Consider the following 144,179-nt stretch of genomic DNA (forward strand, 5'->3'; position numbering starts at 1 on the left):
GTACTAAAATAGTCATGGAGTGAGAAACTCATCGCTGCCTTGTACTCAGCCCCTGTAGTGAGGCCTGCCAGATCATTAACCATTTCCCCCATCCCCCAAGTAGATTTCTAGGGATCAGAGAGACTACATTACTGGAATTTCTCCCCCACATGCTTTTTTTTTTCTCCCCTTCTACAAATTTACTCAGCAGCACTGAGGTTGGTTATTTTGATCTGGTTACACACCTAATCTAAATTTCTGTAAGGACTTTGACTTCACCCAACCATAATACTCACTGTAATTTGCTGGAGAGAGAAAATGGCAAATATTAGAATAAACCAGAACGAAGAGTAACACTGCCTGATAGGAGGAACTGTTCAAATATTGTTAATAGCTGGAACTACCACTTGTGAAACCAGAAAGTTGAGATGTGGACGGTGGAAAGGTGATCCTGGAGGATCATGTACACGTGATGCAGGACAGATGAGAAGTGAGGGAGGAGGGGGAGCATTGAAGTGAGAAGATATCTTTGCCTCCTTCCGCTGACTGAGCTGAAGGTAACCTGGGCCAGTGTCCAGCAGGACATTCCTTGGTGCAAAATTTTCTTGCCATGATACTCTGGTGGAGGCATCAGAAAAAGTTTTTCTTCTTGGGGTAAGGAAGGTAGGAGGGAAGAAAAAAATATGTGTGGGGTTGCAGTAGCTTCCTGTGGCCTTTTTCTCATTTTGCTTTCATTAATTTAGTTATGTCTAAGGATATGTTGAGTTGGTGGGAATTTGTGGTAACCCACAGTAATATGAATACTCTGACATCCGTTTTTCTCTCAGTATTCTGGTGGATAACCAGTTGTCTTGATCATCTTTTTCATCTTTTTTTTTTTTTTTTCAGGTGAAGGAAATAAAGATGCAGGGGAATTAAAATGAATTTTTTTAAATAGTTTGAGGCAGTGTAGTATTTTGCTTTTAAAAATTTTTTTAATTATTATTTTATTTTGGAACTAGGTGCAGGTGAGTGTAATAGTGGCAAGGAAATCTTAAGTTAGCCAAACAATACTGTGACCAGATGCCATTGGTTTTGTGTGGTCTGGAATAGGAAGAAGCCAGAAGCTGGGTGCTTGAGGTGCCTCTCCTCAGCTGCAGGTGAATTTGCTTGCCAGGAACAGATAGGTGAATGATGTAGTGAAACAAGGAATCATGCCAGAAGCAGGAGATGCAGTCTTCTCCATTTTGGGGTGGCTGTGCGATTTCAATTGCTTGTGTTGGCCCTGTACAGGAATGTGCCTCTTTGAACTGGACCCAAAACGCAACAAGAAAAATGCAAGGATTTTACATTAGTGGAATGTTGTTTCCTGAAACTCTTAAATTTGACAATGGAATTAAACAATTTGGCCTTGGAAATGAATGATTATAAACTTGTCAAGTTTCTAATTTTTTTCTGCAAAACAGTCTATATTTTCATCCAAGGCATGTAGTGTTTTTGTCTGCCAGATGAACTATTTCTCCACGATGGATAAGAAGAATATGTATACATGTCTCTTCAGTACTCAAAAGGACTTGAAATTTTGGGGTGTGTGCAACACTGTGACATTTTCTGTGAAGGCTTTAGTTGAAACAGATAGCATGTTGGGGTTCACATTTCCAAAAGAGATGGGGGGAAGGTTGGGCTAAAGAAAGTTCAGCATCGGTGAGAAAGACACAGCAGTTTCTTAGGCTGTGTTAGTTTCCCCATAGCAAGGATCCCATCCAGCATTATGGTCACACTATCCCCCAGTAGAGAAGCCCTGTTACCCAGGATTTGGGGCAAAGAAACATTTAAAGCTTAACTAGGAATGCTGAACCTCTGTGTGGATACAGCTGATCTCTTTTGGAAATACTTAGGTTGAAAGTAATTACTTGTTGGCTCCTCCTTCACAGCCACAAGAGAGCATTCATCTTGATTAAAGAATATTTGCAGGTATTTCCTCTTTGCCAGGACACTAGAGAGTGTTATCCATGACTGTTGCTTTTTAATACTAAAGGAGCAAATTTGTAAGTGTTGTGTGACCATTTTTCAAGTTCTACTGAAGACTCACAGACACAGACGTTTTTAATGCCACTATCATTTTTTCGTATATGGCTTACAGATCACTATGTTAAATAAATTAAACTACTTATTCAAGCTGAAAACCTTTAAAAAAATCTCATAAAGTAGCAGTATAGATTCAGATTTTGGATGAGTTTGATGTATTTAGAGTTTAACCTGTGCTAAAATAGGTAGCCTTAATTAAAACTAACGTAACTATTGTTTAAAACTAATCTTAAAACTTAGCCAACACATAAACAAAGAATATTGTTTTATATAAATTAAATTTAAATAAATGAAACTAGTTGCAAGCAGCATGAAAACTCTTGATACCAATGTAATTCTAGTGACTGTAATAGTGGATTAAATTTGCCTTAGGATGTGTTTGACAGTTTAATAAAAATGCACCTTGAACTGCTCTTTCTTTTTAGGAACTACTATCCACTCAAATCTGAAACTACTCTAGTAGAAAAACATGTTTTCCTACTCACAGGTTAAATTGCTTGGAAGTGCTCAGGATTTTACTGTGCATCTGAAAAGTGATGATGCAGGGCTTGTAGATGGTTTTGCCTGCAACCACGATGGCGCTTTGGCAAGGTCAGCTGTATCTCTTTTGCCATCATGCATCAGAGATGCATGTGATGGTCAGCATTGCTGAAGGAAAAACCATCAGCACTATTCCTTGGGTAAATCCTTTGGGGGCTATAGTATGAATAAACCAGTGTTTCCTGACTTCCTTTGGCATTAAGGTCCTCATTCTTTCTTTCTGGAGCAGTTTTTAGCTGGATGAGCTTTCTGAGTGTTACTGTGCAGGTATGTAAGCCCTCATGATGGTAGCAAGAGCTGGGCAGGCAGGGATGATGAGAACAAGTGGCTGCAGAGAACAGCAGTGTCAGCCTACACATGTCAGAAATCTTCATGGTACTTTGAGATACTTTGCTTTCAACATCATCCACATGGCCTAAGAAAGCTTTTCTTGCCCACTCAAGTACATTGGTTTTCAAAAAGGGGGGCTGAGGGTGTGAGTTTTGTGTATTCAGATGGAAACAAGTGACAAAACCACACAAGTGGGCTTAATTGGCAGTGTGTCACCGTTCATTTTGTGTGTCTGCATTGCTCACCTTTTATTAAAAGGGAGAAAGTTACAAATCCCAAACAACTTTTCCAAAATAAACTGATTCCTGCTTTCTGGTACCTGCAGTTTAATTAATTTCTTTCAAAGATACTCATTCAGACTGTCATGTCTTATTTATTTGGCTTTTTTTTTTTTTTTTCTCCGAATCCAGATGCTGTTGATGTCCTGTTACATGAACAACGCAGCTTTTGTCTGGGGGAAAACAGAAGAGGTTTGTATTTGTTGCTCCTTTGATTAATGGTTCTTGAGGAATTGCTTACACTGGGAAGCTTCTGTCTCATCAGCAGAGTGATTTCTGAAGACATGCAACCAGTGTATTTGCTGCAGCATTGAAGTTAGGTGCAAAGAGTGAGAGCAAAGACCTAAGTAAACATTTCAGGGTAGATTAGGAAGACTGCAAGTCTGCAAATGCTGAGGGCGCTGTAGGGAAAAGTACAAGTGATAACAGCTACTGAAGAGCTGGCTGGAAGGAGGCTCCACTACCCACACCCTTGGAAAAGGCATTTCACAGAGAACTCCCCAAGTGTTTTCATTGCTTTTGCCCAATCTTCGCCACTTCCTTCTGAACCTGTGCATCATCACAATAGCTTCAAACAGGTGCATGTGTACATGTAAGAAATTCCATTTTTGCAGAATCAAGACAGAAAGAACTAGATGGAATTAAGCACCTACTTGCCTTTCTTCCATGTTCCAGATTCAAAGCAAATACTTATGACTCATGCAACAAAGACTTCAGACAGAACTTTTACATTCTGTTAATGTCTAGCTATCTGTCTTCTGCAGGACAATTACATATAAAATGATTAATATTTAAACTCTGGTTTACATTTTCTGCAGGCACGTTTGTGCTTCACAGAGAACTGTATAATTTTAATGTCACAGAATTGGAAAAAAAAAATCCTTAAAGTTCCTGAACACAGTTTTGTTGTTCTTGAAGTTTTTTGTCTCTTAGAAAATGTAGTTACTTTTTTTATTCAACAGCTATTTTAAATGGGAGTTCCCGCTAAGCCTTATGTGTGTGTGTATTTTTAGAAACTCAGCAGTTATAGATGTAACAGTGCTGAGTTATTTAAAAATACAAATGTGGAACAGGCAGTACATGTACATTTCAGAATAGCTGTTAAATACCTGAATTTTATTTTTCTGTTTATATGGATGCACATGTAATTTTAGCTATGTTCTTTTAATTGATTTCTCTTTCAATATTTTTTCAGTAAGCTGTATTCCTTTAAAAGCTTGAGTTTTTCTTTGCATTCTTTGCAGTAGTTTACCAGGCACTTCTATCAGATGCTCACTTACAAGGGTGTCCATTGTGTTGAATTTCAACCCTTCTTCTTTTGCTTTGTGGGCCAGTTTCAACAGCTGCTCTTCAGCTGCTAGTAATGCTCTTTCAAAGAGAATATATGTTCTGATTCAGGTTAAGGAGTTGGCTTTTCTATGATCCACAGTGCCTTCTATGTTCTGTTGTTATAAACTGAATTTTATGGCCCCTTTGTGGCAGGTGCAGAGTATCGGGTAAATCACTTCCTTTTTCTGAGCCCTCTGCTGTGCAAGAAAGTAATATTTTTGGTAAGGCTTTACATTTGATCTCATTTACATTGGAATTAATAGCAAGAACTGAGCTCTTAACAAGTCCTTCCCGTGTTGCAAAATAGCTGGGTGAAAATGATCCCTTAAGTCTCTTTCTGCTGCATTACTGGTATCCTCTTATGTTGGCGTTCCCTAACCCTGCAAAACTTGGACTCATGTTTGAGGGTAAACATCAGAATATGACTCCCCAAAGTGTAGGCTGAACCAATGCAGAGGCACTGACAGCAGAATCATGTTGTGGGGGTGACTGAGGGCGTCCTTCCTTGGGCACAAAGGGCTGTGCGATACAGAAGCAGAGATACTGGTTTGCCCATCACAGGGGGCTGGTACCATTGAGGTGCAACCTGGCCACCTGAGGGGTTCTCCAGCTGTTGCTGTAGCTTCTCGGCTGTGAGGATTGGTGGGCAGTGATGTACTGTTGTGACGCTTAGGTGTCTCATCGGTGTATCACCTCCCTCTGTTACGGCACTGAGTGATGTTTGGTGGTGTGGAGGTGAAATGGTTTCTGCAGCTACTTTGAGAAACCTTTCAGCCTGGAACTCATCCAGGGATAGAAAGATCATTGAGATCGTGAACAGAAACCTAAGTGCTGAAAGTAATAACTTGTAAGAGTGCCAGCTTGTGTATGGTATGCTGTTTACACAGTCTCCTGTGAAGAATAAAAACGTAACATGAGAACTGGCTCCACCTCTTGTTCTTCCAGGTTGGTGTTTCAGGGGAAGATACAGAAGATGCAGGCATGCTGAAAACTTCGGAAAAGTGAGACATGCATCTGTCTGAAAGCTGAAAAGTAGCCCTCTGACAGGGTCATGAACCTAAGACAAGTCTTTGTGTCTGTACTGGTGTTTGGAGTAGCTGGTCTACTCCTCTTCATGTATCTGCAAGCTTGGATTGAAGAACAACATACAGGTACAGTAGATTTTCTCTGTTTTTTAATGTAATTTCATCTATTACTTAAAAAATAATTGTAAAATCAGTTGAATACACATTGACACTTAGGGGGAGTCCCCCAGTTTGGTGGTAGAATGGCACTGAAAATGGCCTCATTTTAGTTGCTACACTTCAAAAGCATTAAGAAATTTCTTGAGTTGCATGAAAGGATGCTCCCAGCTACTTAATTGTATCGTATGAGCTTCATTTCCAAAAGCAAGTGTTGCAAAAGCACTTTGTGCATGCCTGAAGCCAAGCAAGTCCAGTTTAAGAGTAGTTCTGTATGCTGATTTTCTGTGGGTTTTGTACATTTTATTTTGTCCAGCAAAGCGATTTTTGGAGAATTATTGCTATGTCTTGTTTGTTGTTTGTTTGAGACGTAGTTATATAGTGGACTTACAAGACTTTTCTTAATATTTAACATCAGAGTCATATTGCAACTTTGTTTAAATCCATGTTAGCATTGGCTCAGGTTGGATTTCTGTTGTTCTCCATTTACCGTATTTTGATTTGCACGACAGGTTGATCTAGATTCCTTTATGGATGAAACTAAACCAGGCTATTTACCTCAACCTGTAGTGGGTGCTCAGTTCACAGAACCAGTCTAGGGTTGATCTGAAGTGAACCCCCTTCCCACTCCCCCAAAATGTGTATCGGGTAGATGTCAGTAAGACTCTTAACACCCACTATTTTGCTCTGCAGAGTCACTCCTGTTGCACAGTGTTACTTGGTGACATAGCCTTGATTTTTAGTTGCATACTTGATATGTTTGGGGGTCAGGAGGGGTGTGTTTGTTAGGTTTTTCTCCCCATTAACAACAGCGAATGTTCCCAACTTAAGAAAACCTGACTTCTATGTCCTTGCCTCTATTGCTCACCTTCCATTTCCTCTGTAAAACTCTTGTGTTATAATATGCTGATACCATTCTGAAGAAATACGTGTGTAAAACCACATTAGTCTTCTGGCTTCAGTGATCTGTGCTTTGATTCCATATGAGCTGCCTAACCCTGTTTCGTTTTGGAGAGCAGTGATGAGGTGGGACCTAGTGCATTATTCCTGAAGTAGTTTGACAATGACCTTGAGGGTTTGTTTTTTTCTTTTGTTTTTTCAGCTAAGTGCAATGGTCACAACATTATTTTCAGCTTGTTAATGTTTCTAGGCTGCTCCACGTCATTTACAGACTTGCATTAGCAAAACTGTTGAAAGAAGTAGCACAGGCTCCCTTTGGAAATGTTGCCCTGTGATCAACTGTTGACATGAGGGTGCTAGTGGAAACAGAGAGCTGGGGGGGGGCAAATTTCCTTGAAAATCTTTGCTGTTTTCAGGAAAGTTAAGGGCAGATATCCTTGCTTTCAAGGTAGTTCAGGAATGTAGATGATGACTGTAGATTATTGATTTATTTACTTGCAGACATTCTTCACATGCCTTACATCTTTTCTTGTGCTGTAATTAACATTTCTTTCCTTACACTGCTCCTTGTTGTTATTTCTTGCTGTCCTTTTTCCATTCCTTTCTGTTGTCTATATGTATCTACCATTAAAAAGAAACAGGAAAAAAAAAAAAATAAAGGGGGAATTGGAACATTTTGTGTTCTTTAGGGCAACCAGATGCTTTCTTTGGGGTTTTCTCTTTTATGTATTGCCATAATCTTCTTCAGGAGAAAGACTTCTCCTTGTATGCATAAGTCATTTCCGTGTGAGAACATTTCTATAGTAAAATGGAAACTACTAGAGAATAACAGAATGGTTAGTGAGCTTAAAGTGTTACTGAAGTTTTGAGTGTCCCTTTATCTCACTGGACTACTGTTGTGACAGCACTTGAGCAAGATCCAAGAAAATGATTTTTGGCATTCTCTACAGCTGTGAGGTCATGCACGTCAGAAAGAACATTCTTTGGTTTCTGTTCCTACCTCTTCTTCTTCCAATTTAACATGTAGAGAGTAATTTTTTTTTTTATTCCAAACACCTGTATCTCCTCTAAACCTTCTGCAGTTCGATTTTCTAATGTTCCCCCCATACACTGCTTAAGAGTTGATACAAAATAAAACTTCTTTGCATATATTTTTCATTACAAAATAAAACATATTTGCATATTCATAATATACATTAGTTTAGTTATGGGCATTTTGTACTCTTTGCCTGTTTACTTATTTCCCTTTTCTGCTGTGTCTTTCATATTGCCCTGTGCTGTGCACTGTGGCTTTTTGGGGATGAGCTGTGTCTGGAGAATCGCAAACTGATAAGTATCTTTACAAGGATTTTGTGTGCTCCTTTAATCATATCACTAGTCACACAGCTGTAAGACAGCTAGTTTCAATCTGCAAGTGGCTGAGCATGTGATTTTATGTTCTATTAGGAAATGGAAAGTGTGCCTCGTGCTTTTCAACTGCTGTGCTATGAGCCTATAGAGACAAGTGTTTGTTCTAGGCAGAACTATTTTTATCTGCCACGGTGCCCTGCTCGAGACCTACAACATTCTTGTTTCCATTTGGTTGGTAAAAGATGGAAAGTTGGCTGTGTTTGAGTTCAGGAAAGTATCTGTTCCTCACCAGTGAGGTACTGCTGCCTACCACCCCGTTCCTCTAAATATCTGACTTAAAGCCTTTATAAATCACAGTCATTGGAAGAGATATTATGTTTTACTTGTTTCTGGTGTTCATACTTATTTCTCAGGCTCTCCTAGCTGTGTTGGGAATGATTGCCAGTCAGCTGTAGATTTCGTGGTGAATTGGAAAATTGTATGGTAATACACAATTTCCTTACTAGTGTTTGTTGTATTATATTAAATTCAGACTGTTTGCTTTCACACTTGCCATTCTTTAGCCACCTTTTCTCTTTCTAGATGTTCATAATTTTTCACACTAGACCGAATGTCACTTTTCTTTCATAGTTTGACTCCTTTCTCTTTTTTTAGCTCTCTTCTTTCTACTTGAGGTCTCAAGTGTGATTTGATTGCCCTGTTTCTTATTTTCCTCTAGACCTGATCTTTTCTAAGCATGTTTTCTTCTGATTTACTTTTGCGAACTTCCCTCATCATTCAAATTTATCCAGCCCAGAAACACCTTCCCTGATCTTTCATCCTGTCAATCTACTTCATATGCACCTGCAGGCTTGGCAGCTGGATGCATCTCTCAGCACAGCCATATCTTCTGCTTCTGCCCACTGTGCTTGGACTCTTCAGATTATTTCTCATCACATTCATCATCCCTATACCTTAAACTGAAAATTTTTCATTTAGAGATGTCTAAGAAACAGCTGCTAGCTACATGGTGGTCCTCTCTGGTGGATTGTCAGAGACATTAGCAGAGTAACAGAACAGGCTTGTTTCTTGGTTTAATTCTATGCATGCAGTGTATCAAGACAAGATGATATATCCTTCCTTAGATGTAGCAGAGCTCTTCTGTCAGGTGTCTTCAGTTCACCTCAGTGCAGTAGTGGCGAACAGACTTGTCAAGAATAGTCTGACATGAGTGTAAACACTTACAGACCATCTGGCTGTAAACTTTGTTGACATCAACAGCGATATTGTAATATATATGGAGTACTTCAAGTTCTCCATATATAAATAAATTCATATACATAAATGAAGCTGGATATGAATTCAACTAAATCCTGTCATTTTTCTTGACAGTTCTTTGTACCATCTTGCATTCTTCATTGAAATAATCAAATATTGTGGCACTGATTACATGCTTAGTAATTTCTAGCACTGTTAATCTTATACAGGAGAAGTAAACTTCTGAGACTTTCAGAGCTGATGTTGAGTTTTATAATATCAATCACCTGAATTAGAGAGATGTGGGGTGCAAAGGACACTTGCATTTTAATCCTACTCTGTTATAGATGTAAATTGTAACTTTAAGTTAGTGATTCTAATTTTGTACTTTAAAATTCTTCTTTTGGGGGGGCGGTGCTGATATGATTTAGTGTGGCTGATTACTACAAAATAATATGAGAATATCTTTGTGCATAGATCTGTATGCAGGGCTTATGTAGGGCTTTGGGGTGTTGTTGGGTTTTGTTGTTGTTGTGTTGTTTGTTTGTTTTTCTGCTCCTAAAGTATTTTTTTGTGTGTGAAATATGCCTAGTAAATTCATTATTATGAAGGGACTGATTCAGTGTTTCATGGGATGCAATATGACTGCTAATTAATATGAAGAAGGCTGCACTGCCTCTGTCCTCCAATAGATCTCTGGCTCCTGAGAGTGGGAAAGTCTGCCTCTTCTCTTTCGCAGCAGCTTTGTATCTCACTGTATGGAAATTCCTGCCATGCTGCTTTCTTGAGGGCATTGTGGAGGAGTCTTTCTCAGATGATGATATGTTTGAATCCTTTGATATTTAGCTGCCATGTACCAGCAGCATGAAAGAAACTAAATAATGTGAGTTTTTTGAGGCTTCTCTCAACTATAAAATCAGTAATATGTTTGAGCAGAAGCTGATAACATCTCCTTATTGTGTATAAGCTTTTGACAATACACTCAACCTTGTTCTTGCATAGATGACAGAGGTCTACTTAGTAGAAAGTAGAGTAGAAAGGTGTACCATGTATCTTAACTGTACTGAGCATACTCTTTTTTGCCTATTTTCGAACAGGACTTTCAAAAGAGGCTACTGTAACTTTCTTATGTCTGTAGGTATATAAATAAACTCACTTCAGAATTTGTATTGTAACTACTACTGAAAGGTTTTTTAGCCTGGTATTGGAACAATTGTGAAGTGGGGTGTCCTCTTTCTTGGAAGGATGAATGTCAGTCATGCTGTCTTCAAAATGCGCTTTTGAATTTGATATGAAACATGTATAGGTAATCTTCACGCTGTTTTACAGTTATTCATATCCTCGGAACAGAGCATCTAAATGATGTTTGTAAATGTGATTTTACACGTAGCCATTAGCAATCATGTTTTCTGTTAAGTAGCTATGCTGTTTTTATACAATATGAGCTATTCAGCTTTTGTATAATGTAATTTTCTAACGGATGTGCTATCATTGAGTGGTCAGTTTACAGTTATTGTCTACCATTGTTGTTACTTTTAATAACTCAGTTCATAGCACCTCTTCAGTTCTGGGAAGCACTTTGCTTAAAAGTTCATCATTCAGGCAATGAAGCTCTGTAGTTTTGTCTCTACAGTGCACAATTATATCATGCAGTACCATTTAAGCCATACATATGGCCTTATAAAACAAGAAGGCTGGAGAGGTAATTTTTACTGGTAGGGTCCTCGCTTAGAAGTAATAGTAGAAAAACAGTGAGATAAAAGTTTCTTTGTTCCTGACTTGTTCTGGCTTCCTTAAGAGTGCTGCACATTTTCAGAATAGCAAGTGGCTATTCTCTCTGGCAGCCAATGACAGAATCCAGGGGAATGGCAGGAAGGTGTGTTCAGGGAGGTTTAGGTTGGACATTAGGAAAATGTTCTTCACTTGGAGGGGGGTGGAGCACTGGAACAGGCTCCCCAGGGGCGTGTCATGGCCCCAAGCCTGACAGTGTTCAAGAAGCCATTGGACAACACCCTCAGACACATGGTGTGAATACTGCAGTTGTCCTGTGCAGGAACAGGAGTTGAAACTCAATGATCTTTGTGGGTCCTTTCCAGCCCGGGACGTTCTATGATTCTGTGGTTGTTGCTGGAGTACCTTTAAGGCTGCTTACCTTTGTGTCTGGTGTTGAACTGCTTTGATATGTTGCTTGATTACAAACAGTGCTGTTAAAACATGTGATGTGGTCTCTGCAAAATTCTAAGGGAAACCTTTGGTTTCTTATTAGAATTAAATTAAAAATTCTGGTGTTTTTAGTGTATATGCATATACATAGATGTATACATGTATATATACTTTTAGTATCCTCTTTATTTCCCCTCTTTGTGTGGGAGTAGGGGCTGCCGGTAGGACAAATGTTTTAGACAGAAACCTATCTTCTCACTTCAGTCAGATATTTGGATACATGGGGGTCAGTTTATATGGAAGAGCTGTTGTGGTGTTCAGTCACAAGATTCTCTGTTTCTGTCTTTTTGCTTGTATTTTACTCATTTGATGTTACTGTAAACAGGTGATTGCTATGAATTAAGGATAATTCTTGATAATGCAATGTCTGTGGAAAAAAAAAATTAAAGATTAGGAGACTGACAGGTTACAAATAATGGAAGCCATTTCATTGTATGAGGAATAAATGTCCTATGGATGACATGCATGTTTTACCTGGGAAAAACGTTATGTATATCTGGGAGCAAAAAGTTCAAGAAAGAAGAAAACTTCCTTTTTTTTTTTTAATATGGAAAGACTGGATTTATTTTTGGTTCCTTTATATTTTTAAAGGAAATCATTGTGTGGCAGCATGGAGATTGGCTGGGCTTTCAAGTTTGGGTCCCTGCTGCCACAGGCAACTGCCCTGTTTCTCCGAAATAAGATGATGTACCTCGAAAATAAGCCCTAGTTGTCGTTCATTACAAAAAAAAAAAAAGGCAATTTAAATAGTGTCCAGGCAGCTATACATGTAAACAACTAATAGGTTTCGGAACAAAAATTAATATAAGACCCTGTCTTATTTTCAGGGAAACAGGGTGTCTGACTTTCTGTCTTTTTTTTTTGTTGTTGTTGTTGTATTGATGTTAATGGTGTACTCAAAGAAAAAGAATGTTCCTACATTTTTACAGTATCTCTCTGTGGAAGGCATTTCTTAACTGTCAGTACGAAACTGGGAAGATTCATGTCACATCATCATGTAGCGTTTTCCTTCCCAGCTGCTCCAACCTTGATCCCTGTGGCTGTAGCTGTGGGTGTGGACATTGTCTTCAGCCACAAAAGAAAGTTAATTGGGTGCTATCAAATGTTATGTTGAAACAGACAAAACCAACCAAACAACAACAGCAACAAACAAAACCCAAACCAACCAAACAAAAAAACACACCAGAAAACCTCCAAAGTTTGTTCATTTCTATCCAAAGTCAGGATCAATGACCAAATCAGCTTAAAGGTTCTTTAGTAGTATTTACAATTTTACATAAAGAAAACTGAAAAACATACTGTATTTTAAGCATTACCTTGCATATAGCTGAAACTGTTCCCAGGAGTGTATGAACCTCACTTGATGGAAAGTGATGGGGAATAAAATACCAGGTGCATCTATTTGCTTTGGATTTTGATTGGTTTGATCTTGATTTAGTTGACAGCAAGTGGCAGCAGTATTTTGCAACTTGGAAAATATTATCCCCTACGGTAGTTCTTTAGGAACTCCTACTCTTTGCAGTCCTGCTCATATCCACCAAAACCAATTGTTTCCTTACCACACTAAGAACCTCCCCATGGTAACAATATCATTGACCTCTATTAAACCTATGTGATACTTGCTAGCAAATACAATTTGTCCCTCACAGCTTTGTTGTTTCGAATCATTTTGTTTGTTGACCATACAGCTTTCTATCGCACAATCCTGGCAGAAATACACAGTGCATAGCTTTAGAAATATCAGACTGAGTAGGTAGAGTTTTTTCTCTTAAACCTCTGGCTTCCTATGAGCTACATTTAGCACCATCTGCAAGGTACAATGGCTCGAGTTATTGGTATAATTGGAATATCTGAGGAATTATAGAAATCGTCCTTTTTTTTTTTTTTCTTTTTTTTTGGATGTGACAAAGAATGCTAAGCAAAAAAAGATTCAAGACTTCATATCACCTATTTAGTAATCATTTTCCTGTTTACAGTTGTGTAACATTCTAAGAAAAAAAATAAAAAAAGGACATGGTCAAAGCAAGCCCTTTCCAAATAAGAGATGAAAAGGATGTAGAGTTGATTTTTTTTTTTTTTTTTTTTTTTTTTTTTTTTTTTCCCCCTCATGGATGCTGCAGCACAAAGCTCCTGGAAAGGCAGGGTTGAGGTACATGTTAACAGGGGTTGTAAGCAGTTTGGTCCACAAGCACAAAACCAGCCAAGCAGACAATGGAGAGGGAGAGAAATTCAAAGTTGTGGGCTTTGGAAAATTGAGTTTCTTGAGACACAGAGGTAGCAAGGCAATACTTGTCTCCTGGCAAAGAATTTCATTGGCCTAGAACATAATGGATGATGGCCTAAAAGCCACAAAATTTGACAGACACCTCAGGGGACAGATTCTACATGTCATGGACACTGGTTAACATCCAGAAAAGTAACTGAAGATCAGCAGCCTACAGTTAAGAATAATCAGAATCAATATTAAATTTCACTGTGAGCAAACACCAGGTGGAAGAATAGGAGATGTTAATTGATTTTAATGTGATTGGAATTGAGCAGGTCATTTCAGTACCGATTATAGTCTAGCACAACTTGCCCAGCTGTATGTATGTGTGTAAGAGCATAGATGGAGGAAGAAGCTGTGAAATGTTTGTAACACTTTCTGCTACAGATATATTCTAGGCTTACTAAAAGCATGGACTGAGAAACAGCTCAAGTGAATTTGAGGTTCTTTGGCGTCATGCAGTTGTGCCCTAGGCATGTGCATATTGCCTGTCAGTAAATATTTGCAAGAGAAAAGAGGGTCTGGAGAACTTGGGGTTTGATTATGATCAACTAGGGAGATGTGGTGCATGAGTTTTGTTAGCTGCAGCTGGAACCACTCAGTTGTATTAAATAGAAATAGAAAAATATCAGTCTGATGCTTCACCATTCATCCACAAAATAGCTCTGTTAAGGAAAAAAAAATCTAAAAGGAAATAATAAATATAGTAAGCATTGTGTACAAAGACAGTTTTCTCTCTGACTTTTGATCATACTAGATATTCTTGCTTAAACTTTTAAAAAGAGCAGAGAGACCCCAAGGAAGAGAAAGAAACACAATTGCTCCTGAATTCTTTTATTTGTTACCAGAACCTCATAGCTTTTTCCTGTTGTTCAGAGCTGTGTGCTATGAGAGGTTGCTTGGACTCTGCATAATCATACCGTGTTTTCAGAGAATGATATAGAGGGGAGATAACGTTCTCTTTAAAAGAAAAGTGTGCTCCTGCTCTCATGCAGCAGCTGCTGACTCCCAAACAAGTGTCTGAGCAAGCCTTAATGGGGACGAGGGTCTGGCTTTCTTGGGTTAGGATGAGGCCATGGATCTCCAGTGAGGAAACCCATTTGCTGTGAAGTGCAAACAGTGTTTTCTCTGCAGAGCTGTGGGTAGCAGTGTGATTCCCACCATTCTCATTTGATGGGGAAGCTGCTCTGGCTGCTCGTGACAGCATTTCAGTAGGAATGAAAATAGAGTAGTGTGTGCGCTGTACCAACTTTGTGGGAGGGTCAGCTACTCCACTGGAGGGGGCACAACGTCAAGTACATGCTCTTGAGTGATGCGAACAGTCAGTAGAGTGCCAAAAACCTGTTATTGATGGAGACTGGCAGGGGAAAGGCCACCAGCTTTATCCTTTGTAGAGGCCTTGGAGATAACAGTGGAGTAAGAAAAGCTGTAGCTCTTTTGTTAAAGGCTGGCTCTTAGTCATGGAAGCTTTTGGTTTCTTTCACCAAATATTCTTCAGCCCTGTTACTATTCAAATTTATTCTTCCTGACTTTGGCCTTACAAAAGTGGCAGTTGAAGCAAAGGCTTTAGTTAGCAAAAGCTTAATAAAGCTGGTTCAATAGAATTTCACTTTTTGCTCCACTAATCTGTGTTAAATTATTTTTTTATTCCTCAAAAAACATTTAGTGGCCAGATAATGTGGTGGTATCTGTGTTGCAATACTGTTATTGTACTAAAAAAAACCCCATACTACAGTACGTTAGAGTATTATGGAACACTTTTCAACTGAAGCATAACAAGATAAATGAAGAAAACACATGTAGATGCATTAATTCAATTTTTGTACAATGATCTGTGATAAAAGGGAAAGAAACAGGGCAGACAGGTTGGTAGATGGACTGGAATTTACTTGGATGTGTTTTTCTCCTTTTTGTTTTGCTGCGGGAGTTGGTGAATTATTAACGCAATAATAAAGTCCATTTGATATGAATAAACTCCTAATCACTAAAGAAATTACATCTAGGAGTGAGTGAAATCGTTAGAGTGAGAGTTGGCTGACTGGCTCCTGATTAAATGATATCCAATAAAGGAAAAAAAAAAAAGTAAAACAAATGTATTTTTACAATAAATATTTTATGACTTGTCTTCCTCTGATCTTTTGTCAGTTTTGCTGTCACAGTCTCAGGACTGTTGGTAAAAAGTTGATGATAAACGTGTCTCAGAAAAAATGGTTTTGATCATGACTTCCAAATTAGTTTCATTGGATTAGGGGGGGAGCAACACAAAGTAAATATTAAAAATAAGAAATAATATGGACATGATTATTGTACTTTTTGTATATTTTTAAAAATTTGTTTTATCCTCTTACAGATGGCAAAATTAATTTCACCCTACTTCTGTTTCAATTTTTCACTTCAGAGTACCTATTTTGATGATGAACAGGTAGATGAAACTGAGCTTATATAGGCTGAGGTGGTTGTAGCTGATGTATAAATACTTCATGACTTATTTAACTTTCAAGCAGAAATTCCTTTCTAGTAGAATTAATCTGCAAATATCTGAGATGTGCTACCTCTTAAGTTATGATTGATCATGCAATATAACGAAGCTCTATTGGCATCAGTTTTAGGACTGATATACGTGTTTATATAACCCAGATATAACTACCAGATGCTGTGAGTGGCAGGTGGGTTCAAGTAAAAATATCTTCCTCCTGTTAAGATCACCATGTGCCGAAAAGGTTTGCACTTCAGAGAATGATGATTCTTCTACGGATCATATGAGTTATTAGTAGAACTAACGAGGAGGTTTTTTTGTGCTAGAACACTGAAGTTTGACCAATTGAAAATACTTAAGTATCTGTTACTGCAAAGTCATTAGCCTTCTTTCTAGATGTCCTTTATCTTTGACTTTTGTTGTTTTCTTCTGTTATGATAATAACCTTGTGCAACAAGTATTCGTGGCATAGCAATAATGTTTCAGGTAGTTATATCGATACAGACAGTCACATTTTGTTCTTAAATAAATAGCAATAAAGCTGAGCAAATAAATATGTTTGCATTTCATGTATTGTCAAGTACCCTACCATCAAAAATGTTTGCTTGAAACTATACCTATCAAGGAATGCTTTCCAGCTACTAATAAAACAAAATATTTGTTGTGGGGGAAGGAGGCCTAATCTGATGTCTAAACATCTAATGGAAAGTAACAATAAGCATTTGTATGTGGAAGCACTGCCTTGTAATGGTGATGTGAGCTGGGAAGAGGAACGGTGAGAGGGAAGGCAGAGCCTGAAAGGGAGTTAAAATAGGCTTGATAGCATGACCTTCAGCCTATGAAGGAAAAATATCCCTGAGTCTGAGAAACAAGGTGGGCCCAGGAAAAGCAAAAAGCCCAAATCAGACTCCTATGTGTTTTCTTTCTTTCCGCAGTTTAATCAAGTGGATTATAAAAAGCCTTTAAATGAGGAATGTTTATAGGACATAATGACTTAGCCTTAAAATATTGGACTGCCATGAATGCCAGTGAGGGGAGGCATTCAGACTCCTACAAACCTGAAAGCATGAGTTTCAAAGAGAAACGCTACTTGAGCCAAGTAGAGGGAAGTACAGTAGAGGGGTGATCGCCCTCTGCCATGTAAGACATATCAGATCAACTCTAACTTCAAGCATCTCAAGCAGAGACTTATGAAGCCAATTTTCTTTGGCAGAGAAGAAGAAAAATTAAACCAGGTCAGGTCCAAAAGTCTCTTAAGCTTAGCATATTGTCTCTGCAACAGTACCTAGAGTAGACTGTAAAAATAAGGCAAATTTCTAACAATAATGATGATCCAGAAAGTTTTCTTTATCCTTTGTGATTTATAATTTAGAGGTTTCTTTGAATTTCCTTCTTTCATGCAATTTGTACAATGTCATCTTGAATTATGCCTTTTCTCTGGGTTTCCTCTGTTGAGGAGTGCCCAGTTGGAGCATACTGAATAGTTCTAGTAACATTTTTCCTATAATGCTGTTTAATTCTAAGGAAATGTTCAGCAGAGCATGATAAAGTTGGATCACTAAAACAGATTTTTCTGTCCCAGTAAGAATGTCATTTTCTCATCATAAAATAAAAAAGTGGCTAATGGGTGATTAACTCAGCAGAACATCCTGGCTACTTTTTTACATTATTGATACTTTTGTATGCGTTTTGTCTAGCAAAAACTAAGTAAGGAGTGACTAATTGTATCATTTCAGGTTTGTACCTATCAAAGAATTGATAGTATCCTGGAGAATGTTGTTTTCCAATTATTTTTTAAAAGAGGGGAAAGATCTATTTAACTATACTCATGTCTGCTCTGGGATTTGCTTCCCACACGTGTAAATAAACTGTCTTTAAAGGAGAAGGATTTTGATGGGAGCAGGTCAGAGATCTGGTAGATGTTTGAGGGACGAGGAGGTTTGGTATGGAGCACTTTCTTCATAAGAGGAAGATCAGCATTTTTGAAAATGAGTGACAGGTAGAACTCTTCTCTGGCAACGAGGTCAGTAACATGACTGAAATAATGATTAGGTTTTTATTAGATAGATATTTTTTACATGCTTTTGACAAAACATGCACCTCTAAGTGCCTAAGGTTGAGAGGGAGCTAAATAAGTGAGGATTTCTGTGGGATTTTTTATACAAAACTTCAATTGTTCTGAATGCCACATTTGCTTAATGTTGCTTGTACAGTGATTAGAAATAGAGCTGACAGTCTGAGTTGGGCAAAACATTTGCTGGGTATAGATAGCAAACAGAATAGTAGCATAGCTTGGTTTTTTTGTCCCCATCTAGAAATAAATTTTAGTGTATCAGTCAGCTGCAACACCTTTGGGAACAGAATAATGATTAAACATTGTTTGTGAGGCTATTGCCATCACCCTTTCGGCTACTTAGAGGAAATGACCTGCTGCCATTTCATCTCAGAAGAGCTGTCAGTCACTAGTGGGTGTAGGTACATCAATTCACTTCTTCAGCTTAGGGAAACTGAGCATCTGACAGCAACTGAGGGGTGCTCTAGCTATGAAACTGCTGCCTAAACTTTAGCAGGCAACAATTAAATTTTCTTGTCTTAGCTGATAATTCATGAGGGTGATGACAATAGTGTCAAATGGTCGCTGTTGAATGAAATTTTCAGGTGTGAGGGATGTTATGAAAGGAAAGCAGTAACTTGACTAATTTGAGGCAATTTAGTTGAACACCAATAAGCCCAAAATATTTGAGGGGAAAAAGCCAATAAGTCTAGGTGGGTCAAAGAAAGGCTCTTAAGAGGAATTATGTTTACCACTAAATAGATGTAAATAACTACATTAGCTTTCATTAAAAAAATTAACTTTTTTTCCTGAGAAGAGCTTAAACTATCGAGAGGGGAAAAAAAAATAGTATAATGAAAATGTAAAGACTTTTTTAGAATTTTGTAAGGATGTGTTATTCTTTGCATTCCAGAAGAATGATTAAGTAAATTAAAGTTAAGGTTATCTGAAAATCTTTCAGAATGACTTTTATTGGAAAATACTATACAATATACTAGAAAATACTATGCAACAAAAACAGAGCCTCTTTCTTGTTTATTTAAAAGAAATATGTGACAAAAATAAAAATTATGTTATTTAATCTCTGAGTTTACTTTTTAAGGAACTGTTTGATTCAAAGAAATATATGATGTGTAGCTTAAATCCACTGTCCTGATAAAAATGGAAAAGAATTAGAATGTCAGACTTCTGTTCAGAAGAGTAATTGAGGTTTTTACTTAACTGTAGCAAAGGCCCCTTAAACTCATGCTGATATATTGGAGATGCATAATAGATGACTGGATTTGAATTTAAGAGTGAGAACACAAATGATAATGTATCACTTAATTTATTTGACAAATGTACTTTGTGTAATTAGCCACAGTACTTCATAGACTATTAGCAAATGTTTTGCGGTCTGTCCTCTAAAGAATGATTTCTCATCAAGAGACCTTGCAACAGCAATCGATTAAGTTTTGATTTGAGATGAAGAGACCTCATAATTTTGTCAGCAAAGTCTGCCTGTTCGGTTTATTGAAGCATGAGTTGGAGAGTGTGATAGAGAAATCAGTTTTGTCTGTATTCATTGAACTTGTGGGGTTTTTTTAATTCTACTATTACATTTTCTGATAGGAACTGTGCTGCCTTTTGTTAGAACTGTTAGATAAATGTTGCATTTGTTTTCAATTCAGTTCCTGAAAGTAAGAAAAAAGGCAACGTTCAGTCACAAATGAAATAATCTCCAATGCAAAGCTTATCAAACATTTTAAAGCTTTCAGAAAGTAATCTAAGTACTCACTCAATTTTTCCTTTCTTTTATGCATTTGTTGTTTAGAGAAGCCTTGTGTTTGCAACAAAATACATCCTCCTGAAAGAGTAAATTTTATTGGGGAAGAAATCCTCAATAAGTCTATTTTTAGTAACTGTCCAGTTAAAGAGATGCAGGAATATATATTTCAGATTGCTGAATCTCTGCTGAAGTAATTCAAACAATTTATTCAGTTAAAAAGAAGTTTAGCTGCTACCTAAGCACATGGCAACACTTTTGAGGACGATTTCTAACCTGATAGTTTCTGTTAAACATTCGTCCCAGTGAGTACTGTACTGCAACAGTAAAGGCTCACTGTTGAATATAAAAAAGCATTGGAGAAGATACAGAGCATTGTGCCTTTTTCTATGTGTAATGCAAATGGAGAGGAGAAAGTGACATATGCATTTGCTTTTCATTGATACAGTGACAAGCAGTAGATGGGAGTGCAGGTTTATTCATGCTTCATACATTTTGCCTGACAGTAGAGATGCCAGTATAAATTTGAGTCCTCTCTTGCTTAAATTGCAAAATGTCAGTCAGTAGTTGCAGTGATTTATGGAAATGGGGGTAACGTCAGTTTACTTCAGTGTTATGCTTTTCATGCTTTAAGCAAATAAGACCACGTTCATAGCTCAATTTTAGTCTGAAAAGTTTAAGGAATTTTGGATTTGAGTAATAATGTGTTGTAACATGTTTCCCACATGCTGTTGAACATGACATGGCTGTTGCCACTGAGGCACCTGAATGCTTTCAACCCTTGAATGTAGAATCCCAAAATAAGTGTCTCTGGATGCCCTTGGGTATAAATAGTACTGTAGTGGATAGCACTGCTCTCCTGTCCCTACTCAGGTATGTGCTGTTCCTCTTGCAGGCCTTAAGTTAAAAAAAAAAAAAAATGGAGATTTTCTGTAGCATTTTAGTCTGGGACACTAGTAGATTATGGTTGCAGAATCATTTGACCCCCAATTTAGTTGCAGATCAAGATAAGATTTTCCATGCTCTGTTAAACCATGGTGGTGACACATGAATATGAGAGAAGTTTGGTATTGGTTTAAGGAGGCTTAAGGAAGGAGTTGTAAATTGTGTATGGAGATTCATCAAGGAAGACGGTATTTCAAATTATTATTTGCATCTTAAGCCTAGGCACGTGTGTCATGAAATACAGAAGAAAGAAGGAGACAAGATGTGTAGGAGAGAGTTTGGAAAAGAAACATTAAGGTGAGTAGGCCAATCTTTCTGACCACTGCGGTTAGTGGAGATGGGGACACTGCCTTTTGCCCTCCAAGGTAAATTCAGGTCTCAGTCTTTGCTACAGTGTAGTGTCAGTGAGGTTGGTGTCACACAGTGGTTTGGACTAAGATCGGGCCACAGAGCTGGTCGTATTTGTTGTTTGGAGTGTGGGCAGACTGGGGCAATAGGAACGTTTGTCTGGGTGAAGCTGAAAGTGGGTTGAGAGCCAGCACGGGTTGAGAGCCAGCAGTACAGATGCAGGTGAGTTACTGGTTTAAAGTTTTAAAATAACTGGGATTTTTATTTTTTTTTTTTAATTTTTTTTGGCTAGTTGCACTTATAAATCCAGTTGAATTATGCTTTTCTGAACATCTCTTATGGAGCTGCTGTCTTTCCAGGGGTTTAAGAGGGAGTCTAGAAAGAGGCTGATTTACTCTGCCTAAAATTAGCATTGTGAATACCCCCTGGAGGTACTACAGTTTGTTTGCTCTATATAAACATTTTAAAGAGGGTGTGCAAAGGAAATCTAGCCAGGAATAGAAAGGGGTTTCATGTTGCTATGTTATATAAAACTGCAGAGGTTTGCCAGGTTCTTCCATGGTTACTCAGCTTAGTTAACCCTTTGTATGTTGTATAGTTCAAGTGAACATTTTTAAGATCCTTTCAAAATACTGGTTCAGGTGCTAATCCATGTGAAAACAGGAGGGGAAAAATAATGCCAAATAGATCTGCAACATGAAATGCTGTGAGGATAAGGGTTATATAGTTTGCTGTATCCTCTTTCAGCCATTATCCATTCAGGAAGCTTCTTTCTGTTTGATGAAGGTAGGTGGATTTCACTTGACCTGTGATGTGCTCATTTGGTAAATAGCAAATTCAGAGATTTATGGCATCAAACTCTTTTGTCTCCCCTTCCTGTGGAAGAGTGATTTCTTAATCAAGGTCCTACATAAGATAGAACACAGTGCATCCTGTCTGATTTTTGCTATAGATTTCTTAAGAAACCTTCAACAATGCAGAAAACTTATGCCCACATTCCTCATCTAGGAGCAGGGCTAGTGCCAGCTCCTACTTTGCAAGTTTCCTCTGGTATTCAGATCCCTTACTAACAGGGACATTCCATCATAGGTTCAATTGAGGGTTGTTTTGTTTTGTGGGGTTTTTTTTCATGTTTAGTGTACTTTGAGCCCCTTCCTTACAAAGCCATTCCTCACAGAAAGATGAAATTCCATTTATTCAATTTCTTTCTTAGTTACTCTGAAAACCTGGGTCATTATGAATTAAATCCTGAGATAGGATTTTGCCGTTCCTCAAGATTTATGCCACGGTTTCATTTCTTGCAAAGTTCTTATAACCAATTCATTTATCTTAACCAAATGTATTATCTGGTCAGATAAAATTATTTCTTGTAAATGGTAATGGCCACTATATACAGGTTCAGTATGTGGGGTTGCAAAGTGGACAGGTAGTGCATAAAATGTGAATTGTGTAAATAGTTCCTTATTTATCCTAATTTAAGAACTGTCAGCTATATATAAGGTATGTTAAAGTAGGAGAAGAAAAATATTCAGAACCAATATGTGCCAGTAAATAAAGAAGAGTAAGTTAGCTGAAGAGTCTTAACTTCCTTTGCTTTTCTTATCTGCACCCAAGAGCCTCAAACTACCTCCTCCTTTTATTCATACTGACATACTGTAACACTTATATATTTAGTTTACTGCATTTAGGAGCCTTCTGTTTAAAGAAAAACAAAACCCCAAACCTCAAAAAACTAATTGTGCATTGCTTCATTCAAAATGCTAAATAACATTAAATATTTAATTAAAACAATAAACAATAAAACTTGCTAAATTTAAACAAAATCTAATAATTTTCTAGTTAGACTTTCAATAAATATTATGTCAGCATCTGTATGACAGTGGTGTATAACTTGAGTATTCACACATTTAATAACCAAACAAAAGGGAAAAATACAAGTTTGAATACAAGTTGAATACAAGTTCACTAACCATTTAAACTAGAAATGTGTACAAAGCTTACTGCCTTGAATTTCAGCACCCACTCCCTCCAAAGGAGTGGCAGTGGAAGGTGTTTCAGTGCTGTTTCTATTGAAGATATTAATGTTGATCACAGTGGTCTTACCAAGAGTTCTTTCAGGAGCCTGATACGTTCTTCTTAACATGTCATAGATCTGTATTGCATGTTTATATTTTTATGGGGTAATGTCAATATTTAAACATTTTGAATCAGGTAGATTAACTCCTAACAGAGTCAGAATGTTACTGAATATTAAAAATTTTTACCATGTTCTATTCCTCTTTGTGTTGCCTCTCATTACCAAAAGCAAAATAGATGTATTTTTGATGTTTGTGTCTAATATATAAAATATATATGGATTTGTTCATGTTTTCCACACACTTGACCTGTAAACCTTGAATGAAGGATTGTTCTAAAAGGGCAAAGAGTGGAGCAAAGATGGTGGACAATGCACCTTGCAGTAGTAGAGATAATTTGTGGTGTTTAACACACCTCAACTGGAGCTGGCTACAAGGCTCAAAGATACACCTTCTCAAGACAAAGTTGTTAAATTTTCTGTACAATATCCAAACCATTACCCATAGTTCTGTGAGTATTCTTTTACCTGAACTTGGCAGATGCACTGCTTCTTTTTGTTCTCCCCTTTCTTTTTAATTTCTTCAGGCAGAATGCTCTTTTCTCATAATTTTATTTCCAGCAGCTATATATAAGGTATGTTAAAGTAGGAGAAGAAAAATATTCAGAACCAATAGGTGCCAATAAATAAAGAAGAGTAAGTTAGCTTAAGAGTCTTAACTTCCTTTGCTTTTCTTATCTGCACCCAAGAACCTCAAACTACATCCTCCTTTTACATAAGTGTTACAGTGTTTTATTGCTAGGATGTTCTTTTGTACCAGAAATACTTCAAAAGAAAATGTTTACAATATACACTGAAGTGAAAAAGGAGTTCAGTTATAACAATAAATCAGAGTGGGGAAATCTGTTCTTACTATGGTCAAAATTACAAAGCATGGCTATTGTGCTGTGTAAAGAACTGTTGTCATAAAAACCTTATTTGTTGCAACAAAAAAATGTTTTGAACAGGACAACTGATTCTGTCCTTAAATTAAAAATATATGATATTTGAACTCTGAAGCAGATTTCCTATTATTTATTGCTGTGGATGCTATTTCTGTATCTGGTTAAATTGGTGATGTAAGGTGGAAAGTCTTCAATGTTTTTGGGTTCTTGCTAGCTGAAACAGTGGATTTTAATGCTTCAGTGCTCATGGGGGAACTGAACTTCCAAAGAAATTTGTACCTGGAAATCATTGCAATGGCATCCTGGGGTGTATTAGAAGGGGTGTGGTTAGTAGGTAAGACCCCATCTGGAATATTGTGTCCACTTCTGGGCCCCTCAGTTCAAGAAGGACAGGGAACTGCTGGAGAGAGTCCAGTGCAGGGCAACAAAGATGATTAAGGGAGTGGAGCATCTCCCTTATGAGGAAAGGCTGAGGGAGCTGGGGCTCTTTAGCTTGGAGGAGACTGAGGGGTGACCTCATTAATATTTATAGATATATAAAGGGTGAGTGTCACGAGGATGGAGCCAGGCTCTTCTCGGTGACAACCAATGATAGGACAAGGGGCAATGGATAAAAACTGGAACCCAGGAGGTTCCACTTAAATATGAGAAGAAACTTCTTCTTAGTGAGGGTGCCAGAGCACTGGAACAGGCTGCCCAGGGAGGTTGTGGAGTCTCCTTCTCTGGAGACATTCAAAACACGCCTGGACGCCTTCCTGTGTAACATCATCTAGGTGATCACGCTCTGGCGGGGGGTATTGGACTAGGTGATCTTTTGAGGTCTCTTCCAATCCCTAACATTCCATGATTCTGTGATTACCAGGATAAATTTACACGTTAAGTTACAGAGCATTAGATGATACTGAGGAGTTACATGCACAGACCTTCATTAGAAGTAGAGTGAGGTTTTGCTTTGAGTATTGTTCTACCTTTTTCTAATACTAGCCATTTGATGCCTGGCTTGAGGTATCTGAGCGATGTACAGCTATTTTATAGTTTTGAAAGTCTCTATTGTCCTCACAAATAAGCAAGAGTACAGAAGGGCACTAGGAGCCCAGCAAATGGCTCCATCTCATACAGACAAAGCAGAGATGTCAATCCTACAAAACCAGCTTTTTTTGCTTGTTCAGGGACACCTCAATAGCTTACCATTCTCATTTTGGAAAGAAATGTGGTGAGAGATGGACAGGGTCACTGAATAGAACGTGTCCAAAGTCTTGCAGATGTTGAGTCCACAGTGGGAAACAAAAGGAAAACTAACTGTCCTAATTCAGAAAATGGGCAAACAGCAGGTGCATTTAATTCTGGGTAAAAGAAGAATTCCATTAGCTGTTTGAAACATAAGAAACTAAAAATATCTGGGCTGTTTTCTTTCTCTTGCATTTGGTACCAGAATTTTTTAATGTATATACACTGTTATTTTAAACACTATTTCTTGTACTTTTAACCTGTATATACAGTAGGAACTTGGGGTGCTGTGAAGAGAGTATCTTTTTCTAAGTAGATGAGATATGGTTAACTTTTCTCCTTTTCCAGCTTTTTTTTTTGGACTTTTCTTTCCAGATGGACATGGGTTTAACATAAAATGCTTATGGTTTATTTTCTCTGTTCTGGTGCATCCATAACTGAAAAATGTTCAATGATTTATTTTATTTTTAGGTACAACTGAGTATAGTTCATTATCTTGTCATCCTTACTGAAGGAAAGTGTTTATTCCTTATGAAGAGTTAGATAGCTTCAGCCATGCTTTTAACTTTTCACAAAAAATAGAACTTAAGTAGTACTGCAAGTGATGAAAGAGAGGTTGGCAGACAGAAGTATGCTTTGTTCCTTTTGCCTAGTAATTGCAGAGTTTGTTCTCCCACACCCTTGCTTTCTACATGGAGCAGGAGGAACTGAATGTAAGAGGACACTTTGAATATTCAAAGATTAAAGTTCTGGTAGTTTAGTGGTTCGTTGGCTGACATAAAATACAGGGTACACTTTGCTCATAGATGCTATGAAAATAATGAAGTGAAAAGTATTTTTGTGACTCTTTATAAAACTAAAGAGCAAAAAATGGGGATGAAGTTATCCACAGATGCTTTGTTATATTATGCTGCATTCTTCATGGATTACTGAGCTTCTCTGCAACTTCATAGGAGCATGAGTGTGAGGGTATATAGAAACAAACCAATTAAACTGCTGTTCTTACTCTTTTTGTGTCTTCAAATATAAATAGTTTATGCATTCACTATTTTGTCATCTTAAAAATATAAAATCTGGGTAAAAAAATCTTAGTAGTGATTCAAGCTTTCCTTGACATTTGAAATCTAAATAATCTTAAAAATCATCCCCATGTTTAAAAGAAACCTGAAAGACAAAAACCAACAAAGCTGATATTTTCCTATACATACAATATAAAGTTGTTAAATTTATTAAATTCCTCACTCAATGTTGAAACCTCAGAAAACAAATAGGGTTTTAATTCTCCCCCTTTCTTTCCTTTGTAAGATTGTGGCACACCTCTTTCCCTTTCTGGGGAATAGCTAAGCCGTAATACAAATGGTGACTTTCTTGATGTTCAGTTAGTTGTTTTTCTTGTTTTGTTGTTTCACCATCCCCATCTTACTTATTGGCACAATACTGATAGTCTTATAGGGGAACACCTCTATTGGGAAGCTTGCTTCTTATTTATGTGTACTGGGGTTTTTTTTTTAGTTGTCTTTTTGCAGTACTTTTTGTTTTTTGTTTTTTGTTTTTTTCCCAGAGATTTTTTTTTTCCTTCTAGATCTTTGGATTTTTTTCTATAGCATCAGTAAAAACTCCTCGCTTGAAAGAATCTGCAGGTTACTGTAGGAGTTTGATAATATCTACCTACAACTCGTATATTTAATTTTCAACAGTTTCAAACACTATCTTAAGGCAGGTGTTAACAACACAATGATTCTTGAAATTTGCTTAAAAAGGTAAGCAGAGCCCTATTTTTATATATCTCACTTAATAGGTGCATTGATGGTTGGTTGTTATTATAGCCCAGTACTTCCTAGAAAAATAGAAACCCTTTGCTCTTTCTGCATTGTCATTTCTCCTAACAAACTATAGAATTGCTATGGAGGAATGCTGAAAAAAAATGTCCTGTGCAGCTGAAAAGCTATGGAGAGAAGTAAAGTACCAGAAGAAAGCCAGCACTGCAGATATGACTAAGTTAGTGATCAGTGCTGCATTAATAAACATTTTGAAGATATATAGTCCAAACTATGACCTTCATGTTTTGCAATTAACAACAATTGAATCTAAAATGTGTTTCAAAGCATGTCCTAAAACTTGTATGCTTGTAGATTACTCTAGAGATAAATTTTTTTAGCATTTATTTTACTATGTGGAAGAGAACTGCTACAGTCCTCTGCCTCTGAGTAGCAAGTATTTGTGGCTTAAATTATAATCATCCATTCAGACTGCAATTATTCTGGTATGAACAGTAGTACATGGCCATCAAAGCTCAAATGCAGTGTCTTGAGGTCAGATCTCTAGAGCTAGTGGAAAAGGGATTGTTTGGATGGAAAGTACAGAGGGATGCCCTCAGGTGGAACCATAATGGAATTCAAGTGGGATGAGTTTTCCAGATGAGGAAACATATTTCATGAGAAATGAAGATAAAGTTTAAGAAGGACAAACTGTATTTGAGAGAATTAATTTTCAGTTAAGGCAGAGGAACCACTTCACAAACTTAGAGCATGCTAAGACATCTGGATGTTACTGTAAGATGGACATCAACTGTAGCTCTGGAAAATATACTTGAGGTATTAGCTTAAATCTTACTCCTCTGCAGGAACATGGAACCTTTTGAGATGTTGAGCTCCATGCACAGAGCTAGCAAGACAGGAGACAATGAGGCTTCTCTGTGCATCTGAGGAGATAGTGAAGGGAATAGACATGAAGTGTACTATAGGAGAAATGAGACTCTCTTAGACAAAACCTACATACAAAGAAAGGCCTTCACTGAATGCATTGTTATAAGAAGCAGATTTTGTTTGATTGGTTAAATAAGAAGTATGAAGAAAGACAAAGTCAGAAAGATGTCTTGCTGATGTCTGTGAAACAAAAGCTGTTCTTGGCCTTTAGAAAACGGCAAGTCAGCACTTTTAGCTGAACAGCAAGAAGTTGAATATAAGTTTTAAGATGAGATGTGTGTCATGAAAATAAGGCATCATTACTTTTGTGAATAACCTCAATGCATTAAGTGTTACCACAAAACTGAGTACTTGCAGGAAGGACATTCAGTTGTAGAAGTGAGCAATAAACATGGATGCTCAGCATGGTAGTATAAGGAGGTTCATACTGCACAGCTGAGTCTGTAGAAATTCAAGTCTGGCCATTCAAAATAACAGCAGTAGGGGGATTACTCACTAAGCATTTCATTAGGTGAAGTAGTAGGTGTGGTGTGTTTAGATTCTTGGAGAAATAGCTGCTCATTAGGAGAGAAAGTAATTTCAATTAGCTTTAAATCATTCTCATAGGCATTTGATTGTGTGATACTTTTTCGAGGAACCTCTGGCCATAAATTGAGCAGTTTTGAAGGGCTTATAAGTTACTGTAATGTTCATGGGCTACAGAAGACTCCATGTGACACAGCCTACAGTAGCACTTCACTGGTGTGCTCCCCACGTCAAGGACTGAGGGATGGGAAGGTGTTGTCTTCTGGCTGAGGAGGAAACTCTTCACTGCTTTCTCTCTATTGTATTTGGGTTGCTGAGGCTGCAAAATTTGCCCTGCATGCTTTAGTTAGGGTTCCTTACAACAAGATGCTATCCATTTAAAATACTGCCACTGTTCCAAATACTGCCATACAAATAATAGAAGAAATAGATGACAATTTCTTTTTTTATTATTTTTCTTCAAGCACTTAAAGCAGAGCACCTACTGAACAGAACAGGATCCAGGTCTCTTGTCTACTCCAGTGGCTCACCTGTTTGACAGTGCTGTCTCTTGACAAACTGGTACTTCTTGGGTAAACAACTTGGGTATCACTGCAGCTACCGTTTGAAGTGCTCATGTCTCTGCCATCCTGATGTCTTATTGCTGAGACAACTACCAACACCTATAGGAGAGTATGGTAGCAGGAAGCCTAAATTTAGTGAACGAGATAAAAATCTGCATGCAAAGTCTTAAGGTTCCTTTATCCAAACCAGTAAATCCTTTCCAAAAAAGCCATGTTTAGCTGTTACCACCCATTAAGAACAGTGTTACTGAAGTGTGGAGAGCAGCCACTAACTTAGCATTGTAAAACTTTACAAAGTTTTAGCCTGAATCCAGGCTCGTTGTCCTCTGGCAAGAAGACAGGATTGTTCTTTGGCTTTTTAAACTCAGCTGACCTATCCAGCACAGTCTGGTGGGGAAAAATGGATGAGACGATTCAGGATAGCAAGGACAGGCCAAAAAAGAGGTTTTCTCTGAAGTAGTTTTCTCTGAAGACAAAGTTGGAGTGAAAACGCAGGAATGGAGTGTGAAATTAAACAGTGTATTTGTTATCTGTACTATAAGGGTTTCCCTGTGCTGTACAGAAGCATGCAACACTTGTTCCTGTTACATGCTACCAGACTAGATGTGAGATAGTATCTCAGTTCTCATATTTCTAAGTGGTAGTCTCATGAAAGTGTCTTTTTTCATTTTTCAGCATAATGTCAGACTATATTAGTACATGACTCCATCATTGTGTTAATTCCCTGGAACTTTAACATAGCTTTTGCCATGCTGTAGCATAATCTTTATTTATGCTCTTGACTGAGGCATCAGAACATGTGAAGAGGTATGTTTCATATGATGAGTCTGGCAGCTCTGGTTATCAGACCACCAGGCACAGCAAGATTGTTTTGTTTTGTTTTTTATTTTTTGTTTTTCCTTCTGGTGAGATCTAATTACAATAATGTATTTGTTGCCAGCTTTAAAGCAAAAACTAGATTATATATACACAGCTATTCTTTTTAAGTCTGGTAAGTGGGATGTTTTGTTATACTTTTTGTGTGTTAAAACTGACTGTGATAGGTTTAAAAGGAAGGTTTTATCTAAATGTATATCATATAAAGAAAAGATGCTCTGTTGTGTGTAGATTTGTTGGTTGGGGGTTGGTTGTTTGGGTTGTTTTGTTGGTTGGTTGGTTTTGTTTTGTTTTGTTTTGTTGGGTTTATTTGTTTGGTTTTGTTTGTGTTTCTCCACCCTCCCTGCCCCCTGAAATCTGAAGTACAAGGGAAAAATAACCTGGGTAGCAATGTGGAGTTAGTACTGCTACAAAGCATTATTAAAGCAGAACTACCAAACCACAAGTATAGTCCCGTGAACTTAAAGTAGTGCCACATTTGTTCTACTGTTTTTCTCTCTAAAGAAATGCTTGATCTTCTAAATGAAACTGAACCTCTTCTCCCTTGAATGAATTTCAGAAAAATGCTGTAGTGTCAGAAAAAATTATTTGCAAGATTTTAAACTGAATAGGTCTTCATCGATGAAACAGCTATCTGGTACACTTACCATAGAAACAATGCTAGTGGTACAGGTCTTCATCAGTATGACTTCTAGTGTATTGTCAACAATTATATATGTGAAAGTGTAAATAAATAAATAAGTAAATAAACTAAATAAATAAAGCATTTTGAGGTTGGCATGTTCCACTTTTAAAAATATAACTAGTGATGCCTTTATATAATTGTATGTAAAATAGTTTTTATATGGGACAAGTCATTTATATTATTTGTATACATTTGTGTTATTCAGGCTGTAAAACTTATTAAAATACATAGAGTGCAAAGCAAGAACCAGGTTGTTTGGAACTAGATACTTGGCAGCTACACTGTACTCTAAACTGCATCTGCAAATAGCAACTTCACTGTATTGGTGATACTTTGGTCTAGTTTCAAACTAGGTAATTTATGTCTAAGTAGCAGTCTTGCTGCAACATGAAATAATTCAGGGCTCATTACTTTACCCTATTTCCCTAACTATGTGGTAGACATGATTCAACTTGAGTGCAATCTTTCACTCTTTTGAAATTGCTGCTCTCTGTGTATGCCAAGCAGAAAGAGTTTTGAGCTGCCAGAACCTTTTCCCGTGTTCAAGACAACCAACGTGTCATAAGTTGCTGAGCCTGTATTGCATCCTCTTCGTCTTTTCCTGGAAAACTTAACAGGACATCATTTGGTCTCCTTCCCTAAACTGACATGGCTTTTGTCCTTCTGGCCACTTCTGTGGTGTGGAAGAGAAGCAGTTCCTCACTATTTGTGTCAGGTAGCCAGTCTTAGCTTTGTGCAAGTGTTTCATTCAGCATTTTTGAATGTTGATATCCAAAGTAAAAAGTATTACCGCTTTCTATGTTTTTCATGCTATATGCATCTGAGAATCTGATCATGGAATGATGTGAATACCTCTCCAACATTATGCACTAAACGTAGCCTAAGACAATAGATGAGGTTCTGTGAACAAGACACCAGCCTCATGCTTTTGTTGCGCAATTTGGGTATCTATAAACTGGCCAAAGTTTCTAAAGCTGTCTTCCCCTTAGACTAGAGAACTTACGATGCTGTGTCATAACATTCTCTTCCTAGCTTTGTTCACTATGGTTCTGCTTTTTCTTCAAGAGCAGCTGCAGTCATGTTTTGGATCTTTCCAAACACAAGTGGGACAACACTTCTGCTATGACAAGTTCTCAGCTGACTTTTGTACTCATATTTCCTACTATTAATTTGTCCTTGATCAAACAATCGATTCTTATTATGACATCACCAGCACTAGCTTAGTCCTCAGCATTGCCTATTTGGCTTCATCTCAGACTTCTTAAAGGCAAACATGACTTCAATTGGGAATCTTAGACCAAAATGGGTGCTGGAAACCTGCTATCAGGCTTTCAGATTTATTTTAGACAACAAAATGTCTTGTTTGTTTCTTGTCTTTTTCAATGCAGAATAAATAGAATTGAATATTGATTGAAACAAACTCACAGTACAAACTAACCAGTAGATGCTTAGTACTTCTGAAAATGCTGAATGCAAACTTCTTTACACCTATAAAATTATGGCAGAAATGAAAGGAACTTTGAAATAGTATCTTCAAAAACGAAACTCTGAAAAATCACTCTTCCAAACTACAGACACCAAAACATTATGTGGCAGGAGTTAAAAAGGGGGTCCAATGTCACTGCTGGTTTCAGAAGGTCATTTTTGGGTTCTTAATTGTGAAAAGAGTAAAAACTACTTTCATTATGGTGTTGATAGTACTGTCCGTACCTATGTGTTTTTTGCTGTGCCAGCCAGTATCCAAGCCAGGAATCTGCATTAGAAACTCTGGTTACTGTCACTCTGTCAAAGTTCTGTGTTTACTTTTGGGGCAAAACTTCGCAGGAAAATAGCTTACTTTCCCCAGAAACAGAAAATATTTGCCAGTCTACAGTGATACTCAGAATTTTCATGTTTCAGCAGAACAGGTGAATTATGATGTTATGAGTACCCACAGCATTGAGTGTGTGCAACTGCTTTTATGTTTTTGAGGGCTACAACCCAAATTTGCAGATGACCATATATACCAAGTATTGACACTCTTAAAGCCAATCCCTTCTGTCTTCAGTGATGGGAAGGGCTCCTGCAGAGATGGGATTTATTCTCATCTACTTGAGTTACAATGGGTGTCAGTGCTCCAAAATTCTTGGAAAGTCATTCAAGTCTGTACTCTCCCACCCCCCACCCTCCCTTTTTTTTCTTAAAGCCTTTGTCCTGAGTAGGAGTGGCACATTTCAGCTATGTACATCAGCTTCACAGTGTAAATTAACTTGCTTTTAATTCTGTGTAGACAAACTGGGGCAAGGTGAAAGGGAAATAAAGTGGCATCTTGCTTCAGTTCACTAATGTGGTTTAAGCTGTAACATAAAGGCCTTTCGCAAATTTTTTTAAATGAGGGAGCAGGTTGTATTAAAGACATTGGGAGAGTCAGAAAACTTCATCCTTCTGTCTTAGAGTAAAATTATGCATGACCTTGTCTGTATTGAGATTTTGCTTCATGTTTTCCAATTCAGCTGAATGGCTGCTACTCACTAGGTAAAAATAGCCATTTAAGTCACATCCCACTCTTGTGCTCCTTCAGCTCTCTTGTTACACAGAACTTTGTGACATGTAACTTAAATACATTTCAAGTCACTGGTAACTCTTCCTAGAGGTGACAAATCTGTGAGTAGGACGTCTGCAGGAACAAGTGGCTACATTTACATGGTACCCCTCAGTGGATCAATATGGACTGGTGGGTATGGCTGATGAAATGCATTTGTAAAATTAGTATCTTGTGTTATGATGTAATAAAAGTATAGAATGGATACAAACTTATACAGAGAGGTGCAAGTCATCTCATTAGGTTATACCAATAAAATTATAAACAGTATGCTAATTTACTTAGGCATATATGGTATTTCTCTTTGAATTATATGTAGTAAATATGTTTCTGTTCATTTCACTGAATATTAGATAATGTTCTCACTGCTGAACTATTTCTAATAAAGACATTGTAGTCTTTTTAAAGCTCTTCCAGCACCTATGAGGCTGAACATTGAACCATGATTTTAATTCTTAGTATGCATTTCGGTTATCCAAAAGGTCCACGTTCTAAGTGAAGCTGTACTATGCAAACTGCAGACTATGCTAGGTTTTTAAAATTATTTTTCTTGTTAATGCATATTCTATTGTGACACTCTTGATTTTATTTCTTTTTGGGTTTTTTAAGGCAGCTTCTGCAAGGTAGTTTTCTTGTCTCAAATCTATGTGTTCCTCATGGCACTTTTTAACAAAGAGAAACATTAAGCTTAAATGGATATCTCCAGGTAACCTAGCAACAGGATATGATTAATAATACCTTTCACCTAACTGTATGCAGATAAATGTCTGAAGTGAAAGCAAATTCAGAGTTGGTTGGACAGAGCCTGCAGTGCAGTGAGTGAGAAAAGGTAATATGATAATATCTTGTGATCTTTGTTAAAAAAAAAGGAGAGAAAATAAAAGATATACTTAATGGGCTGGATCTGCCTTACAGAGTAATATACAGAGCATAATGGAATTTTTAATAACAATTAAATGGTGTACTAAGAGAAAGTATAAATGCCCTTGCTTCTCATTATTGGTTATCATCACTAATTTACCAGCTATACTTTTTCATATGTGAGAGATCAGAAACACTCAGTAGTAATTACTGGGCCATCACAGCTAAAATGAAATGTAGTATCAATGAAATGTAGTACAATCTAATATACAGTTAATGGCCTTATGGTACCATACTAGTGTTTTTAGTCTTGAAATTAACTTTTGTACTGAGTGCTCTGCTTAAAAAATACAGAAAACATTGAGTATGGCACTAAGTTTATACTTAGAGTTTTCTAGCAGAGTAAAAAAAGGGGAAGTTTCTATAGACATTTGATGTTAAATGACACTGCATTATTTAGCTTTTCCTTAAAATCTGTACATGTATAGAGAAATACATATAAATAAAAGGAATCTGGATTTTATCTATTTATAAAAGACTGGAGATATTTATTTTTCAGGCACTCGAAAGGTGTTGGAATATGAGTTGGCCACACAAGCTTAATTCTTTCCCATTTTGTATTCATTCTGTATAAAGAAGAGGCACTGTGGGAGTAGGGTGAATATGGGATTCATTGTATGCTCATTTTGTAATAGTGGGAAATTGCTGTTTGTATAGGAATAAAATGGAGTAATGCATTTGTGTGCTGAATGTAGAAGACCTAGTTATCTTGGGACAATCCCATGGACTGGCATAAAATCATAAACATTTGCCTTTAGAGAAGAAATAACCTATTATAATGCAGAAGCACAGATTTCTGTTCTGCACTTCCAAACCTGCAGAACCTGCTTTTTTCTATTTTCAAATTACTTAATTATACTGATCATGCACTATCTGCTGTGTGAAATCAGTAGAGAAGTTTTTACCAGTTTATCAAATGTTATATATTTGTATTTGCTCCTTAATGGCAAAGTGAACCTTCCAGTGTATTACAAAAGTTGTAGGGGAAATACTGTCGAAGTTTAACTGTTTCAGTGCTCCTTGTAACTTCCTCAATGCATTTTCATGGGCTAACATCCACCAGCATTTATTTCAGTCTTCACTTATTTTTTTTCTTGATGCAGTTTAATTCTTTAGTGCCTGGTGGTATTGCAGGTTTTGTTGCTGAAGCAAAGATTTCCTGCTTTTAGTAAGAAACTTCCCTTTTTTGTTTGTATTTGGTAGCCTACTGTCAAAGCATTAATGTTCTTCTGAATTAACAACTAGGTCTACATAAGTCCTGACTTCTTTCAAAGTACAGTTAGTGCTTGTTTCTGTAACAGCTGCTACCCCCCCAGTAATTATGCAAGGCTGTTGGTGTAGGTGTGTTATGGTGTTTAAGGGGTATAGTGGAGGATCTCTGCCCCATACCTCAGAGAGTTGCCCCTCATTAGCTGAAACAACCTCCTGCAATGTCATACTTCAGTATTTGCCTGCTGCTAGAGCTGATAGTCTTCTCTGCTGGAAAACTCCCCTGTAAGGTTTCTTGGGCCAAAACTGTCCATGGCCTTATCTTGAACTTCTTCCTTGATTAACTGGTGTTCCCTCTTTCACTTTTAAGTCTTCACCTGAATCCATTTGGGACCTGGCTGAGACCAACAGTAGCACTCCTTGTGCCACCTGCTACATCTCCTATTACCCCCTCTTGAACAGGTCACTCGGTGGCTCTGCAGCTCCTCAGCCATGACAGCTGGAGTGGGCAGCAGGAGGCATGACAAGACCATCATAGAAGAGTAAGTCCGTACACCTTTGGTTTGTCACCAACAGGCTTGCAGCTGGTAACTGTCAATTTACATCAGAGCACTAAATGATGGGGCAAAACACTATTAGTGCGGCCTAGTATTACTCCTTGTGCCTTCTTGAATATGAAACTGGAAACCATCAAACCTTTTATCCATCACCTACAGCTACCTACTGCATGGCAGGCATTAATTTTGTTGCCCAGTATTCAATGCAGCGCACATGAGAGTGTGGGCTGACCGCATGGTGATGACACAAACATACAGGCAGGTGCTTAATTCTGCTTTCTTCATTTGTACAAACAACAAACTCATTATTTTTGAGAGATTTTTCTAACACGGTCTCTAGAATATCTCTAGTATTACTAGAGAGTGAAGAATTCCTGATTAGGAAACAAATACCATCCTTACTCTTGAGGTCTGCGACTCCTTCGACATTATTATAAGTTGTGCCACTAAATTACCTGAGATAAGATGGTGCCCTTATTTTTGTAGTATTGTTGAATGAAATCTCTTTAGATATCTGCTTGTAAGCTACCATAACTAATTGATAATGCAAACAACTTTTGCTGCTTTTACTTCTTTAAAACAGCATTTAGCAAAGACTGTTCACAAAACCAGTTTGATTTGTATCTCAGTTAATTATTTATTTTCTGAGAATTACAGCTTCTAGTCAGTGTAGCTGTTCATGTAGCTGTTTGCCAGCTTTATTGACCTTCTAGTTTGAGTCAGCTGCATTTGCTTGGGTCTTCTACCCTTAAATGTATTTGTATATTTTTATTTGAAAACCATGGAACATGAAAAGAATGAAACTGGAATCCACCTCTCTTTCTGGACTGCAGTTTCAGGGCAGCATTTTTTTTCTGGTAAGTCACATTTTCAGCTCAAAGAAGAGAGATTTTCATAGGGAATTTGGTAAACTTAAATGAGATCAGAAGTGATTTTTTTTCAGACAAACTTCATTTTCCAACTGGACAATTTTAAGATGGAGTACAATAACAAAACAGCTGTGCACTACAATTTTTCAAATGCATAAGATTTTGTTTTATAATGTAGCTTGGAGATATAGTATGCCTATGCAAGCAAAAGAGTTCTGAAATTTAAAATTACTAATGTTTAAAAAGAACTATATATGGCTTCACATTGACTAAAGCCAGATATGAAAGTGTTTGTGTGATTCTTCTCCACAATCCGTTGTATTTGAATATGTACCTGCAATAATTGTCAATTAAATAGACTGTAATTAAGTTCTATGTCTCCTACGTGGTTACTAATGGAAGAGTAGTTACATATTTATTGCACACTACCTAGTCTAAATTTTCACAAGTCATGTGCAGCCTGGAATGTCTGTCTCTTTTGTAACTCAACTGAGACACCTCATAGGAACCTCTTCTTGAAACTGCTGTAAATCTTACCTGAATTTTGAGGCAAAGTGCGTGAAGCTGCACCCTTTCTGCCTTTTTGTGTGTATCATAGTTGAGGGTCTTTTTTCTTACAAAACTGAAAAGGGTGAGGAGACTCATTTGGCTGAGAAATGCAGAGGGAATTATGAGCGGGATTTTTTGAATTCTCAGAGCACATCTATGTGTGCACTTTGCCCTACTCTGCCCTCAACTTCAGCTGCCAAAACATGTTGGCATGTATCTTTTTGACTAGCACTGAAGTGCTCGGTACTTCCATCAGTGAATCAGATGTGCCTGTGTTTCAATTGGCAACTGCTGTGTTGTAAAATGCCCTCAAGATCCCCATGCTGTTAAGAAGGTGTTGCACCAGCCAGGAGATCCACTTCCTAAATAGCTTGTTACTAGTTAGCATGACCCCACACTCCATATGTCTTAAGTAGCAGGAGAAATAATGAGAGCTGCTCATTTCCTTATATCAGTTTGAAGGACTACTGGATCTGCTTGATGGTGTTACCGTCATTAATCTTAGTATTTTCATTCTTGTGGAGGTTGATGACATTCACAGAAGTCTGAACAAATCCATTTGTTCACTGACTCCTCTTCAACATATCCACAGTGTTTCTGGGTGGCCTTGCAGATTTCTCAGTTTCACAGATATCTGAAATGTTGAATGTTTGTTTTGTGTTTTGCTTTGTTTTTCGTTTTGCTTTGTTTTTCTTTTCCTTGGAGTAAGCAGAAGTGGTTTATTTAATGAAAGAAAAAAGAAGGGGGCATGGAGAAAAAAGAGAGAAAAGGTAAATACAGTGGTTCAAATTTCTTCTGTACCCAATTCAGGCTGAGCACTGCTATTCCTCTTTCATCTCTGCTTGTTCATCAGCATTTGCTTTAGTATTCCTTGATTTCAACTCTTCCTGCACTGTATTCCTTTTTATTTGGGTGTATTTTCTTCTAGATCAATTTTTATCCTGATTATTTTTAATCTTTTTTTTTATGTCTTAATATTCAAAGTCAGATGTCTCTTGACTTTATCTCTTCAGTTTTCTTTCTCCTCCCCAACTATGTTCACATGTTTATTTTGCTGAACACTTTCAATCATTTGCCCTTGGTGCTGAAAATCCAGCTCTTAGTCAGAGATTGTGTAGTTGGCATACAACATCATCCTTCCACTGCTAAGAAAAGAAGCGCTTTTTTTTCCATGTAAAACTGAATTGGCAAAAAATGTTTCCTTTTTAGTCTATAACAGTTTATTTTCTTTATTTTTCCTTGGCCATTTGAGAAGTGGCATCATATTACTATGGTGTGGTAGTGGTGGGTAGGCATTGTCCTAGACTATTGGTCTGGGTTTGGGGTTTTTAGCAGGGTTTTTTTTGGGAGGTGGCTTGTTTTTTGCTGGGAAGACTTATTTTGACTCAAGGAAAAAAATCCTTTAAAAAAAATGCTCTAGCTGTACTCAGTAAGTCTTAAAGCCTAATGGGACTTACAAAATGATATTAAAAATACATTCATTAACTATCAACCCATTTGATTGAGTATACGTTCTGTGAACAATGTTGACATACCTATTTAAAGCAGATGAGGCTACCAATTCCTTTACTTTTGGGTTTGGTTTTCTGTTGGTTGGTTGGTTTGGTTTGGTTTGTTGTGGTTTTTTGTGTGTGTGTTTGGTTGGTTGGTTTGGGTTTTGTTTTGTTTTGTTTTTCCTGAAGAACCTCTACTGCCATTTGCAGATGCGGAGCAGGATTGTGTGCATGTGAACTTAGTAGCCAGGGAAGAGTATAACAGAGTGGTCACACAACAGGTCCTACCAGGGAATTATGAACATTAAGCTGAAAAATCCAACAGCAAATAACAAAGAGAATGAGAAATATGAATGAACACTGGTCAAGAGGCATCACAGAAAAAGGCATGAGAAAAACTTGCGTGTGCAGAGCCAAGCGTGGACCCCATAGCTCCTCAGCAGCACCAGCATCCATGCTTTCTATTCTTTCTTGCCTCTTCCATCTGCAGGAGGTAGGCCCTCAGAGCTAATAAATGAGTCTTGTCCTTGACTGTAGTTGATGTTTTCCTTCTGTGAGGCTTGTGCTTAGCTTGTGACACTTGAGTAGACCCTGAAGTCAAGAGGGATTTTTCATGTGGTTAAAATTAAGGGAGAGATGAAGTGCTCAGACTGGTTGATTTGTGTTCCTTGCTGCAGAACTAAATTTTAGCACATGCAGTTTATTAGGGTCAGAAGAGGCAGATCTAGGAAGAAAATTTGCTACACCTTGGCTTCTATTTCTGGGCCTTCTATTTGCACAAACCTTATCCCCATTGTGCAGACATTTCTTTTCCCATGGCAAGGTCCATGTTTGTGAGTGTTTTGTGACTAACTGGAAGAGCTAGTGAAATTAGAACCATAAAAAGCAGTCAAATGATAAAAGCATTGAGAGGTGGAGTAAAGAAGATTATTTTCCTGAGCTTTAATAATGGAGCCATAAGCAATAAGACAAATAGGCTTAGAAAGTATAAATCTAGCCAGATTGCTTTTTTACCTTTCTGATAAGATTACAAAATAAGCAGATGAAAGGCAAGTGATATAATACGTGTATTTTAGTAAATCTTTTGATACCATCTCACCAAAAGTGTACACGAATAACTAATACATGTTGGCTTAGTTAGAAACATGGTCATACAGACTGTAGATGAGTTGAAGGACTGTAAACAGTGATGAATTGAGACAGGGTGAATTGTACTAATGAGGCTCTGCAAAAATCAGGATTTAAACTCGAGTTTTTAATCTTTAGCATCTTCATTATAGCATCTTTGCAGCATGCTGTTGATTTTCCTTCTTGTCAAAAATGTCAGTGAGACAGATAAGTGGTACCTACTGGGATTAGCTCTGGGCAGAAGGCAAAATCAAGTATTTATTAGAAATGCTCAGACCTTAGAAGTAAGGACATCTTTCATTTTGTTTTGTTTGATTTCAAGAGAAGGGATTGAACTTGCTGCTAATGCTGATAGCCACGGAAAGATATAGCGAATAGTGAATTAAACAAATGGGTGACTGTGGAGTAGCAGCAGTGTTCAACTGGAATACTTAAATTAAAGGGTGTTTAGTTTTCTGTCAGGGATGTGTAGCAAGTTAGTGAACATCTACCCAAAGAAGGTTACTTAAAGCTTTGCTGCTTGAGACATCCCATTCTGCACTGGAAAAAAGCAATAAAATGTGCTGAGTGAAGGAGGACGCTGTAAATAACTTTTGTCTCTACAGTCTTTGTCTACAGGTCTAACCCCCACACAGCTGGCCAACAGTATCCTATATAGCAAGTGTAGCCCCACGCAGCTCCCATACCTGAATGCTCCTGTCTTTATATTGACTCTGGTGCCACTGGGTTTGACACCCTAGAGCAAAACCAGATATGTGGTGGTCTTCCGCTGGTGTTTACAACTCCTTTCTTGAACATGTGGAATGAAACTCAAAGTGTCAGTCATACACTCTCTCTGCAGCAAAGCGAAAGTGTTCAGCTGTGTTATGAAGAATGACCAGGAAACAGCTTAGACTGAATAACCAGTTTTGCAGTGCTGTTGCTCAAGGATGTTAACACCAACAATATAGCAGAATGTCTACAAAATGATCCTGTACTAAATACCATCAAAGGAGGCAAGAATGGATTAGACTTGGTCTGAATTCTTTTTTCAGGCTATTTTCAGTGAAAAGTGCTTTTATTTTTTTTTGTTAAAATCAGCACTGCTGGTAAAATATTTTTTTTGACAAACTGACACTGAGTGTTGAAATAACAATTTCATTTTTTTCTGAAAGTTGTTGTATCTTCAAAATATTACTAGGCAATAGCTAATAATTCCATTGAAAGTCACATAATGCATAACATAAGGTGAACACATAATGGTGTGTTACAAGTGATATAGAAAAAAGCCTGTGTGAATCTGTCAATGATACAATAATCAATACAGTACTGGCTTTTTTTTCATCTAAATCTGTCCCTCCTGGGTTGTAATGAAAGGTTATCACTTGCACCTAAACAAAAGTGTACAACTGCAATTGACGTATCATGAAATAATGGAAAATTGAAGTTAGCAATAAAATAAAAATTTTCTCAAAATTGTTGTGCAGGATACTGTGGATTTTTTTTTTTTTTTTTTAATTTTATTTCTCCTTAGTTTCCATGCCCCAAAACCACCTTGTTTAAAGTTTCCTCTGTGGATGAAATTGTATTTCAACCAGTTCTGATATGACTGTTTTACTTAAGTCGGCAAACAGAATATCTTGTCTATGCACAGGGAATTAAACAAGGGTATCAAAGGATGCAAGAATAGCTGTATTTCATCTTGAATTGAAGAAGAATAAAGGGTAAACCAGTTGCTGCAGAAATCCGAACTTATAAATGCAGGCTTTCAATTCCCTAAGCATCTTGCAGAGATTCTAGGTTTATTATTACAAAATTAATCAAACTATTTTTGCTATACATTTCTTATGACAGTTGTGCTATGTATATGAGCCACAGTTGTGCTATGTATATGAACCTGAATCACAAGTATGAATCCTGTATGCAGGCAGTAAGCAATTAATAGCACTTCTATACTGAAAGTTTGGGAAACATGGTTGGTAATTTTTCTCTATTGATGAAATGTTGCAGGTTCTTTCTGCCACTTCTTGTAATTAAGCCTGTATGAGATGTAATTAAACCCTATTATATGTGTCTCACACTGCTGCTGCTGCTTGTCTTCTTAAATCTAAATCCAAGCTAAAAGGAAAACAAAACTGTTTTCCACCATATCTTCTAGGTTGTATTGGAGCAGGCTTATCACAAATGATTATGAAATTAATGAGATGTGAAAATAGAGCTTTATTTTTGTGTATAGTTTGAATTTAGGAAAAAAAAAAAAGAAAGAAAATACAATTAGAATAGTAAAAGATGTGAATTATATACAGATTGTGCATCACTATAATGCCACAAGGAAACTGAATAATTACATTGAAAGGCTGGCAGACAGTGACAACTACTATTTTATATTTGAAGTATATCTGGTAGTACTGTACACTTCCACAATTTCAGTTGTGAAACACATTATTTGTTTTGTGATAATTTACGTTGGCACCATTAGTAGCAATTGTTTGAAGATTTTGTAATGCAAACAACTTGGTGTCTAATCCAATAAATTGGCATGAACATTTTGCTTTATTTTTTCATGGCTCTTAAGCCAGTTATCATCCACTGTCATACCAACGGCAGAGTGTAACTGATGTGGTCCCGCTCTACATCCAACCCTTGCATCCTTTTCAATTCAGGAAGAAACTACTGTCTCTTACTACTTTGGTACTGTGGTGTGTTGTCTGATGCTGTTCAGCAAATGAAGCCCCATATTTATACGTTCTGAAGAAAGTGAAGCATACGTTAATGCATAGGCTAGTTCTTTGTCTCTTTAAGGCTAGAAGGCTAGTGAATGAGATGCCATTTGAGATCAGCTGGAGTTGTGGCCTACAGTCACTGGTGGTTAGTGTGGACTGCCTGCTTTCTTGCAAGTGCTTTGGAAAAATTCCTCCCTTTCAGTGTTAAGTAAAAGGAACTGGCTATGTTCCTTTTGGTCTTGGCTGGTAAATGAGAGGTCAGAACATCTAACAGAAGAACAATGCTATTTCTTGAACTAAAGCTAGGAGAGAAAATTGAATAACTTTTTTAATGTTAGTGTAGAGCCAAGCCCAGCAGAGGGCCACAGCCCTGATGAGTGTGGTGAAGAGTGCATACCTTTCACCTGATCTGCTTTTGGTCACCTGGAAGATGTCTTATTCTTTGGACATCCTTGGAGTATTTCCTTCCTTGCGGAACATGCTACAGAGCCCTGGCCAGAAACAGCCTCTCCCATTCAGCTCCACAAACTGTGCTGTCCCAGATAAATCTAGATGCCTTGTGACATGGATCACATGGCAGTAATCAACCCATATGCCTGTCCTGACCCATCTTCCCTTACATTAAAGCAGTTTTAGAAATGACAGGTATATGGGGTGACTGGTAGGCAAAAAAAAAGAGAGCTGATTCATAAAAGAGAAAAGTTCTTATGTATATAGCTTTGTGTATTCTTAATCAATAGCAGGTCACCTGTCTTCTACAGTGGGAGAATTAATTAATTAATATATATTAAATAATGCATGTCCATGTTGTAGACTACCCTGGGTATGGTGTAAAATCTGTTTTTTCTGATATTAGTATCCCCAACCTCCGCTGATCACTTGTTTCTACAGTAACTCATCTACTCAAACCACTTAGGCAGTAATGCAATTGCTAACAAGCCCATGTGGATATGTATAACACTTCTTATAAAATTAATGCAGTAATTGTTAAATGTTTGGTGATTCCATAGCATCTGTCACATAGTGCCCCTAGCCATACTGTATTGTAAATGCTTAAAAATAATATTGGAAAAATGTGTTTTATCAGGAAGCCACTAGATGTGTAGATTTACCATAATTCATTCCAAGCTATGAAATGAGGATATAGGATAAATAATGCAGTAAAATGAGAATAATCAGATAAGATTAGACCCTTGATACATAGAAGCATGAAGCTAAAAAATTAAGTATGATACTAAAAGATTATTTGAGGGTAATACTAAATACTGTTTTATATATAGTGAATATCTGCTTTAGCAATGGGAAATGAGTTTAAATTGCTCAGATAAACTAATAATTTAGATTAGAATTGCGCTTTCATTGCAGTCAGTTTAATTGTCTATTTTGTGCATTTTCTTTTTCAATACTCATTAGTTTAGGAAATCAGAGAACAGAAAGAAGCAGATAAGGTGCTATATTTTTCTTGCACCCTCCTAAGTACTTTATACCTTTTCATGTCAGTGTTTTTCCTCCTGAATCCCATGGCAGTGTCTGTTCCCAGCTCAATAACCGTATCTCTGTCTGCAGTTTTGCCATTCTTATCTTGCCAGCTCTAGCCCACGTGCTTTCTCACATCCCTGCATCACAACTTAGCAATTTTCTCAGAAATCTAAGCCAAAGTAGCACAGCTGTGCTGTACAGGCCTTGGGCCTGGGATCACAGGCAGCTGAACCCCAAGGAGGAGGGTTACAGTACTTACGGTAGAAAAACATCTTTTCAGGCCTTGATTCTCCTGTTGCTAAAATACAAGTAAGCACAGAGCCCTAGAGCAAGTCAGGGATCCTTCTGACAGAATATTCTCCTTTAAAAAGGAATGCTGATTCAGTGCAACTGTGAAATAGTGTATCGGAAATAAAGTTTCAAATGACTTTTCTATTTAAATCCATTTCTTTGGAGAACTGTGTTGACATTATTGTTTTGACATCTTCTGAATAAAAGGATCCTTTCTTAGTTATTCTGCATTTGTCATAGTCCACAGCCTAAGAAAAAGGACAAAATATTTTGAAATTTTTTTGAAGTTTCAGCTAGTCAAAAGTGCTTTTTTATTATAAGGTCATTGTAATCTTATAATCTTTTTTCATTATTTGGAGCAGAAAAGTTTTTTAAAAACCCCAAATATTTTTCCCAGAATAAGAAGACTGTTTCTCAGCTTTCAAGGTAACTGACAATTAGGAACATTCTTGATAATAATGCACTTTTTTTTTTTTCCCCATAAATGAAGACGTTGAATCTAGATTTTTATCTAGCAGATGAGAAGGAGATTCGAGACAAAAATCTTCCGCTGCCTTAAAGAGGATGGAGGAAGATACAGCATATATATGCAAACTCCACAGCTAAGAGACTCAGAAAGAGAGAGATCTTTCTTATGGTGATGGCATTTGAGGCCTTTCAGTACTTAAAAGGGACCTATAAGAAAGATGAGGACGGACTTTTTAGCATGATCTGTTATGATAGGACAAGAGATAATGATTCTAAACTACAGGAGGAGAGATTCAGATTAGATATGAAGAAGAAATTTTTTACAATAAGAGTGGTAAAATATTTGGAACAGGTTGCTCAGAGAGGCCATAGAAGCCCCATCCCTGGAGACATTCCAGGCCAGGCTGGATGGGGCTCTGAGCAACCTGACTTAAGTTGAAGATGTCCCTGCTTGTTGCAGGGGGGGTTGGACTAGATGACCCAAACTCTTCTATGTTTATATGGAAAAGTGAAAAGCCATCCATGGCTGTTCTTATTTTCATATTATAGCTTCATCCCAGAGCATTTCTGTCCAGCATCCTGTCTTTTTCATGGGTTTGAATATTTGTTCTCTTTTTGCAAATTAAATTATACTTTCAGGCTTACTTACATAAGGAAGAAGAATAATACAGGGAAAACTGGGTCACCATGAGCCTGTTTGTGATACAGAGACTGAAAATTGGGAAGACAGAAGTTGACAAAAAGAAAGATTAGCAGATTTGGGTCTGGAGTTGCGCCAGACATTTCCCATCCAGGAGTGAGGGATTGCCTGGGCTTTTCTGCACTGGGCTGACACAGGAAGACCAATGGCCAGTGGGGTGCAAATTGGTATTTTGCAAAAGGAAATGGATTGTCTGTGAATGGGTTTGTTGATGTGCAGGTAAAATTGCTTAGCATGATGTCTAAAGCTGCTATCCTTTCAGGGAAAAAGTAAACCTTTTGTGCCAACATAAATGTTATGGGACCTGTTTTAGATTATGAACTAAGTCTGTATAGACTGCAGGTGAGATTTTAGGCAGGGCTGTGGTTTGTATGCAATATGCCTGCATAGAGAACTTTACATTTACACATACTCATTTATTGAAAGGATATCCTGTTACTACATTTTCCAAATAAACCAAAATGGATTATTTTTCCAGAGGCATTCAAAAATTAGTGAATTACACTTTTAGTCTCCAAAAGCTGAAAAGGTGTACACCTTTAGTGGAAAAGTACACCCATTTTACTGCTTTTCTGAGTTATCAACCCAGCTGCAATCCAGGCAAGTTTGGAAAATGGTCTTTAAAGCCACCCTCATATATTTGTGATCTATGTGCCTTGAGAACTACCTATGAAGGAGTCTGCTTCTTGAGATGAAGGTGCATTTATGCTAATGGAATTTACTTATCTTATTTAAAATAAATCTAAAGGAATTTTCATTGTGATTTAATAAGAACATTTTCTTTGAAAAGTGTGTTAAACCTCAAGTGTTAGAGTCTATTTAGAAGAAAAGAGGAACATTTGCGTTAGCAGCAAGACAGTTTCTTAGAATAGCTTCTGTGTTCTCTGCACCCTTTTTGAGATTGTTTACTTGGAAAAGGCACTTATTCCTGATATTAGGACACCAATTTTCTCATATTCTTTCTACTTTTGGCCCCAAAATTATGCCCCAAGGAGTGATATCCTCAGTGTCTGAGAACGTTGGTCAGACTGCTTAGACCCACAGAGTGGTACAAGCTCTTCTTGGTGGAGGGCACTTCATGCTGAGGTTTCCCTCCCGTCTCTGTCATGCAAGTCCTGAGGCTGGATGCTAGCTCATTTTTCTTTGCTGGTTTTCTGCTAGGTAAGAGGATTAGGTGTAACTGCATTTGGGGTTGGTTCTAATGAAGGGAAGGGTAAAAAAGGAGGGCAACATCTGCATTGGAGCACTGCAGGAGGAAACCCATGACTCTTCTTCATGGCTCATGTCCCGTTAACAGGGTTTAGGAGGACACAAGCTGACTTGATGCGGTGAGCAGACCTTCAGACTCCTCTGCCCGCACATTCCTTCATCTGGTCTTGGCAATTCATACACAGTCTTAGCTAAACAGCCACTCGGCCAGAAAAGTCTGTCTGTCTGGGTAGCTGAAAACCTGTTCTGGGAGACTCTGGGTAAAACATGTAGCCTCTCCTGACTCAGCTGTAGTTTTTCAAGGATGGATGCCACCCTGCGTCCCACATCTTTTCCCTTAGAGAAAAACAAGAAACTGTCCAAGCCAGGCCTGTAGTTGACCCTATCAACATCCACTTGCAAACTCAAAGTTAGGAAATTTGCTGAGACCATTGTTCAGAAACATTAAGAAATCATTTGGAAATTGCAGAGACCATCTGGGGGGTTTTATTTAATATTCGCATTACTTTTTGTCAGAAGGAAGACTTCAAATTGCTTAACTGTAACAATTGTACCCTGGGCTTATAACATGCAGATCTCTGTCTGCCTCTAATGACTGACACAGCAGTCTATACGTGTACTTCTAAGGTAACAAAGGTGGATTTCTTTTGTTAAAAGCTTGGTTCTGGGACACCAGTTTTTGGATTAGATGCCTTCTTATTGGTGGCTTGTCCGACTGGCATCACATTGGAGAAGCAACACTGGGTGAAGAATTTCTCTATCAGGTTAGTAAAAGTTACAGCATTTTTTCCCTCTCATCAAATTGACCTCTTTCTTCTGTATCCAAATATAACTCCTCTTGCATTTTTGAGTTAAATTATGCACAATTACAGGAAAACACTATTCTGAGTTTTGTCATGCATAGTAATTTCATGATTAGTACTTAGGATGTCTTCACACTTGGGTATTTACAAGTTGATGCAATATCTTTGTTCCCTCCTTGGGTAGCAGTTTTTGCAGCATTTTGGAGGGACGGTGTTCTTGTGCCTTTCTAAAAATCTCACAGGGATGTGAAAGAGGTATGAATGTGGGAACCTTGGCTGCAGTGATGAACCAGGTACAGGCAGCAACTTTTTTTTTCAGCTTTGCTCCTATAATGCATCATTTCCCTGCTTGTGACTTGAGATCTGCAGAGGCTGGACTGTAGTTGTGTTGGGCAATGCCACTGCTCAGAGGTATCTATACTTCACAGTAATATAGGATTCAAAGGGAAGAGTGGGCATAGTACAGCAAAGAGGCAGCGAGCATCTAAAAGGCAAGTCTGCTGGTGGTTACACAGAATCATAGAATCACAGAATGTCAGGGATTGGAAAGGACCTCAAAAGGTCATCTAGTCCAATCCCCCTGCCGGGGAAGGAACACCTAGATGAGGTTACACAGGAATGTGTCCAGGCAGGTCTTGAATGCCTCCAGAGTAGGAGACTCCACAACCTCCCTGGGCAGCCTATTCCAGTGCTTTGTCACCCTCCCTGAGAAGAAGTTTCTTCTCAAATTTAAGTGGAACCTCTTGTGTTCCAGTTTGTTGTCATAAAATATACTTTTCTATCAAAGCACCAGCTCAATTATCTGTCACTGACTAAGAAATTCAGAAGTTAAAGCCTGCTTTAAGAAATTTTGCTACCTACTTTCCTTAGTAGGGGTTACAATTCAGACTTGAGAATCTCTCGGCCCTCCTACCTACCACCTCCAGTGGTGCCACATGTTTATTTTCTTAGGAAGCTGGAAAATGTCTCTCCTTCCCATATAGTCACTGCTGTTTAAAAGGAAAAAATGTATTAGAAATAAGTCTCAGATTTCAGAGGGGTTCATGTTGAGTGGCATGTTAGGCTGATCTAAGACTGTTCATGTGTGATTCCATCTTTTCAAAAATAGCCTTGCGAGATGCAGATTTTTTTTAATTTCAGTAGGATAAATGTTGTTTCTACTGTACAACCACCCCAGCATCAATATTCTATACATTATTACATTTATGGATAGTTTACTGTTGCTGGAGACAGATCTCGAAGTGTTACTGCTCCCCTTGCTGGTGCATCATAGTCATGACACTTAGATATTTATCCAGCTTTCCAGTGGTAAATTGCTTGCTGTTTGAATTACGAGGATGATTTTACGGAGAAACAGAACAAAATTTAAGAGTATAGATTTTTGTCTACATTCTTCACTATGTGAATATTAAATGACTAGAATTACTTTCACTTGTTTTCTTGATTTATGCAGTCGTGGGCCTTGGACATGTGTAGACTTGTCAGCATATTTTTATTGGTGGCTGGTGCTATTTAAACAATGGCATGGTAACTATTTTAGCTGTTCTGTTTTTCAAAATGACTTATTCTTCTGAATGAAGAATCAAAATGGCTTGTAGACATTTTGGCAAAGATTTACTTATATTACTGTATTAAGGGATCATGCTAATTAATTTTCCAAAACTTAAAAGCTGGAGTTTTTCAACATTGTAACTGTTCTTTTTTCTGGCCCCCATGTGAGTACAGATCAAAATCACTTTCAGACAAAATTAATTCTTTATCATTAAAATAGAAAAGTGTGTACAGCAGTTTTGCCTCACTGTACAACTCATGAAAATGATTATTTAAAGACAAGAGGTGATATAGAAGGCAGACCAGGCTTTTAAGGAAAATTGGATCTTCATAAGGAACTTGCTGGGGGTTTTGTTTTGGTTTGGTTTTTGTTTGTTTGTTTGTTTTCTTTTTAGTACTTTGACGAAACATTACAGAAAAAAAAATTTGGGCTACATTTCAGGAATATACCAGCTGTAGACCAGAATAATGCTCTCCTTCTGCATCTGTTGTTCTGGAATAGATTTCACATGATTTTATATAAGCAGGACATAATTTGTTTGCTTGTTTGCCCAATGATAACTGGTGAAATGAGACCAGACAGAAAATCTGCTGAGTAGTTATCTGGTCTACAGCAGGTAGCCAAAAGCAGATTGCAATGGAAGAATGCAGAAATAAAGCAAACAGTTGTGATCTCTTCCCCCACAGCTCCCCCAGTTTCACTTAAGTAATACTCTAATGAGATTTCAGAATAACTTAGGAAAAAAAACAAACCAAACCAAACAAACAAAAAAATCGCACACACATACACTCACCAAAACAAAACAAAAATCCACATCACTTTTATGGTTGTTCTTTGGAGGGAAAAGCATGGAAGAAAGTTGGTTTTGTTTCAGGAGATGGCACTAAATGTAGCAGAGCTTTAGGAAAGGTGTGGGCAGTTCTACCTACAAAGCAGCCATGCCCTGGGCATGATCTGTGTCTGCAAAGGTTTCTGTTTGAGTAGACTACATTGCCTCTTTAAAGAAGAAAAAAAACACAACTTTTTTTTTAATTAAACCCCCTGAGGCTAAATGTGGCTTGTTGAAGTCACTATGGGATTGTAATCCAGAAACACAGAACTAATTTCCATGTTTTACTTTTAAATTAGTTTTTTTTTTTTTCTCTTGTTAACTAAAATTGAAATGTTTCAATTATGAATAATGCCAGGAAGAACTAGCACACTTGAGTGGGTTTAATGAATTGCGTGTGTTCTTGCTGCTTTGTGAACGTGTGCGTGGTGGTGGAGTTTCTGAGACCTGTCACTTAATATATACTGAAATGCATGTTTTATTTATGATGTATTCATTTTAACTATCCCAGCTTTTTTTCATTTTATGAGCGGGGTTTCTGTAGAGCCCTAAGATCATTTTAATATGTTCAGAAGAAATTTCCACAGACACTGAACTGCAGGGTTTTATGTCTCATGAAAGTGTAAGAGTAGCATGTTTCTTGTCTACTTTTATTAGCCTTAAGAAGGCACTGGATTTTTCTGTCATCAGAAAATACTAAAGGGCAGTTTATTCCTTCCTCTGAGTAGACAGTTAGTCTGCATTTACAGTCCTTGGTACTATATGTTGATTTTAACCAATATTAGCCAATATTGAATATGAACAAAGAGACAGCAATGTAAGTGCTCTGTTAAAACTTGCAAGCAGGTACTGACAATAAAACTGTACCTTTTATTTGACAATAATCTGAAGGCTGAAATTGCAATTCAGAACATCTTACTGGTGTCTCTTGTTTTTAAGGAAGCAAATTTTTCTTAGGAGATTTGACCTTACTTTGGTGCTTTTTTTATGTTGTCTGCATTTGAACAGTTTGTCTCTTTTGCCATATCTTTTTGTTCTATGAGCTGTTCTTTATATTCTGTAAGAAATTGCTTACTGAAAAGCTGTATTTTAAGCCTTTAATTTAATGTTCCAGAGGAATATAGGAGTATTTTTTACTAAAAGCCCAGATTTACAGTAACTTGTGAGCACACAGAAGAACTGCTTTTCTAGTTAACATAATTGATCATAATAGTGCAAAGGCAGTGAGTGCAGCAAACAAAATTAATGTGATAAGGTTATTACTTCATTAGAGAAACTGGAAAATATAATTCATGCTCATTAAGTGTGGAGACAAAAAAAATTTATTTTCATGGAAGTGACAGCCTATTTAAAAAAAAATCATAGCAGACAACAGTATTACTTAAATTAGTTACTGTTGGTCTTCTAAAAAATGACACAGAGCTGCTTTACAAACTGAAGTGTAATTGTCAGTGTGAGATTCTCCAAAGCCAAAGACAAATAATATGTGTATGCTGTGTGTATATATATCTATACACACAGAGTTTTCTTCTGTATTAAGAATAGTTTGTGAATCTTCAGCTTTCACCTTAAGGAATTGCAGTACAAAGTAAAGACTTTGGTGTGTTTTTTTGGGATTTCTCTAATTTCCCATTTTCAAAAATTTTGGGAGCCAAAGCAAACAAACAAAAAAAAAAAAAAAAAATAGGATTTTTGCTTTTGGAGGTGTTTTTTGTTTTCTAAGAGCTCAACTGGTAAGCCAAGCTTCTCTAGGGACACATTTTCCACTTGTCTTTGGAGGAGACAACTGAGCAGATGAAGCTTCATGCCTTTTAGAGATGTGTGCTCCAGCACATGAGTGAGCTGATTTGAGGTGAGCTTCATTGTGGGGTGAGGGATTTGTAGCAAGAGGCAAGGGCTGTAGGGCCGGCCCAGGATTAATCCTCGCTTCTACTTTTGCAGCATCACCACTCAGTGGCAGACAGCTCTTACAAGCAACACAGGTGTATCAGTTCATTGGTGTTATATAACTTAAACAACTCACTGACTATGCATCTCTGAGTTATGCAAGTATTCACATTGACTTTGATGCTACTTATGCTAGAAAAGACCAAAGCATTTGAAGTCATCATATTTCAATAAATTCGGCTGATTTTAGGCTAACACAATGATTTTTAAATTTTTATTATTATTTATTTTATTTTATTTAGGTAGAGTCTGGTAGGCTGTTTTACTATGTTTTCTTTAAACACACACACACGAGGAGAGGGTGGAATGAAAAGGTGTTTATGATGCTGAGAACCAAAACTGTGTAAGGCTTGGAAGTGGCTATGAAAGTTATTTGCAATGGACTTTGTCACTAGGGGGCACTTAATCACACAAAATTAGCTGTGTTAGGGTTGAGGTTTTTCTTTCGCAAAAGCTTCTTCCTTTAAAATATCTTCTAAAAATATTGTTGATTTTTTTTTTTAAATTTATTCAAGAGTATCCATGTATGGCCATAAATATCTGCAAACACAGAAGAGTTTCAGGGTAATGATCTGCAGTGAAACATTTCCTCTGGGACAGGGGATAAAGGAAGAGTGCTAAGGAGAGGCTACAATGTACAGGATTTAGCAGAAAAAAAACACTCAGGCTAAAAATATACCAAAAGGCTGCTCAGTTAGTACTAATTTAATTAATAAAACCCAAAGTAGAACAAATGATCAAATTTAGCAGCAGGGTGGGAATAATCACAAACACAGATACATTTCTTGAGTACCGAAATCTCTCTGCTGTAATTTTATAAATGCAAAAACTCCTGTGGTTAAAAGCAAAGAAAGACAGAGCCCTCATATACACCAAATAATCATGAAGCATCTAAGATACTGGCCGGAGTGTATTTTCCTAAAAAGTTTTAAGATACTTGGCACTTTATGTTGCATACTATCTAGATTCCTTATGCTTCGGTGGCTTGTTTTACTGCACCCCACTGCACCCCAGTGATCTTCTGATGGGATGCTAAGGTTTGCTGGCAGCCCTGGCCACAGACAGGCATATTGGCAGCTCCCAGAACACCTGTAATGCTGTATTTGTGTCAAGAAAATGTACATTTGACCTGCTGGCTGCCTGCATGTGAGAATTTGCCATGGGACCCTTTTTCTCTATACCCCTCTGATGGATAAACAATCACAGCAGGCTGGAGAATGAACCAAGGGGTGTCCCAAGCATGTGAGGTTTGCTGTATCTTTCTTCTGGCTGTTACTGCCAATCACAGAGAGTAAAGGCAGGATTTGGGGATGGTGTCTGATAGGACAACTTAATGCTGAGGCGAGCAGAATGTAAGTATTAGTTTACACATACTTTGAGCAAGCATGGCATGCAGTTGTAGTGTGTCTGTTTGTCAATGTTGTCCTCAGCCTCTGGGGAAGGTCGTGGAACAGATCATCCTGAGTGCCATCATGCGGCACATACAAGACAACCAAGCGATCAAGCCCAGTCAGCATGGGTTTGTGAAAGGCAGGTCCTGCCTGACCAACCTGATCTCCTTCTATGACCAGGTGACCTACATAGTGGACGAGGGAAAGGCTGCGAATGTCATGTACTGAGACTTCAGTAAAGCCTTTGACACTGTTTTTCACAGCATTCTCCTGGTGAAACTGGCAGCTCTGGGCTTGGACAAGCATACTCTTCACTGGGTAAAGAACTGGCTGGATGGCCGGGCCCAAAGAGTTGTGGTGAATGGGAGTCAAATTCAGTTGCTAGCTGGTCATGAGTGATGTTCCCCAGGGATCAGCATTTGGGCCAGTTCTGTTTAATCTCTTTATCAATAAAGAGATAAGGGGATCAAGTGTACCCTTAGTAAGTTTACAGATTACACGAAGTTGGGCTGGGAGCGTTAAGCTGCTGGAGCATAGGAAGGATATACAGAGGGATCTGGACCAGCTGGATTGATGATCTGAGGCCAGTTGTATGAGGTTCAACAAGGCCAAGTGCCGGGTCCTGCATTTGCGTCACTACAACCCCAGGCAGCGCTACAGGCTCAGGGAAGAGTGGCTGTAAGGCTGCCTGGCAGAAAAAGATCTGGGGGTGTTGATTGACAGCCAGCTGAACATGAGCCAGTGGTGTGCCCAGGTGGCCAAAAATGCCAACAGCACTCTGGCTTGTATCAGGAATAGTGTGGTCAGCAGGTTTAGGGAAATGATTGTCCCTCTGTACTCTGTGTTGGTGAGGCCCCACCTTGAATCCTGTGTTCGGTTTTGGGGCCCTCACTACAAGAAAGACATTGAAGTGCTGGAGAGAGCTCAGAGCAGGGCAACAAAGCTGGTGAGGGGCCTGGAACACAAGCTGAGGAGCATCTGGGGGACCTAGGGTTGTTTAGCCTGGAGAAAAGGAGACTGAGGGGAGACATTCTCACTCCCTACAGCTACCTGAAAGAAGGCTGTAGCATGGAGGGTGTTGCTCTCTTTTTCCAAGTAGCAAGTGATGGGGTGAGAGGAAATGGCCTCAAGTTGTGCCAGGGAAGGTTCAGATTGGATATTAGGAAAAATTCCTTCATAGAAAGGGTTGTCAAGCATTGGAGCAGGCTGCCCAGGGAAGTAGTGGACTCACCATCCCTGGAGATGTTTCAAAGAGGTATAGGTGAGGTTCTTAGGGACATGATTTAGTGTCAGACTTAGGTTATGGTTGGACTCAATGATCTTGAGGGTCTCTTCCAACCAAAGTGATTCTATATTTCTTTGATTCTATGATTCTGATCAAAGCTTGTCATAGATGGCCTCAGTCCAGTGTTACTTGGGGTTATTTTAGCTGCTATGGGCATTCTTACAAGTTAGTTATCAAATCAATCAGCTGTAGTGAGAGGGTGGACGCAGAGGTCAATACTCCAGGTGTGAACCTGAATGGGTCTAGGAATGGGAACGGATGGTAACTGCCAGACCAGAGGTGACAGAACTGGGGAAGGAGAAGAAGCAGTAGCAAAGACCTAACATGCTGGAGGCATATGTTGATGTTTGCTGGTTTTGTTGTTTGTTTGTTTTCAAACTGAATTGCCTCGGATTAAATCTTTACTGGAAGCATATTGAAGCTCAGAAATTTAAATAGTTTCAAAAACACAGGTTCTAGTAGCTACGTATTTAAGTGTGCATTTATATTTCCCCGTATCTCCTGCCTCGCATGGAGGGAATGCTACTGTGGTGCGTTTTGGAAGGCCTGCAGATGGGATAATAAAATTGTAACAGCTTGCCATTATTCCCTTTATCTTTTCTGGTTTAGAACTGTTGCTCATGATTAATGGATATGTATACCCACTGCTACAGCATTGCCTTTGCATTCATGGACTTGAGGCCAGTTCTGGCTCTCTGAGTACCCTCTGCATGGCTTTTGCACCTCCATAAATGGACATGGCAATATTTTGTATTCTGTAGGTCAGAGGGAAAAAGCATTGAAGTCCAGATGTCAAAGCATATGTGTACCCTCTAACAAAAAAAAATCCAAGATAATAGATTTTCTGTCAATTCTCTATAGGTAAGGAATTTCAAACAATTCTCTTGGGCATAACTGAGAATTTAAAATGCAAGTCAGACATGATAACTGCGAATTATAGTAGCATCGCTTAGGCTGGATGGCAGGTCAAGACTACAGAGGCAAACTTTTTCTGGGTCACCACTCATGGTCCTGGCTATCTGCTATGGCTTATAGGAACTTTGTCCTTTATGGTGAAGTCTTATCTGTGCAGACATCAAAGTCTGTCCTTCTGCAGTATGTGCCAGGTGCTCAGATGGCCTGTATAAGTGTTTCAGTGCACAGATCATATTGCAGGACAGAGATTTACAAGCTGAAATTCTTTTTTCTCTATCTGTCATGATGGAACTTTACTGCAGTGCAGCTCCCACCACATTTCCTGGAAAGATAAGGTGGACATCAGAATTCACAGTCCCACTGAATGTTTTTAAGGGAAATCTAAAAGTAGAATTTATAAAAACAGGATAAAATTATACAAGAAATAAATATCTGCACGTTTCATAATGGCATTCCCTCGTGTAGCTTGTAGAGAGGATTAACACTTCTTTCTCTTGTAATTGAAATATATATATATATATTAGAAATCTGTTATAGTCAGCTATGTATTAAGACTTAGAATTTAAAAAATTGATGAGTGAAGTTTTCTCTGGTTTTGCTTCTGCATTTTAAGTGAAGCAGGTAGAGGGCAGTAGGTGCTAACATTCAGGATAACTGCTTCATTGTACTGGTACTGGGCAAATCACTTGGCTGGTCTTCAGCTGTGGTTATAGGTAACCTGCTTTTACCTCAAAATAGAGTCAAAGTACTCACACAATCCATTAGACAACTCAGCAGTTGGAGTTCTAACACCTAAAGCTGCTAAAAGTGGGCCTTCTGGTGGGACTTAAGAATCAGCAATTAAAATAGTACAGGCATTGACTTAAGGGTGTTCCATGCAGGTGAACTTTAAAGCTGACAGCTGATCTTGCCTAACATAGCTGAGATGTTCAGTGTTCTGTGCAGATTTTGTTTTTCATTTTTTAAATAAATAAAACGATAAGCATTATATGCCATGAAAATGAATCCCTAGAAGAAGAGAATCATTTCCTCCTCTAGAAGGAGAAAAGCCATAAGAGGTCTACTGTATGAACAAAGCTTAATTAAAATATAACTGTGTTTAATCCATGCAGTATAATTAGAAATTGTGCTTAAGAGTTCATTTTAATGGCTGTTGGGCTATTTGTATTCTTTAAATTAATATCTGCTTTATGAACAAAAATCCAACACAGCTTAGTTCTCTAAAAGCCTCATTTGTTTTTTGCTAGTGATTTTTGCACAGTTCCAAGGGAGCAAAAACAGAAAAACAGCAAATTGACAGGTGGGAAAAAATTCCTGTAATACCTCCTAAACACTTGGCATTTCCAGCCTGTGGCATGGACGCATGGGCTGGTGTTAGCATGTGGCTTCGGGTACTGCAGGTCAATCCCTTGTTCTCAATACACTTTCTAGGTAACTTTGAAAGTCACTGAGATCATTGTGTTTATTTATCCCAATGCAATGCGCACATAACCTAATACTTTTAATATTCAGCAAGTCTCTTCTTTTTCTTTCAGAATTTGTCTAAACACTGGTCAGTCTCCTATGGTTAGAGGTGTGTGTTTCAGCTCAATCGGAGAAGTCAACAGCATCCTAAGTGAGGACACCCTGGTATGTAGGGCATCCCCACAGAGCAGGACACCACTATGCCCTTTCAGCAAAGGAGGGAAACATGCCTTACCATGTTTAAGATCTCCCACATATGCTCTGACAACAAAACTGTAGGATCAGAAAAAAGCACTGCTCTGAGATTTCACTCTAGCATGACCCCTGAAAACACAACAAGAAAAGGGGAAGCACTTTATCTGTGACACCTGGAGGTGCTCGGGTCTATAAACAGGCTAATTCCCTGCTCAGCACTGTTGGGGTGTAGGGGTCGTTAGCATGACCTGAAGACAGCTTTTACATGTGCAGAGGATCTGAGTGGTGGAGAGCACTATAGTAAACACTTTGTATGCCCGGGCACCAAGAACTGAGAATTATTTCACTGTTTGTCTGATGCATCCTTTCTGTTCAGAGCAGTGCAAGATAAAGAACACAGTTTTACTCTTCTCTTGCCTGCCTGCCACCAGTGGGCTGTGTCATTAAGCTGTGCTGGACCTACCTATTGAGAGTGTCCAGACTCTGAAGTATTTTAAACTGGGATCTGTTTTTTTGGTGTCTTGTGTTGCATATAGCAGCAGCAATACTGGGTCAGGCCAGAGCTCCCTCTTGCTCAGTATCATAGCAGCAAAATGAAGCCTCCTCACATGACTTTCCTAAACTCCAGCAGTTTGTGTTTCAGGGACTTCCTGCTCCAGAGGTAGTTTCTGTTTGCTTATTAACCCCCGAAGGATTTCCCATCTCTCAGCTTGTTCGGTTGTCCCCTGAATCCATGTGAAGTTTTAGCAGCCGTAACATCCCCTGGCGAAGAGTTCCCGAATTTCCTTTCCCAGTTGTGTGAAGAGCTGCTTCCTCATGTTTGTTTTGAACCTGCCATCTGCCTGCTTCATCTGATGCCCCTGGCCTCGTGTTAGAAGAGGCAGCGAACAGTCAGTTCTGATTCACCCCTTCCATGTCACTTATGATTTTACAGATCTCTATCACATCTCCTCTGGATCATTGCTTTGCCAGGTTCCATAGCTGTTGCTCCTTGTAAGCCAGTCTATACTTTCAGTCCACCACCTTACCCACCTTTGTTCTCCTCCAGTTCTCCACATGAGTGGCAGCGTCAGAACTACATGTAATATTTAAGATGCAAGTATGTGTATATACAAAAGCACAATTGTTTATTTTTGTTTCCCCTCTAGTCCTCAACTTGCTTTTTCTAACCTATGAGCACAGAGACGATAATCACACTGGAGTTTTACCACCCCAAGATCTCATCCCTGAGTAGCAATGAGCTCAGAGCTGAGTCTACCACTTTTGAGTTTAAATTTGAAGTCTTCCCCTAAAAGTTTCTTGGCACCACTTTGCATAAATTGCACTTCACATGTCATTTTATTACCAACTTACTCTTATAAAAAGCTCTTTAACCTCCATCATTTCTACGCCAAATAAATTAATATCATCAGCAAATGTTGCTATCTCCCTGCTTGATCCCTTTAGAAGAGCATGGTCCTCAATGTGACGGAGCAGGACTCCACTGGTGACTTTCTTCCATGGTGAGAACTGACTGTTCCTTCTCACATTACAATGCTCCGTTTCCTATATTTTAAACATTTTATTTGATAAATCCATGCAAAGGTGTTCCCTCTAATTCTGTGCCTGTTAAGTTTCCTTAAGAAATCTTGTGAAAGAGATATTATCAAATACCTTTTGGAAAGCCAAACAGAGAATGTATCTGAGTATTTAAAAAAAAATAAAAATCCTATACAATGCAAGCCCAGCAAGAAAATAGCAGGCAGTCTGGAGACTTGTTATTGTGGCTCATCTGAATTATTCAGTCATTTGTGACAAATCTTGGTATTCTGGTGCTGACAGTTCAGAAGCAGCTGAGCAGGTGAGGGCTCTGAGGTTGTGGATTTACAGCAGGTTTATGCTGATCTGCATGTGAGCTTCCCCAGAAGGGGACTTCTTGCCCCCAGCCACCTGTCTCCACCTGCACAGATGATTTGTCTGAGCTGAGCTGATATGGTTGAAAATCAGACTAGTAAGCAAGATGAGAATTTTTAGCTGAATCAGGACTCTGATGTGTCTTGATGCTGCGATACAGCTGTGCTGGTGCTGGTGGAAGGGAGGAGGAAGAGCAGATCACTACCGCTGCCAGAAGAGCTGGTCCATCCATTTTTTGTGAGGCACTGAGCACCTTATGCTAATCGTGAAACCAAACCCTAAAAAGAGTTGTGTATCTGTAGCTTGTCCGAAGTGGTATTTTTAGCTGAGATTATTTGGGTGTTGAGTGTGAGTAGGTGGTTGTGTGACGCCATTTGTTTTCCAGCACAGAAATATGAGTCCACGTTCTATTAATAGGATTGGTCTAACCTCTTCTCAGAAGTGAGAATTTAAAAATGAGGGATTTCTTTATGACTTATTTTCTTTCTGTCAGCATGGCTTTCTACTGTGATCTATAAACCTAGCTTCCATTATTCCACTGGCTTTGTTATTATGTTTAACTTTGGTGTTACACCGTAGCAACCAGCTGTGTTTCCATTTTTTTTTTCCTGGGATCCTGGGAGCTAGTTACCTTTAATCAATGGGGACAAGGGGTATTGCTGAAAGTGAGGATATTACTGCTATGTTTGCGTGAATGGAAGAAATCTGAAACTTTGAGCTTTTTGCAGCTCTGCTATTCCAGAGTCTCTGGTTGTACATCTAATTAACCACCCATTTAAAAAGGCTGGCCACTACTTTCACTCCTTGCCAGAAACATCAAGATGTAAAATTAATTTTTCTGAATATTTGCTTCTTATATGCTTGCAATAATTAGACATAGCCTTTATATTACAAACAATCCAAAGTACACAAATCACTTCAATTATAGCAATAGGTCAATATGTTAGTGATGCCTAAAAGTTCCAGGGGAGTGGATGCTCAATTATCACATTCACTTTTTTAGATCCCTCAGAAGGCAGGAAATTCAGTCCTGTCAAATTGGGTTTTTACTCTTCACTAATTATTTAAGTAATAGCAATTGGTGTGGCTTTATTCCAAAATATTTTCTAATCAGAAGAGAATTTTCCTTTGTGTTTCTTTTCACATTCTTTAATTAGATTTTATATAAAGGACTGTGTCCATTATGAATAAATAGTAATAATAAGTGAAATAGAAATATGCCTTTTCTTCTTAATCTGTGGAAATAGGTGAATATCTTGATCCTGCAGTTAGCAAAAATCCAATAAAAAGTTTCGTTGATAATCAGATACAATACTGACAATATTTTCCTGTCAGAAGAAAAATGTTTCATCTTGAGTGCTCAGTCTAGTAGAATTTACATGTGAATAAAGGTATCATATTATGGCTATGTCACTTGCCTACTTGCTGAAGCTAACTTGGTCAGTAATTCACATGCTGATTCATGTCAGGCACACAGGATTGTTTTTTAATGTCTAAAAAAGAATACAATTCACTGGGGAAAAATAAACAAAGTAGGGTTTTTTTCAGTCATTAAAAAATATTTTGCATCATTTGGTGCTAAGGATTCTCTCAGAACTCCATTTTCATCTTTGCAGAAGACATGTTAATCTTACTCTCAGTTTGGGGTATTGTCATTGCTGCCAGTATTAGAACACACCCATGGTTTGTAAACTGGGACTGGGTAGGCTTGTCTCTTACGGCTGCAATTTCAACTGTAAATTCTGCCTCCCCTTGCTGTGCCTAGCTTGACACATCCTACAGGAGGGTTACTTAGCTTGTTGTCTGAAGGCTGCTATGTAAATAGTAGTTGTGTGCTCTATGGTCACATTCTTCTCATAGGTCTCCATAAAACTGCACCTGCACATTTTATGGATGCAAATTGTACCTACCTACCAGCTTTTGGTACATACACATGCTCCTTTGCAAGCAGCAGCAGTATATTTTGTGGGCAGAAAATACTTGTGTGTACAAAACCTGCAGGTGTGGCTTTAAAGCCCATTTGACATGTGCATGAAGAAGATGCACTGTACCTGAGAACATCTCCTTAATCTCTGCCCAAGTGATCAGATTGATGCAGTGCATTATTTATGCTTTTGGCATTGGGGTACTTTGCCATTTCTGGGTACTGGACACCATCTCACTGCTGTTATTTTCAGTCTCTGTTTAATTAAAAAGAATCATTTAACCATGTATTCAGTGACATATGTGAGATCAGTTCTCATAATGATTTCTGCAGCTGAACTTGCTTTGTCACCCCTGCCGCTTTCCACTTTCAAGCACTGCCAGTATCCAAGTTGTCATGGCAAGGATGGCACACGGAGGGAGGCACAATGGGCATTTCTAAAGCAAAAGGCTCCTGCCAAAACATAGTGTGGTGCTGTTTGTGAGGCTTGAAGCATCAGGGTGTTCCACCTGCAGGAAAGGAGGTGGTTACAATTAATCACAGTATGTACAATATACACTCCATTGCTAGTCGCCTAGCCAAAGTTAGTGGTAGGGCAGATTACAAGCTCGAGCTGCAGGTTTGGCTTTAAAGACGTTATGTATGCAAGAATTCTTTTTGCAAAAGCTTAAATGTGACCTCATGTAGTAGTGGTGAATCATTTGGAGGCTGGCCTACAAAGCTGAATTTTATTTTTGGAAGATGGTCTTATAAGATCTTTATTGAATAACTGCTCTCTTAAATTAATTTTCTTTTACTTCTACCCATAAATTGTTCTATTTTTTTTTCCTTGTCATACATAAAGATGGGTATAGACATTTAATATGGCTATAAACTCCCATCTTTACCTGAGAACCTTAACAATTTATAACAGTAAAAGCTCAATGTCCATAATCTTATCTTAGAATGGAGGAACAGTGGGAATAAGAGGTTTTATGGTGCTCTAGACATCAAAAATTGACTCAAATTACAATAAGCAAATAAGTAAGTAGCCCTATTTGGTACTATAATATAGCCTCTTTTGGTAACATTTCAGTAACATATCCATCAGTGGCAAACATTAAAACTATGTATTCTCTAATAATTCACATATTGAGAACTGACTACTTAGATTAAATACTCTTGTCAAACTAACCAAATCCATTTCAGAACCAAATCTGTAGCAGTGGTTGAGCTTTCAACCCCTCTTCTCTCCCCCCAATTTCTTTTTTGTGTAGCACAAACCTGAACCCTTGTGCATTCTCATTCATGAATGACCTTTTACAAATGGTTTCCAATAACTACAGCTGAATTCAAGCACGAGTTGATCGTGAAAGGTCATACTCTAGTTGTACAAAACATAGATAATTTTGTATTCCCTGCAGCAACTGATTGCTGTAGGTTTTTGGTTTGTATCTGACCAATCTTAGTTCAGAACCCTGCATTAGGAAAGGTTATGTTCTAGCTTTGTTTCTTTTTCCCTTTCTCCTATGATTCTTTCACTATAAAATTATCCTATTTTGAGAATTCTTTTAGTTTTCCAGCTGCTAAGTTTCTGTTTCAAAGGGCTCCTGTTTCACCTTTTCTTTTTCTCCTATTTATTCCTCAGTTTACTGGTGAATTAGTTGCAGATTCTGGTGCATGTAATCTTCCTTGTAAATGTGAGTGGTGTCATTCTGTGAGTGTCACATTCCTATTGGGGAATGTTTTACTTCCAAATGGAATAATTTCAGGGAAGTTATTTGAGGCCAGTGTGCTCAGAGCAAGTCTTAGAGTGGCACATTTAGACCTTAAACAAAGAAACATGGCAGATTCAAGGAAGTAAAGTTTATTTATGTAGGCATAACTCAGAATGAGCAGTAAATTGAAAGAATATTTGCTCTCATCACCTCTGGTCACTTCCTGGCCTTATGCTGTGTAGATAATTCATCTCCTTTTTATTTCTGAAATACAGAAACTGTAGACTAAGGCTTCCCATGGAGACTTTACTGTTTGACTCTACTCTGGAATTAGTGCCAAGAAGCTGAATTTTTCCACTGCTGTTTGGGCTTGCTGCATAGACATCTTGCACACCACTGCTTCTGATTCACACCAGAGGAGCTTTATAGCTCAGCTGTTTGTGATGTAGTTGTCCTAGCAAGTGAGTCAAAATCAGGTTCTGTGGGCATAACCCTTAGCAGCTTGTGTGCTGCTTCCCGTTTCTACTGGTGCCTTCATCTTCATATGCCATTTCCAGGGTATTCTAATAAAAAATATGTGGGGATGGTGTGCTTCAGAGCTGGATAGAATATAAACTTATCTTCACTACAAGTCAAAGACCAACAGCTGGCCTTCTTTAGGATATGCCAGATTGGATGGTCATGACTCCATGTGGCTTTGCCATGGTTAATCTGACCTCAAATTTCAACTGCAGTCACATTCCTTGTCTGTATGAGGGCAACCATGTGTTCTTAATATGGACAGAAACCAAAGCCAAACTACTGCAATGTTTGAGCCCTACTGTGGGTGTAGTCAAAAGCTTCAGCTGCCTAAACCATTTCAGGGTATATTAAAGAGGTAGCTGTATGTCCATGGCATTATTTCTGTGTGGAGTTGGAGTATGTAAATTCAAGCTCTCATTTCTCTCCATGTTTGTTTTTTTTTTTTTCCATCATGACAGCTCTTACCATGCTGTTCTTAAAGTAAACACCAGATAGGTTTTCTTCAGGGTCAACCACCCCTCATTTAGCACATACTAAGAACTCCGATATAGGAAACTGCAATGGACGAGCTGATGGGTGGAAACAGCTTCTTTTGTGTCAAAGCTCAGAAACCTATTTTGTGGAAGACAACCACCTAAGCAATTGAGCTCAACACTGTAGTTGACCTTTCCTCTAGTTGATCATAATATAAAGCAACATGAAAGTGGAGACTGGTGATCCATGTGATTTCAAATGAAAAAGCAATGACCCCTGCAGTATGAGAACTGAGGCAGTTTCTACCTTAGGATTTGGATCACATTGTGATAGAGTTTGAGGAAATGCATCTGCTAAGCCATAATTAACTGATGTTTGCCTGCCTAATTGCAGATGCGCAGGAATCCACAATTTGCTGTATTCAGTTCCTTAAGAAAGCAGGAATCTGAAAAGATCATGAAGTAGTTGGATATAAGGAAAAAGCATTCCAAAGCAGTTGCATAGTGGGCTGTAAAACAAAATTGAAACAAACTATTCTTCTTGTTAGATACAGGATGAATGCCAACTAGGCATTGAAAATATACACGACGTTCAACTGGAAACCATCCAAACCATGATATCAATATTGTGTTGATGTTAAAATGAAACATGATGTCTGGCACATTTCCATTATCTCAAATCTTTCATCTTTAAAGGAAAAAGGTGACAAACTTTCGCTTTCCTTTTTCCCAAATGTAGTGGTTTAACCTGAGCTAGCAATACAACCATAATAGCCACTCACTCACCCCCTTCCCTACCCCCCAAATAGGAGAGAGAATAAAAAGGGAAGGGAGAAACTTGGATTGAAATAAACATAGTTTAATAAAATAACAAAATACTAATACACTACTAGTAAATATATATATATATATATATTTATATATATTTATATATATTTATATATATAAAAATAGTATTTTAAATAAAAGTTATTCAATGCAATTTCTCACACACTCTGTCCACACTGAACAGTCAGTCCCAGGAAACAGCACCTGATCCCAACAACTGAACCCAGAGAGAGAAAAAAAGAAGAAAAAGGCAGAAAGGCCCAAAGGCTTCTGCAAAATGGCAAAAGGCCAAACTAATCAAAGTCCTGAACAGAACTCCCCCGGCTCTGACAAAAAGAGTGAAATCAAGAGAGAGACCAGAAGATCCTGACTCATTTTCAGTCAAACCAAACCAGCACACCATATAAATAAAGTACAACCTTCTAGAAGAAAACTGGCAAACAATCTTGCCCACTAACTGTGTTAGTGGGCATTCTGGCAATCTCTGAAAATATTTATCGATGCTGGTGAAGCAGAGGGCAGGTAAAACTTAAATTTTTTAATTAACTTATATTCTAATATCTCCTTGCCTAAGTACACAATGTTAGTCAATGCAGAATTTCATTGAGGAATGAATCTGAATTGCACCTCCCCCTTTTTACACAGAAGAGAATTAATGAATGAAGTCCCTCAGTCCTATTAAGACTAATGTTTCTTTGTCAGTTCAATTTTTTTTTTCCTTTGGGGTTTCTCCTCGTTATGACTTTGTTAGATGGAAACTGAACGGTGTATGTTAATCAACACAAGGCATTTGGCTACTTGAGCTTTCGTAAATGTTTAGTTTCCCAGGGTCCTTTGAACCTCCCAGGGAACAGTTCTGCACCCTTATTAGAGACTGACAATTAAAGGTCTGGTTTTGTATCAAAAGTAATCACAAAAAATTAGCTAGGGAAGCCTTGGAATGCTGTGAGAGTTTTGGTGTTTTGAGATGGCCAACTTTCCTTCATTTGCTTCAATCAATATCAACTTGGGTTTCTTTTTGTGTTTTCTGCTGCCAGGGCAACTTGCGAGTTGGCATTGTGACAACTGAGAAGGATTATACAATACTGTAAAGATGTGATTAATATGTTTTAGGCCACTGTAATCATATTCAGTTTCATAATTGTCACAAAGGTGCAAAAGTAAGCTAAACTAGGTTTTGAAGGCAGTGCTATAAACAAGCAGTTTCAGTTTTCTGAATTCCTTGTAAGAAGGAAGAAGAAAATGGCACGCACATCTGCAGGAGCTGGGTAGCCTATAGATCTCAGAGATTCTGTGGATAATTTATATGAAATGTATGGTTCTGTTCTAAATATTTGTCTTTGTGCGCCAAGTTACAGGCTTTCATGAAAGTTTATCTGTTAGTGTAACACCTTCTCATTTATAAGTCTGAAAAACAAATCTGTGTATTTCTTCCTCACACTCTGGTGCCATGGGAAATTTCTGCACAAGTGCTTTGGTTTACTTACACTTCTAAGAATCTGCTCTGATATTTTAGGAAACCAGTGATGAAAGTGAGGTGGACCATAACCAAATAGGTCTCATATGTGTTTATTTAAGCCTATAAAAATAAAGTAAAATCCAAAGCTGTTAGTCTTTCTGTCATGAAATGGAAAAACATAATTAAACTGATATTAGAATATCAAATTTTCTTTTCAAAACTGATTTCCTAGTAGAGCCATTCCCATTTGCAGTTACATGAATATAGTTGTTTCACAGCAAGGCTGAGGGTCCCGTTTGCCCCCAGGAGTTCTCCCCACTTTGCTCAGTCTGCTTGGAAACCCTCAGACACTTGGGAACAGGGAGACAGATCCAGAATCTCTGTTTGTCCCCTGTCTTGCTGCCATGCCACAAATATTAGTGGGCTCGCCTGAAGACTTAAGGAAACAAAATTTTTATTCCAAAGCCTTCATTCCATTGATGTTGATGGTGATTGCTTGAAGTATAAATTAGGATTTGATTTTTAGGAGGAAAAAAAAAAAAATCCTTTGTTGCTAGGACTTGTAGCAGTCACGTCACATAAATTGGCAGATCTGTGTATTTAAGGGATTTTACACCGTAATTAAATGCAATAGTAGTCTTTTGCCTTTTGAAATGAAACCTTTTTTTTTTTTGTTTTTGCTACATACTTAGGGAACAAACATGCTGTCAAAATCCTTAATGCATCCAACCATTTGAACATAAGAAACAGCATCAAGCTGTTATTTGTTCTGTTGCAGTGTACCCATATTTCCAATCTGAATTTTTTGTACCTGGTGATCTTAATTATATTTGAGCTGAAAGTAGTTTAACATTAAAAGGAATTACAGCAGTTTAATCTGTAAACCTGCACAAATATGACATTCCTATGCATGGGGGTAAGCAGGGCATAGTGCGCATAATTACATGTTGTTCTCTGTGTAGGTTGTGCACGTAAAGCTGAGGGGTAGGTGTTGCAGTTCCTCATGACAGCATCAATAATGGCACACTCTTATGTCCTGCAGTGGTCACTTATATATTGTGTGATTCTGTGAAAACATATGTTATTCTTCTCAGTAAGGTAATTCTCCTTATAATAAGAACAAGTAAGCAAAAAAAATTTTTAAAACCCAACTTGCTCTGGAAACAGGAATTAGTATACTTATTAGCATAGGAAAATACAGAGAATTCTTTTCAAGAAAGTTTGCTGGATTTTTTTTTTTTTGTAAAGCGATATAGCTTGAGGTCAGCCCAAGAAGGCCATTTATCTCAACCGTCCAAGACCATATAAAGGTATTGATTTACTCTTTTTGCATCTAGAGAGACAAAAGAATATCATAAAAAATTAATTGGGAGAGGCCTGTTTCTCCAGTCCTGATGCAAAACCATCATTGGAATCCAGTTGCACCAGTTTAGCCTCAAAGCGGCAGCAGAGCAGAGCCTCAGAAAAGAAGAATTGTAGTTTGTATCGGTAAATACATCTCTTGACTCAAAGTATCAGTAAAGTGCAGTTTTATATGATTAAAGCCTTCTGTTTTGCTTGTGTTTTAAAGGCTGGTAAGATGGCACCATTGAGCCCCTTTAGGAACAGTTTGCCAGGCGACAAGTAGAAAAAGGAAGTTTCAGGAAAAATATAGAAGAGCAAGCCACTCACCTGCAGTCTGAGTCACAGAAGATATGTCTCTTGGACTATACCAGCTACCTGCTGGGCAGCTTCCATATAAATTTCTGAATGGCAGGTTAAATTTCCCAATTAGTTTGATGTTCACGCTTCATGTGTCCATTCATCTTGCATAAGCTGCTACCTCATTGCAGTGGCTATGGAAAAACTGTCATAAATTTTGAATTTAGCATGTGTAGGTCTACCAGCAATTAAACTTCTCATAAGTCTCAAGAATTACCTGTGTTCCATGAGACTAATATGGGTGTTGCCTGTGGGACTGGCTGACATGTTCTCACATTCCTGCTTTTATCAGTGTCCTGTTGCCTTATGTTCTTTAAATTTGGAGTGGTCTCTCTAATGGTGCTACTTGAATCCCTCTAGTGAACACTGCTGGTCACCACAAGTGATCACAAGGCACCTAAGCAGAAACATACTTCTTGAAATTAAGAATGCCATAAATAAAATACAGTTTAGGGACTAATCACTGTAAGAGAACTTGAGGGATTTAAAGGGAAAAAAAAAAAAAAAGGCAGGACAAAAAAAGAAATCTGGTTACTTTAAATTATGAAGCCTTCTACTGCTATGCTGTTAGCCATCAGATGGAAATGGAACCTCCTTTCAGTGCTGTAGGTGTTGTCATGGTGTAACATTCTAGTGCCTTTTAAAACAATTTCTTTCTTTAAGCTCAATTCTGGAGATACACTTGTATTTCATAATTGTTGTTTTTGAAATAACTTCCCTTTTTAACTTAATGATGATCTACTAGTAGAGGGGAAGAGGGAAATTCAAGTGACTATTCTATTCAGGCTAAGAAAGAAGGTGGTGTTTCATGTGTTCATGTTTTTCACTACTTTTTGTAGCTTTTCTGCTTGAAACAAAAGTACAGTACATACTAGGATTTTGCAGGCTTCCCCATATAATGGTGCCAATATATTTTCACCCTAATTTGCAACATCTCTGTTATTACAGACCTTGGCCTTTTCTGAGCACAACTGCTGACTGTGCCAAATTCATGTAGTTATTCTGTGATGAGGACAAGGATCATCTAGCGAATAAATGGAGAACACAGTATTCAATTTGCTGGTGACCTTGAATTTGATCTCTCATCTATCCTTAACAGCCTAGTCAATCTCTGTCCTGTTTAACCCATGTCATCATTACTGGTATATCATACAGGCACTTCTGCAACTGGCTTTTTTTTTGGTACTACAGTATTTAAATCACTGAAAGCATGAACTAGGAGTGAATGAGGAAAGAACTACCACAAATTTTTCTTCACCTATTCCTTAACAGTGTCAGGAATGGCCACAAAGGTCTTTCTGTTCATTTTTATATTTGTCTGAGGTAGAAACCACAACTTTGATTGATAATGCAATTTGCATCTTGAGGCATCACTGGAAATACAATGGCATGAAAGGCTACTCTGGTGGAGCACACTTTTCCCCCTGGGCTGACTTTAGAAACTCATTGATGTCACTTCCTTCCTCAGTCAGCAAGTGAATTTTCACTAATTCTCAAGACCAGCTGTCCATGCTGTCAACAGAAAGTTATTAAAATTCCTTTAAAGTGAATCAAAATAGCCTAAAAACAAATGTACTGGGAAACAGGAAACCATCAGTATTCAAAGTCCACAAACCTTTGAGCAAAACAGTGTTGATCTAACCAGAGATTTCAAACACTCTGCTTTCCTAGCAAGTTGTATATCATTAGAGAATGCTAAAAACACATACTCCTTTAATCTTCTATTACCAACAATCTATTTGGTTAAAATATTTGTTACAAGAATAAATTCTATTTGTCCCAAAGATGAACTCAGTGAACAAGGTAATACGTTTTGAGAAGTCTCCCCTAAATGATAGCTGGGGTTTTTTTAATCAAAAAAGCATTATTTTTATATTTAGCAAACAAAAACACAACACAAGCATGCAGGAAATAATTATCATAAGATACAATCTTATACTCTAGCCTACAGTGATTATCTTTGTTTGAATTATCTATAGTGCTTTCCTTGAGAAGATGAGTATTCTCAGAGACAAATAGGGAAGATCATTTTCAGTTAGTTGACAGTGTCTTTACATTGTATTTTAACACTAAAAAAAATTTTCACTTCATTTAAAAAATTCTATCTTGCGCCACACGTATCAGTATGAAAAAATTCTGTTGAAATGGGGTATCATTTTCAGTGTTGGAGGTGGCAGCCAGCCATGCTCAGAAGATTCCCCTGACAGTTAGTAGTGGTACTGACAGGTTGTAAACAGTGTCACTTAAAAAAAACCTCTGGGTGCCTGTAGCCTGGCTGCATAGGCAAGTGTGAAATTCCTGACTTTCCCCAATATAGTGACTGGTCTCTAGTAGCAAAGTGAGGTTAATTGATACCAGCTGCCCTTTTGACAACTAGTGCATGGGAACAGTAAAAAAGGCAAAATTACTGTCCCTTTTGATCTAAAAGAGAATAATAGGTTTGAGGTGTCGTTGCTGCTAGGGTCCCACATGGCTGTAGAGAAGCAGTGTTCTGTCTAGGCTTTGATCCTTCAGGAGCACACTGAAGGACACTGCAGAAGGCAGCCAGAATAGAGAAGCAAGACCATAATTCAACTTGCCATTTTGTGGATATTATCAGGATAGAATTTCTCCCTCGAGCCAACTGGTTCCTAACCTCAGTCATGACATCGGCATGTAATTTTATTTTAGGTTAGCGGCAGAAGCTGCTTTTCTACTCCAATGGTCAAATCCTGAGCTGGATGCTACCAGTCTCTCAGGCATCTAAGTGCAGCAGGACATCCCACAACATTAAGGTGCTTCATAGTACTTACTTGAAATTTGTTGTCTTCACTCGAATGTTATAGTTCCTTGTGGGGTTCCAGGTTAGCAAGACTGGTTACCTGTCTCCGTCTGGTTTTTATGACACTTTGATTAAGAGGAACTTGCATTTTCTTTCACTTTAGGTGGATTTTAATTTTGATGTTTCATGTCGTTTTTATATGTTAAACTCTATTTCCTAATTATAAGATTTGTGGGGTTTTGCCAAATTAACTGGTTTATGTTCTGTATGTACATGATGATACTCATTAAAATATGTACAAACCAATTATTTTCTTTCTCTTTCAGAGTCTGAAGAAAAATTGCAACAACAGGTAATTCATCACATATTTTGACACTTTCATATTTTCATTACTTAATTTTTCCTATATAAGGATTTTCATAATTACAAAGAAGAGAACTTCACAGGATAAGCTAATATTAACTATATAGACACATTAAGGACCACTTATCAGACAACTGCCTGGCTCTGCAGATGTGTCGAATTCACAAGAGTAGCCATCATTTTGATTTAAATCTAAGATTTGCCATTTAAGCAATTTCATGCATCTATTTCTCAATATGTTGATGGTGAGGACCAAGCCTAGAGGTAATTTGTTCACTGGTATCAAATTTCGTAGCACAGAATAGTAATATTTCTCCTGTTTGCTAGTATTCCTTTTATAAAACAGAAAACTATTGGTATATACATTGGAAATAAGTGCACAGTGTATGTAAACAGTGTTTTTCAATGTTGTTTATGTTTTCATTTGTGCCATGAGTTTACATTGCTTGTAGAGGCATTTTCTATCTTGTGTTTGTTATTGTAATTAGGAGCAACTATTTAGAAAATAACCTTTATATATTGCTATTTAGCATTGCAGCATCAGGAAAAGGATATAGGTGCTATACTGAAATAGAAATTTCCCCTAAACAGACAGAAAGGAGGAAACTCAGGGTTCGTTTTCATAAATTATCTGCTCTTCTAAATTGAAAGGACTTGACTTGTACAGAATTGTTGTGCTGCTCTCCATTCTCGGATTATTGTCTTCTTACCGAATTCTGTTATCCGGATGGTACATAAATGATTAGTTAGATGATTCATGAGATTTATTTTGAAAAGTCACTTAAAAAGCAGGTACAAAAGTGTTTGTATTCTATCAATTACCCTCCCTTAAGTAGTCTTCCTTCAAAGCTATAAATTGAGGCATTGGTGTCTTTACATCGCTGTTATCTGTGAACTAGTCGTCTAGATGGAGGACTAACCCACCAAGTGACTGACCACCTAAGGCAGCTGTGCACAACCTGGTTTGGGTCTGACAGCATTTCTCCTGCCATGGCAGAGCACAGCGCAGATGTCACAGTGTCACTTTCCAGTGGCCTGAGCTGGCACCACTCCTGACCAAGTAAGCTCTTGTGAGTCTGAAAGCTTATGGGAAGCCCGTTCCTGAGACACTGAATAAGCGACACAATTTTTTTCCATCAGAGTTGTTATAACCTTCCCATCATCTTCTGTAATTGATGGGTGAACATATGTAGCCCAGAATATGGCATTACATAAGCAAAGGAAAATCTTCACTTTTTCTAAAAAAGTGTAGGAATGTTTTCAAGCTTAATGGAAGTTCTGTGCTTTGACTGAGAGTTTATATCCTAAAACAAGCCTAGTTAACTTTTAAAAACAAAACTGTATTTGAAAATTAGCCTCGAATGTCTTGTAAAACCACTTTTGGGAATCCTTATTGGCCAGGAGGGGGGGCAGTTGTATTTTTAAAACACCACTTGAGGCTACGTTGACAAGGCTATGAATTGTTTATTTGAGACCTAATTCTGCACATTTTCTATGTGACAAAATCAGCTCTGTGGATGATATTGCCCTTTTCTTAGGAATAGTGTATTGTGATAAAAAGGACATTTGTCACAGTTGCAAAAGGTGGATTAGATGTTGTGTATCCAGTCTTGGTCTTTTCCCACATGCCACTGTTTTGCCCTCCTTGAATTGCTCACCTGCTCTGCCTCTGTGCAGTTAAGAGTGTCTAGTTTTGCAGAAAAATTCCATTGTCTTGATATGTGGAGGGTGTATCTAAATAAAGCTCTAAAAAAATGATTTGGGGACAAATTGCAGACACTCACTTTTAAATGGATACTAGTGGAGCTCGTGATGTCCCATTCCATCCTAACTTCCTTTGGACTTCCAAGAAAATGAAGGAAGTTTTAAATTAGAAATCAATTTCATTTTCAAGTCTATACTTCGGGGCAGAATTGCAGAGGCACTGTGTATTTGATTTGTAGTAATATTACTTCAGTAAAAATATTTAAACTGGGATTGCTCCTAATGGAATATCTCCCTTAGAAGGATTCTGTTTATTTTTGATACTGAACTTGAAATTTTATATGCAGGATAAGATACTTATCTGGCTTGAGATCCTCTAGTCCCCTTTAAGTCAGTTCAGCAACACCCAGTTAAAATGGCTGCCAGAAATTTAAGTGAGGGAGAAGTGACTCTAGAGAGGATGAATGATGTTACAACTTGACAGAGGCAGGAAATGTCTTGTTGAGAGGTGAGTGAAACAGATAGGGGATGGATAAATGATAAAGTTGCTGTCCTGGTGATCTCCTGCTAGGCAAACTCCTCACTCTTTGTGGAGATTTGAGACCTCTCACATGTTGAAGACCACACTTGTTTCTGTGTGGTTCTTGGCTCTTTCTAAAGCCTAAGGAAAGTTTGGTGAAATATGACATAGATAAGACACCAGGGTAGTTTCTGCTTCCAAAAACCTTTGACTACAATTATCATCTCCACTGGCTCCTGTTCCCTTTGATCATAAAGCATTTGCTGGTTTTCCTTCAGCACCTTTTTTGTCATTTATGTATATAGATATGCCTGTTGCTTTAAGAGCAACAGTTTTCTCTCAGTCTGAGCAGAGAGATCCAGAAATGGTTTGCACTCTGCTTTTCAATGCCTGTTTTTAACTACCTTTGCAAACTCAGGGTAAATCTTGGCACCAATGTACAGCCTGATTAGCTGTAGCATGTTAACTACTGCTAAGGGAAACGCAAGGAAACAAGAACAAAATTTGTGCTTCTAACTGTGTAACAGTCTTCGCTAAAAAACACATTGCAGACCAGCAATCAAAATGTGTCTGAAGGCAATCCTTTATGGTTCTTCCTTACCACTCAGATCTGTCTGTGTTGTGGTATCAGCGTGTATTCCTACATGAGGTTTTGTCCAATGCCTCTCAGAAGCTCTGAAGGACTATCAGTTTTGAAGCTGAAGTTGTTTTTTTTTTACAGTCAGACTTGACCATATCCCTTCTGCAATGAAACTGTAGGTTGCATCAGGAGGCTGGTGAGAGTGCTCCACAATATCTTTCCCATTGTTTTGTTCCTGAGGAGTTCTTTGCTCAAGGCAGACTCTCTTGCAGTGGCATATCCATCTCTTAGTCTGCTAACAACTCTAGTAGGGAGTATTTCCCTTTCTGCACATGGAATTGGGGAAACAGTAGCACAGAAAGAACTGTGATGAAGCAATGTACTTGCTAAAGCTAGGCTTGGACCAGGAGTAACTGCGGCTCCAGTGTACTGTGTCATGGTTCAGCCCCATCCTGTGACTAAGCACCACGCAGCCACTTGCTCACTCCGCAGTGGGCTGGGAAAGAGAATCAGTAGAGAAAAAGTGAGAAAACTCATGAGTTGAGATAAAGACAGTTTAATACCTAAAGCAAAAGCTGTGCACACAAGCAAAGAGTCTAGGACGACCGTTGTGAAATGTCTGTAAAATGTACATTAATGTCTAGAAATGTCCATTGATATAATTCAGTCCATGATTTTGAGCTCCATCTGTTATGGTGGCCACTCAGGACAGGAGAGGTGGTGTGTTGTGTGGTGTTATTTGACACCAAGGCCAGCTAAGGTCAGATCACTGCTGCACTTGCACTAGTTCCTGTAAGGCTTATCCTCCATTAGTTCCAGTGATTCCTGCTATGGCAATTCTTTTAACAGGCAACTCAAATCATGGGTTGCAGTAATTTAAAGGTATTTCTATTATAGTCTCCACTCCTGGTCCCTGTGGGCCAGGTTATAGGGTTTAACATTACAATGAACTCCTCCTCTTGCTCCTAGCCTGGCTAGCAGCAAGGGCTTCCTGCTATAGTAATTCCTATAACATGCAACTCATATTGTGGGTTTAACTTTACTCCTGTTTTATCTACCTCTTCCCCGCCACTCTGAGCAATGCAGAGGGATGGGAAGTGGAGGTTATGGTCAGTTCATCATACATTGTCTCTACTGGTCTTTCCCTCTCAGGGGGAGGACTACTCACACTCCTTCACTGCTCCAGCAGCTCCTGTGGGGTCCATCCCACAGGAAACAGTCCGCCATGAACGTCTCCAACATGAGTCCTTCCCACAGGCTGCAGTTTTTCCCAAACTGCTCCAGTGTGTGTCTCTTTCATGGGATGCAGTCCTTCGAACATCCACCTGCTCCAGTGCAGGCTTGCCATGAGGTCACAGCCTCCTTCAAACACTTGCCTGCTCTGGTGTTGGGTCCTCCATGGACTGCAGGTGGATCTCTGCTCCACCATGGATTGCCATGGGCTGCAGGGCAACAGGTGGCCTCACCATGGTCTTCACCACAAGCTGCAGCGGAATCTCTGTTCTGGTGCCTGAAGCACCTCCTCCTCCTCCTTCTTCACTGACCTTGATGTCTGCAGAGTTGTTTTGACTCGAGTTCACATTGGAGTTCCAGCCTGCCCAGTACAGAAGCACAGAAACCGCAACGATGCCCTGGTCATCTGCCAGCCCAGGTGCATGGCTGTTGCTCTTATTAAAATGTTCCCAGGCACAGCAGTGTGAGATGATAAGCAGTATAGCAAGCAGCAAAAGCAAAAAAGCAGCCACTAACGAGCACAAGACTTCTAATTTACAGGCAGGCAAGCAAGCCCCATGGAAAGTACAGAAGTCTGCTGATTAACAGCTACAAATTTGATCTAGCATATTCCAATCAAATCTGTCATTATCTCGAACCTTTTGGGCCCCACGTTAGACATCAAAAATGAATGTTATGCTTTAACTTCAGCTGACAACACAGCCACTCACTCACTTTCCCCTGGTGGGATGAGGGAGAGAATCAGAAGAAAAAAAGTGAGAAAACTTGCGGGTTGAGATAAAGGCAGTGTAACAATGTAAATCAAAAGCCACGCAAGCAAGCAAAGCAAAACAAGTGATTCATTCACCACTTCCCATGGGCAGGCAGGTGTTCAGCCACCTCCAGGACAGCAGGGCTCCATCATGGGGAATGGTTACTTGGGAAGACAAATACCATAACTCAGAAAGTCTCCCTTCCTTCTTCTTCCCCTAAAATATATAGTGAGCATGATGCCATATGCTATGGAATATCCCTTTGGTCAGTCTGGGTCAGCTGTCTTGGCTGTGCCCCCTCCCATATTCTTGTACGCCTGCAGCCTTCTCACTGAAAAGTCTTTGACTTAATATAAACATTGCTTGGCAACAACGAGAACATAAGTGTTTTATCAACATCCTGCTCACACTAAATCCAAAACACAGTACTACAGCATCTACTAGGAAGAAAATTAACTCTGTCCCAGATGAAACCAGAACAACTGTCAGTATGTATACATCATCTACCAAAGTAAAGAGGTGAAATAAAACTCAAATGTCTATTAAATGTCAACTTAAGTTTGTTGCACACACTTGAAGGATGCTTCAGGTACTCACACAGTGTAACAAACCTAGATCAATATGAGACTAAACTTCACAGTTTAGTCCAATCTCCTTTGTGTGCTGCCGTAGTTAACTTCAGTACCCTCCTCTGCCCCCTTCAGCCTCTCACAAGACCTAGCTAGGAAAAGTTTGGTCCACGTATCCTGGCTTCCCAGTACTGCTACTTTGAGGTTATCTAATGGGTGTGTCACCTGCTCCTGTTTTCCCAGTTTAGGTCATATTCCTCAGTGTTGCTTGTTTTGTTCCCTAAAAATTAGGAGTTTGAAAATCTGAACTATTATTTCACTTTAATGTGCTTTGTGGAATCATACAATGACTGATATTGGAAGGCATCTCTGGCAATCACTTTGTCTAACCCCCTTACTCAAAGTGGGGTCAGCTAGACCAGGTTGTCCAGGATCATGTCCAGCTGGATTCTGAGTACCTTCAAGAATAGGGACTCCATAACCTCTGGGCAACCTGTGCCAGTGCTCAGTACTTGCACAGTAGAAAAGTATTTTCTTATATTTAGATGGAATTCTTTATGTTTCAGTTAGTGCCAGCTGCCTCTTGTCCTGTCACTGGACACTGCTGAGAGGAGTCTGACTGTTTTCTTTACTTCTCCCCACTTCCATCAGGTATTTATATATATCGATAAGATCCCCCTGAGCCTTTGCTTCTCCAGGCTGAGCAGTACCAGCTCTCTTAGCCACTCCTTATATGTCAAATACTCCTATCCCTCAAATATCTTTATGGCCCTTAACTGGACTCACTCCACTGTGCCCATGTCCATTTATACATGGAAGCCCAGAACTGGACACAGCACTCACCAGAATCTCATTAGGGCTGAGCAAAGGTTTGCCTCTCCTAACCTGCTCTGCCTAATGCAGTCAAGGATGCTGTTGAACTTCTTTGCCATGAGGGCACGTTATTGGGTCACAGTCAGCTTGCTCTCCAGGACCCTCAGGTCCTTTCCTACGAAGGTGCTTTCTGGCTGTCCAGCCCCCAGCCTGTACTGATGCCTGGGGCTATTCTTGCCTAGGTGCAGGATTTTGCATTCCTCTTTGTCAGATTTCATGAAGTTCCAATTTATCCATTTCTCAAGTCTGTTGAGGTCCCTCCAAATGGCAGCACAACCCTCTGATGATGCCACTCCTCCCAGTTTTGTATTGTCTGCAAACTTGGTGAGGGTACACTCTGTCCCATCATCCAGGTCAGTAATGAAGATGTGAAACAGTTTTGGACCCATCATTGACCCTGGGACAGTAGCAATTGGCCTCCAGCTGCATTTTGTGCCCAACCATTTGAGCCTAAGAAGTTCAGCCACTTTTCAGTACATCCCGCTGTATGTTTATCTAGCCTGTACTTCATGAGAACATTATGGGAGACAGTGCCAAAAGCCTTACTGAATTTGAGATAAACATCCAGTACTCTCCTTTCACCCACTGAGCCAGTCATCTCATCATACAGGACTATCAGACTGGTCAGGCATGATTTCCTCTTCATAAATCTATGCAGCACGAAGTCCAGCTGGAGACCAGTCACCAGTAGAGTACCCCAGGAGCCACTCTTGAATAAAACACTGTTTAACTTCATTATGTACCAGGATGATGGGACAGATTGTACCCTCAGCAAGTTGTCAGAGGATACAAAACTGGGAGCAGTGGTTGAGACACCGCATAGGTGTACCACCATTCAGAGGGACCTCAACAAGGTGGAAAAATTGACATCCAAGAACCTCATGAAGTTCAGCAAAGTGCAATGCACCTGGGGAGGAATAATCCCCTGCTCTATCATGCTCCCAGGAATTGAGGTGAAGCTGGCCAGCCTGTAGTTACCCTGATTCTCCTACTAGCCCTCTTTGAAGATAGGAGCAACATTTGCTTTCTTCCAGTCCTCAGGAACCTTCTGCCATCACCACAACACTTCAGAGATAATCAAGAACAAGCCCGCAGTGACATTCTCCAGCTCACTCAGCACTCATGGGTGCATCCTATCAGGTCCTATAGACTTGTTTACGTCCAGTTTGTTTAAATATTCTCTAACCTGCTCCTCCACCATGGGAAGTCTTCATTGCTCAATATTTTCCCATAGGTCTCAGAGGCATGGGATTGCTGAAGTCCAGTCTTACTAGTAAGACCAAGGGAATGAAGTCTTAAAGTATCTCAGCCTTTTCCCTGTCATCTATCACCAGGTCCCTAGCCCATTTGACTGTGGGCCCATATTTGCCCTAGTCTTCCTTTTGATGTGAATGGACCTGTAGAAGCCTTTTTTGTTGCCTTTTACATCCCTCCCAGGTGGGTTTTGGCTTTCCTAACCTTCACACTCAGACCATGTCTCTATGTTTCTCCAAGTCACCTGTCCCAGTTTCCATCTCTGGTATGCTTCCTTTTTATGTTTATTGTGTTTTTTCAGAAGCTCTTTTTCTACACGTGCAGGTTCCTTTTACCTTTGCTTGATTTCATCCTCATGGGGATGAACCATTCCTAAGTTTGGAGGACCCAGATGTCCTGAACTCCTCTCCTCTCCAGGGTCATACCTTGTGGCTTTCCTCTAAGCAGGTCCCTGAACTTCCTGCTCTCCTGAAGCTCAGGGTTGTGATTCTGGTTTTTGCCTTTTTGCCTCTTTTCAGGATCCTTAATTCCACCATCTCATGGCAACTGCCATCACCCTGACCTTCACATCTCCATCCAGTTCTTCCATGTTTGTAAGTGTGAGGTCCAGCAGTCAACCTCTCATCGTTGCCTCTTTTCATTAGGAATTTATCATCAATGCACTCCCCAAACTTGGATTGCTTGTACCCTGCTGTGCTGTTCCTTCAGGAGATATTCCCCTGTAAAGACCAGAGTCTGCAAATGTGAGGCTTCTTCCAGTTGTCCACAGAAAACCTCATCTACTACTTCTTCCTGATCAGGGGATCTGTTGCAGCCAGCCACCACGGTATTAGTCACAGTGGTCTGCCCTTAAGTCATGATGCACAAGCTCTCCACTGACTCTCATCTGTCCAAGGGCAGAGCTCCATGTGTCCCCCCTGCTTCCTCACTGAAAGGGTGATTCCCTGCCATGCCATCCCAGCCTGCTCTTCCTGAGGGGCCTGCATCCATCCATGGCAGCTCTCCAGCCCTGTGAGCTGCCCCACTGTGTCTCTCTGATCCCAGTGAGACTGCACACAGACCTTTAATTCCTCCTGTTTGCTCCCTGTCCAGGATGCAATAGTGTACAGGCACTGCAGAGAGGCACCCAGCCACGCTGGTTTCCCAGAGAAAATATGAGAGCTTCTCTTATCATGCTGTTCTTCAGGTACTCACTTGTTTACATGCATATGCATGAGGTGGGCACCTCTGAGCCCTGTCGGGTTGACTGTGAGCTCTCTCCTATTCCCCCTGTATGTTCTGTTTACTAGTAAGCAAAAGTTCTCTATTTTTAATTTTTTTAATTCACTATGTGATACCTGATCAAGTAGGAAAATATGACAGGATAAAATGTTCAGGTTTGCCCTACAGAAAACATTTTATTTCTTCCAGGTGATCAGGGCTGCTCCTGATACCATCCTCTTCCCCCTTCATGTTCAGATAACACAACAGTCCTTCACTGATGAAATAATATATAGTACCAAGATGGTGAATCTCAGGAAAATACAGGAGGAAATGTTATTCAAATCAGAGCAGCAGACACTTCTATTTGAGAACATTATCAATATCCTTTTGGAGGAGCACATTTCTCAGGCTGTGTAGACATGAGTATATTTGCAGTGTGTGTAAATAAAAATATCTTCCATTTTATGAAAAATGATTCTTCTTGTGAAAAAACAAGGATTAGAGTACACAACACAACTGGATGTTCAAAAGAAGTATTGAAAGAAATGGCATGAGGTTTGAGCAATGAGAGGCAGTGCAGGCTGGGAAGTTGGGTTTCAATCCTGACTCTCAGCTGAGTGTCCCTTCTCTGTGAAATGGCAAGGGGTTTTTACCAGTGTTAATCAGAAATTAGGAATCACAATATTCGCATGGGGTAGGCAATTATTATCTTTCCTTGTTTTGCAGACATGGAAAAATGAAGTGTGAAGGTCAAGGGACTTGCTCAAAGTTACAAAACCAAACACTGTGGTTCTGGCTGGTGTGCCTGCCATTAACCACAGTGCCATTCTTTCTCATCATTCCTCTGCTTCAAGGAGGGATAGTGCTTGAACTTGTGTTTGTATGGTACACTGATCATCTGTGGCACTGCTTACAGATTAATGCATACCAAGTAGACAGTTATTTTAAAACAAACAAACAAAAACTCCACAACAGCAACAACAACAAAAAAGAGCTACAGAATAAAATAAGGTATTTTCTCTTACCTATAATAAACATGAGTTAGACCCCTTCAGTGAAAACAGTGTAGTACCTTTCAGTCAGTGAGAGGAGCGAGTGTGCAGTAGATAATCCCCTTTGTAAATTCACAGCCTATTTTGTCCCATAGTAATTAATGAATCTAATGCATTCTCAAGTATTAATATTTTCTTTGCAAAATTCAACTCATTAATTTGTTTAAAAGTGTATGAATGTAGACAAACACAGATTTGAGATATTTGTTAACCTAGAGTGCATTATGAATTTCTATTTATTTTTTATTTACCAATAAAGTCATCTAATTTGAATTAAATGCTAATTGTGATTGAGGAAAAAATGCTTTGAGACCTTCAGAGACCTGACTGTCTCTTTCAAAGCAATTTGGGTGAAATTGAATTCTTCATGCCTGAATATACATTAATATTCTTCATCTGTACCTAGTTTCATTTGACATTTTTCTTACTATTTCTAAAAGAGCAAGATGTCTCGTTTATGCTGGAAGATGTGCGTTTATCTACAGACAAGATCGAAACGGATTTTGTTTACCAGCAAAAAAATCCCTGTGGATCTTAGAACAGCCACTAGTGTGGGAAATACTGCTACATATGCAGAAGCACAGCATTACATTAAGGCCTTTCTCCTCAAAGGGGATGGTGAGTTTTGTGGAGAAGGAGTACCGTTATTATCTTCATTTTTACATTTCACTGTTTGTAAATGCCCTGGGTGCCCTAGGGAGACCTGTCATGCTGCCAGCCCATCTCCTTCTCAGTCCTCCTGCAGTTACATTTGAAGCCAAGGCCAATTTTAGCGAAATTTGACACAGTTAGAAGAGCTCAGGAATGTGAAGGGTGGTGGCTAGTCAGAGGGAAAACTTTGTCCTCACTGGGCAAAAGGCAATCGATGGTATCCTAGCTCTGTATCGATTTCAGGAGAGAGCAGAGGGCTGCCCAGTGAGCATGAATGCAGGTGGTGAGCCACCACTTCGCCCACTGCTGTCATTTGAGTACGGGCAAGAACTGGAAGTGCTGGCCAGGGAGAGATGGGATGGGGAAACATGATGGAAATCCCTCTAAAATTAAGCTACCACTTGTGTCACCACTTGTAAGAACTTTTTGTTGAACAACTTGTTTGTAGCTTGATGTTTGCAGTTGAAATTATTCCTTTAAAGTAGTTAGGGAAAGGATTAGGTACCCAACTTGAAGCGTTTGGGCTTAGAATCACATCATTTCCTAGTTTTTATTGCAAATATCTTAATAGGCATCCGAACTCCACATTTGGCTACTCAGAACAAACATCTAAGAAACTGTTTCAGTAGCTATTGTAGTTCAGGGGTAGCAGGTCTGGAAGGAAACCAAAGTGCCTAAATTGAACTCAAGTCCAGATCCATGCTCATTCATCATTGCTCTTTCATCGCCTCCCAGAGGAGACAGCTGAGCCTCATAAACTTGTTCCTCTGTGGGTACAGGTGTGTCCCAGTGTTGCCAGGACTGATCCAGCCCAGACACTTCTTATCTCAGTGTAATGGAAACTAAAAAATGGCCATCCCACTGAGAAATCTCATACCTACCAGGCTAAATTGCATGAGGTACAGGTATGTCAGTGGTCTTCTTAACATGATGTTTGGATGTCTGTGAAAAATAAGTCATTGATTGCCTGAGATTGGAAAGTACAAGTTCATTTTCTTCCTGCACCTAAGGTGATTCAGGCCTACATTTTCTGCTGACTGTAAGACCCATGTTATATCCATCCTGTATATAAAAGTGAACTAGAGAGAGAGGCTTGTCTGATGTCTGGTGGTTACAGCACTCCTTGGAAAAGGAGAACCAGGGTTTCAGCCTCAGCTTCCAGCATGAGTTAACCTCCAGGTTTAATGCTGAGCAGTTAGATCACCCTACCAGGAAATACATCTGCTCATATGGGGCAAAGGGGACCAGGTGTCCTCTGTGCAGTGCGCGTGTTGATCAGCAAGTGTCAGGACATGGTCCCTAATACCTCTGGATAAAAAGATGTTGGTGTCTAGCCTCAGGCATTGGCCCTTATCTTTAGGAAGGAAAACAAATGTTGTTTAAAATATGAAACGTGCCCAAAAATACCTGCCTGGCTTGAGTTGTGAACATGCAAGAGGCATTATTTATTTTCTTCTTCACAAAATGACAATGTGTATGAATCACCACGTGCTTGGAAGTAACGATTTTGAGAATTGCCTTTGTCAGCTGAGCAAACAGTTTAGGTTATTTGACTTGCTTCTGTGCTTTAAGTTATGAAAAAATAGGCACATTAACGTTATTTAATGAACTATGTAATATATGGCGATTACCTGAAAGTGTCATCTTCAGATTTAAAGTCCCTGTATAAATATAGTAAACCTACCAGCCAGTGGAACCCAAGAGTCTTTTTCTAATATTATTATTCATAAAATGAGTATTGGGTGCTTAGTTTGAGTCTATTTTGAATTTCAGGTTGTTTAAGCTGTTGTCTATGACACTTTTGTACAGAAGTAAGAGTGAGTGCTGATGAAGATTTCTGTCCACTGACCTAAGTTTTATTAGCAGAGTATACGCAGTGGAAGAGGATTGAGCTCAAAATTAAAAACTGTTTGAACATACTGGTTTACATGTACCCAAAATGAGTGCAACTGCATAGGAAGGAGGTTGAGCTAAATATGTCCAAGTGTTAAGTGGCCCATGGTCTGAAATTTGTCTTTTATTAACAGCACATTTTAGCTACACATCTAGAGACAAGCGCTTTGTGCAAACTGGGTACAGACTCTGTCCAAACACAAACTTTCTGGGCTGCAATAGCTTATTTACAAGTCTGAAAGTTACATTGCAAAGAACCAGTCCCATGAAACTGTTGTCAGAAAGTCAGAGAAGTAATATCAGCATTGTACTCTCCAGAAGCCAATTTATCATTACCATCAATTGACCTTGACAATGATTTCTTTATTAGTAATAAGGGAATGGAGTACTTGTTTTTATTTTCAATACTTAGTTGCAGTTGTCTTCGTAAATCTTTAATCTGCCATGCAAACTTGCATGCTATGTAGTTTCTGATAACAACAGCATCTTTATTGCTACTTTTTTCTATAATATTAACTGTTCCTTGATCTTTTTTGTCCTTCCCATTTTGAGCACGTTTTGGAGAAACTAAATGTTTTAACTGTGGGGATGGAAACAAAAGGGAGTTAATTCCAGATTTGAACAAGAATTGGCAAGTAAAATTAGAGATTAATTTCCTTCATCCAAGTTGCTGACCATATGAATCAGCTTGTGGAAGTGGCTTGTGCAGACTGTCTTGCCTCATTAGCATGGGTGACTTTGTGCTTTGTGTAGATGAAGGCAGAGGGCAGGGAGAGGAGGGAAGTCTTGTGCAAAGCCAACAGTCATGTATCTGTGAGGGTCTCAGGCAAAGACAAATTAATTCCTCATGTCCCCTCATTAAATGGGTGCAGGGCTACTACTATAATCCTGATAATGTTACTGTTTGTCTTACCCCATTGGGCCTTTCCATTCTTTCTATCACCTGTGAGACTGGGTTGTTCTCCAAAACCAGCTAAGGTTTGGTGATCTTATTTCAAATATTTTCCCACACCAGCTTATTCCCTGGCATTTGGCCACACTACACTAAAAAAAAAAAAAAAAAAAAAATAATAATAATAATAATAATAATAATAATAATAATAATAATAATAATAATCTCCTTCTCTGTCCTTTCCGTCTTCACTCACTTTGTCTGTGCCCTTGCACAGACTCCAGGTCACCCTGCAGTGAGATGCCAAGCTTTCTCCTAACAGATTCAAGGGGCAATAGTCACTGATTCACAAAGCTTGTTTTGAAAAGCAGCATTTCAGATGACTCGTATCTGTTAATTAAAATTTACCTTCAGTATTTTTTCCTCACTATGATCAGTGGTTCTCATTTGTGTCTGGCTTGATTTTCACAAATACCTCCCTTAAACTCAATTGTATTTCAGCTACAAACTATAAAGTTTGCCTCAGTCTCTGAAGGAAGTTCTGACCACCTTGTATACTCATTTATTTTTTCTCTTTTTTTGCCCAACTCATTTACTAAACCTGCTTGGTACAAATATATGCATTTTAGGGATACATAACTCCTAGGAAAATGTGGTATCTGTTATAGTAAGGTTTTGCCTGTCAAGACTGATGGATCCACGTACAAAATACTACTAGATCTTAATCCAGACAAAGGATAAGCTCGCTGCTATTTTGTGTTCTTTTGAGAACTTCAAGGGCAGAAAAAACTATGAAAGTTCAAAGCACAGTTGTTTCATTCTTTCTCTTCCATTTGGAATTGTGTGTGAACCACAAGGTATCTCTGACAGATATACCTCCACTAAATCTGTGGTGTTCACAAGGAATACATGTTAACTCTGGCTTGTGAGGAATGCAGCCATGGTGTTTTGCCCTGAATAAATTAAATATGCCAAAAATTCATCACTCCACTGGGAGGTGAGGGGTTAGTGGTGCCTGTCTCTGGAGTAGCTGTTTTAAGCACAAGTGGTGAATCAAGAGGTTTATCTGCACTGCACAGAAGGTGAAGCCCCTCATCAGCAAATATTTCCTGTCACTTGTGGCCAGCCTGGATAGTCTCTACATTGGGAGCTCCTGTAGGGATTTGTTCAGCTCACCAACATAAGCTACATAGCTTCTATGATATAAGAAAGTTGTGGGGATCTTTATGTGTTAGGTCTGTAACATTGCAGGAGAAGAGTCTGGCCATTCTGATTTATGCTTTGCAAATAGTCTTCTAGCACCAGAAAAGTTAAGGATAATCCCTCCCTTTGACAGACTTAAGAAAACTTGCACATACACATGTAAGTATAGTTCTACATGTTTTTACAGCTCAAGTGAGGTCGCAATAGCTTCAGGCTTCACTGTCTTGCTGAAGATAGGAGTCATCCAAACTTTTTCTCATATTTCTACTACATATCAGTTCCAAGCCATCTGCCACAATCATGGACATCCACTGAGGAAATCCTTCTAACTGTGTCCAATTATTTTCAATGTTTTGAAAAACTTGATATTTTAAGCAAATTAAGTTTAGGCTGAAACTATGTATCTTTTCAAAGACTCACACATACCTACAAGTAAGAGGATGTTTCTTTTATAGCCCTCCAATATTCAAGTTGCCTTCATCTAAATACCTAAATTAAGTGGCTGATCTCCATGTCCTCCCTTTATCAATACGGAGTCAAATAGTGAATCAGAAAATGAGCCTTGTCTCAGAAAACCCTTTCTCTGTCTGTTTTCTATAGAGAGATCTTAGGGAAAAAAAAAGCAAGGTCCTGAATTTATATGATTGTTATGACACCATCCCCATGTAAGAAGCAATGTAAAGAAACACGTTTACACAGTGAAATAAAGTATCTAGTGCGCTCAGTTCATGCTGAACTTTGGCACTGCCAAACACGTCTTGTACTAAAGGACTGGGATGTAAGTGAAGATGCAATATACTCCCAGCATGTCTTTCACAGAAAGCCATGATAAAACAGAATATTTCTTTTCTCCACTATTCTTTCTCCAACATTTTCAGTTGGGCTCACTTACTTTTATTAGTCTTGTTAAGAAAAATGAAGATCCAACACTAAAGCATTTAGGAAACACAGCACTGTCTGCACTGCAGGCCATTAAATCTTTGTAAATCAGCCCTGGAATACCATCCTTTCCAATACATCATTATCTTTTTGCATGGTGGGTTGCTCTAATTGCAAACTGTCTAGATGAGATGCCACCTGTGCATTGTAAAACCACCACAAAGCCTAATTGGATGAGTCTTAGCCATTCTTGGCAGTAGTCAATCTCTTCTACTCCAGTGGCTTCTAAAGGTATTAAAGGAAAGGACAGCTTCCATGTGCATAAAATAAGGTATTGGCTACTTATTTTTATAGTGAGGAGAAATCATTTTGTGGATGGGGGAGGAGCAGGAAATCTCCAGAGGGGAAAAAAAAAAAAAAAAAAAATTTAAAAAAAAAAAAATGAACCCATTAATGACTCAAAAATGCTTTTAATTTCAGCAGCTTTACTGAGTTGCCTGCCAGTAGCCAAACACCACACTAGCACTCAGTTAAATTCTATTTTTGCTTGTATTTAAACTAATTTTTAAATGTCTTTTCAGTTCCTGCCTAGCTAAAGGGAGACAGGGGCAATGCACATACTCTCCTAAACTGGACTCAGCACCATTTCTTACCTTCCTTTCAAATATGTTAATGCAAAGAGAGAACAAGGCACTCTGCATGTTTACTGGCAAGGGTGCCAGTAACCTCCACTGGATTTTTATTCTCATATGAAATGCATACAAGCTGCTGCATAGGTTGTCAGCATGTCTCAAGGACAGCCTTGAGTCTGTCCAAGGTGACTATGCAGCTGGTTCCCAGACTTAGCAGCTCTTTGGAAAGCCATGAGTGGCTATCACTGGATGTGGTCACTGGTCTCAAGGAGTTTGGTAGGACTGTTTGCATGGGAAGATCTGGATCCAAAGTTAGTGACTAATATGGGATTACTCATATGCTATCTGTTGTTTGGTGTATATTCAAGTGTTTTCCAAAATAATGGTGCTCAGCAGCTTTTGGGGTGAACTGTTGGGAGCTTAGATATAATAGACAATTAAAAAACAAAACAAAACAAAACGTTTATTGCTTTTGCAAGTTTCTTCTTTTCCTTTTCCTGCTGTGAAAAAAACAACATAACACATTCAGGTCTTTTAAGTGTCATAAAATGGGCATCGAAGTCACTGACACCAAAAGGAAACCAAAGAAGATGCCTCACATTGTGTGATACTAGTATCATCAAACATTAAAGCCCTTTCAGAATGGGTGGCTTTCAGCTCTCTCATGCACACAAGAGTGGTAGCAGCTAAATACACCAGACTGTTAAGTAGCTTCGCTTAAGAAATACAGCATTATCTATTCAGCAATTTCTGTTAGTTTCCCAGAAAACTTTGACATTGAAAGTTTCTCATCAAATGGAAAGCTTGATTAATCCTTTCATTCATCTCACTTTTTCAAGACACTAACCTAATTACCCGGGCAGGTGTAGAGGAGGGTTTAGTCTCTTTTTTTTCTTTTTTTGAGTTGGAAAACTTCCATGGAAATGGAACAGCCATTTATGCCTTTGAAAATCATCACTATCCATTCCAATTCTTAGATATAGGAAGTTACAGCCAGCATTTAGTGCAAGCATACTATCCTTCATGGAGCTTCTAATAAAATGTATTAACCAATACTGTCATGTTCACTACAGGATATGTGTCTTAATGGCAATAGGAAGTGAAGAGGGGAAGCAACAAATAGTGTTTTATGTATTTAGATAAATCTTTTGTCCTCAGAACTTCCCATGTCATTGCTTTTTCCCTAGGTCTTTTGGTTATTTTTCCTTTTCCTTTTGTTTGGGGCGCTTTTTTCCCCTGATAGATTCTTTCTTCTTTTGTCTCATCTAACTTGGAGAGAGCCCCTTTCACGCAAATCCCAGTGTACATTGCTCCTTCAGGGTGTTACTTGAGTTTTGTCTGAGTAGTTCTGCCCATCATTTTCCGTAGTCTTTAATCCCATGAAAAATCCTTCAGTAGTGGTTCCTACAGCTGCACTCAGTTTCTGAGACTAAAATGCAATCCTCTTCTGGTGTCTCCTTGGGTTATACCCTGAGGTTGGCCCTGGATCCCAGGCGGACTGTTTGAAATGAAACAAAGCCAAGACCACACATGTTTCAGTCTGTCCTTTTCCCTCCTGCACTCATAGAACTGAAGCATCTTCTACTAGTTCAGGATGGCAGGCTGAGTTCCGAAGGCTGAACTTTCCTCTGAAATGTGGGGCTCATTTTAGTGGCTTTGGTTTGAAATTCAGATGGTTCAAGCATCTTTGCATTGAAATATCTCCTGAAATAGATTGCTAAATTCAGACTACATACCACAGGAAGTCATGAGGTACTGCTGCCCTCTCTTGAATTTTCTCTGCAATGAGGAACACCAGTACAGTCACATATCACTGGAGACTGTCTTCTAAATTATAAAATTCTCCAGAGCTGCACCAATGCCTTTGCAGTCGTTGGTTACTTTAGTATTGTAGTATAACTTTATTCCTGCTTCTCTTGAGCCTGGTATTGAGTGGTGGCTTTATTTGTATCCCCTATTTTTCATTTCCACCTTTATAAGTTCTGGGTTTTCTTTTTAAGGTCAAAATATTTAATTTATTTGTAAGTCTGTGATTCTGCAGTAACACTTGTAAGTCATCGTTCACTGCGATGCTGAAATTCCCAATAGGCTCATAGTCATCCCATTTTACTGCTATTCCTATCTTCTGTTATTACACACTAACTATGCTCCTGAATCCCTTTGTCCCTAGGACAGAAAGAATAACTCCCTAGGAACATGTGTTTCATTTGCTTTAAAGAATGAAGTATCAGACAATGGAATTTATATTTATATATATATATATATATATATATATATATATATGTAAACTGACTATGTCAAACTGAAAGAATTCAAGTATCTTTTTGCATCTCTGAAAACACCAACAGGACCTCTCTCAGATACACAAGTCCTGCATGGCTCTGTTCTTTTATTTGCTTTCACCAGTACAGAAATCATTTTACTCAGTTCACTGAAAACAAAGACCTGATCATCAGTGGTTTGCAGCAATACAGAATATCCTGATCGCCCAGTTTTGTTTTTGTCATTGGAAATTATTACACTGCAAAATAGGCTAACTTTTCTTGGAACTGTTTGTTTTTCTGTAGGCTTTATTTCACACTGGAGTTCAAAATGTGTTCCATGCATTACTGTTTCTTACGTTGTTCCTCTGAATTGTTAACAGCCTTATTTGAGTCGGCCTATGAACTTTCCCATCCCCCCAAATCCACACTTATGGTCTGCCAGTCCACAAATCAACTTTCCAGTAAATGTTTAATCTGTTTATGGCAGAACACTCTTTTCATGTAGGTTTCAAAAAAAGTTAGACTTATTAAAGCAGTCAGGCAATCTGTGCATGTGTGTCTGTCTAACTGTTTAGCTATCTGGTATTTGTAACAGGATGTTTAAAAACCTGTTGACCAGCATCCCCCTCTCTCCAGCAGTGCGATAAAAATGGGCAGTTGTATAGATGTCCCAATGCAGCAGGCTTGCCTACAGACAGGAGAAGAAAATCTACAAGCCTTAGTAGACACATGAGAATCCACTCAGGAATGGGAGAGCAGAAATAGTGGAAGTGCAATAAACTCCCCAGTCAACTTGCATGATACAAGGCCCTGAAGAATTTGTTGGCAAACACCAATCCGAGCTTTGCCATTGCTGCAGCTTGTGGATTGCACCATGGCTGGGGACATCAAAAGAGATGTTTGGGAGGAAAGTCTCATCTTTTCACATTCTTTACAGGGTCACTAGTTGATGTTTAGTTAGTTGATGTCGTTAATGTTGATGTTTAAATAACTCAGATGGAATAGGCTCTAAAGGCACACATTTTGCCTTATGAGCTGTGAAAGCAGCTCACCCAGGTGCAGGCACCTGTGTTGCAAACACCCTTATTTACCTGCAGTCCCATGCATCCCACTTCCATGATCTATCTGTAGGGGGACAGGAACTGGACTTTTTTAGAGGGGGGATTTCATCTGTCACTACACCCCACCCCAGCCTGCTGACATCAGCTATTTGGGAGCCCCAGGTTGGTCCACTGCCTCCAGTGCTGACCTTGCAGCCACTGGGGGACAAGGCCTGCTTCAGGTCACAGTGACGGCAGCAGATGTAGCAGCTGTTAGTGCGACCCTGCCAGTGCACTCTGGAGAGCTGTTAGCAGCCATGCAACTCAACCAGTGCTGTCTCAGGGGAAAATGTGTTTGGTGGAGGAAAGCACCTGGCCACCCCTACCAGGACTATCAGCCTACCTGTATGACCTCCTCTTATTTCTTATAAAGTGTAGTTTAAGCTGTTTACTTTTGTAGGAAGACCTACTGTGCACTAGCAAGTCAGTTTCAGAAGCATGTATTTAAGTAATTAGCCTAGCTTCTTGCTAAATTAGATGTACCGATCAAGTGCTTCAGAAGAGATTTTGTAGTATTAACCGGGGCTTGGTCGCAAATGCACACCACAGCCCTTCCTGCTGTTGGGAGCAGGCTGGGCTGAGCTGCCGCTGCATTGTAAGCTCTGCTTCTTTTCATGTTTGCAGGATTTCACGTTCCCACCTCCAGGGACGCCGAGGAGAGCAGCATGGAGCAGGATTGCTCCTCCTGGCCTCAGTAAGCACGAGATGGCCGTCTCGGGTGTCAAACACTGGCAGGGCAAAGCTGACCCTTTCAGTGTGGTGGCTGCCTCCCTGGTGAGCCAACTGTCCGACCAGCAGAAGATGAGTGGGTCACCTCTCAGCCAGTTCAGAGGAGCATATTTACCTCCTGAGCTGCGTCCTTTAAACAAGTCATTAGTCAAGGGTGATGAGTGGAAAGACGTGGAGAACACCCAGGAAAAGCGCAGGTCATTCCTGCATGACTTCTGTAAGAAATACAACAGCAGAAAGAAGCTGCGAACCCACCTCGTGCACCTCGTGTCAAGAATTTACGTGGAGGACAGGCATAAGGTCCTGTACTGCGAAGTACCCAAAGCAGGCTGCTCCAATTGGAAAAGGGTCCTCATGGTTCTCAATGGACTCGCTGCTTCAGCACACAACATTTCCCATGACGATGTGCACTATGGAAAGCATCTAAGGAAACTGGACAGTTATGACCTAAAAGGGATATACACACGCTTGGACACATACACCAAGATTATATTTGTACGTGATCCCATGGAAAGACTGGTATCTGCCTTCAGGGATAAGTTTGAACATCCAAACATCTATTACCATCCAGTATTTGGGAAGGCAATAATTAAGAAGTATAGACCCAATGCAAATGAAGAGGCACTGAAAACAGGATCAGGGGTTAAGTTCAAGGAGTTTATCCAATATTTGTTAGATTCCCATCGCCCAGTAGGAATGGACATTCACTGGGAGCAAGTCAGTAAGCTCTGCTATCCCTGCCTCATCAACTATGATTTTATAGGAAAGTTTGAAACCCTGGAAGAAGATGCTAATTACTTTTTGCGGCTGGTAGGTGCTCCAGCTGAGCTGAAGTTTCCTAAATTCAAAGACAGACATTCCTCTGATAAGAGGACAAGTGCAGAAGTAGTGAGGGAATACTTAAAGGAATTGTCTGAGGAGGAGAGACAGTTGACCTATGACTTCTATTACTTGGATTACTTAATGTTCAATTATACCTCATCAACTGTATAGCACCAGAATAGCTTCAAGCTTCTATTAGATATTTATGATTTTGGAATTCAAAACAACTACTTTGATATTAGCCCTGAAAGGAAACAAAGTTACTGTTAAGTGGAGTTTTCCTGACTTGGAGGATTATTTTATAAGCTAGAGTGACATCAATTGACATTAAATTATAGGAGAATGCACCAAAAAAAAAAAAAAAAAGACCTGTAAACAGCATAAATTGCACTAAAATGCCTGAAAAAGCTGCTTTTACCATTATGGATTATACTGTGGAAGTGGTAGCACAGCCAGCTGTTGCATTAGCTTACCTAATGTTCTTTTAATGGTTTAAGAAAAAAGCATTCAGAGTAGCATGATTCTTTTTTCTGTGTGTCTGCTTTAGAAATTGTTTTCAAAACTATTTTTGAATGTATTTTTTACTTTCTGTCACTTTTTATTAATAAAGAAGCATTGGCTAATTTTCTAAAACATTTGCATTATTCTCAGTTGCAAGGTTTGGTTGTTTGATGATTATCATGAGACTGTAGCTGGTTTTAGACCTAATTGGTTTTTATTGAAGGATGCTTTTGAATACAGATGCATAAAACTATGCTCAACAGAATATTATTCATAGTTCTATATTATTCAGAGTAAATTTCAGTCTGTGATATGAAGTCATGATCCACAACTCTGTTTTTTATCATTACACTAGAAATGACAAACGTGACCCTCCTTTCAGAGAATTGCTTCATACATTAAAATCAGCATTTTAATTTACAGGGAGTCAACCACATAATGCACACTGTGGTCCCAATATTCAACATAGTCTTCACCTTTCCTGGTGGGCCAAAGTCTTATGATGGTAGCTATGGCACATTATGAGGTCTGTACTGAGAAGCAACTGCTGTGACCACTCTTGGTCTGCCAGTGTCCGATCACCAGTCCAGCTCCTGGCAGTTTGTTGCACAGGTGGTGTGTATGCCCATCGCATCCCAAACTCATAGGCTGGTTTTGTCCCCAGTGCTTCCTGAAGTCACCTGTGTTTTGCTGTCCTTCCTGCCTTGTCAGCAGCCAGAAAACCCCATGGGTGGGTTGCGTATTGGTGATTCATCCTAAAGGCAGTTGTGTCCACAGACCCAGAGCCCTGGTGATAAAAAGAAAAGGTACCTTCTCTTCTCTGGCCTCCTCCCTCTGGTGCTGTCTGACCAATGCATGCGGTCACTCTTGCAACCACAGCTGAACATGGTGTAGGATGGGTAGCCAGAGCATCCCAGGAGGCAGAGAAACCTCTGCAAAATGGATAGGGAGAAATGCCTGTGCCCTTCCAAAATAAAGATTACACCTATTCTTTGCTTCCTGGAATGGTTTGGGACACCTTGCTCCAGCATCTTGATACAATAAGTCGCAGAATAAAGAAAAAGCCTGGTGGAAAACTGATGCAAATAAAATGTCCTTCTCTGTTCTGAACCACTGCTCATGACTAGTGCTGTTGCTATCCTTTCCCTCATCTCAGGCAAATGTACAGCTTCAGTCCTTCCACAGGAGTAATTGTGAGTCCCTGCTGGAATGAGAGACTGTTTCCTATGTATCTTTACTGCTTGTTTCTCCATCAGTTTTCTCCTCAGAAGAGGAAAAATGTCACCTCTAGCCACCACAGTGCCAGTGTGTAACTAAGCAGGTTCTGCATGTCTCTCCCTGGGGCAGGGTGAGCTGCTCCAAGGGGGAAAGGTAAGAACATATCAGGCCAAGTCAGAGGTTGTGCTGTATATGACTAGAAGCACCCATAGCTGAAGTCAGCCTGTTCCCTGGGGCCATGGAGCAAAGAAGAGGAGGAGGAAAAAGCCTACGAGCCATCATCGCCATAAGGTGTGGAGAGGTGCAGGTGTTCAGCACTGACAAGGAGATGCAGCGATTTCTTGGACAGGTAAATGCCCGCACTGTTACTTTCATGAGCTGTTGTGCCTAGACAGGCACATACATGTTAACATCAGAAGTGTCTGGGATGTCTGGGACAGGATATCTAGCCATTGAAACGCCCTGATGCGTGCCTTTCCTCAGGGAACAATGTGTCCCTAAATCTCCCCCTTTAGACTCAAGATGGTGTCCAACTCCCACCTCCCCTGGCAGAAATCCCTCCTGATTTTCCTGTGGGCTCCATCCCAGAGCAGGGAGCACCAGAGCTGCACTGTCTCTGCCCAGGGCGCCATGGGGAGCACAGGGGCCACACAGATGAGAGTTCAGCCCCAGGGGCACCATGTTGGAGAGGTGGTTCCTTGCAGTTGCTGTCATTCTGGACACCAGTACTCTGCCACTCCAGAGTTGCGCACCATGTCAGTTAACAGCTAGTTTTGAGTTTCCATATGTCTTTACTCAACATTATTTTTCTTTTCTGAATTCTTTCAGGACTGTTGCTCTGAAGTAGGACTATGCATCAGGACATTAAAGAGCAGCCTGTGCCAGAGTTTTGATTTTCTGTCATCCAGCACCTTAAATCATGTGAAAAGTGCCTTGGATTTCACTTGGATTTGACGTTGGTGTAAAAAGTATCTTTTCCACATATGCAGTGGTGTTCTCTAGATCCTCTGCTCTTGTACATATTGATTCTTACCTCAAATCCTGAATTAATCTCTCTTGCCTTGTAGGGAAGCCACTGAAGCTGTTAAATAAACAATAAACATACACCAGCCTTTGGATGTCTATATATTTGCTTCTTCTTTTCTGTTGTGAATGTTTGTTAATTAATTGTTAATTTACAGACAAAAAAAAAATTACTCATGTACCAATATTTTCCAAAAAACACAGGAGGAAAAAAAAAAAAACAAATAACATGCTAATAAAGAATGGAGACCAATTTATATACGGATTTTGTATGAATTCTTTATTTCAGAAAAATAAATAATAATAAATGACAAAACCTCTGAAGAACTTAAGCTTCACCTTGAGCTTGCTTGAGCAGCCCATCTGATCAGGGAATGACAGAGATTCAGGGGTGGGGAATATGTAATTGTATTGAAAAAGCACTACGGTCTCATAAGATTTCATCTACTAAGTGGTGTTAGATAAGGCTATTGTTTTAATCAAGTCGGGCGGGGGGGCGCGCGGGGGTGAAATGAGTTATTAGCAAATGTTTGGCTTCTGCAAATGAGGGGGAAAATGACATTGATTTGCATCAATGCAAATTTTGTGGACACAGACATCAGGTCCCTGGATTGTCATCTTGAAAATCTGGTCTGGTTTGCATTTGTGATTCGAAAGGGGAGGACACTACTTAAGGCTTTTAAAGCAAGTATGTGCACAAAAGCATAATTGTTTCAGCCGTACTGTTGTTCTATGGTTCTAGTGAAAGTAACTTCTTTGCATGCTCAACTTTAAATTTCATAGCCCCTAACTGCACTTAAAAATTCATTTCTTGAAAATCTAACCCAGACTTTTATAAAGAAGAGCCTCTCCATAGTCATCTTCAGTGACCTAAGGGATTCAGATGATCTCAGTAGCAGAATCTAGATTGTATTTTGCCTCATTAACCACATTTTGAAAATCACCAGCCTGCTTTGCCAGGAATTAAGTTACATGATTTAAAATTAACATAAGAGTTTAGCATAATTGAAGTGGGACTATGATATCTGACTTATGGGATTATAAGAGATAAAGGCATAATTTGCAGCAGAAAAGATAACCTCTATTTTTAAAAATAAATTTTAAAAGGTCAAAGTGTGAGGTTGGGCTGCAACTTGGTTTATATTTTGTAAGACTGTGAGGCTAAAACAAAAACTGAAGGTCATCCACTATAACTAGTATAAAATCTCACCTCTGCAACTGAACACAGATGTTAGTTTTACTCAGAAAATGATATTGAACATATGCAGAAGAGGAATGAAAAGACATTCCACAACATTCTGCGCAATTACACTTATACTAGATATTAGCTGCGGCATGCAGAGCCTCTTTTAAAGGGCTTCATTACAGTAAATGCATTTTAGTTATGAACATTTCTTCATTTGAAGATCTCTAAGCACTTCCCTAATGCAGGTCAGTTGTCAGGGCACGTCAAATGTGCTGTAAAGGCATTACAACAAGTCCATGGGAGCTAGACAAGAGTGACCCCTTGGCTCATTTCTTTCTTCCAGACACCAGACAGTTGTGCTTCCCTCCTGAAACAAAACCTTGATTTTTAGAAACTAATGTTCCATATTTGCCTTTCTTCCAAAATGAATCAGTATTAAATAAAATAAAATTATTTTATTTAATAACAAAGTTAAAATAATTTTAATTAATAAATAAATTAAAATAAGAAATAAATTAAACGACATACATGTGCATTCTCAAATTCTGCCATACTTGTCAATGTAAGGCAACTTCCTTTTTGCAGGTAGGATTTGGCTTGCAAATCTCAGACACAGCCACTATGCCCATCTCTTCTAAAATTGCTGGTAAACTGTTGCTTGCTGGAAGTCAGAGGTGTACAGCCACAGTGCAGTCAAATATAGCACATCCTCTTGAAATGTCCTTTTGTGCAACTCCCCCAAAAGGCCAAATTTATTGGAGCTACTCCTGCCTCAGGCTGTTCTATCTTGGTGATGTGTCATTGGAGAACACCACTTTAATTTTAAATGTAGTTTACATTTAAATGAAAATTACAATATGACACTTTGCAAAAGTCTGAGAGGAAAATACTTTACTAGAGCTTTGTATTTCATATGTAGGTTATGTATAAAAGTCTTTGTTGTATGTGCCTTCAGGCTAATAATACATCAGATAAGTCTTTTTAACTGTAATATTAATACCAGTTTATCAGCTCTGTAACCTGCTGTGATGCTTTCAAAACTAAATGAATCTGGCCTTGGAGCCTAATGTCTGAAGTCAGACCATAAATTATTACACTTCATAAAAAATAGAGATGCACTTGTCCTATATCATTTACAGTTCAGAGGGCAGGAACACAGAGTACCAGGGACTGCAAGTGACTGGCTCAGTGAAGGGAATCTGTCCACAGCCCCAGATACCAGGGACTGATTTGCCTTCTAAAATGTGTGTATGTGGGCATCTAGGAGAAACAGCCATACTATTTAGTTTAATGAGAATGCCTTAGATGACATTTGACATTCATAAAAATACCTATTTTGGGAAAGAACTGCTGAGCTCTTGATGCTGTAGCAAATGACAGTGAGTCTCACAGATTTCTTATATATTAGAGGTAGTTCTGCTTGTGTCTGAAGTAACAGGCTTGGACTTCAGAGAGCTAGATCCTTGTCCAAGTTCTCTAACTTCACAGGCTTGTTGGACAAACTTGAATTGCTCTCTGCCTCAGTTTCCCCACTGGTAAAGTGGTCCTGTAAATGGAAGGTAATTATATCACATGGCTTCTGCTAAAATCATTGATCTCTGTGGATAAATAGCCACATTCAGAAATTAGGTGTTAGTATGGAATTTAACTCATAGGATAGTTACGCCCTTGCTTTATGTTTCATTTCCAACGGCTCAGAGGAAGCCAGGGACTTCCCAGCTTTGTTCCAGCCGAGATGTGCATCATTCAGCTCCGTTCTGAGCAGTTGGCAGCCTTAAGAATGCAAGCTCTGTTTCAAAACACTGTGCATCTGTCAAGCCTGCCCAGGCACTGCCTCAGCAGAAAAACAGTGCCAGGTTGTCTGACCAGACCAAAGTGCCCCTCCGGTTCCTTTTGTACAGAGGAGAGCAGACACACACACACACAGGGTGAGAATCTTGTTGTCTCATTTTGTTCTGAGCCCAAATAAAGAGAAACTGTTTTATCTTGGTGCAGTAGCCCTAAATAAAGTAATGCTTAACTGGAGGGTTCTGCAGAAGCAATGGATCCCATCTATATATGCAAACTCCTGCTCCCTCCCAAATACCAGGGCTGCATAACCCAGTACCCAAGGCCATGTTCCCCCAGCCTTCCTTTCCTGGGGTCCTGCCAGCCCTTGTGGCAGTCTCCAGTTTACCTATCTGGTAGAGACCTTCCTACTGCCATAGCCACTTTATCTATGACTCTAATAACACGGAGAGTGTATTGATACAGACTGTGTTACTTCCTTCTATTTGTGTTCAGAAAGTGGTGTGAATATCAGCCCATTTAAGGGGGGAAAGAGTCGCTATAAGAAGAAAAGGAAAAATCTCAAGGCCACGACAGTATTTTTTTCTTTTTAATATATATAATTGTTGCATCCTTTCCTCTCTTTCCTCACATATAATTTCCCACCCTCTTTAAGTATGTCAGCATAAATGTGTGCAACCAATTGTCGATTCACCCTCAGCTGTCAAACATAACTCAGCTCCAGTCCAGCACATCTATGTTATCATGGCACTGAGGCTGCACTAATAAGCCCGCCTGAGAGTATGGTACTGTCACTCACCATCTGTGCACACATATCTGTTGTGTCCTTTTCATGTAGAAATTCCTCCTATGTCAGATTTTTTTTCCCTTAAATTCCTTCCAGAAAGCACAGTTTCCAGAAAACCTCCCAATACTGCTCATTTCCCAATATATGTAAATGTGAAGTGTCCCATACAATTTGCATTCAAGAAACAGCATTCTGAGACATAAGGTGAAGAGCAGGTTTATCTGGGTGTTTCAGCACACAGAGATGTAAATCAACACTCAGTGGATTGTAAATACATGTCAGTAGGATATTAAATGCTAAAGGTTTCATTTTCCCAAGCTAGTTACTTGGGTATAAAAACTAGATGTAGGCAGACTAGCATCTGCCTATTGAATTATCTCATTTTTGATAAAAGCAGACACACAGAGATTTTTACATTTTCTGAATGATTATGAGTTGTAATTCCTCTGAGAAAAAATGTGTGTTCAGAGAGCTGAGTTCAACTACATAGAAGTTTTCTCCCTACAAACTTCCACAAATGCATGTATAAATCCATGCATGTTTTATAAATGCACGTGCACACACATAATGTATATATGTGAGTCTCATAACATTCAGCCAAATGTTTCTCAACAATGGTAGTGGAAGCTACTTAGCTTAAGTCCTGCATTTGACTTTAAAGATTTTCAATGTGTATTCAGATATACGATATACACTCTCTAAAGAAAGAGGGTTCCCATTTGTTGGCTTGGGATGTATAAACAGAACTTAGATTAACTCTGTTGTCATCTGTGGCCATGGCAGAGAATTAATATGGTAGCATTGTATACGCAAAGGTATCGTAAGCTGTATAAACACGTTTTATTAGTGTGTTGCAGAGCTATGACATTACGCCAAATGAACCTAGGCTGCTCGCAGGGACTGCCAGTTTACTTCTTGCACAGATTTTCTCTTTGCTTCTTTAGCTTGCCTGGCACAGGATGCTGCCAGGTCTATGGGTCTGCAGTTCAGGCAGCTGCACCTGCTTCTGATCATGGGTGCAGCCAAAGGGTTTTGGAGGAAAGTTCCTTGGTGGGGAACTTGAGATGGGGGGAAGTTGGCAAGAATTTGCAGCATCTCTCTGCTTTCAAGGAAGTTATGGTGTTACCACCTATAATGCACTCCAAGACACAGACACCAGCTGTCACCTCTGCTGTGACTTCTGCTATTCTCTTAAAACAAAACAAAAACAAACAAACAAATAGAAACAAAGCAAAACAAAAACAAACAAACAAAAAAGACAGAGGGAAAACCTCTAATGAGAGTGGGAGATGTTATTTGTGGCTGGAGGTGACAGTGCCCAATAAGAAATTGCTGCTTTGTGTCTCTCATTGAAATACCCTAAGACTGCAGCACATCAAAAGCTCAGCTCTGGGGGAGGATGATGTTTCTTGAAATCCTCGTGATCCCTGCAGGTCCTTGTGAATAGCAGGGAAAGCACCAACACAGAACTGAAGTTAGACAAAATTGTTCTGTGCCTCAGCGATGCTGCCAACAAATTCCTTTCTCCCATTTCTCCCTGAATCTTTTCAGCTCTCTCCAGACAAGTTGCTACAGTGGGTCCAGGACACTGTGCCACCTCTTCACGCAGAAACTCCCCTAATGGAAGTGCTGTTACCAAGCAGAATCAGGCTCACAATTTGTTTTCTGCCTTGCTTTACTTAAAAGTGATGCTAAGACTGAAATTCCCAGATATTAGACTACTCAATACGCAAGCCAGCAGTGAGAGGAAGCATGCAAAACTTTCAGGCAAAACTTTCCAAATGGGCTGAGCAACTGCTGCTGCCAGAAACATCAACAGGAGCTGCAGAAGAGCCACCTCTGAAAAGTAGATGGCCCTAAGGGAGACTCCTAAGTGTGGTTGAAGAAACCAATTCTTATGAAATTATGCCTAACAGCATTTTAGTGTAAAGAGATATCCCTAAAAATACTTTAACGGGAAACAGCAGAGGCTACTTTGCTGAATTCATACCTTTCTGAGCAAGTCATGGAGAAGAAGAGGGAATATTTCAGGACATTTTGAGATATTCTTTTTAGCGTTTTCACTTCTGCTTTCCATCCCCCATTCCTGCAAGCACTGAGGCATTTCTTTAATTTATTGCAATTTACCAAAGGAAAACAAGCTTTCCCACTGACATCTCTACAGCTAAAATCTGCTCTCTGTGCTGTCTTGGTTGCAGAACCAGGCACAGACTGAATGAGAGAAGTTGGGAACTTATGTAAAATCTACAGCAAGTGAGCTTTTCTAGTGCTATTATGCCCTGACCTCTTATTTTGGCGCACTAACAAAACACTGAGACTGGACAGTTAGAGAGTTTCCCAGGCTCCTTTTTTTTTTTTCTTTTTCTTTTTGGCCTCATCACAAAACCCCAGAGAGTCAATGGTGTGCCCAATCTTCTGAAATGGTCTAGGACTTTCAGCATCTCCAACACACAAAGAAACAGTGGGGAAATATGTGCATTTTATTTATTCATTATTTAATCAGGACAGCCTCCTGTCTAAAAATTCCTTGCTTTGGATCATGCTAGAAATCTCTGGCACATTTTCCAATTGTTTGACATTTGGGCTACACTATGGTCCATATTGATTTACATTCGCTTTGTTTTCTGTATATGGCTTAAATTCTCAATTTTTCCAATAAATTACACTTGCCTGTAAACCGGGTGATTGTTTTACCCTCCAAGACTCACTAGAGCATCCTCACTTGAGTAAAAGAGAAAAGAAAAAATAATAAAGTGAATGGAATGGAATGGAATGGAATGGAATGGAATGGAATGGAATAGAATAGAATAGAATAGAATAGAATAGAATAGAATAGAATAGAATAGAATAGAATAGAATAGAATAGAATAGAATAGAATAGAATAGAATAGAATAGAATAATAAAAATTTAAAAGTGGTTTTCTGGCTGCAGACTGCTACACTTCATATGCATTTTATGCCTCTTCACAGTCTTGGAAACTTGGAAATATCTACGATTTCTCAGGTACACTATCAGCTCTTTGAGACAAAGCAGTTGGCATCAGGGTGAATCACAAAGTTTCTGAAACTGGACAGCAAAAATTGCATTGTGAGGCTGCATGGAAGTACCCTTCTGTGCATTTCACACCAAACAGGTTCAGTTTACAAGTCAGAAATCATTTTCAAAGAGTCCATTCTGCAAATGCCACCCTGCAACACTGAGGGCCAGGGTGGGTGGTCTTCTGCCCCCTCCCACACCCCAAGGACCAGCCACATTGCAGCAGGAGCCTCACCGATAACAGTGCCAGTGAGGCGTGTAGCTGAAAAGAATCCCTTTCACTGGCGTGTTGGTTCTGCCACGCTGCTGGTAAGAAAAATGTGCTCGTGTCAGTCAAGTGTGCAGGGTGAATCTGAAAATCAGATGGGTATTGTAGATGTTTTACTTATACAAAAGGGGACATATGAAACCACAGATCTCTCAGAAATCTCCCTTTCTCTGTGTGCGTTCTTACAAAGGTAGATTTATTTTTAACATGGATCAGACATTTTTGGCTCGTATCCCTGAAGAGGCATGATTAGCCACATCTGCCTCCTTTTTAAACACTAATTTAATACAATACCTGTCCTCACAAAAATAGTTCCCTCCATGAAACTCACAAAATCCACTGTAAACACCAACTTACAGTAGGGCTGTCTACAGACTGTCCAAAGCATGGATGCAGGAAAAGAGAAGACCGATGAGTCTAAAGACGTAAGCCATGAAGGTTTCAGACTAGTTGCTGTGCATACATAAGTCTGCAAACAAGTAAAAACAATATTTATTATCTCCAAAGTCTTCTGGAATAAATGTCTTTTGGTATTGTTTTTAATTATTCATACATCTTGCAGCTTTTTTTCCTCTCAGTTGGCTTTGCAAAAGAGCAGCTTGCCAATCTATAAGTGCCCGTGGAAGGTAGTTGTGGAGGTTAGATTAGAAAACATTGTTTAGAAAGAAACAGGAGATGCGAAAGTAGCCTAAAGCAGGGGACCTCTCTGGCCCTGCTCTTGATTTCATCTAGTCTTTGCAGATTGCATCTGCCACTCACTCTTCAACCCTGTGGGGTGCCAGTACATGCGAATATTGGACAAGAGCTATGGGCCTCGAAAGAGTGTTTTCTGCAGCTGCATATGCTCCCAGAACATGGTCACTGGTGTTCAGTAGCTGAAGACAAAACATTATGAACTGATCAGTTCTCTTATGTTCACCAATCAACCACCCCTCCATCCATGCAGTAGCTATAAGCTGGTGTCAGTAAAGCTGAAGATGACAGCAAGTGGTGCTTGTTTCTTTGTATTAACCTCCACTATCTTTGTTGACTATTGAACCAGCACAAGAATCTCCAAAGCAGTAGAGCTTCTACCATAAAAGAGACTGAATAACTCCAATTGCCTTTCCCCTAGTCCAGTAAAAATGTGGCACCTGTATCACAAGTTATTAGGCTTCATCTATTTTTTTTCAAGCTGTTAACACAGAAAACTGTCAGAAATGAAAATAATATTCTACAAAGGATGTCAAGAAAAACATGCTGTCAGATTTTCTTTAGAAGCTCATGGACGAAAGAGGTTGAACTTGTAAATATTCATAGTCAGACCTTGCTTTTCAGTTCAATGAAAGATGAACCTTCGCATAGAAAAAAAGATCAACAACTTCACTTCTATGGCCTGAGGTTTTAGCTTTTATAAGGTATTAATGTTGAGAGGGAAGAAAAACCCTACAAAATACATAGCATTAAGAAGACAGTTACTATTGTAATCTGCAAAGATAGCCTGAATGATCTGAAGCAAAACTGTCTGTCTCAGAACATGCTGCATAAGCACATCCATGGCATACATTTCCACTAGGTGTATAAATCCTATGGTTATGAAGCTATCTAAGTATTATATATATTATCATTATATCACATACAGCAGATGGCTTGAACTGGGGCACATGTCAAATATACTATGCCACTGAGCCTCAGCCTTGCCAAAAACAAAAACAAACAAAAACAAACAAAAAACAAAAACAAAAGGAAAAAGGAAAAATAAAACAACAACACAGGACAGATTTAATTTTTAAAATGACACATTGGCTGACAAAGATAGGAGCACAGAGCAATGCATTTAAGTGTTTCTAGAGACTCTACCACAATACCAAGTGACATTTGTTTAAAGCATTACCACTGTCTGTTAGCCATGGAGCTGTAAAGGGATTCAGACCTGGCTGACAGATCTCTGAAAGTGGTTAAGGGAGTAGTAATGGCAGCAGCTGACAGGGATCTGAAGGGATCGTTGTGAGGCCTCATGTGCTTTAGGGCTTTCCTCAGTAAGCAAATCTGGAAGTAAATATAGCATCATTGCCAGTATAGTTTGAACATGACTTAAATCAGAAGGCTGAGAAAAGAATGGTCAAATACAGAATACTGGATCGTTCTCCAGCATGACCCCTATCAGGCAGAATGACTGCAAAATTTCATGTCTCGGAGTGAAACAAGACTTCACAGAGTCACAGAATGTTAGGGATTGGAAGGGACCTCAAAAGATCATCTAGTCCAATCCCCCTGCCGGAGCAGGAACGCCGGGATGAGGTTACACAGGAATGTGTCCAAGCGAGTTTTGAATGTCTCCAGAGAAGGAGACTCCACTTTATACCCATTGCCCCTTGTCTTATCATTGGTTGTCACAGAGAAGAGCCTGGCTGCATCCTCATGACACTTACCTATAGAGTGAGGTCTGTATTCCGAGAAGGACTGAGGGATTCTTGTGGAGAGGCAAGGAGGAATGCTTCCTCAGTGCGAAGCTGCAGTGAGAAGGCCTAACTCGATTCCTAGGTGTACAGCAAGAAACGCTTTTACTTCAGAATATGCCTGCTGGAAGTCTTATATTAAAAATGCATTTTAAAAAGCATTTTGTAAAATTTGTGAAGGCACAAACAAGAGCTGAAAGAAAATAGAGAAATTTCTTTAGAGAGAGAGTCTTGGAGAGCTCAGTTTGCTTAGCTTATCAAAAGGATGATGAAGAGATGACTTGCTCACCTTATATAAGTATCCTCATGGGTAGACAGTAGAAATTCAAGAGGCTTTTTAGTCTTGGAGAGAACAGCATAATAACTACTATATGGCAGATAAATTCATACAAACTCAGTTTAGAAACAAAGAGCATTTTTGGTGATAAAAATGATTAGCCTTGGGAATTAGCTGCCAAGGGGATGGGTGGATTTTCTATCCCATGAGTTTTCAAATCAAGCAAGAATGCTTTTTGTAAAATATATTTAACAAAATATAAGTTATTAAACGCATGTAATGTGTCATGAGGTAAAGTGTAATGGTCTACAATATATAAAGTTACCTAGAAAATGTTGCGTTGCCATCTAGTCTAAAACTCCATCATTCTTTGACTGAGCTTTGTTTCTGTAGGAAGTGGTGACAAGGGAAGGGGCTGAGCATTTGGAGCCGAGGAGCTTAAAAACAGTAGCGGCACCATAAGGGACAGTGAGTTAGTTCAGTAAGGAAAGCATGGCTGGGTGTTAGTGTGCAACAGTGGTATATATGAAGTGGAGTACTGCATTTTCTGTGGATGATAAAGCCTGTGAGTGCTCAACCAAATTTCAGTGTCTCACCTAACAAAGTCAGACAAATGTCTTTGACTCCACTGGCTAAGACTACATAGCACATGCCTCCTGCACCCTGCCCTGTGCTGCTGCATGTCATTGCCCCCCTCCACAAGAGAGATGCTTCTCTCCCCTATTTGCAGTTGACCTGGGGTTCTTCCTCTGACTCTCCTGTACCCACCATGAGTGCCCAGCACTGCTTTCCTGCTCCTCCCCTCCAGTTCATCAAATCCTGGCCATCTCTGCCACTGATGCAGCTTTTTGCAACAGAAGCTGCAGCAGTTTGTAGCAGGAAGGGCATGTCCATGGCATGTTGAAATTACACCATTTCTAAAAGATGAAAAGAATCCAGGTGGTTCCTGTACTACCCAGATCTTGATTCTGCTTTTCCAACCATAATTGCTGCCTTTTGAGGAGGGGGGAGAGAGCAAAGAAAAAGCAGTCAATCCAAATTGTCTCATGAGAGAGGTAATAGAGCAGGGCTAAGGAAGCTCAGCAGTCATCCAAGTGCACAGCTTCTTGTAAAACCTTTCTGAAAAGCCTAAATGAATCCCCCAAATGAATGGCCATTTTGTTCCTTTCAGTTCTCCCTCTCTAGCATGGAACTCAATGTGCAGCTTGTGGACAGACAGATTCCACAATAGAGAAGGAGAGTAAAACTAAACCCACTGGAGCTTGGCCAGCAGCAATGTCAAATCTCTTGACTGATTTCCCAGGGAATTCTTGCCCTAAATGTCAGGAGAACATAGCCCTGCAGCCAAAGCTGGACCAGACTGATACCAAGCCGTGACAAAATGAATGACCTGTGTAACAAGATTACACCGCAGGAAAATTAAAACTTCAGAAATGTGCAAAGATCACATTTCAGTAAGCGGTATTTTATGTAAGATCCTTTTAGCAGACAAAGCTTAAACCAAACTTATAAACCATAAATTGGTGAGGGGAGGGGGATTTATGAGTGGCAACAGAATTAAACTTTCAGTCAGTCAGAAAAGAAAGTCTGAGAGTTTCTGCAAGCGTCAATGGTTTCTGAAAGTCTTACAGCCTGATCTCAAATGCTCTCGTTGACGGGACCCAAAGAAGGTGAAAGGAATTTAGTCTCCTAGGAGTCCGCACAGCTTTGAAAACAGCAGCTAAGTCACTCCATCACTCAGGCTCTTCTGAAAATCCTCGTGGAGCTTCTCCTGCCAGCAGCAGCAAGCATCACTTTCACTGTGGTTACCTGCAGCCGCTCACACTCATGGGGCTGGCAGGAGCCTGAAGAGCTTTGGGCTTTCTGATTCACCATCAGCTGTACTTGAAACAGGCTGGTGGATTCAAGATTTGTTTGAAAGGGCAGGAACAGCCAGAGAAAGACAGGGGAAGGGAGAGAGCACATGCATGTAGGTCTCATTGCTTTGTTGGTTTTTTTTTTTTATCTGAAAGCCTGAAGTGGTGCTGAGAGAGGAACTGAGCAAGCTGAGGAGCTTAACAACAGCAGCATAAGGGAGAACTGTCCAGATCTGCTGGGTATGAGTGGAAAAGGACTAAGGCACTGAGAAAACACAGAGTGCTTCTAAATTATGTGATTATTCTGGATTTTGGTCTTTCCACTACAGTCTTGTCTGACAAGCCCCACGGTATGACAGAACTGCCCAGGATGGATATCCATGATGCAGCCAAGGGACTCTTCCCACACTGCTACTCAGTGAGGTGACAGAATCTAGCGCTGGGAGTTTTTATGCCTCTCTCCCTCATATTATTTTAGCTTGAATTAGTTGTTTGCACATTCCTTTCTTATTTTGGCAGTGTGCCCTCTCCTCTATAACAGGCCAAACTGAAATCGCAGATCTAGCATGCTTCAACTGTCTGGGAAGTCCTTGTCCAGAACAGGGATGTCCTACGTGTTGCAGCATCTTCTCATCATGGCTTACATTCCTACAGAGATCTTTAATTCATGATGCCCTAAAAATGCCTGTAGAAACTCAGATTTAGTGTTCAGTGAAGGAGAAGCAGAGGCATAGCAAGATTCCACTGCACATTTTCCCCCTCTCAGATATGGATTGAGCTTTAACATAATTTTAAAATTTTTCATATGTATTCTTTTGTAAGTTATTTCCTCAGCACTGTTGAGCACAGAATCTATGTGGGCTCGACTTCCTCCCAATATTGTCAGATTTATGCCTGGACAAACTGGGGCAGCTTTCACCTGTTTTTCAGTGCTATCTCAAGGGGTGTCTTCCTTGCCTTCTGTGCTTTCAACAGAACATTGTTTGTTTGATTAGAGCTGGCACAGAGCAGTTTGCTCAAGGTTTGTGCCTGAAGCATTGCCTTTCTCTGTTTATGTGGCTACAGCCTTTGTCTAATCCTCCAGAAGATCTATCGCAATAAGAATGGTAGCAGTGACAGAAGCTATTAATGTTCTGGCTTCTCCATTTGGCAGTGATCTGCTCTGCAGATCAAAAAGAGCAGATATACGCTATCTGGAAAAAAAAAAAAAAAAAAAAAAAAAGGAAAAGCAATTGGTTTTGCTAAGGGCGTTTTGTTTGTGAACAAACAAATGGGCTGCAGGAGCAGAGTCTTCAAGGTGCCAAACAACAAATACATTGTCAGGGCAAAGCTATGAAAGCAAACTCAGCCCTGATTTGAAACAGCCAGCTCGAAAACTGGAAAGAAATTTGAGGTTTCTACAGGTGACTTTTGTAGCTCCTAGAACAACAGCAGAAAGGACTTGTATGATAGAAGTAGCTGTGGAGTAAAGGGCTGAAATAATCAGATAATGACTTCACCAAATGCAGGTGGGAAAAAGGTGTGGCACGTTCAAGCCACATCAAGGGAAGCCACAGGTGCTTGAAACAGAGTACTAAAAAGGAGCTTTTCATACAGCAATTCTTAGCATGGGGGAAAGGGGTAAAAAAAACTTATGCAGAAGAATATCCTCATTGAAATCCTTTCACTGTGAGGAATTCCTCTTACAGCATTGACAGAAAAAGTTGGTCTGTGAGTATATGAAGTACATGATGGGCTTATGGGTCAATAAGACAGTGTTGGGACTTGAAGTTTCTGGAATTGTTGCAGTGGGTTGTGAAGGGCATAGACTGAAAAACCAAATGCACCAATTGAAAGAGCAGAGTTGTGTAATAATGACTGTATCCCCACTTAACTAAGCTCAAGACATAAGAAAGTGAAGTGAAGCTTGAAAACAAGAAAGGCAAACGTCCAAACAGTTGTTTTTCTTTTGCCATAAATTGTTTATGTCTCTTGGTATCCTTTATGGCATCACTTTAGGAGAATAGTGGGCAAACATGAGAGAAACACCTACATCTTTTCTTTATGATCACCTGCATTTATCATAAACCATGGTCAGTAAGTATTTAACACACAGGCATGACTTTATTGCTGTGTGCACCAGCTTGCCCAGGGCATCCTGAATTGATAGCGTTATACTTGCTTTTCACTGGTGTAAACTATTACTTACAATCTCTCAGCAGAAGTTAAGAGAAGATTTTCTGCCTATGTTTTCCATACCCAAAGTAGTTAGTCAGATCTTGCACTGTTTTCTAATATTTAGAAAAACTATCTGTTATAGTGTGTCCTGTACAGGCTGGCTGATCATCATGCCAAATTATTCTTTCCCTATTGCTGCATGGATGCATTACAGTAGATGTAGTTTCTTTGTGCATGATATTTTAACTGTGTTCTACATTTGAACACATCCCTTAAAATTTTTTCTATATTGCTTATGCACAGATTTTTTTACTGCATGCAAAAGTGTAAGCCACTGGAAAAAAAGGATTTTCTAGATACTTTGTTCCAGTTTCACCCCTGTCTTCTTCAAGCAACAGTTATCATGCATTCTATAACAAAAGAATTGTGCCTGGAAACTTAGGCAAGTTTTTTTATTATTATTATTATGTGAGGGGCTGTTTTTTCATTGGAGCTTTTTCATGCTGTGGAGTCATTGGGCTCTTCTGAAGGTGGCAACTACCTGAATTTCCTCAACAGCATCTTAGTCTAAATTCAGCAGCTCTTTTCAGTGGCCTTCATTGGCATTCCACACTAGGCTAAACTTTGTTGAATTTAGCAACTTCCAATAAATAAAAAAACTTTGCGTCTCTTGTAACAAGGAGAATCCTAGTAAGGTACTAATAGGCATTTTAGATGGACTGCAAAGTCGCTTAGACTTTTTTTGCTTCAGTACAGCGTGTGGCAGAGCAGAAAACCTTTGAGTCCTCCCCAATGCTGTGCACTCCCCGCTGCAGAAGCACAGTGGGCTCGCTTCGGCCCTGGCTTCTTTTTTAACAAGTAGTCGCGAACCCCCCTGAATTCATCTGCATATTCACATGATCGCAAATGCCCGGCAGCCGGTGCTCCGGAGGCGCTTTCTGCAGCACCCTTGGCCCGCAGGCAGCAGCAGGTAGGGGAGCGCGGCGCTGGCCAGCCGCATGGTTTGGGAGCGGTGCCACCCTCCGGCCCCACGCCCTGAGCCCACCCCGCCGAGCGCCGCTCACCCGCGCTGCTGCGGCTCCGCGCCCGCCGGGGAGGCATGAGCGACGGAGCGGCCGCTCCGCGCCGCGGGTGAGTGCGCGGTGGCGCTCCGCGGGGTGCGGACGGAGGGAGGGAAGGGAAGAGGAAGGGGGCGGCCCACCCAAACCGAAGATAACTTTTTGGGAAAACTTCGAGAGGAGGGGAGGGGGGTGCGCGCTTGCGGGAGGGGCGACCCTGCTCCGCGCTCGGGGGATCCCCGCAGGTTATTCCGCCCAGGGAGGAGTGCGCAGCCGGGACGCCCTTGCGGCGCCGGCGGGAGGCTCAGGGGTGCTGCGAGTTGGTTTCCCCGGCGTTTGGCACCCAGGGGTGGCTCCCAGGGCATCTGGCAGCCTCACCGGTCCCCCTGCCCGTGGGCACTAACGAAGCCTTTCAGTCGTCCTTGGGTTTTAACATTGCAGGTGCCAAGGGGGCCAAGAGGTCTCAGACCCCTCTCCTTTTCCACACCCTAAAACTTGGTTTTATTTGTCACTTGTGAGAGGCATCTGTGCAGAAATCCCAGCTCCACACAGCCAAAAAGCTGCAGTACTGGGCTCCCAAGCCTCCCCTTCCCACCTCCTCTGGAGATCCATGTCAGTAGCTTATTCAACATTGTATTGGAAGATGAGGCAAAATGGTTATAAGCAAAGCCCTGTGATCATGCATTTGTTTTGTAACAGTAGCCTGTACCTTTCTTGCCCCAAGCTGGCAAGTGGGTCCATTTGAGCTCCAGCCCCCTGTGCAAGCACAGGTTGGGAAGTGAGTTTGCTGCAAAGATGCCACTGTAAATAGCTGCCGCATGCACAAAGCTTCTGTGTGACAGCGGTGTTGTGTGGAGTGACGGGCTACAAGCCCATGTCCAGGCTGGTTTATCCTTCAAATGAGATTAGTTAGAAAAAGAAGAATTTTTAAAATACTATTTGACTTTTGCACTGAAGCTTTTGTTATTATTTATATCATTACGGCTTTGAAGTTATAATCACGCCTGCAGCCCTGATGGCAATGTGACCCTGTTAAAAGCCACCTTACATCTTATCAGGCGCAGTCTACTGTGTAATCTTGTAGTCCAGACCAGAAAATTTAAAGTTTGGCCAGATGAAATTAATGTGTGACCATAACATGAGAGTGTCTTTCTGTTGTAGGTTGTATTTTGTGTTTACCTAAGGCAATGATGAACTGCAACTACTCCAAAAATTTGTTTTGAAACTTTGATGACAAACCTTAGCTGCTGGAAAGTCATATTTTGGTTTCAGACTTGGCACAGCCGTCACTCTCATCTCAAGACTTTAAATTAACTGCATGCTGAAAATATAGTGAACATTGGCGATGGTGTTGATTTCTAAGTTTCTGATAGTGTTTGTAAAGTAAAAAGTAAAAACCTGGACTCAGGGCTTGAACACAGTGTTAGGCTTTTATTAACATTTGTAGAGGCTTTTTTTTTTTTGCTGTGGGGAAGAAAGGTATGCAGTTTGAAAGAAAAATTTGGCCGTGATAGTTGGGCATTTTGCTGGGTGTTGAAATTATAGAAACAGACTGCTTCAGAAAAACATGTGTGCATTAAAAATAGATGTCTAGATCACTATCAAAGTGTGGCTGACAGTGTAGTTCTACCATTTTGATTTTTTTTTCCATGTAGCATGCTGTTTTAGAAGAACAGAAACTTTCTTTATGTTGATGAGCAAGCTTCTGTGTTTGATTTATGATGCTTCAGGCTTGCATGCGGCAATTCAGGGTTTTCAGGGCTGTAAATAAAATTGACAGAATTGATGGCACGTAGTCTCAGCTGGAGAAGCAGTATGAGATCTGCCCTTCAGAAGTGGTAACCTCTTTCTAGAGAGGCCCATCAGCAGTTCAGTAGAAGGTGTGATCTTTCATATCCTCCCTGTGTCTCTCTTGCATATGTGTGCACACACACACGATCACTCTTAATATGTTCTTCCAAGATATTCCACAACTAGAAGGAGGCTAACTGCACAGTTTTGATATCCAATGCAAACACCCTTTTTCTGTCCACTTCTATGGAATGAAGGAATTTAGTTAATTTGTAGATCTCATAATTCTTTGGATACAGAAAGATATAAGTAATCATATACACTCGAAAAAATAAGTCAGGAGTCATCATACCCCTCTTTCCTCTTTCTCTTCAAAAACCTAGATTCCCCTCAATAATGCCCTTGATGGTTGTAAATTTTGCAGAAGTCTGGAATATAACACCAGGGCTTGCATTTTGCCTAGCTGCCTGTGTCTATGCATCTAGGTTTCTTTTTCATGGCCTTCAGGATATGCTTCATCCCTATATTAAATGTTCATCTGGGACACGCCCTGGGAAAATGAGCTTTTCTTATTACGGCTAAAGCACCTGTGTCCTACCCAGGGCACTAAAATAACTATTAGTGAGGAAGTATCAAGGGTGTTAGAAGTAAGCCTTTAGGTTTCAGTGAGAATCTGGGCACAGGGTTCAAGTGTAAAGGACAATCAAATACCTGTGAGCTTCAGCATTGGCAGAAGCAATGATTTTGGAGTCATTTTGAACAAAAAGTCTAGTCTAGATAGTTGGTCATTAACTGGCAGTTAATATGAGATCTTATAAAAACATCTTTATGTTTGTCTGGAGTTTGACCCAAAATCAGAAGATTTTGGGGATGACTTAATTCTCTTTTGAGGTTCTGGCTTCAGTTCTCTAGAAGAAGTCCAGCTCAAGCCTCTCAGATCCCTTCACGAGAACTTTACAGCAGCCATTTGCCGGAGATAAAGTAATTCTTATTCTCATCTGAGAGTGTAGAGAACTGAGAGTTCAGATGACCTATCCAAAATACACAGTAAATTAGCATAAGAAATGAGACAGGGGAACAAATTATTTGCTCCAGTCACAGGATTAAATTGCCTTTCCCTAATTCACTGCAACTGTTAAGAAATTCATGGGCCATTCCGCTTGCAATAACTTGAAAAGGGCAGACATGCCTTTTATGCTTCTTTCTGATGTAAGTGGTATTAAATATGCATTGTAGCTCGGTTACCTTAGATAACTGAGCATAAATTCATCCATCTTCCACTTGAAATTCTGTTCCCAAATGTAGCAGCTGCATATTCTTTCTTTTGTTTTCTACTTTTTGGAGGGGTTGGAGGTTTTTTGCTTTTGTTTTTAGAGAAGAATCTTGTTGGCATTCCTTAGAAACTCATTAAAATGCTTCCCTTTTGGCTTGTTCTCCTAATTTATTAATACCACAAATAACTTTTCTTTGGTGACCCACTTTCATAGGTATCTGAACATCTAGCAAAATTGTAACTCATCAGGAAGGCAGTGTAGACTAATAAATAGCATCTCCAGACAGAGAGGAAAATCAAGACACTTCTTTCTTTGTCGCACAGAGTTCTACACACCACACATACAAAAAATACTGCTCTATTCCACAGTTTACTCAGCACCCTTAGCCCAAAAGAAAGAACTTTATTGATTGCATGATTGATTTAAAGGTCAGAATTTAGGATTGCATCTATTCCCCTGGCTGAATTAAGTTTTTACCCTGCATCCACAGTGAAGAAACTGCTCTGTGCATAAACATGAATTGAAATACTGGTCTGTGTGAATGTTCAAACAGACTTGCTGTTAGAGCACCCAGGGCAATCTCTCAACACTACACTTATCAAAACCATTAAGGTTTGACTAAGCTACTGCTTTTCATTGAATTATGGTACCTGCTTTGTCAAAAGTACAGATTTGCTTAGAAAAAGAGGATACCCACTGGTGTAATGAGCATGATTGTCAACAGGCCACTGGAAGTAGTAGGGCTGTATAGACTCTAAGTCAGGCAGAAGTCAGCTAGTGTAGAGAAATACACTCATTTCCACAGTCATTTGTGTCAAAAGATAAAGAGGTTGCTTTTTGTGAACTGAGGCCATACAGACAGACTTAGTGCGGGGGGTGATTGATCACCTTGTTTCCTGCAGGCACTCAAGCGCTGGTCATGTTTTAAGGGCAGCCTGCTCTGACAGTGCGCACATCTGTGGTTGTCCCAGTCCACGGATACTCAGCATTGCTGCTTTCTCTCCAAAGTCTGTTGGGTAGCAATGCCCTAACAGGAGAGCATAAGGCTTATTTGGCAACTTCTGATGGAGCTTTGTTTTCCTTTTCAGTAAGTGTGGACGTCTGTGTAAGTGCGAGAGCATCATGGTGGCGTTCAAAGGAGTCTGGACTCAGCCCTTCTGGAAAGCTGTTTCGGCAGAATTCTTGGCCATGCTCATTTTTGTTCTCCTCAGCCTCGGCTCCACAATCAACTGGGGTGGAGCAGAGAAGCCCCTGCCTGTAGACATGGTCCTTATCTCCCTCTGCTTCGGACTCAGCATTGCAACCATGGTGCAGTGCTTTGGACACATCAGCGGAGGCCACATTAACCCTGCTGTGACTGTGGCAATGGTCTGCACCAGAAAGATCAGCCTTGCCAAGTCCGTCTTCTACATTCTTGCTCAGTGCCTGGGAGCCATCGTGGGCGCAGGCATCCTCTACCTCGTCACACCACCAAGCGTGGTGGGAGGCCTAGGAGTCACTGCGGTAATCTCTCCTTCTCCAGCTCTTGAATGAGACTAGCTTAGAGCCTAAGAAAATATAATCAGTGTCACAGAGAATACAGAGAGCTCAACTAGAGATTTTTTAGGAGCTTGCTGATTTATTTATAAAATCTAGACGGGGCTTAAAGCTCACCTTAGGATAGGCTTATGAAGCATAATATCTATAGCAGTTCTTTTTATAGGAGTTCTCTTTCCTAGAACTTTCCCAAATCTGATGACAGCAGGTAATGTTCATTTGCATACAGAATTTAAATAATATATGCGAAAAATGCCATTTTCATGTGGGCTGGGAAAGGGGAAATTAATTCTATGCCATTATGATGAGGATTGAAAAAACATCAATTTAAAATGACATACTTTTGAAATAGATTGTGCCTTAGATTTCAGCTTTGTTCTAGACTAATAAGGAATGCCATCAGTTAGCCCTGTTGCAGGACTTATTAAAAATGCACTTGAGCCGCACACTGCTTAATTTTTAATTGAAATTTAAATTAATTAAGTCAGGGCTAATTAATGAATTTATAATTGAATAGTAAATTACAGTGCTCCCAAGAAAAAAAATGGTGAAGGGGAAGTGCAGCATTTGCAAATCCCTGTGTAAAAATAAACTATACTTCTGAGGTCTAACTTTGAAGTTCTTGTTGGGTGTTACTGTTAAGCCTTCTGTTCTCAGTCCAACGATAATTTTCCATGGCCCTCAAAGTAAAATAAAAATAAAAATTAATAAAAAGAGAAGCGGAGAAAAGCATTTGTAGGGGGCAGAATGTGTACCCTAAAAGTTCATTGCTTTCTTTCATTGTGTACTATTTAGAAACTTCTTTCATTGAAATACAATTAATGTATGTGGTGGCTTTCTGATTTACAAAATCACCTTTGCTTCATCTCCGGTGTTTTTTTTTCCCTTCTTCCAGGTACATGGGGATCTTTCCGCTGGCCATGGACTCCTGGTGGAGCTGATAATTACGTTCCAGCTGGTTTTTACTATTTTTGCCAGCTGTGATTCAAAGCGAAGTGATGTCACTGGTTCAGTAGCTTTAGCAATTGGATTTTCTGTTGCAATTGGACATTTATTTGCTGTAAGTTAATGGCTTCTCTTTAAAAAAAAAAAATAGACCCCTTGTCCCTTTATGCCTACTTCAGAGGTAAATAGAAACTGCTCTATAGCTATATAGCTGCTATATTCTTTATGGATCCATGCAAAAACCCTCTGGAGTAGCAGGAGGGACCCGCTTGGTAGGGTGTTGCATCAAAGGTTTTCTGCCTGTTTATGTGATGACTTAGTTAATTTTGTGATAAGACTCAGGAGAGTGATAATACTTGCTATCAAGCTTCAAAGCTGTGCAAAACCAGGGTATCCCCATAGTACAAGGGCTAGCAGAAATATAATAAACTTTGTCAAAATTTTAAAAACAGATAACATTTTGTCTTTGCTTTAGATCAATTACACTGGTGCCAGTATGAACCCAGCTCGATCATTTGGACCTGCTGTCATCATGGGGAGATGGGAAAACCAATGGGTAACTCTGCTTTCATGCTTCATTCACCATAGTGGCAAACAGCTATCAGGATTTTTCATATATCATTTGCTTTTAATTATTTTTCCCAGTACATCACATAGACACCATCACTGAGGAAGACAGGTGCTGACCTGCCACAAGCTTTGGTATAATTCTGCTCCTCACCTAGGACTGGAGTGCAGTATGCAGAACTTTGGAATAGCTTCTCTCTATTTAGAGTCTGTTTTGTGGAGGTAGTAGCTGGGGTAGAAAGGAAATCATACAAAAATTTTAAAACAAAAAGAGCAATCCAGCGAGACTGAAAGAATTGAACTGCTCGTAAGAAAAATCCTCTGAGGCAGATTGCAAACCTCCTGGTCACGCTGGTGAGAAGTTATGGGAGTAATTCTGTTGGCTTCACGTTTCACCAGGTTCTGCTGCAAACCAGGGCAGATGTACAAAATGAGAGAGTGGACCCTCTGTAATGTGGTTCCTGGAGGAGAACCTGCCTGGCAAATGCCCACAGTGAGAGATGAAGGGGTCACAGTCTGGTCTTTGCAGACCACACCAAATGTTACCTGCTTCAGTTTGAAAGTATCAGCTTAACTAGGAGTATTTGCGCAGGAAACAATTTGATAAACAGATTGTGAATGATGCAGTCATTTTCTATAGCATCCCACTATTAAACTTATTAAAACCCAATTCACATTTTGAAAGGGAGAGATGGATTGCAGCTCAGCCTTACCTAAATAAAGACAGAGAAAGCACTTGTAGGGACAGTTTCCAATGCTAACTGTAAGAACTGCATGTTACAGTGCATGTAAGGATTTTCTTGTTTTTTAAAGTATGAAGCCCACATTGCTCCCACTGCAGCTAATAACAGAAATAGCATTGTCTTCAGGCCCTAAGGCTCCAATTCTGCAAACACAATACCATGTGTAACTTTGTTCCCAAGAGTTATCCTATTGAGGCAGATTTACCCAGTTATTAGTGGATGGCTTGTTCCTATGAAAAACTGCAGTAGTTTTTCATGAGATTAATTATCCATACTTTGATGGAGCCTGTAATTTATAACTAAAGCTGTGAATAATAAACAAATGTACCATGGAGCAACTTGTAGGGAAAGCTTAGTTACTGTCCTGGTCACTTGGAAATACGGTCATTTCTTCTCCTTCAATGCAGTGACATTGGCATGCCGTTGACAGAAGCCCATGGGCTTCTGCACCTACTAATGTTACAGAATTGCTGCTTGTTGTGCTGAAATAGATACGTACTCTCCAAAGTTGTATCTGTCAGTTGTATTTGCTTATTAAAATTAAATACTCAGCTTGTTGGATTCTGCTGGATCAAAAGCCAAATTTGGTTTATTTTCAAAATGTGAGTCTGAGATACTGAATAGAACTGTTTGTGTGTACACTAGGAAAGGTTTTGTTTCCTAAAAAGTTCCTTGTCACCTTGGGTGAGAACACAGGAAGAAAATCAGTCTTCTGTGTTGGTGTTTATTTTGTGTGTCATCTTGCAAATAGTCCATATATGTTGTCTACAGCTGACAATAAGTTATGAAAAATGAGAGGAGGCCTCTTGTAAAGAGATGGATCACTAAAACTTGATGAAACTTTCTTTTCAAAGATGTGGGCCTGCTTCTCAGTTACCTTACTCCTGCTAGTTTAAAAACAAAGTTATGCCAGGGCAGCTATATGTTGTATGGGACTACAGAACTCTGTTTGACAAATCTTACATGACTCTACCTAGATCTGTGGCCTTTTTTTTTTTTTTTTTCCCAAGAAATGTTATGGTTATGATCTAACTAAGGATGATGAAGAACCTGTGCTTTTTTGTTATGCGACTAAGTGTAAAAAAATTAGTTAAATCTCCCATAAAGAAGGGGGAGACTAAAAAAAAACCAAACCACCACACCAGCTTCTTTCTGTTAACAGAAGATAGGGCTAGGGCAGCCAGAGAGGATGTCTCTGTGTCTATCCATGGGAGGTATCCCTGGCTTTTTCTGCCATTCAGCTGGCCTTCTTGAGAAGGTTGTTAAAAAGACAAATAGGCTGAAATAATTTTCAGGCATAAGGGAGGTAGTAACTGTACCACTCTGACATGTCCGCGTAGGTCCCTCTGCTCAGCAGGATCCACTGCCTGGCAACTCACTAAACACTCTTATGAGAGGAGATTTTAGGGGACAGCTGCACCCACAAATGTGAGGTGGTTTAGATGACTAGATTCACGGTGACTAGGGAGAACTTCTGAAGGGGCTTAAATATGTGTGTGAGAGAGAGACTGGGAGTAGGCAGAAATAAAATAAATAAAAAAGTGGCAAAGGACTGTTGCCATTAAATGCCTAAGATACTGCCTTCTGACCAACTTCATATGTGATTTTAGAGCAGTCACTTAATTGCTGAGTTCCAGGTCACTGCATGTGAAACCTAGTGTAGTTACATGTCTCTGCATCATAACCTGGTATGATAGTAGATTTCATCCCAGTTCATGAAAACAGTGTGACCATGCATTTCTGGAAAGCAGAATTGGCTTGAACAATTGGGCTAGGGTATTTTCAGATAGTTTTCTGGGTGAAGTTTGTAGCAACATGTTTTTTCCTGAGACTCTGGCTTCTTTATTTGCTTTAGAGCTTAGTGCCTGTATTTTTTCAACCTCTTTTTACAGGTGTATTGGGTGGGACCAATCATAGGAGCAGTCCTTGCTGGTGCTCTTTATGAGTACGTCTATTGCCCAGATGTTGAACTCAAACGCCGGTTTAAAGATGTCTTCAGTAAGGCCACCCAGCCGTCCAAAGGGAAGTACATCGAGGTGGATGATAACAGGAGCCACGTAGAGACCGATGACCTGATCCTGAAGCCTGGCATAGTTCACGTGATTGATATCGACAGGGGTGAGGACAAGAAGGGAAGAGATCCATCCAGTGAGGTGTTGTCTTCTGTATGACTAGCAAGAAGCACTGAAAGCAGAGAGCAGCCTGCTAACCTGTCCACAGATATCCTTCCACCTATTAAGGAAACAGATCTCCTCTAAACTGAGCTTCTACCATTTCTTAACAGGTATGGTATGAGCAGCTGCATGACAGTGGTATCACCAAGCCATACACCTGCTCAGTTGGCATATTAGGACTTTGCTATAATTAGGATTCCCCATCTATTATTCCAAATTAAGAGTTGTTCCTACTATTTTCCTCTCCTTCTTTCTGGAACAATCCCAGAGTCAAAAAAAAAGATGAAAGCACTCTACTTTAATAAATCAGTCAATAATGAAATGAAGAAAGAGATGTTTAACATTCAGATTGACAGTTAAGACATATCAGGAAATGCCTATAGACATGAAGACCTACTTATCAGATTGTTCTTCTGACACTTAATTGGCTGTTGTCAGCTCCAATTAGAACATCTTATCCATTAAGCATTCTCTGCAAGGTTCAGGAATAGCACCAACAGTATTTTAGAGTTTTATCCACAGTCAAGCAAGGAGTATTGTTTCCACTCATGTACATCACTGTTGCCTTGCAAACTACCTCTGAAAAAATGATACTTTAATAGGTTTAAAAAATAATAATTCTATGAACCCATCAGATTTCACTCATGTGATTTCCAGTATAAATATATTAACTTCATTCCTTCCTGGGAGTAAATATGCTGAAATTGAATGTGGAAGCCTACTGCAATAAGGCTGCAAACTGTTTGACTGTACTTCATGCTCCCTCTTGTCATTCTCTATCTGGTGAAACATTCTCCTGGGGTTTGACTATTGACCATTTAGTGTTAGCAGACTCTCAAGGTCATGCAAAGAATATAAAGGCTTTCCTGTTACTTAATAACTCAAATAAGAGATATCAGAAGAAAAGAAGGCATATCTGTTTTCAGTGCTTCAAATACACATTTCTGTGCTAATTTGTGTAAACTAAAGGTTTAATTTACTTACCTACTTTCTTACAAGATGGTTGGAGATATGGGGTTTTTAATTTATTAGTAATGTAGAGGGATTTTACCTTTTAACTGTATTGAAACACGGATTGGGAAGTATTTTTTTATAACAGATGATAAAAATTTGACTGCTTCTGGCTTTTTGTTGCAACTGATGCCTAACTATTTGAACAGGATCAATGCTTGTTCCAGTGTTCATATAGTCTTAATTACGCCTCTGGCAAAGGTTTCTTTATCTGTTGTTAGGAAAAGATGCAAGCACTTGCAGGGTTTTTTTAGGGAGAAATGGACATGAAATATGTTCAGTAATCAGTCTTTCCCTTACAGAAGTACTTAGACATAAACACCACAGCAGAACATTTCTGTAAAACTCTTACTGATTTACTGCTTTTGTTTCTGATCAGTGGCTTTGGGTTTTGCAATATGCAGCTGCAGAGCAGTCAGGAGCATAGTATTATTATGGTAATTGTATAGTTTTTATTTTGAAATTGGAAAGCTACTCCTGCCTATTTAGCAATAACAGGGAAAAAAGTATTAGTACTGAGTGTGGGCTGTAATAGCCTTGTCCGCTCTTTGACATACTCTACATGCAGTCTTTATTACAGGGAATTAGACATTTCTAATGAGATAATAAAGCACTGCTACACTCAAATCTGTGCACTATGATCCAACACTAATTCTACTATCCCAACTCACACCACTGTATAGTCCCAGCATGTCCTGCCATACTCGTTCTCCTAGTTTCAGGCTTTCCTTGTCTTAAAGCCTGTTGGAGTGTGGTGTAAGCTCCCTGCATCGAGCATGAGATTCACAGCTCCTCCATGCATTTGCAGTTGGACCACAATCTCTTCCCTGCAGCCCCAGGCACAGCACATGGCACACTTGGGTGCAGGACAGGGCTTTCTTGAGTGACCCAGCAACAGCCCCGTTCCCAACACGTGGGTCCTCCTGGCAGACATGCTCCCCATCACGTACCTGCTGCAGCATCACAGCAGAGGCTACCTGGACAGCGTGGTTAAACAGCTGATATTTGTCCTTAGCTGGGCTCTGACACAGTGACAGCATCAGGGCTCAAGGGCATGAGCATGGTTAGGGACCTGCAAGGGACAATGTCAAATGGCAGGGACAGGCTCTTTCCCACAGCAAGGATTAAGTCTCCCAGGGAAGGGCAACACAGGTGTGGTGTTCAGACCCCTGCATACCTCTGCTCAGATAGGTAAATACTATGCTAAACGCATTCAGTGAGAAAGAGCCAAACTCGTGGGGTTTGTTGGTTGGCTTATTTGTTTGTTTGACTAGGCATTAGTTCTGTTTTTATTTTTTCTTTAAATGCTGGATTTGTTAAAGGGACACTTTGATTAAACCTTTTCCCTATCTTAAACAGGTAAAGTAAGGAGTAATATACATAACACTGGTAGATTTTTAAGTGAAGGTTTGCATTTTTTTTTATTTAAAGACACTCCTTAGAAGCTCTTAAATTGTGAATTTTGCATGGTACTGTATTATTTAAATAAGAACCTATGATTTGTTTTATGCTTAAGGGTCCTTTATGCAAATGGCTTGGTGCATACTTTCCTCAGTCAGCCTGATTCTGCTGCTGATGTGAGCATAACACAAGCAGAGCACCAACCACCTCAGTTAGGAGGATTTATTTCTTTGAAACATATCATAGGTGGTTCAGCCCTACCACAAGAGGTCACCATTCATGTAAGGGATGTCACTCTTCAGCATCCCTTAGGACTCGATTTAGTTTTGACCTGCAGGGATTTGTGCTTCTCCAAGTCATTTTGCAGTGGTATCATCACTGTAACAATAGTCATATTTGGTTAAATAATAGACTAGTGTGACCTTTTTATGGATTGAAAATACTTTTGCCTTAATATGATTTAAAAATCTGTACTTTAATATTATTTGAGTGAGATTTATGTTCTAAAGGCCTTCAGGTCTAGATTGCACCTCTAATATAACTTTGTGTCATCTTAAAGTATTTATGTGTTGGGATGAGACATGGCAAATGTCTTTTGTTTATAATGGTGGTTGGATATCACAGGAAGTCGGCCAGGCGCATCATCATACATCACATACACATACATCATCCAAAAACATGGATGAGTTTCTCATTCCTCCATGATGGTGTGATTGTTTCTAATGCTATATTTGCACTTTAATCAACGTAATCAAAATATTTACTCACTGGATTTGGGGAAAAAAAGGTTGGAAGCTAAGGGTGGTTACACTGAGGCACACAAAAACCTTTAGGATTGTATGAACTCTGAGGACTTAATCAGCCCAATTCTAACTGTTCTCAAAAAAAAAAAAAGGCGAGGGGCAGAGAAACCCTGCTGCATTTGAGTTGTCATCATAACCCTTCTCCTGTTGAAGCATTTGGGAACTTTATCTTTCATTCGTTCAGTGGAAGCAGGAGCAAGACTCATCTCATGCAGTGTTTAGTCTTGTCATTTGTATTTGCATGTGATCTTTTCAAAATGTGTTTTATTTCTGATTATTAATAATTGCCACAGTACTTGCTTAGAAAATTAGATGGCCTTCACATTTCCACCTTTCTAGTGCTCAGTGGCAGAGCAGTTGCTGCTGTGCTCTGCAACATTTTATCTGCAGTCTGTGTAACACATTCAGGATTTTATACACCATCCAATATTTTAAATCTAAATAAAATATGTGAGAATTTACATTGTGAACCTTTCTTTCCAAGGTGAGAGATGAAATCACCATGCATGGTTTTTTTGTATCTCAAAACAACCTGTATGTATCTGAGTTTCTCAAGGACTTACTAAATAGACAAGATGCAATATAAACTGAACTATTTGTTACCCACTGATACTGATGCGGTCTCTAATTTAGAACAAATGAGGTAAAGCAAACTATGTACATGGATTTTTCCACAAGACTGCTTATTGTTGAAATGCTTAGTCACCATGATATCAGAACTAATGTTATAGGACTTAAAATTTCCATTTGTAACATTTGGAATAATTTACTGAAATGTACACTATGAAATAATACATGATTATCTGGTTCCCACTTGTGTTCTACTGTATCTCACACTACTGTTGCAAATAAATTGTCTGGTTAAAAAAAAAAAAAGGCAAGGTGGTCAATGGAGATATTTAATGATCCTAAAGATCAGGATGGAAATACAAGGAAAAAATCCAATCCAGGGGGGTATGGCAGTGTGTGCTGCTGCGAATGAATGATTTACTGTGGAAGAATATTCATCAGTGAAAAGAGTTGAGTGTGACAGAGATTTAATATCTTTTGGGAAACAAGCTAAATCAATTAGAGCAGAAGTTATGCTGATACACGTACATCACCAATTTTGCTAGATGTTTTTAAAACTCATAGGACTAGGGGAGAGCTAACATTTTGCAAAAATCATAAAAATGACACTGGCACTTCAGAGTCCTTTCGCTAAAGCACGGCTTGTGAGACCAAGCTCCCATGTGGAACTCCAGCAATTATTATACATTTCTGGCTGTCTGGCTCCTTGCTTGGAATGCCAATTTTAACTCCTAAGACATGTATGGCATTCATGGAGGAAATCTGGATTCTGAAAATGATTAATATATATGAAAACCCATCACCTGGGATAGCATCTGATCGGCAGGGACGGCTGAGGGTAGACTTGTAGCCAAATCTCACCCCTCTCAGAGGTTCAGCTCTTGCCTTCAGTTTCTTCATATCCAAGCTCCAAGAGCACCTCCCAAAAGGCTTAGGGGTTTGTGTGTCTGTGTGCCTAGTATATACCTTACTATACACATGATCTGTACTTTACAGAAAGTGCTTCCCACAGGAATTTAGGCAGTACTAGTTAAATTATTTTGGAGTCACAAACATAGGAAAAATTCGACACTTCAGGAGACTCACAAACAGGGATCTAGGTGTCTGGAGAGTTAGAAAGGCAAACAAGTATTGATGTAGCCATCTCCATGGTTAAGATGCAGTAGGGTCCTGTGAGGAACAGGAAAGCAACAAATGTGCAAGGAAGAGCTTTGTCATGTACCTCTTACCCTATGTTTGCTGGCATGGTGGCATTACTTATGGGATAAAAACACGGTCCCTGTTGTATGAGGAGACACACACAGGCTTGTGGGTCATATCTGAGCCACCTAATGGGAGAGGCTGGGCTGTGCTGGATGAGTGATGTCCTTACTCTAAGCTCCAGTGGCGACACCAGTTTCAGCAGCAACAACTGCAAAGAGCAACTGTGGTTCAGTTATCTGTTTAAAAACAGAACTTATAGTGTAGATATTCCCAATATCAGCTTCCTTTTGAACCCTCTTTTGGCTTTGGACTCTTTTTATCTGTTGCAGATTGTGGCATTTGCAAGCATTATAAGCTGCTTTGTTTATATCAGACTGATAACTGTTATCTTGGCTATTAATTTCTTTTGATCTTTCTTACCTCATTAGAAAAGCTACACTTGCAAGTACAAAGACTGTAAAGTAATCTATCTAAAAAAAACTATACCAATGTTCTTTTGAAAGGCAAAAGGACCTTATCTTATCAATATTTGTCTCTCACCTTGCCATGTGTGATAGGCAGAGGCTTTCTGCAGCTGTGCCTGGCAAACAGAGTTCCCAACTGCTTTTCTCCACTCATACACAGCAATGACCTTCCTACAATGTTTCATCTCAATTTCCCTTTTGATATGAACCTTCATAAAAAGCTCTGGAATTCACAATATGTCCAAAAGTTTGTATTAATAGACTCCATGTGTGCACACATGTGGATGCGAAAGATGCAGAGAGATGCACAACTTTGCACAGCCACTGGATTTACTCCTCCTGTCAGTGGACAACAGCAGTGGGACAACAGCCCATGGAAGATGGGCTCCTATGTGAGATTGCTGCATGCCTCACTGGAATCCTAGTTATTTCTGAGCCATATGACTTCAGCTTGAAGAGGGGTCATGGCTGTCTTCTACTGCCATGGAGCCAACTGGGTTCTGCTGCTCTTCCTCTCAAGGTTCATTTGCCATAAGGCCTTTTCTTCCACACACGAACCATTTAAAAATATATTACCTTACACATTTTAGAATCTTCTAACATGAGAAATATTCTACCATTTTCCCACTGTACCATAGGGTCAGGTCCATTTATTCTGGGGGATTGTTGCTTTACTTTGGAACAGCAAATCTCAAGGCATTGGTGATTCATTCTTTGTTCCTTAAAAAGATCCTTCGATAATTCCAGTGATATCTCCACTATTCTGTTCCAGTGCTTAATTATTTCCATTTGCTCAGTGCCTAGCTGCCTAGTGGTCCCATCTTCAGAGAGGAATGCATGCTTATTTTGTTTTGTTTTGCTTTATTCCCTGCCTTTCCCTCTGAATGAGCTCATCAGAGCTGAAATGAGATGGTTTAGTCTCTGGACCCTTCTTCTCAGAGGTTTTTCAAGATGCTACTGCCACTTTGGACTTGGGGCTGCTACTGCCACTTTCTCTAGGCAGCAGTAGAGTTGCCCCAGAGGGGAGCATCTCATCTGCCTTGACTTGCCAGAGCAGTACAGTAGACAGGCTAAATCCTGCCTTGGTTTCAGAGAAGAGATGAAGTCAGTTTGCACCAGCTGAACCCAGTCTTAGACAATTTCAGTAGAGTAAACAGTCTCCCAGCAAAGAATTAATCAATTTTGAAAAGATGGGATTTGGGCTTGTGGCAAATCCCTGGGCTCTAATCTGCAAGAAAAACATCAATAGGAAAACTGGAACAATGGTCGATTGGCCCTGTAAGTTCTGAACATATGCACATGAACATCCAGTAAGGAAAAGTCTAATGCTTCATGATTAAAGATGACAGAGCAGGGACAAAATGAACTCTGGAGATCAGGAAGATGTACATAGATGTTGGACCCTTCTGCTCTTTGCCCACAGGTATTGCTCCAGAGAAACAGCTGCACAGTATCTTCTCAGAGCTGAGTCAGACCAGCTGTACAGGGTAGGATGCACACAAACATAAATGTTTCAGACACAAAGCATTTTTGTTTTTCTCCCTCCTTCCACAGCTGCCCAGCACACTTCAGATTTACTGGAAGCAAATATTCCTAGGGCATAACTGCAGAAGCTTCTCTAGCCTCAGGACTAAAATGTGAGAATAAAGCTTTGTGTTCTCCAACATTTTAGCTTTGAAAAGCCAAGCAAATACCATGGAGGGAGCTTTAACAAAGGAGGTCAAAAAGCCCTTCTGGATCCCTCTGCACCCTAGTCATTCCTAGAGCTACCCTTAGAGAAGCAATCCATAGGTTAATTTATCACTGTGTAAATAAAATATGCCCCAACTTCTTTTACCACTAGCCTTTCTGAGGAAAAATAAATAATCTTTGGTTGAGCGTAGTTGAAGAGCATCTAAGGTTTATATATAGCTGCTATTGCTGTTGTGTCTGAGTAGTGGTGAGAAGGTCAAAGCAAAATTATTTTATTCTCTCCCCAGTTAGAAAAATTGCTTTGTGTTTTTGTTTTTGGGGGCAGGAGGTGATTTTGTCTTTTTTACTCTTACAGACCTCTGTTTCTTTCAGGATGTCTGCACTGTATTTTGTCTTTTCTACAGGTTAAATCCTCAAATGTTTTATGGAATTAAGTAGAACAAATAGATTTCCCATCTAGCGAAATCTTTCACTATTGTTTGGGGCTTTTTTACCTTTGTCAGAGAATGTCACTTGAGGATGCTTTAACTTTTCTAGATGTTTGATGTCTTTACGCTGCAGGATCTGATGGCACCCTTCATCACATGTTCTCCATTTTCTATATTTCCCACATAGACAGCTGTCCCTTCAATGGGTTTGTGGCCCTATGGGGACCGCTGAGGTTTTTACAACAAAGCTTCACATATCTCATTTTCTGATTCAGATTCTTCTTTTTCACTTCAGATGGTATTGTTTTTACAATAAAAGACATGCAGCTTCTGTGAATTTTATTTCATGAAAAACCTAATTTTTTCTTCCAAGTTCAGACCTTTTTTTAATCATTGTTCTCAACATTTTGGTAATTATTTAGAATTTATCATTAAAGCCTCCATATTCAAGACCATTACCAAAGTAATGTTTGTGTTTTTTGTATTCCCTTTGTTTCTCATTTGCCATGTGTGAAGGGTCAGTGTTTTTTGTGTGAAAACAAAGGAAGAAAACTCACATTCTAGCAGTTAGTTATATGTGGCATAGATGGAGCCTCATGTGCTGGAATGAGCCTGAAATGTTGTCATTTCATACTCCTGGAAACAAAAACTTTAGTCAACAGGGAAACATCTCATAGGTTTCAGAGTTAACTGGGAAATATATAATCCTAAAAACATGAGGTGAAAACCTGAATACTAAACTCCAGCTTTGCAATCAGAGGATGCGAAATCCACATTGTATACCTCAGCCCTGAATATGGCTCCTAAGTGATTTGTTATGTGCAAAAAATTGCCGTGTACAATTTGGGGCTAAATCAGCTCAGAGGATACCTCTACCCTAACATTTGAAGGTCCATTTGCCATTACCCAGACCAGAGGTACTTTCCTTTCAGAGTGTCTCCGTCGGCAGAAGATTTGGAGCAAGCAGGACTCCATGTGTCTGAACTCATTTGTGGGTTCAATACAACAGTGGAAAAACAGATACAGGGTCATGTATGGCCAGAGTTGACGAGGAGGCAAGCTGAGGGCAGGCAGACAAGGGGACAAGCACTTGACAAATCAAGAAATGAGCTGTGTTGCTTTGGGCTGCTCCCCAGACAGTCTCTGTAAAGCCATGCAAACAGAGTTCTTACCTCCACCTCCAAGAAAGGATGTGATAGAAGGATGTAAACAACAACAAACTTTCCACTTCTCAGAAGGCAGTCTTATAACAAAAGCAACTTTCAAATACTGAGTCCTGAAGTTCCAGGAAATGGTTAAAACTGTTTTTACAATTACACTTCTATATGTTTTTATTTATTTATTAATTTTACATTTACATATATGTATATATAAAATACATATTATATATTTTTATATGTTTATAGTTATATACACACATATGCGTGTATACATAAATTATATAGACTCTGTTTCCCTGAAAATAAGACCCATCCTGCTAGCATGATTTTTCAGGATTTTTAAGTATGCTTGAAATAATAAGTTCTACTCCAAATATAAGCCCTAGTTACAGTTCATTTTAAAAAGTTAATTTAAATAGTGTCCAGGCAGCTATACATGTAAAAAAGTAAGCATCTTTGGGAGAAAAAATTTTATAAGACTCTGTCTTATTTTCAGGGAAACAGGGTATGCATATATTAGAAAAGGTTAAGCAATCTTGAAGAGCTCTGGTCACCTCACAGATTTAATAGTAAACTCTAACTGGGAAGATAATACAGGCATTCTGTAACAATTCATTCTTCCTTTCTAAACATTGGTATTTTCTCTCTTATGAATATTAACATTTCCCCAGCTAACATAAACTGTTTATTCTGCAGATAAGTCTGCAAAGGAGAAGCCTTGTCTGCTCTCATGGTTGTTACACAGGCAGCATTTTTCTTGTGGTTTAATTTAGCATGAAGCTACAAAAGCTCTCTGTAAGTATCAAATTGTTACACCTACACAGAGTAAACATAACACAACTCACTTGAAACATGATGGTTTTCTCTTGCCTGCTTGGTAACTTCTTGAAGGCACACCAGGTCAAGAAGTCCTGAAGATCCACCAGTTCATTTCCAGAACAACTGCACTATGTAATACAGACACTTTTTTTTCTTTTCTTTTTGTGTGTACATCCTTCTGTCTGCTTGGAGTGCCTCTAATAGTGATAATCCATTGACAAAAATAACAATAGGGGTATTTTTAATTCCTTTTTTTACAGGACAAACCTTACTAGTGAGGCTGCTGCCTAAAACATATCTGTATAACCCAGGCATGTAATTTCTGCAGGTCAGGTATTTTAATTCTGCAGACCTACATATGAACCTAAAGGAAGGGTAGTGCCCAGTGTACTATCTTGATCATATAAATTTACACTGTGGCTGTGCCTTCCCTGGCCCTCAATAGCAGTAGCAGGGCTATAAAAAGCCTGCTTAGCCAGAGGCATTGTGGCTTTTTGGTTGATGAAACAGAACTCCCTTCCCCTTCCTTGCTGCTGCCAGCTCTTCTGAGGGCTGCAATGGGTGGCCTGATATGCTTCAGCTGCTCCAGACCTAGAGATTTTCATTTAGGACTGAAGGAGATCATTAATGAGTACTTGGGAACATATAGTTGTTGTTAAATAGTGAGAAGATTAGGTTTAGCTGTGTTTGGTTTGGTTTGTGTTGTCTGTTTGGTGAAAACAAGATGAGAAGATCAGATTTGCAATAACATTGAGAAAGATTTACAGTAACTGGTGTGCTGATTCCAAAATATTACCAGTTGTGTGCTAGAACTCAGAATAACAACATTCTCTTTTCAAAATCAGATGAGTTTTAAATTAAAAACGTTTTATTTGTCTAGTTATTTAAACCTCCTGTGATCATCTGTTACAACTATGAGAGCTGGAAACGTCATGATCTGAGACTCCAGGGCTTAAGGAATACACCCAAGCTGATAATGAAACAACATACCAGTAGCAAGTTGCAATACACTTGCATTAGCACTTTCTTTTTAGTGACGCTGCGGTTCTGTAACAAACGAAGTAGGCAAAGAATCTCCACTGGGAATGACTCAGGGATTAAATGCTGTCAGGGGATTAGGGCGGTTACACCTCCCACAGCAATGCACTGGAGCTCAAAAAACCTCTGGAAGGGGCTAGATATGTTGATATCTGAAGTCTTGGTTTGCACAACAGGAGGTGGCCTCAGATAGCTTGGAAGCTGTCTCAAACAGTGGTTAATATAAACTGCCAGAGATGCTGCAGTAGTGGTGGTGGTGGTGGTGTGTTCTGTGCAGTGTGACCCTGTTAACATAAATTCAAAGAGACTATGGGAAAAATGTTTGTGTTGAGAATAGAATCTGTTTTAAAAATAGAGGGTAAAATAAAGAGCTTGAGAGCAAGCACTTCAAAAGACATTTCACAGCAAGCAATATCTCACATTAAGTGTTTCACATTAGGAATTGCACTATATTTTAGTACTTTTTCTTCAGTTTATAATCTCGAGTAGTTCCTTGTAACATTCCTTACATGACTCTCAGAGCTTCTGTCAAAATCCAGTTCCAAACCAATCTCAAAGGGAAGAAGAAGTTTATGTTGCTAATTAGTAAGGCCAATACAAAGATGAGCTCGCAGTCCCAGAGGCAGCAATAAATTGTTCTAATCTCTGTTAAGAAATGAGATGTCCTTTTTCTGCTGCTTCTACTCAGTCAAACTAATGTATGGGGAAAAAGCTGTAATGTGCTGCTGCAAGGATAAGTTCGTATCCTGTCCAGTGACAGCAAAAATAAATTATTCAAATGGCAAGATGATGTGCCGTAAGTCCTTGTTACCATAAAGGAGGTTAGCCAATTGAAGTGTGCTCTGGAAAGCAGATGAGCTCTGTGGAAGAAGCAAATCTCTTGGATCTAAGTGTCAGGGCTCTGGACCCAAAGATCTTCAAGTCCTTTCCTCTATCACTGACACAGGCAAAGGCTGTGGGATCTTAAGAAATTGTCAACGTGTGTTTTCAATGTCTGACCTTCTCACAAGCATAGACACAGTCTATGCTCACCTGCATGGGTTTCAGGCAACTGGTTTTAAGCCATTTCCCTTTGTGGATGCTGTTGTTGAGTGTACTTGCTGTAAACAAAGATTGAAACAGTTCCAGTGTTCATAGGAGTGGCAATTGCTACTAAGAGACTTAGGCAGATGGTTGGACATGTTTGCAGAGACCTGTTGAGAGCATATTTGGGTGTCACTGTCCTGTTCCTTCACTTTACTCCAGATTACCCATCACCCACAGAACCTGGAAAAGGGCAAGTGAGCGTTCCTCAGTGGAAAGCAACCTTGGTTAAGCAGTCTATGACAATTATCTATACCAAGCTGACAGAGTTTGCACTGATGCATTTGAAAACCATTCATGTCATCAGTCCTAGGAGATTTACTCAGGAGGTAGCAAAGGAACAAAATGTGAGTGATGTCCAATAAGTCTTAGACTCTTCTTCAAGAGGATGTCTGAGCATTGCCACTGTCAACTGCATAGAAAAAAAACATGCAGTGTGTGCCAATAGCATGAGATGTCTGCAAGCAGCAAGTGTTATCCAAGTATTTTTAGGGGAGCCCTGGTATAGAACACTAGTACCATCATACCTGAAAGTAGATAGTTTCATCTTTTTGACAACAGCCAGGCTGACAGCAATATACAGGAGGTGTGGCTTTACCAGCAATCATAGATGAGGTAATAGCCTTGTCAACTTATTTAGGAAGGCTGTGAGATTTGCTCCTTGACATAACTTTTTATTATATGCAATTCTGTACCAGCAGGTCAGATTATCGTTATTAGGAGTTAACTGTAGCATGGTAACCAGGAGGTCAGGGCTTCAATGTGCTGGAAAGTGTGGCGGTATAACAAAGAATGATCTCTGTCCCAGAGGCTTGGCACTCAAACTAGAGGGCTATTGGCTAGAAAGGTGATAAAACAAACAGCCCTGGGGAGTGGAGGGAACATGAAACAGTGCAGAGGCAGCTAGGAAAACAAGGATCACATCAAACCAGATGTGAGCTGCAGAAGATTCTCTTCAAGTTTCTGAAATGCCCCACTGCTCTAAGATATCTTCCAATAGATCGAACTTTTACTGTGAGTTCAATGTGCATGTTATGGACACACATGAGAATTTGGTATGTTTCCAGACTTTTTAAAAAAAGGAAAGGGAATGATATGTATGTTCAGTTGAGAAAAAAAAAAAAAAAAAAAAAATATTTATCCTTTATTGTTATACTAAGTACCATTTGAACACAAAGGTAATTAATTCTTAATCTCTTCACTGTATACTTGTCAAGTCATTAAGCAGGGAAAAAATGCTGAGTACATGCAAGGTAACCCTCTGTTAGGGATTGATTGTTTCCCACAGTTCATGTATTAATACTTTCCCACTCTACCTGCAAAAGAACTTTGCTGTTCTGGCTCTGAAAGTCAGGAGTAGATTTGTATTACTAGTAGCCTCTGCTTATTTCTATTTTCCTCTACCCTGTTCCTATTGAGCTATGTAGTTTCTTTCTATCCAGTAAGTCTATGGCCTTCAAATATCATGGGTTTTTGCTAATATTATTTTAACCATGGAATATCTGTTCTTGATTTACACATCGATTCTTTCAGCTCATTGATCGTTTTTCTTATTTTTGTCCGCGCTCCTGATACTGGTAGTGTCAGAATCTTTTTAGCAATATAAGGCCTGGGACTCATTGCAAAAGTGCTGCTGATGTCTCTTCTCTGATATACTCTGAGAGATCTATGTCTCTTTGCCCCAAAATAGGGCATCTTTGCATGTACCTGCTCTCTTCTGCTCACATGATACAGTACACTCTCCAAAGTAGTGTTCTGTGCTCCATGGATGAGAAAGAGAAATCACAGATTCATTAAAACTGTGTCCAGAAATACTAACATTAAGCCAAACAGTTCTGCAAGCAAAGGTGAGAGGCAGTGTGAGGAGGGAGAAACCAGCAGAGAGATTAGTGAAATGTAATAGAAAGCCTCCCGCACTTTCTTCAGTGCACAAACGCTGTACAGTCTCAGAGGGGAAGCAACTGGCACTTCTCATTCCTGTGACAAATTTGCTGGGCTGTGTTGAAGCCGCAGCTGCAGTGTGCCCTCTTATGGCAACACTAATTGCTTTCTCAGTTTTGCACAACAGTGTTACGGGGGCAAGCAGGGGTTGTTTTGATTTTTTTGTTCTTTTTCTTTTCCCTGAAAAAGATACATGGAAAAAAAGTATTAACTTTGTATGCTGTGGCTTGTTTAAAAAACAAGCTTGAATCTTCATACCCAGAGTATCGAGAGCATCTGCCAAAGAAGATGAAATAGTGAACAAAACTCAAAGAGAAGCTAAATGCCATCAGATTTAGCATTTGCTGTTGACACATACGGCTTTCATGCCAAAGCATATGTAAAGTGAAAGAGAATTGTTGGTTAAAATCACTATATTTAACAGATAACCTCAAGTTTGTTGACTGAATATTTCTGAGCTTGGCTCTGGACATGTGTCTCTGTATTGCTTCAGCATTTCAAGTAAGAGGATAACTAAAATATTGTCATTATTTTGTAAATATTCTATCATCAGACCTATTTTGAAGATTACATTCCCATGGCTACCTTTTCCTCTGCTTCTGGTACCTTGTTCTCCTCTGATGTTTTTCCCTTTTTACTTCTCAAACCTCCTCCCTCCACTACCTTGGAATCCCCCATTCCAGTGCAGCACTCTCACAGCTCTCATGCATTCCCAGCAGGATTCTCCTCCTCTGCTCACTGAGAATGTTCCCAGTCTCACGGCATTTTCCAACCCACAAAATCATAGTTGGAGTACTCTGGGATTCATAGTGCTCATCCTTTCACATTTTTCATATTAGAACCACCACATCAGTCTTGCTTATTTGATATTGCTCCTCTGCTCACTGAATGTTTAAAAGCACACAGAAATCCCTGAGAACTCAAGGCAAATTTACAACTGTGGCATTAATGCCGTTTACTGCCATGACTTGGTACTGTCAAAAAAAAAAAAAAAGGGGGTGTGGGGCAAGCTCTACCTTTCCCCAATTTCCTGGTCAGCCTTGGAGATCCAATATACTGCGACCACTTCAAGTTTCCAGTTCCAAAGCTGACCTAACCTCATGTGTGTGAGGAAAATAAATGCATTCCCCTGCCAGGCTCCTGGTTTCTCCATCAGAACAAAATGTGGCACCACATGGCAGTACACACGAGTACTTGCTGATGACACCGCATGCTCAGAGCACAGACTATTCCTGGGATGACCTGTTGTCCTGGGGTGCAGGTTCATAACGGTGCCCAGGAGCCACACGTGCACACCCTGGTATTTCTGACTGCAATGTTTTTGTGCTTCTACTTTCCCTCTGGCTCATTGCCTTTTATATTTACTTCAGTGTGCTCATTCACCTTAACATTAACAAAAACAAATAAGAAAACAGTCTAAATGTTTTTTTTTTCTGTCACTCAGGCAGCTTCTGCTGCAGTTCGTTCTGCTGTGGTTAATCTTCCTAAAGTCTGTCCTTTATTATAGTAATAATCAGGTAGCTGTGATTATGGATACTAAGATCAAAGATGTTTATTACAAAAAGTGAGGTGGTCTTTAGAAGCTAGTAACCAACCTATAGGCTCACTTTGGATTTCAACTGAACTAAAACCCCAGAATGCTGCTAAAAAACTATGAAAAAGTTATCCAAAATGTGACAACTATCTTGGCCCCACTTGCATTAGATATGAGGAGTGTAAGGTGATGCTGTATAGAGTAATGCCGCATCTGCCCAGCCCTTGGGAACACAGTTCAACAACCCTCAAACATTCCTTTTGTACTCTCTGTTTGATGATTTGACAGGAATTTTGTAATCAAGTCAGCTTCTATCACCAAGTTACAGTTTTCTATGTCAGAAGAAATGCTTTTCTGGTAGACAAGGAACAAGGATGTCAGAATGCAGCCCTTCTTATTAACCTGCACAGAAGCAGCTGAGAGTTTCACTGTTTTACACCATTCCCCTGGTGCGTGCTTGTTTGTTCTTCAAGCCTTGCATTTATTTTACTGTTTACAGTAAGGTTTGTGCTGTGGAGGAGCCTGCTGGTGGGGAAGATCTATGCGGAACAGAAAGGTTTCTGTGCCTTTGAGGTGCTTGTTCACATACCTCCAGCTTGATACGCAGCAAACAAATTCTTCTTTTAATTAGGAAGACAGACCAGGAAAGGATCTTGTAGGTTACAGAGCCCAGTTCTTTACTGTCTCTGGTAACCATAACACTTTATGCTTTCTACCCAACACTTCGATCTTTCTTAATATTATGATAAGCATTTTTTCTATAGTTGCTCTAATTGGAAGGTTGCTCCAGAGCTTACAAGTCTTAAATTTGGAAAACTTCTCTCAGTTTCCAGCTTGAATCTATTCATGGCTAGCTTACACTCAACTGTCCTTTACCAACAGACCTTGGCTTACAAGACCCCTTCTTCTTTCTGTTTTGCCATACCCATCCTTCTCAGTGAAACTCCTCCTTCATTCTTGAGTCCTCCTCTCCATTGACTTCCTCCACTACCTGCCCGTACAGCTGCTGCCTGGGGGGAGCATCCTTCATTCACGAAGCACAGCCCTTCACCTCTCTTGTCGCCTGGGATCGCACCTGTGTGACAACCACTGGTGACCCCAGTGATTAAAGGAAGGGGCTGTGTCTCAGCCAGGAACCTCATGACCCCTCTCTGGCCTGTGCTGCCAGCAGCTCTCAGTGAGCACTTACTAGTTTCCCTAGCTGCATTTGCCTGAATTCGTTCTTCCCTTCTCGTTTTAACACACATAGAAAATAAAGGCGTGAATACTCTTACTTGAGTCATTACCTTAAGGCTTCTGGTTTTCTTCCTTAGCTTCCCCTCCAGCGGTCCCCAAAATAAAAGAATGAATTCTGAAAGGATAAAAATAATATAGACCCATGCAATGAACAGGAAAAACTCTCACCCAAATGAGTGCCAATAGCTGCCAATTCTAGTCTCTTGATTTTTGCTTTCAAGGCTGGGAAACTCTCCATATATCTGCAGGGATATAAATGAGCTGATACTGGATAACACTCAAGTGAATATGTTCTATGAGAGTTGAAGTACATTTTGCAGAATGTGCATACATTCTACTAAAGCACTTTATCCAAAATTGAAACCAAGCACCTATCTCTTCTTAAATATATAATGGAGAAAAGCATCCTTTTTCATTTCTCAAATTAAGCAGAAGAAAGCAGTGAAAATTTAGGGCCAAGTGTTGTTTGACAATATACCAAGGTAGGGAGTACACAGTGGGGATACTTGAGTATTGTGGTTGACCTGGAGAATTGCATTTGCTCCACTTCCTCAACTATTCACACCACTGACAAGTTCCCAGAGAGCTCCTGTTTGTGTCAATATTCACAGAGCACCCTTCTCTCTAGAAAACATCACAATTAGTCAGAATCCCAGCCCAGAGAGATGATGTCTCCTGTACTCGAACCTGTGCGGTGGTACAATGCCTCACAAACGACACCAAATTTTGCACATTAATCATCATCTAATTTTTCATTTTTACTAGAAGCAGTCTGTGCGCTTTCACAACCAATAAAGGTTGGAGTGTGCCTCTCTGTGTGTGTTCCACTTGTGTATGCTTGTTTCAAGCAAGGATCTGCTTTTCCCCAAAGACATTTTACTGTGAAAATCATATTATAATGGATCTGTGTTAATTCATGATGCTGACTATGATAATTTATCTGAGGTTACCTACAATTTCCCTTTCTTTTAGTAATGAAGTCTATGGACTTCAGCAAATATCATCTGCAATGACATGTTAATAAAAAATGGAAATCCCAAAGTTTATTTCAGTAGGGGAAAGTATTTATTAATTTTGTAGAGGAGGGAAGGGGAGGAAGGGGGGAAAAGGGGCCAAAGGGGCCAAGGGAGGGAGGGAGGGAGGGAAGGAAGGAAGGAAGGAAGGAAGGAAGGAAGGAAGGAAGGAAGGGAGGGAGGGAGGGATATTGTATTTCAGGATTATTTTAAACTGTATTCAAAATTTTCTAGATTTCTAAATGGGCTTAACGTAAAGATTTCTCAGATAAGAAACCTTGCTATGATGGACAGATTAATTTTATTATGCCCACAATGCAAAGCTGTGGAATGTCTAGTAACTGATTTTTTTAAAATAGGGGGATTTGAGGCAAGAGTGGATTGCAATATTCAGGTTCTGGAACTATCATTCTAAGCAAGTTCTCTGATTTATACCACAAACCAGGAGTCATATAATAATCTGTGAGCAATCAGAGCAGCTGTTTGTAAGATATTTAAAGCCCTCTACCTGAATTGGTTCAGCAGTTAAAAACAAGAATAGAGCTAAATTTTAAGAAAGTGTGTGGGACAGATTTTCTATGGGTAAATAAGAGAGTGTGGAGGCTTCACAGCATTCCATTATCATTGCTAGGTGTAACAGTCTCCTTTGATGAGGGAGAGATGATGCCACACACAGTCCCCCTACCCCTCCTCTACCTCTGCCCTGTCTGTCCCTGTGGAGGGATACAGCAACAAGTTTTAAACGAGCTAACTCAGGTGATGAGGATGATCTAACAGCAGCATCGTTGTGAATTTATTCCACTACAAAGAGCTGATCCTGATGCCTGAACCAAGTTATTTAAAGCTTGCTCATATATCTTTACATAATGTTTCCAGGTGCAGTATAGACACTGTTTGCTTTAGGTACATCAAGGGGTAGATTAAGCACGAGGTGCAATAGCGGTGATGACTGGCAGCACAGCCCACAGCTGGCTGATCATTAGGGTGTGTGGATCGTGCCATGCATTTCCCTTCCTTTGAATGCAGTCCTGGGCAAGGAAAGTCATCCTTCCCCTGTTTTCAGATGTGACCTGCTGCCTGCCTGTCACCACACACACCTTTCTCAGTAGCTTTAAGCAGCCCACATCCACAGTGGTGTGCTGGTTGGTGCTGTGGGTTTGCTCTCTGGAAGCACACACCTTGGAGGAGCTGCATCTGCATAACCTTTGGCAGAGCACAAAGGCAGTGGAGTTACAACTGTAGGTACTTTCCAGTGGTAGAAAGGGAGCAGAAAAGCATCATCTGAATACAACAGTACCAGTCATTCCACAGGGGGCTGGCTAGGATGTGTGGGATTTCAGTGATTCTGTGACTGTGCTTCTAATGGCTATGAATCTCCATTTAATTGCTCATTGCACCATGAGGCAGATATTCAAAATAATTATATTAATTGAATAGCATTAGTTAAAAAAGTACTACACAAAGGGACACTGGAAGCTTAGACCACTTTGAGATCACAAGAAAGCTTCACCTGTCTTCTGCCAATCACGTAGTAAGTTTAACTAGAGGTGCAGAGGCAAGTGGAGTTTCACAGAGTGGCCTCTGTGTGGTTCTCCACCCACCCAGCTGCTGGCAGAGTGGCCTCTCTCCTGGACTTCTCCCTATAGTCTGGTGCTCAGTGTATCTCTTTAGTTGCTCTGTGGGAAACTCCAAGAGCTTATGTGGAGATTTCAAGGGAACTGGGGTCCCCAAGCCCACACCAGCCTGCGTGATGGTGAAGGATGGAAAGTCATTTCTCCCCTCTCCTGCCATCCTGAATTATTGTCTGTGCCATCCTTTTGCTTTCTCACAGGGGATAAAGACCACCAGGAAACACATTTAAAAATCATCTGTGGCACACAGAAGGAGAAGAGAGAAAGTTGCTGGTACATTTCAGCAAGCCTCGTTAAAAACATCTCTAGGCACTACAAAGTGCATGTTATCAATATGCATATGCGATGTCTCTGAGGCAGAGTTGCCTTTAAGGTACATATTCAGCAGGACAACATTTTCCCATGTGAGGCAAGGAACAACAGTGAATCATATGTGTGGGAGGGAAAGGCCTTCCGGCTATGTACAGTATTTATTCCCTTTTGTGTCTTGCTTCCCCCCCTCCCCTCTTTTATTAATGGCTTTTGCAATTACTGGTAGCAGGGTATTACTAGCTGGCAGAAAGTGGTGGCTTCTGCAGTCAATTGTTTGCAGGAAGCTGGATGTATAGGGGAAGGAAACGATGCTCATGTGCTGGCTTTGCTCAGCCCTCCAACCCCCAAGCCAGAGCCAGCTGACATGCTACTTGTGTTCAGCACTTGCCTCCCCAGCTGAATGTCACATTACTTGACCTCATAAATACACATACAGATGTAGAAATACAGAAGGTGAGGCATGCAGTGCACACATTAAAAATTCTTACTGAAGATGTCAGCAGGGGGCCCAGAGAAGCTGATGTAGATTTAGAGGGAGCCTAAAAGAAAAGTATAACACCCTGCTCTGCCTACAACCACAGAGGCTGTGTATGGCACTTGAGTATTTATTCCTCATCCTGCTAAAGAGGGGTTCTACCCCAAGAGCACTGGCACTGGAAAGCATTGCAAAAAAGCAGGGAGATGCACCATCATGGGTGATGAATGCTATGCTACCTTGGGATGTTAGCTGAGCTCCTGGTGAGCTGACAGGACAGCACTAGAGTTCAGCATCTCACAAAGTGCTGATCAATAATTGTCAATGGATGTGACCAGCGACATGCACCCAGTAGACAGCAGGTTGTCCATAGCTTTAGCAATAAATTGCAGCCAAGCAAGATTGAGTTCTTAGGAGGGTACAGATGTGACGGAAGACCACTAAGCATGTTCTGGCAGTGGGGAGGTTATCCAGGAACCATATCTCCAACAGGTCTAGGGGCTGGCAATGTGCTTCCCAGGGAATGGGACAAAGTGCATGACATTTCAGAAAAATAGCTGCTAGGTTGCTTTCAACAGAATTATGTCATCTAAGAGCAGCAAGATCCAGTATCAATATGCATTGATGAAGATCTTGTGCAGCTGTGACGGTGTAAGCCCTGTGAACACATATACCACTGGGTCAGAAGTTGTGGAGAGCTACAACTTCCTTACGGTTCTCTCTTCTTATTGCCTTCCTTCCTCCATTTCCCTCTGTTTGGCTATGTGTGGATTTAGAGACTCCTGCTGAAGGCAAAACTTCAAAATGCAAGGCACTGTATAAATATGGGAATATGTGACCTAATAGATTTTAACTCTAACTGGAGCAAAAGAGTTAAAAAAGAAACCTGAAAGCTGGCATCACTGAACTAGCAGTGCTAACATCTGCAAGCACTGGTATCAAGATCTCTGATTAGTAAGTTCTGACATTTTCTCCCCTTTTTTCTCTTGCTGGAAAAGCAGAGGTCCAGTGGTGAGAGGGGAAAGTGCAGCAGGGAAAACAGGTAGGTGGAGTGAGCAGGGTGAGGCTATAGGAGAGGCTGTGATAGTGGCAACAGCTCATTGATAAGAAAAGAGAATCTGGAAAAGAACTGGAAAGTTTTGAGACACCAGCAAGTAGAAATGGTTGGCAGTTTCCTGTCAGGATGGAAAGGTTGTTGTTTTTTTTCCTGAAAAATGCCCTTTTAATAACTGTCCATCAGATAATATTTCTTTGAAAATTTCCAATTTTACTTGACTCTTATTTTAAATTTGTGTTGGGTAGGAATTTTCACGCAGCTGGGAGCTGACATTTGTGGCAGGCTGTTATCATTCACGTTTTTCTACCTAGAGGCAAAGAGCGTGAGATAATTCCAATCTGGGAGCTACAACTGGGCTGGTGGGGAGGTGCTGAGCCTGGTACTTGCTCCCAGCCATCTGCCTGGAAGCCTCACACCATGGCAATTCTCTCCCCCTAGGCAAAAGTCAGACTGACAAGAGCATTTCAAGACAGCAACCAGCAAATCAAATAAAGTCTTTGTTCCTTCAGATTGTAAGGTTTCCCTTTTCTGCCCAAATGAGACATGGATGTACAAACAATTTTGTGAGAAAAGTCTGACTCTACTGATGACCTTAGAGAGTACAAAGGTCCTTTGGTAGCTGCTTGTCTTTGCTTCCACTGGCTAAATTTCTTGACAGACCAGTAATTTTGTCTCTGAATTTCACATGGTTGAAAGCAGGACCAGCTGCCCTGAGGAAAAGGCTCCCCTGTATGCAATTCTGTCCCTGGGAGCACTCAGAGACAAGGGATATGCTTGGCTTCCTCTCTCCTCTGCCTCCTCACAGACCCCATCATGGGCATTTGCTCTGTTGTTACTGTGATGTCTCTCTGGCTAGCACAATTAAGCAGGGCACTGTAAAATGAGTATAGTCTGGTGTCAGTGCTGATGTAGATATATAACAGACTGCAAATTTCACTGGCTATGTTAGGGACCATTAGGCAGCCTACCTGACTCCTGCAGGGTCTGTTAGTTTCTGCAGAGGGCCCCATAGACCAAGTTCAGGTGGAGCACCCTCTAGGAAAAGAGGATTTTGAACAACTAGGAGAAATTTTCTTCATGATACCACTGAAAAATAAAACTTGATGGAGACTTGTTTCTCCGTTTTACTCAGAATACTATGAGGTTTAGGCAAGAAGGTAGGATAAGTGGAGACAGACCCCAGGAGAGCAACAAAATGATCAGAGGTCTAGAGAACCGGATGCTGGAAAGAATTACCTGATAGCTGAATGACCTAGTCTCTAGAAGAGAGGCCTGGAAGAGGATACTGACAGATATGTAAAACAAGGTCCTCTGTAATGGAAAGGTTAAGAAATAATGGATTTCATGTCAACCAAAATATTCATACGAAATGCTCGGAAAAGCCTGGAAATTATAAGGATAAAGAATATATTGATTAGAGAGTTTACCGAGTAGATATCCTTGGAGATGTTCAGGAACAAGTTAGAGTAAGATCTGTCAGAAATGGCAGGAAAGAACCAGATGACTTTCTGATGTCTGAGCATGATGCTTTTCTGTTCTATGCTTTTGGATAGAAAACCAAGGGTTGAGTCTGCATGCTTTTTCTAGATGCTTAAGTTGGTCAAGAAGCAGATATATAGAGGGAATACAAATGCGTATGGAAAAAAAAAGAATGAGTAGAGGAAGTCTGGGAAGCTTCAGACAAATTAAACAGCCTGTCTGAATCTTTAGCAACGGATACTCCAGGCAGCTACTCCCTGGTTATGCTAAGGCTCGGGTGTATGCCTGAGAGTGCTATGAAAAATGTTCTGCAGGTGGGATTGATGTATCTGCTATTTTGGCTTTGCCTGCACTGCATTTACCTGTGTTAAACAAACAAAGAAAGTGCTCTAAGTATTGCTCTAAGATTGAATAATAAGTGGAACATTTCTTCTTTTGTTAGTAGCTTGTGTCCTTGCTTATTAAGTCTCAGGCTGAGCAGCCAAAGGGAGTGTTTGAGACATAAATGCTGGAGGGAACTCCCACTGCTGAAAGCAACCGGCGAGCAGCTTGAAATGTGCTACTTCTATTCCTGGAAGACCAGGATGATCAGAAGTGCAAGCTCTATGTCCTTTACTCCCTGCCCTCTCCTCTCTTCCCCCTGTTCCACCTCCATCCACTTGAATAGCGTTCAGGAATTTCAAAACACATCCTTAATTGCAAAGCAGCGACCAATAAAGCAAAATTGTTCTTTTGTCTTTTGCTAATTAAGTTAGTAGAGAACAGTTCTGGGCAAACTCCTCATTTTAGTTATCAGTAAGAGGAATACTAAGACTTCTCCTGCTTCTCTGTCTCTTTGTCTTCAGATTCAGTTTTTAAATCACTTCACCCAGGCTTCTACTCCTTGGAAAAATCTACAAAGTGAGAATATAAGAGAAGTATCAAGACTATCAAGAATCATTTTCCCTTTCAAAACCAAACCTATCTCTCATAAAAAAGAAAGGGCATGCTTATTCAACACTCTGAAAAAGTAACAACTGCTTACACCAGACCATCGTGTGTCTTTTAAGTCACTTGCTCTTCATGAAAGCTTCCTCTGCCTTACCAAAGTTAAGTCCCACAGACAAAGCCAAGCTTTGTTAGTCCTAGCACGAAACAGGAGCTTCAGTGCTAAGAACAATGCAGGTAAAATTTTCTACCCCCTTTTCAAATGTCTATTAAGATTTTTAGCCCTAGCACAGCTGCTGATCACAACTGCTTGCTATCACCCAGAGAGCAAGACAGAATCTTTCAATCTATACCTGCCACTTCCCAATAAACTAAATGAAGCCAATGCAGATATTGTAGAGTGCTCACTTTGCAAAGCAACTGTATGATAGAGAGCTGATCTAATGTGGAGTGAGCAGCGCTGTGCTTTACTTTATAACAACTCTCTCCAGCAATTATTGCCAGATGTTTGCAAATGTTCTGTAAGTCTCCCATCTAACATTAACTGCTTTCCAAATTTCTTACAGCATTCAAAGACTGAGAGTGCTGTTTAGCTAGTGCTGGCAAGAAAGAAAAGGGAAAACAAATAGGCCTTCTTCTTTTGTTCTTCCTGCTCATAGGAAGAGAGATGAAACCACTGGAGTGACAGGGAAGTCCACAGTGCTACTAAGACATATTATAAGAATTTTATTTTCAGGTCTCTTATCTAAATTATATATCCTAGCCTCAGTAATGTGAGCTGTACTTCTATTTAGTCATGTAATTGAAAAGACTGATACTTTGTTACTAGTGTTTTTCATAATTTTGCAAAGAAAGAGCATCTACCTATTCAGATAATATTTATAAATATATAAAGTGGCTCAGATCAAAGCCTGTTGACACTATTCCCTAATATACCCCTATTTGCAGGTTGCGGAATGTAATGTATGGGCTGCTTCATCCTGCTTTGGAACAGCTGCTGGAGAATTTACCTGCCATTACCTACTGAAAATGAAATAAAAGATCAGCAGAAATAAGATGTCACTTTGTGCTTACATCTCGTGTTGCTAGGGAAACCTTAGAGTTAGCATCTTGATTAGGGCAAAAAATTGCTGTAATCTAGCTGAACCTTTGTCAGCAGCAGTGTTCCGCAGAGCCACAGATAGTTTGTTTGTCTGGCCAGGGACAGTGATTGTCCACTGTGGTCTCCTGGTTGACCAAATAGCTCTTTCTGATTGTGCTTCATCCAGACACCAGCTCACAGAGATACATAGCAGGGACTGTGTAACTGAATTACACAAACACAACACCAGTGTGATTAGATGGGTAAAAGGGAAAGGCTGATGGAGGAAGAGAGATTAATTATGCTTAATACCCACTACTTCTAGTATCAAACAATTCAGAGCTATCCAGGCACCTAGTGCCTGCCAACCACTCCTACAAGAACACATTTCACACAGGAAGAAAAATAATGGAGAGACATCAGTCAAGTGAGAACTTGGCAATAAAACCTGCAAAAGGACTTGAAGTAGTGGAGCAAGACCAAAGAAAATGAAAAGTATTCTTATATGCTTGTGTCAGGGCCTCCGGAGACGAAAAACAGGTGATTATTCAGAAAGCAGTAGAGGTGGGAAAGGAAAAACAGTGTCACACCCTCCTTATGGAAGGACATGCCACTGCCTTACACTGTCCTGAGGAAAGGGCTGCTTTGCATTTCCGGAGTGTCAAGGGAACTAATTTCAGGAAATTCTGACTCTCCCACTTTCCTGCATATTGGCGAACCCCTATACTGGGGAAGTCTCTTTGAAGACCTCAGTGACTGCAGCTACACTTAGGGGGCAAAAGAGTGGGTCCAGCAGAGTACTACTGACACTGTAAGACATCTGGGAGGGCCCTCACTTGGGTAATGGCAAGAGAACAGGTTTCAGACAAGTTCAGAGGCTTCAGAAGACAAGTTAATGCTTTTTCATTGCAGAGTTTGAAAGCTGTCAGATCAGTCTGTCAGTGTAAGTGAATTAACTGCATTCAGTACTTGGCTGGAGTCAATGAAATAGATGCTGTTGTGGTTTTGTACTTAAAGGTAACTTCTGCTTCAACTCTATTAGAGGTATGATTTTTAAAAATTTCCCAGTTCTCAGAAACACTGTAAGAGAGCTACTGTAGTACATGAGAAAGATAGAGGGCCTTTTTATTTTTCAAAGCTTTTGCTAATAAAGTGCATTACCCATCATTTCAGCCAACACAAATACTGAACTTGAGTTACATGTAAATTAGAGTGTAAATCTATAAAATTATCTCATATTTAAATGATTTCATTACTTTGTCTCTGCCCTTTGTAGAAGAATCACCATCCTTAAGAGAAGAAACGCAAACACTGTATTAGTTCATGACCAAAACCACAAAAACCAAACCACTTCATTACTTTTTTCTTC

General features: G+C 39.6%; 2 protein-coding genes across 3 annotated transcripts; both read left to right on the forward strand.

Moving 5' to 3' along the window:
- Positions 1-5,574: 5,574 nt before the first annotated feature.
- On the forward strand, positions 5,575-92,235 carry CHST9 (carbohydrate sulfotransferase 9; the record flags this gene model as incomplete). The annotated part of the gene is made up of 3 exons (XM_080340478.1): positions 5,575-5,674; positions 70,987-71,024; positions 90,902-92,235. The coding sequence occupies 3 exons, from the start codon at positions 5,575-5,577 to the stop codon at positions 91,997-91,999; spliced, it is 1,236 nt and encodes a 411-aa protein (XP_080196604.1). The 3' UTR covers positions 92,000-92,235.
- A 17,228-nt stretch (positions 92,236-109,463) lies between these two features.
- On the forward strand, positions 109,464-118,449 carry AQP4 (aquaporin 4; the record flags this gene model as incomplete). Of its 2 annotated transcripts, XM_080340249.1 has the most annotated exons (5): positions 109,464-109,495; positions 113,576-113,990; positions 114,919-115,083; positions 115,444-115,524; positions 118,171-118,449. In XM_080340249.1, 5 exons carry the CDS (start codon positions 109,464-109,466, stop codon positions 118,447-118,449), a joined length of 972 nt encoding a protein of 323 aa, XP_080196375.1. The 2 variants fall into 2 exon arrangements, with proteins under 2 accessions (XP_080196375.1, XP_080196376.1); XM_080340250.1 differs by lacking the exons at positions 109,464-109,495; positions 115,444-115,524 and having other exon boundaries at positions 113,583-113,990.
- Between the last annotated feature and the right edge of the window lie 25,730 nt (positions 118,450-144,179).

Source organism: Nesoenas mayeri, assembly GCF_963082525.1.
Source record: "Nesoenas mayeri genome assembly, chromosome: 2".
Classification (NCBI taxonomy): domain Eukaryota; kingdom Metazoa; phylum Chordata; class Aves; order Columbiformes; family Columbidae; genus Nesoenas; species Nesoenas mayeri.